The sequence below is a fragment of the Oryctolagus cuniculus genome, chromosome 4 (genome assembly GCF_964237555.1).
Source record: "Oryctolagus cuniculus chromosome 4, mOryCun1.1, whole genome shotgun sequence".
NCBI classification, from domain to species: Eukaryota; Metazoa; Chordata; class Mammalia; order Lagomorpha; family Leporidae; genus Oryctolagus; species Oryctolagus cuniculus.
The window spans coordinates 76,838,674-76,973,284 of record NC_091435.1 but is presented as its reverse complement, the minus strand read 5'-3'; the positions used below and the strand labels follow the sequence as shown (position 1 = coordinate 76,973,284).

The following is a 134,611-nucleotide window of genomic DNA, read 5'->3' as shown; positions in this document are numbered from 1 at the left end:
TGACATTCTTGTTTATGGCGTCAGTAATCACCTGAGGCTCTTGTCATGAGTTGCCAAGGCTATGGAAGCCTTTTGAGTTTGCCAACTCCAATCTTATTTAGACAAAGCCATAGTCAAAGTGGAAGTTCTCTCCTCCCTTCAGAGAAAGGTACCTCCTTCTTTGATGGCCCGTTTTTTCCGTTTTTTCTACTGGGATCTCACTCACAGAGATCTTTCATGTAGGTGTGGTTTTTTTGTTTTTGTTTTGTTTGTTTGTTTGTTTGCCTGAAATACTCTCATGGGCTTTTTAGCTGGATCCGAATGCCTTAAGGGCTGATTCTGAGGCCAGAGTGCTGTTTAGGACATCTGCCATTCTATGAGTCTGCTGTGTATCCTGCTTCCCATGTTGGATTGTTCGCTCCTTTTTAATTCTATCAGTTAGTATTAGCAAACACTAGTATTGTTTATATGATCCCTTTGCCATCTCACTAGTCAAAGTGATCAGTTTCAGTTCATAATTGATCATAATGATAGGATTAAGAGTCAAAGGGACTGTAATTCTTTTCCTCCCAGGTGCATTAGCAGGAAGCTGGATCAGAAGTGGGTAGCAGTGGGATTCAAGCCAGCATTACAACATGGGATATGGACAGATAAACAATGGCTTAACCCACTGTGCCACAGTGCTTCCTTGGAACCTGGAAATGCTTCACAGGCTTCAAAGAAATCTTTTTTTTCTTAGTTAATTTTTTACAGAGTCAATTTGTAGATACAATTCTTTTTTTGGACAGGCAGAGTTAGACAGTGAGAGAGACAGAGAGAAAGGTCTTCCTTCCGTTGGTTTACCCCCCAAATGGCCACTACAGCTGGCGTGCATCGCCCATGCGGGTTCAGGGCCCAAGCACTTGGGCCATCCTCCACTGCCCTCCTGGGCCATAGCAGAGAGCTGGCCTGGAAGAGGAGCAACCGGGACAGAATCCAGCGCCCCGACCAGGACTAGAACCCAGGGTGCCGGCGCCGCAGGTGGAGGATTAGCCTAGTGAGCTGTGGCGCCGGCCCAAAGAATTTTATAAACATTGCGTGCACAAACTTGGTAAAAGAACATGATGGGGCGATAACTGATTCTAAAATCCTACGATCTTAGGGCCGACCACTATTGTCCAGCCTGCACTGGAACACAAACCTGAACCTCATGGATGTTGCCCTGCCCCGCTTAGAGTGATGAAAAAACTGGAGTAACTCCGTGAAATGTGTCCCATGAACCAATTCTATGAACATTTTCTTATACTAAGGGCAAGATTCCTAAACGATTCTTGGATGAGAAAAAATGGCATTGGAAAGATCCACAAGGTAAGTGAGAGTTCTAATGGGAAAACAGTAATCAAATGAGTAACTTACCTAGAAAAAAGCAGATTAGCAATCATAAATATTAGCTTTGTTTTACATTGAAATATGGGTTATCCAGCTTGCTAAGGAAATCGGGCCCTTTTTTCAACTTAATTTTCTGGGTAATGGGAGATGGAAATACCTTCCTGTAGAAAAATCTTTCTAAAACGGATTAGTCTACTTTCAACCTTAATTTATTACCAAGTACTCATTGCTTGTTTCCTAAGGGTAGCAAATAACAATTTAGAAAATGCCAAAGTGAAGTTAAAGAGGTGGTCACGGAATAGTGTTGGCAAACAGGTGACAAGAGATAAATTAATTATTATAGAATGCTGCTGGGGGTGGTGGTGAATCTCTTTTCTCTGTGTTAATTGTTTTGTCAATAGACTGTGGCTGCTTTAAAAGGGAGGGGGAGAGAAAAAACAATCTGGGGAAGACCAACCTGCAGGTTTAACAGAGCCTTCTCAAAGTCCTGCAGCCCTGGTGAGGAGCGTCACAGAGGGCGATATTGGTTCCCAGTGCAAGAACATGTGGGAGAGCCCACCTAGCAAAAGACCCGTAATTGGCTTCATTAGATCTCATCAAGTAAACTTCTACTCTTGACTCTTCCTAGAAGATTTTGTTGAGGCGCCAAAGGGAAGATTTGTGAATCTTTGAAGAGATAACATAGCCTGGGGGTCCCTAGTAGACTGAGAACCAAGCTACTTTGATGGACACCCTGGTTTCACCACTGGCTTCGTGGCCTTGGAAAAGTCACCGACCTTGGTTCCTGCAAAGTGACTGCCGACTACTGCCACGGCCACAGAGGTGGATGTCTCCTGTGGCCTGATCACCGTTGTGGGCTGGTGACTGTTTATTGTGTATTTCTCACCGCCACTGTGAGTGAAGGAAGTTGAACCCACGAAAGGCTCAGAGTTGCTCTGTGATCTGTTGGAATCTGAACGTTTGGGCTTGGAACTGAGTCCTGGACACACACAAGGAGTTGGAATATTAGGAAAAGTGCTTTGGGGCAAAAGGCTTCTTTCACATGAAGTTTGCAGAAAAGGGAGAAAACAGTAGAGAAGAAACTACAGGCCGGCACCGCGGCTCACTAGGCTAATCCTCCGCCTTGCGGCGCCTGCACACCGGGTTCTAGTCCCGGTCGGGGCGCCGGATTCTGTCCCGATTGCCCCTCTTCCAGGCCAGCTCTCTGCTGTGGCCAGGGAGTGCAGTGGAGGATGGCCCAAGTGCTTGGGCCCTGCACCCCATGGGAGACCAGGAGAAGTACCCGGCTCCTGCCATCAGATCAGCGCGGTGCACCAGCCACAGAGCACCAGCCACAAGGCGCCAGCCACGGAGGTTGTTGGAGGGTGAACCAATGGCAAAGGAAGACCTTTCTCTCTCTCTCTCTCTCACTGTCCACTCTGCCTGTCAAAAAAAAAAAAAAAAATGAAACTACAAAGTCACATAAATGAAAGTAAACATGAGAGGCAAAGAAAGACTTCACAGACACGGAAAGAGAAACCCATTAACTTTAAGAAAATAAGAGAATTAGATTGGGAATAATACTTAAAGTTTCAATTAATCATGTTTCAGTGTACAATAGACACAATCTAAATGAATCTTTGTCACAAGGGCATTTGGCACAGCAGTTAAATAGCTGCTCGGGACATGTGCATCTCATATTGGGGTGCCTGGGTTCAAGTCCTGGCTCTACTTCTGATTTCAGTTTCCTGCTAATGCACACCCTGGGAGGCAGCAAGCGGTAATGGCTCCTGTACTTGCACCACTGCCACGCACCTGGAAGACATGGATGGAGTTCCTGGATCCCCAGCATTTGGAGAGAGAACTAGTAGATGGGATCTCTCTCACTAGCTCTCTCTCAACTAAGTAAAATAAACTTTAAAATGTCAAAAGCAGACCTTGAATGGAGATTGGCATGCAGGAAGGCAGAGAAGGGAAGAAGCACGGTGGAGCCGCGGGAGAGGGAGAGTAGCAAAACTGTCTCAGTGAAAGGCCTGAGCCAGCCTGCTGGGAGCGCAGACAATGAGATGACCCCTCAGAGCTGTCCTGAGCTGGGGCAAGAGCACCCACCTGGCCTCCACCCCCCCTATTACTGGGAGGTCTATGGCCTTGGAGGGTGAGGCCTCCGACAACTGATGACCAGCTTCTGAAGCACCCCTACAGTTGGAATGAGTCCTTCATTCCTAGCAGGGAATGGGTGGTGTGGGCTAGCATCTACCACATGGGTAAAGGTGATCTAGATGTTACCAAGCCTTGGGGAGTGCTGTGTGCCTTTCCATATGAACTGACTTGATAACAACGGATAGGCCATGGTACCACCCCACCATGTGCCAAACTGCAGAGGTGTGGGCTTCATGAGCAGAGCACGCAGTGTGCAGAGAGAATCAGGTGAGAGCAGTTATTTGTGGAGCATGCCAAGAATGCCAGGCTGGATGGAGACGCCGGGGATGCTTTCCTGAATCAAGTGATAAAAACGTCACTGGGGCAAGATGTACTATTGATGGGTTACTTCAACTATTTAGACATCTGTTGTAAATCTCGACAACAATCCGAGGATTTAATGCATTCTTGACTTGCCTTCCTGATAATTTCATCTTTCAAAAGATACAAGAGGGGATGATGGGAGCAGCTCCTCTACACTCAGTTCTAGCCAGCAAGGAAAGATTTGTTGGTGACATTTGTGTGATAGAAATCTTCACTTCAACAAACATGTAACATAAAACGCGGCCCTTGCCTTCTTGAAAAGGGATCATGTCATCCCCGATTCTATAATAGGAAAAAATAGAGAAAAGATCCTCTGGTCAGAGTAGACATGTAATTGAGGCTTTGGGAAAGCAAACTTCAAAAAGTTCACAGAAATGCAAACACAACCTCAATGCCAGAGGCAATAAAAAGAAAAACTTTTTTTAATTGCAAAACTCTGAAAACTTACAGTTGGTACTATAAGGGTACTTCAAAAACTTACTGGAAAATAGAATTAAATGATAGGTTTATTTTGCTACATTTTTGAAATGCATGCTTACAAGGGATCTTCAAAAAGTTCATGGAAATTGCATATTATGAGAAATTATGCGTGGATTTCAAATGTGTTTTGCCCCCCTTCTTGCCAAAAGAAATCTTGTAATTCCATTTGCAGCACCTTTGTATAATACTACCTGCAGAAGCAAATACGATCCAATACCAGTCTATAGGTTGAAATGACACATGGAAAAATAAGAGAAGGGGCGTGAGCTGAGGTGAGTAAAACAGTGATGCAAACCTGTGAGAGGCGACAGAGGCAGAACTGGAGAATGAATGAGCGCTGAATGAGGAAGACCGCAGGAAGGGCTCTGAAAGCACTCAGAGTTTGGAGCAGGAAGACAAGGAAGGGATAAGCTGACGGCTTCGAGAAGATCCTGATAGATGGCAGACAAAGGCAGGGCACTCAACTGCTTCTTTCCTCTCCAGCAAGGAACTTGATCTTCACACCGAGAAGGGCAGAACAGACATCACAGAGAGTAAAGTCAAGTACAACTTAAATGAGGAGAGACCCAGAGAAAACCTGGTAGACGGGCTTTGGAGACTGAATAAAAGATTATAGGTCTCAGCACCACTGCCTTTCATCTCCGGGAGATTGAAAATGGGGCAGGTGCCAGAAATATATGTCAGGCAAGAATACAAGCAATTCGTAAAAGAGAAAATATAAGATACTCAAGCCCATCAGTCATTAGAGCAATTTAGATGAGTAAACACTACACAAGAAGTACTTGTTATTACTGGAAATAATGTAGACACTGATGAGGATGTACATGGGTACAGACTCTTTGGGAAACAATTTTGGAATTCCTTATCAAGATTTATCAAGCAACAGCCACTTCCAAGTGTGCATCCTCAGGAAATTCCCATGAGTATCCCCAAAGAGTCAGTTACAAGATGTTCGTTACAGTATCATTTATTAGTAATACAACTGAAAACAGTCTTAAGGTTTATCAATAGAACAAGACTAGTGTCTGCAAATACTAGCTGATAGAATAAAAAAGGGAGAGAATGATCCAACATGGGAAGCGAGATACACAGCAGACTCATAGAATGGCAAATGTCCTAAGCAGCACTCTGGCTTCAGAATCAGCCCTTAAGGCACCCGGATCTGGCGGAAAAGCCCATGAGAGTATTTCAGGCATGGAAAGCCAAAACACTCTGGCAAAAAAAAAAAAAAAACACCACCACCACCACCAACAACAACAAAACCTAAATGAAAGATTTCCGCGAGTGAGATCCCAGGGAAAAGAACAGGTCATCAAAGAAGGAGGTACCTTTCTCTGAAGGGAGGAGAGAACTTCCACTTTGACTATGACCTTGTCTAAATATAATCAGAGTCAGTGAACTCAAAAGGCTTCCATAGCCTTGGCAACTCATGACAAGAGCCTAGGGTGATTACTGATGCCATAAACAAGAGTGTCAATTTGTTAAGTCAACAACAGGAGTCACTGTGCACTTACTCCTCATGTAGGATCTCTGTCCTTAATGTGCTGTACATTGTGATTTAATGCTATAACGAGTACTCAAACAGTATATTTCACTTTGTGTTTCTATGGTGGTGCAAACTGTTGAAATCTTTACTTAATATATGCCCTGAAATTCCTTATAGTTTGCATTTATCCAAGTTAAAGTTTCTGCTAACCAAAGTTGAGAGGAAAATCTAATAAATTGAATGATAAAACTAGGGTCCAAATTATTTTAATGAATTTGAAAATAGGCTTAAAACCATCAGAATAACTGGATAGAGATGAGCTAACAGTTTAATTTACATGTTTAAAAAATGAATTGTACAGGTGCAGGGTATAAGAAATACAGTATTAGAGTCATTATGAAACAGTCTTAGAAGGAGTTAATGATGTGGCTGCTACAAGTAAAACATAATTTGAAACCATAATCAGAGAGGACTTGGGAAGAGAGGTGTGGTCTCAGTTACCAGCAGGAGCACCCACCAAGATTCTGTGGCCCAGACTGGTTGGCCAATTAGAAACTGAAATACAGATGGTGCAGGAATGTGCCAGACTTCCCCGGACTTCTCTCCTTTGAATACCACACAAGTTTAGCTGTCGATATGATTTTCCCATTATATTGTTGTTCCCATTATATTGTAAGCTGCTTGAAAGCAGTCATCACATATCATATGTACTCACTCCCATGAAATTTGGGGGAAAGTGAGGCATAAAAAAGGCATTTAATAAGTATTGAACATATAATATAATTTTTAAGACTAAAGGTAATACAATTTCCAGATTCATTTTTCTGACCCCAGCGTGATTCCAAGAGTAGCTGTCAGAGGGCAGATTGAACTTGTACTGCTAGATACTTTTTTTTTTAATTTTTTTAAATTTTAGAGGTAGAGTTACAGAGTGATAGAGAAGTAGAGAGAAAGGTCTTCCATCCACTGGTTCACTTCCCAAATGGCTTCAACAGCCAGAGCTGAGTGGATCTGATGCCAGGGGCCTAGAGCTTCTTCCATGTCTCCCACGTGGGTACAGGGGTCTAAGCTCTTGGGCCATCTTCTACTGCTTTTCCAGGCCACAGCAGAGAGCTGGATCATAAGTGGAGCAGCCAGGACACCGAACTGGAGCCCATATGGGATGCCAGCACCACAGGCGGAGGCCCAGCCTACTAGGCCACAACGCCGGCCTCCTGCCAGATACTTTAAAAAATTATTTCATTATGACCTTGTTTTCTTGGACTGTTTCCTTTTTTAAAACAGTGTGGTAGAAAATTCCATTGATTCATTGTGGTATCACATTAATAAAAGTTTTATGAGCAGAGTATTTTATGGTACAGGTGGCAGAAAGGGCTGAGACATCTGCTAGCACATGAGAGGAAATTATCCATCAATCAGACGCAAGTGAGGGAAACAGCTAGAGGAAGCCCTTTATAGAGTTTCTTGGGAACTAAGACTAAGAATATAATAATGGTTGACTGTGCTAGAAAGGAGAATTCCAGGGAGCAGGCATCTCACCTAGCAGTCGAGGCACCCACATCCCATATTGGAGTACCTGGGTTCTGTTCCCATTGCTGACTTCTGACTCCAGCAGCTTGCTCATGCACACCCTGCGAGGTAGCAGTGTGGCTCCTAAAATCTTGTTCCTTCCCAGCACACGAGAGACCCTGCTTCTGACTTTTGCTCTGGTCTGGCTTCATATAAATCCACTAATTTAGCCTTCTCTAAGTTGTGATTCTGAGGAGGCAGTTTGTCTATTGCAATATGTAGGAAGTGGGGAGCAGTATCATTTGGTGATGTGCTATGAATCCTTCTTTCTCAACATCTGTAGTTGACCTAGAACCAGGCAGAGCATGTTGTTCTGAAGGTCTCTATGCCCTAGTCTCCCATGGTCTGAAGTGGAGCCCCAAATCCATGATTATTTTAGAGCTTTTTGATGTGTGGCCAAGTCTAAAAGAACTTGGCTAGATATGTGTAAAATAAATTTCAAAACCTGAATGACAGATTTCTCTGGTTGTCATATTTTAAAATAGTACCTCCATCTAGTTCAATTAATCGGTGATTCATGGTGGAGAAGAAAGAAAAAGGAAATACATCCCAGCACTTTGATTGTTGAGTGGAGAAGGTAAGATCTGAGCATGTGTCACAGTGGGCATGGATATATTTGTCAGGATCCTGATAGTACATGCAAATAGAATCATCCAGGGAAGGTTAAGGAAACTACAAGGTGTGGGGAATCTACAAGGGGTGGATAAGTGTCCCAGTGTCCTCCCGGGAGCTTCTAGATGTAAAGGGCAGGAGGAGTGGTGGTCAGAATGCTGGCTATGGAAGAGGGTCACTCAGCAGGAGCCATTAGGAGAGCAATAGCCTGCAGCCAACCAGGAGGAAGCTGAGGGACTAAATGCCTACATCTTGTCCTTCTTCTGTGTTCTTAGCTCCAGCTGACCAAACCCAGCTGTGGGCAGAGAGCAATAGAGCTGGTTGTTGCAGTCCTTCTAGGTCAGCCTCCAGGGGCACAGAGCAGATGGAGAAAGGATAACTGGAAGACGTGTAGCACAATAGATACTCTTAATCTATATTCAATCCGATGGGCACCTCAACTCCTTCCTTTGTTTGGCAGCTTTAATTTACTAAATGTAGCCAATGTGGGAAAACCTGCTAATTGCCTGATACCTGAACTTTGTTGATATGTTTAGGAAAACTTCCATATTGAGAACCCTGTCTCTACAAGACAGAACACAGAAAACTTGGACCCCAGTACCTCATTTGCAGCTAGCTTGTTAGTATGTGAACTAGAGTCTACCAATGATTAGGTGTATATCCAAGCATAGCAGAGACTTGCTTGAAGCAGGGTTTGCACAGAACCCATTACTGGCTTCCAGGATCAGCAGAGGTCATGACTTGCGCTCTGATGATTGAAGACGTACCTACATTGTGCCAAGAATGTCATTCACAGCAGGAATGATGGTAACACTGGTGGCAGTTGTAGTTTCAGTGAAATCAAGCTTCTGTAAACATCTGGTTTACCAGAGTGTCTCATGCTCCCTGTATGTAGCAGTGGTAGTTCTCCAAAGTTGGGAGCCATTTCTGGAAGTTTACACTGAGGTCTAGTTCTCTAGCATTCCCGCAATTTTATGAGCTACAGAAAACCCTTTGTATTAGTCCACTTTTCATTACTTTAACTAAAATACCCAAGAGGAACTTCTTGGGAAAGAAAAGGCTCATTTCAGCTTCTGGTTTGGAGATTGCCATTCAGGATTCAGGGTGGAGAGCACAATGATATCTGGTGGAAATTCATATGCAGGAGTTGTAATCACCGGGTGAGCCAGGAAGCAGAAAGAGAAGCTAAGCAGAACTTGAAATAATCAACCCAGAAAACGCCATCTGAAGGTGACATAAGGACCCATCTCTGAGACACCATCATTAGATCAAGTATCCACCCTGCATCCATCCACCATTACAACATCAGTGTTTAAACATCTACATGAGTTCTAGGAAGACAAGTCCTACTCAACCCATAACACTCTTGTAGCAGTTTAATTGCCTGCACAATCAGAGTCACCTTTTGAGGTATGTGAAATCAAAGGAATACAAATTGGAAAGGAGGAATTCAAAGTATCCCTGTTTGCAGATAACATGATCCTGTATACAGGGGAACCAAAACACTTCACTAAGAGACTATTGGAACTCATAAGAGAGTTTGGTAAATTTGCAGGATATAAAAATAACACTCAAAAATCAATAGCCTTTGTATAGACAGATAATGCAATGGCTGAAAAGAACTCGTAAGATCAGTCCCAGGGCCAACGCTGTGGCATAGCAGGTAAAGCCACTGGCTGCAGTGCTGGCATCCCCAGCTGCTCCACTTATGATCCAGCTCTCTGCTATGGCCTGGGAAACAGTAGAAGATGGTCCAAGTCCTTAGGCCCCTGAACCCGTGTGGGAAACCTGGAAGAAGCTGCAGGCTCCTGGCTTTGGATCAGCCCAGCTCTGACTGTTGTGGCCATTTGGGGAATGAGTCAGTGGATGGAAGACCTCTCTCTACCTCTGCCTCTAAGACTCTGCTTTTCAAATAAATAAACATTTTTTTTAAAAAATCAGTCTTATTCACAGCAGCTACAAAAAATTTTAATGTCTTGGAATTAATTTGACCAAGGAGATGAATATCTCTATGATTAAAATTATAAAACATCAAAGAAAAAAAAACAGAAAAAGACACAGAAAATGGAAAAATCTTCCATGTTTGTGGATTGGAAGAATTAATATCATCAATGTCCATACTACTAAAAGCAATTTACAGATTCAGTGTGATCCCAATCAAAATATCAATGACATTCTTCTCAATTCTAGAAAAAAAGATGCTAAAATTAATATAGAGACAAAAGAGACCCCAATTAGCTAAAGCAATGAACAACACCACCAACAAAATGCCAGAGGCATCACAATACCAGATTTCAAGACATACTACAGGGCAGTTATAATTAAAACAGTGCTGGCACAGAAATAAACATGTAGACCAATGGAACAGAATAAAATCCCTGGAAATAAATCTTTGCATCTACAACAAACTGATCTTTGACAAAGGAGGTAAAACCAATCCCTAGAGAAAGGACAGACTCTTCAACAAATGGTGTTGGGAAAATTGGATCTCTGCATGCAGAAGTATGAAACAAGACCCCCTACCTTACACAGTATACAAAAATCAACTCAAAATGAATCAATGAATCAAGGATCTAAATCTATAACCTGATACCCTCAAATTGCTAGAGGAGAACATTGGAAAAACTCTACAAGGTATGGCATAGGCAAAGGCTTCTTGGAAAAGACCCCAGAAGCATAGGCAATCAAAGCAAAAATAGACAAATGGGATTATATCAAGCTAAGAAGCTTCTGCACTGCAAAGGAAGCACGTAACAAAGTCAAGAGGCAACCAACAGAATGGGAGAAAATATTTCCAAATTATGCAACTGATAAAAGATTAATATCCAGAATTTACAAAAAGCTCAGGAAACTCAACAACAACAATCTGAACAATCCCGTTAAGAAATAGGCAAAGGACTTGGACAGGCATTTTTCAAAAGAGGAAATCCAATGGTCAACAGACATATGGAAAAATGCTCAGGATACTAGCCATCAGGGAAATGCAAATCAAAACCACAATGAGGTTTCACCTTACCCTAGTTAGAATGGCTCTCATATGGAAATCAACAAACTATACATGCTGATGAGGATGTGCGGGCAGTGGGCGGGAGCCGGGGTGGGGGGAGGTACCCTAATCCACTGTTGGTGGGAATGCAAGCTAGTATAGCCATTGTGGAAGACAGTATGGAAATTCCTCAGAAAACTGAACATAGGTCTACCATATAACCCAGCCATCCCATTCCTGGGAATTTACCCAAATTAAATGGAATCATCATATGAAAGAGTTATCTGTACTCACATGTTTATTGAAGCTCAATTCACAACAGCTAAGATATGGAATCAACTGAGATACCCATCAACCAATGACTGGATTAAGAAAATGTGGTGAGCCGGCACTGTGGTGTAGCAGGTAGGACCGCCAGCTGCAGTGCAGCATCCCATATGGGTGTTGGTTTGAATCCTGGCTGTGCCACTTCCAATCCAGCTCTCTGCTATGGCCTGGGAAAGCAGCTGAGGATGGGCCAAGTCCTTGGGCCCCTGCACCCACGTGGGAGACCTGGAGGAATCTCCTGGCTCCTGGCTTTGGATCGGCACAGCTCTGACCATTGCAGTTAGTTGGAGAGTGGACCAGCGGATGGAAGACCTCTGTGTGTGTGTGTGTGTGTGTGTGTAACTCTGACTTTCAAATAAATAAATAAATAAATAAATCTTTAAAGAAAGAAAACATACATATACACTATAGGATATTACTCAGCTATAAAAAAAATGAAATCTTATCTTTCACAACAAAGTAGATGCAACTGGAAACCATTATACTTAGTGAGATAAGCCAGTCCCAAAAAGACAAATATGTCATATGTTTTCCCTGATCTGTGGTAACTAATAGAGTACAAAAAAAATGTAATGTATAATTATTTGCATTGTAATCTGCATAGAATTATTGCTGGGCATAAACAGTTGAAAGAAAATGGCTTAAAGTCTAAATGAACTTAATTATTATCTTAGAGTCACACAGAAAATATTTAGATATTACATTATGATTTGTTGTATTTCATTGAAAGAAATTATGAATGACTAATTGACCCAAAAATATGTATATAGAGGAAAAGGTTTTACACATTCAATTATTGTTTATAGCTGTTGTCTATATTCCCACTAAACTAGAGTCCTTTAGTTTTTTACTTGGACTTTATTTGGTGAAGTATTAAGCATTTTTAATTTAATGTAAATTTAAAATGTTATCTCAAAAACTAAAAAAAAAAAAAAAAGAGAAAGAATGGGTGAGAGGGAGGGAGGGAGGAGGGGAATATCATTATGTTCTTAGACTTGTATCTACAAATCATATTGAGTCTGTTAAAAATTAATTAAAATGAAAATGAAAAGAAGAAAAAAGCCAACTGCTGGCTTTCTAATATGAGAGGACAGGAAGCCGGCACCGTGGCTCACTAGGCTAATCCTCCGCCTTGCGGCGCCGGCACACCGGGTTCTAGTCCCGGTCGGGGCGCTGGATTCTGTCCCGGTTGCCCCTCTTCCAGGCCAGCTCTCTGCTGTGGCCAGGGAGTGCAGTGGAGGATGGCCCAAGTACTTGGGCCCTGCACCCCATGGGAGACCAGGAGAAACACCTGGCTTCTGCTATCGGATCAGCGTGGTGCGCCGGCCGCAGCACGCCAGCCGTGGCGGCCATTGGAGGGTGAACCAACGGCAAAAGGAAGACCTTTCTCTCTGTCTCTCTCTCTCACTGTCCACTCTGCCTGTCAAAAAAAAATAAAAAATAATAATAAAAAGAGAGGACAGGAAGTTCACACTTAGGCATTGCTGTTTTTCCTCAAATACATGACAGAGATGGATAAACTATAAAACAGAAAACAAAACTGGCTTTGCAGAGGTCTCGGGGAGAAGACTTACTTTGTCCATAAAAGAGAAAAAGCCAAAGAATGCGAAAGAGTGAACTGGGATGAGGCCATGGATCTGCTGATCTCCAAATCCAGAATCAGGTGGTTAGGAACCTATTCCACCTGAGGATGGGGACCTGCATTCAGATCATGCTGTTAGCCAGAGGCTGCCTGAGATATGACTTGTGAGCCCAGGAGGTGAGAGGATACAGATAGTCTTGAAACCAGGAAAAGACCCAAGCCACATGTTAGGCTGGTGGCTGGACCTGAGATACCCGGGATATTAACATGCTCATAACCTTGAGTAGGCTTTGTAGGACTTGGTTCTGAAATGCAATTCCAGTGGACCAAGTAGGAAGACAATGAAAAAAACCCCTGGGTTTACAGAAATAGATGCAAGCAGAGAAAAAAAGCAGATTGAAAACAAAGGACAAAAAAATTTCAATTCAAAATAAGCTTGCAGATGAAAATAATGGAATCCATAATATCTAATCCTATAAAAGTACAGTCAATAAAATATGAAATCAGAACATGAATTTACTCCAGAAGGAAATTTATTTCAATGATGTGTGACAAATTGGTTTAAATAAGAACACTCCGAGAGATAGGAGAATAAGTTATAAAAGGGACTAGTCATTATGAAACAAAAATGATCATAAATTAAGCAAGAACAGGTGAATATGCAAAATAGCCAAATAGAACTCTTTGAGATGGAAGTGTAGCCCTTGATATTTTTAAAATGCTTAATAGATGGCATGAACGCAAGACTCAGTTAAGGAAGTACTGGTGAGAAGGAAGATCATAGGGAGGGGCTTCTCCTAGATTTAACCCAGAAAGACAAAGAGTTATGCTACACGAAAGAATGATTACATGCATATAATGAAAATTAAGAGAATGACAGAGAAGCAACATAAGGTACTTAGCATAAAAGTAATGGCTAAGAATTCTCTAGAGCAAAAGACATAAATCTTCAGATGGAAAGTTTACTCTTGATAACAAAAGAATAAATAAATCCTCACCTCGGAACATTGTAATGAGACTTAGAGCATAAAGAATAAAAAGAAATCTTTAGAAAGAAAACTGACTACATAAACTTAAAGCAAGAGTAACGATTCTCAGCAGCAACACTCAGTGCTACAAAGCGGTGAAGAAAGCAGTCCCCAAAGAGTTACAGGAACAAAAGTCTCACCCCTGACTATAATATCCAGCTAGGTCGCAGTATAAGTGACAGCGGAAAACACACAAAACTATGTAACTGATCATGCATAGACCTCCATTGAAAGAACCAACCACAGCTTTGCCAACCACACCTCCTCCTTCAGCAATTCTCCATCCCCAGACCATTCCTGCCTCACTCTCTGCTCTGCCTACACCATGCTTTGGGGCCCCAATCTCACTCAGGTAGCTAACCCTTGGTCTCCCATCTCTCTCCACTCCTCCCCGACAGACCTCAGTCTCCTTACACCCAGGGTAGGGGCACCAAGCAGCTGCACCGTCCTATGCTTTGCTGCCATAGGCTGGCCAGTCACATACCAGGGCCTGGAGTCTCAGATTGAGTTTTTTCCTTCCCTGTAGTGTGGAACCTGGGTAACCCAGGCCTGGAAACATGAAGAAATGCTACTCCATTATCCTCCAGCAATCAGGTGGGGTGAGGGAAAAGAAGGAGCTCCTGTGAAAATCAAAGGAAAAACCACAATGAGAGAAACATTGAAAGATATTCTCAAAATGGAGCTGGGAGGCTATTAAGGCAGCTGGACCTACCTCCATCTTGGCTGCTACTGGCCATCTCCACCCTTTGACTGCAGGGATCTGGAATAACTGGATTATTGCATTGCATCCAGAGACTCAAGATGCATCGCAAGAGGTTATCAGCCTCTTTGTTTTACTTTAATTTTTAAATTTGTTTATTCATCTCATTTATTTGAAAGTGAAACTGACACTTCCCATCTGCTGGTGCATGCACAACCCCCAAATACCTAAAACAACTGGAACTAGGCAAAACCAAAGGCAGGGCACAAATACCCAGTCTGGATTTTCTCATCCGTGACAGTGATCCAAATACTCGAGCCATCAGCTGCTGCCTCCCAGGTTGCGCAATAGCAGGAAGCTGGACTCAGGAGCAGAGCTGGGACTTAGACTGAGGCACTCCAATATGAAAGTGTGCATCGCAGTCAGTCTTCACTGCTGTTTTAACTGCTAAACTACGAGCCCTTGCCTATTCCCCAGACTCAATTTATGTATATTTTTACTAAGTATATGCATTTTTTTTTTTTTTTTTTTGGACAGGCAGAGTGGACGGTGAGAGAGAGAGACAGAGAGAAAGGTCTTCCTTTTGCCGTCGGTTCACCCTCCAATGGCCTCCGCGGCCGGCGTGCTGCGGCCGGCACACTGCACTGATCCGATGGCAGGAGCCAGGTGCTTCTCCTGGTCTCCCATGGGGTGCAGGGCCCAAGCACTTGGGCCATCCTCCACTGCACTCCCTGGCCACAGCAGAGAGCTGGCCTGGAAGAGGGGCAACTGGGACAGAATCTGGCGCCCCGACAGGGACTAGAACCTGGTGTGCAGGCGCCGCAAGGCGGAGGATTAGCCTGGTGCGCTGCAGCGCCAGCCTGCATTCTTTCTTTATCATCTGTTGGTCATGTAGTCTCTGTTCCTTCTCAAAAAAGATTTCCACCAAAGAATTTTTATCGGTTTGTAGTAAATCAGCACTGGTTCTCATGTAAGTACCCACTTTCCCTGCCTTCCCAGACCTATCTAAACCTCGTCTCCCAAATTGCAATCCCTAAGACCTCAAATAAGGTCCTTTCAGGGTCTCAGCTTGAATCGATGGGCACTCCATGTCAGGTCATGGGTAGAGATGTGACAGGAGGGAACAATGAGAATTCCAGCCATTGCCAAAATGGTTTGTGATCTTAAAATTAGTCTCTCTCTCTCGCTCGCTCTCTCTCTCTCTCTCTCTGACTTGCAGCTTGATCATTTCCCAGGCCTGATCTTTTCCACCGCAGTCGTAGTGGTGGAAACCTCAGCTGTGTCTCTTCAATCAGGGAAGCAGATCTGCTCCGTGCCTGCAGGAGCACCCGGGCGCAGCAGGGTGTCTTCTTCCCAGCGTCTGGAGTTTGTATGTCGTTTTCAGGATGCAGCCTGTCCATGAAGGCTTTCCGATATAAAGAGCTGTTTGACTGCGGACCTGATGGCCTGTTGACCAACTTAACAGCCTATTAATACCACCTAGCAACTTTTCTAAAAACTTCACAGAAACAAAAAATTAAGGCCATTTCTGATGACTTTGGAACAGTCAAATTTAGTTTTCCTGAAGTATTGCATAAGTGGAAAGAAAAGGTATTTATTTTAATTGATGCAAAAAAGAAATAGATACAGCTCTGAAAAGTCATGTAATTTGAGAGTTCTAGTTTTAAAAATGGATTAAATACTCACCATCTCTTAGCAGATTTACAAATGAAGTATCCTTTTTTTTTTTTTTAAAGATTTTATTTATTTATTTGAGAGGTAGAGCCAGAGGCAGCGAGAGGGAGAGACAGAGAGAAAGGTCTTCTTTCCATTGGTTCACTCCCCAAATGGCCACAATGGCTGGAGCAGTGCCAATCCAAAGCCAGGACCCAGGTGCTTCTTCCTGGTCTCCCATGTGGGTGCAGAGGCCCAAGGACTTGGGCCATCTTCTACTGCTTTCCCAGGCCACAGCAGAGAGCTGGACTGGAAGAGGAGCAACCGGGACTAGAACCCGGTGCCCGTATGGGATGTCGGCGCCGCAGGTGGAGGATTAACCTACTGCGCCACGGCGCCAGCCCCATGAAGTATGTTTCCATGACATTAATTTCTTTTACTTGCTTACAAAGAAAATATAGGAAAGGACAGAGAGAGAAAATCCAGGCTTTTAACACTGTTCCAGAGAGAACCACTATTAACTTTTGTAGTCTACTATTTTGTAGCCTACTTTTTTCTTAACATATAATAATTAACTTGATATATCACAAAATCTTCATGAAATTTGATATTAATGCAGCTCACCGTTATTTTATGAATGAGTTGTTGTCCATTATGTGGTTGTATCATAATTTGTTTAATCAATCCTCTACTTTTTGGCTATTTGCTTTTAATTTCTCACTGTGATAAATAATTTTGCAATACATACCTTGTACAACAGTCTTTTTTGCAGATCTTTAATTGTCTTTTAAAGTGACTTTTGAAACATTTTTTCCCTACTGAAGGCCAGAGTGAGTAATCTTAGTTAAGTGCCAGGGTTCTTTTAGCACAGGCTCTCCCAGGCGTGTTGCCTTTCAGGTTCATGATGGTGTCAATTACAGGAAGGCTTGATGTTAGCAGTAATGTGGCCACATCACTCTTAATGGACAGGCTTGTGATTAGTGGACTCTATTTCCTTTCTGAAACCCTAGCATTGTTTTTGCCTTCCATCCCAACCAATTAAAAAATAAAAATAAACCCTGGAATGACTCTCATGTCAACTTCTTTATGCAGCTGAAATCAATTTTAATGTGTCTTATAAGAGGTTGAGAACTGTTATGTTTGGAGTTTTCATAGCTGTTCCTATACCTTCTCAATGCCAATTCATCAAGTTAATCAGATCTTCAATATACATTTTAATTAAGCCAGTAGTTGGCCAAGGCGAGTTCTGCAATTCTTAACTGAAATCTCAGAGAAACTTGATGGGCATCTCAACCCACAGTTCAGTCTCATTTAGCACGAGTTAGGGAAAAAAAAAAGGCATCTTTGGCTCACAAAACTGCCCTTACATTAACAGTCTCTCTTAAATCCCAGCAGGCAGAAAATGAAGTCACTTTGGCCCGAAGCCTAAGAACACAATGACTGCAGACCACACAATCTTGAGCTAGGGAGGAGCTTGTAATAATCACCCTAACAAGAAGTAGAATTCAAACTTCTGAGGCGCAGCTAGGAGGGGAGCGGGTAGTGAGAGAAGGATAGAATTTTTTTCTATGTGCCTATTTTATTGTCTTTTCTTAATTGGTATTTTTGATAGTGCAATATCTCAATGTCTAACTACTCGATACAGTATTTTCATCATGTCATCAGCACTAAAAATGGAGGGGAAATGCAGTTTTGCCCCAGCTGGCCTAATCATGGTGAAGCAAACCTGATTAAAAGAAGCTTTTTTTTTCTAAACATAATATTATTCCGAGTGTCTTAGGTTTCCAGGGTGCAGTACCCGAAAATAGTTTATGGCCTCTGGCAAAAGCACCATACCTTAAGATATATCAGATTTGCTGGCTGAAAACAAATAACTGGGGAAAATGGGAATAATGCAAGTGTACAATTTTCAACTCAATTCCTAATATTTTTAGCAGTCCTGACCCCAGAAGAATTATAATCAGTTTTTAATAAAGGCCAATTCAAAAGCAGGGGAGAATTTTGTATTCATGGCACCTCTCATAATCACAGCTTGTTTTCTTATAAATCTCTATCATTTAATTTATAAAAATTGGATCATGCTGCCTGGCTCCTTGAATAGCTTATGGGAGTGCAGACTGACAGGGTGCCAGGGAAAGAAAGAGAAGTCTTCATAGGGGCTGGGAAAGGAGCCCGGAGGAGAAGCAGGGGCTGTGCTGAGAGCTTAGGGGACTTGGGGCACGTCCTGGCTGTGCCCTCCTGTTCAACACCGGAGCCAGAGCGGTGTCTGAGGAGCACAGAGTGACTACAAGAATAAAAGGTCCCTCATTGCTCTCTTTAAAAAGAGAAGAGAATGTGGCCTTCTTCATTCTTTTGCCACTTAAGGTGAATTAGAGGGGGATGCAAGGGGAAACGCCGAGTCCGGGTGTGTGGGTGCTGCTGCACCTGTGAGGGGAACAGCAGAGTCAGGACCTCATTAGAAGAGTCTGGGTTTGGCTCCAAGACCGGCCAGGCCCAAGGACGGGGCTGGACTTCCCCTTGGGGAATATGAGTATTAAGTCCCCAGATGATGGCCCTGCTCCCCAGCCCAGCCCATGGAAAAGAGGTCCCACGGAAGGAGGTCCTATGGAGTTCTGTGCGCCTGTGATGATAATATCGGGTGTCTGTGTACCAATGCCAGTAATAAACAACCCTGGCATTTAGATTTTGCAAAGCACTTTAACCTTTTTTCTCATTTCAGTTCCCTGGACTCCCTCACAGTTCCATCCATGCATCTGAAAAACAGTGTGTAATCCCCAAGTTGCCAGGCAAAGATTCAGGACAGGGTTTTAAGCTAAAAATTGAGAGAAAGCCAGGCTCTGAGGGTGTTGCCCTGTGGACCACGCTGTGCTGGAGGGCTCTCGCAGTAGGCCGTCTTTTGTTCTGCTCTGCTAGGGGTGTTCAGAGAGAAAGAATGTTCCTTACTTCCAGAGAAGAGACACTTGAGAGGCGCCGGGCTGCATTCCAGAATCACCAACATGCACGCAAGTTTCACCCAGCGTGTGGCAAAGGGAACACCTTGCTGCCTACAAACTTTCCCCTCTCAGGAGGAGACGGGACATTTGCAGAGGGCAAGAGCACCATTAATCCGTTTTCTGATCTAGTAAGGCTGATGTAGTAAGCGACCAATACTGAACTCTCTCCCACTCTCCAATTTCAGTGCATGATGGTCAGGGGAAAGAGAGCCGCCTTGATAAAATACTCCTCATGCAGTGTGCCAGCAGCCTACAACTTCTAGTATCTAGTCTTTTTTTAAAAAAGATTTATTATTTATTTGAAAGGCAGAGTTACACACAGAGAGAAGGAGAAGCAAAGAGAGAGAGAGAGAGAGAGAGAGAGAGAGGTGTCTTCCATTCTTTGGTTCACTCCCCTATTGGCTGCAACAGCCCGAGCTGTGCCAATCTGAAGCCAGGAACCAGGAGCCAGGAGCCAGGAGCTTCTTCCGGATCTCCCTTGTGAGTGCAGGGGCCCAAGGACTTGGGCCATCTTCTACTGCTTTCCCAGGCCATAGCAGAGAGCTGGACTGGAAGTGGAGCAGCCAGGACTCGAATCGGCACTCATATGGGATGCCAGCACTGCAGGTGGCAGCTTTACCAGCTATGCCACAGTGCCAGCCGCCCAGTATCCAGTCTTGCCCTCAGTATCATAGCTCTCCACATTGTGAACCCAAATCTCCCCCACTTCTGAGTTATTTGTCTCAGAGAACCTTTGCAGCTCTTCAAGAATCCCATTTGCAAAAGGGTTCTACCACTTGCTAGAGCTAACTCTGGCCTTGTGCCCAAGGTGACATCCTGTGACCCTACAGTCCTGGACCACGGGTGCAGCAGCACCAGCTGTGGTTCCAGCAGTCTGAGCTGTGCATGGAGGCAGAGAGAGTCCTTAGCTTTGTGGTTTGGAGCAAGCCTTCCATGGAGGTGCCTCACTTTCCCTCTGCTCAAGTAGAAGCACATTCTACCTCATCACCTGGAATTAAGTGAGATAGGTTCCTAGAGATGGGTCAGGAGATCCCCCAGGCCTCGAGGTTAGGTCTGACCGTCACTTGAAAGCACGCTTGAAGTTTTATGGTAATAGGTAACTGTTGGGGCCCTATGAGACCAAGCAGGAGGTGATCAGGGTCTCAGATGGCTCCCTCTGAGGGGATCCCAAGAAAATGGATCACAGGATAGAACTTCTCTGGTGCTTCTCACTGGTCTGGCCCACACCTTGGTCACCCATGTGCCTTGGTAAAGGAAAGCCCCAGCAAAGGTGATTAAGCAAGAGAGAAGTAACAAGGGAGGGGAAATAAAGACAAAGAGAAAGTTGGAGGATGAACAATGTAAGAGAATGCAAGAGGAGCAGAAGGGAGAATGGAGAAGGGGCAGCTACTGAGGCTACACCCCAGCTGTGACCCTCTGTGTCCAATGCACACTGTCAGCACCCCACCCTAACAAACCTCTTAACAAAGGTTTCTGCACTAGCAGGAAGTGTCCCTGTTTGCATTTCATAGATGGAGACCTAAAGAATGGGGCTGAAGTGCCCTTGCCCCAGAGCACACAGAGTGCAACAGGGATTGCTCAGTCCTTTATGTGACCCTGGACTTTCAAGGCTAAAATGCAGTATTGGTTATGCCGTAACCAGAGTATTTTCTTGGGAATCTCTCCCTCACTGCGTTCCAAGGCACAATCTGCTGTTGCCATTCTGCACACTTCCTAACGAGAGGATTGTACTGAAGCATCAAAATGATGAAAATCCGTTACCGAATGTGAGCGAGATGAAAGCCATTTTTGAGGTCCCTGAGTTGTCTCCTCATTTTCTAAGCAGAAACGTGAGTGCAGTCCAGAGAAGTGAAGAGGCTCACCCCAAATTATGTGGCTATGCAAGGCAACCTGGGGCTGTAGCACACATGCCTTGCTGTCTAGGCAGCCATCGACCCCAGAGTCTTACCAGATGTGGAGTTCTTTTTTTAACAACCCACTCCAAAGTATTGAGCAGTCCCAGAACATTCCAAATTGGCAAGTAATAGCAAACAACTCAGTGTGATCCAAAGCAATGATTCCCAGTGTTTTCTTCAAGGGTATTTTTTGGCTTTCGATCTGTTAACCGTAAGAATATTGAATTTAGCAAAGTACATCGGCGTTTTCTGTGCACCATGTTAAGGACAGCTGAAACCAATTAAATGCTAATCAATTTCACTGTGTCTGATGCAGAGTGGAAAAAATGCTCCAGTTCTCTCCACCCTGAGATGTTCTTGGCGACGAGTCTCTTGCTAGGGGCCCCTCCCGTCGCTTTCAGTTGTGTGCACTCGGGAAGAGGAGACCCGCCAACCTCCTTCAGGTCCAAGAGGGGAGCCGAACTCAACCCAGCTTTCCCCTTGAAATAACAAGCTCTCCCTGGGGAGAGACGGCTGCAGCTTTGGGGGCAGTGCATATCACAACTGCGAGAAAGGAGGGACCAAGGAGGGCAGTGAGACCCAACGTCCTCTGTGGCATCTCACTGCTCCACCACTCTGCTTCTTTATCTCTTTTCTAAAAAATATGCATTTATTTATTTGAAAGTCAGAGTTACAGAGAGAGAGAGAGAGAAAGAGAGAGAGAGAGATTTAGAGAGATCTTCCCTCCGTAGTTCACTCCCCCAGATGGATGCAATAGCTGGGGCTGGGCCAGGCCAAAGCCAGGAGCCAGGAACTTCATCCTGGTCTCCCATGTGGGTGGCAGGAGCACAAACACTTGGGCCACCTTCCATGGCTTTTCTCAGGCCATTGCTGGGAGCTGGATCAGAAAGTGGAGCAGCCAGGACTCGAACTGGTGCCTTTATGAGATGGTGGCATCACAGGCGGTGGCTTTCTCTACTACACCACAACACCGGCCCCCTGCTACCTTTATCTCCTAACCACAGTTTCCCCCAACTTCCACCTTCTTCCATGAGAGACAAGCAGTGACATAGAAAATTTTCAAATCCAACAAATTAGCATTTGACTTTCACCTACACCAGTTATTATATATAACATCAGGTAGCCTGTTTAACCACTCTAAGTATCAGTTTACTTATTTGTAAGAAGAGATACATTTAATAATTAAATTGCTGAAGAGAACTATTGTACAAAGTGACTGAATAACAATGTACTTTATAGTTGAAAACTGCTGAGAGTAGAGTTTAAGTGTTCTCACCATAATAAAGCATAAATATGAGTATTGATGCTTATGTTTACTTAATTTAACCATTTTACAAGGTGTGAACATTTCAAAACAGTATGTTGTATATCATAAATATATATAATTGTTGTTTGTCAATTTGAAAAACAAAAAGAAAAAAGTGAGATCATATTTATAGAGTATTTGATGTTGTGGATGACCAACAAAGGCTATGTCCCATGTCATGCCTCCTAGTTATAATTATATGATTATAATTATAGTTCCTTCCAATTCAAATGCTACCTTTCCTATATGCAAGTCATCTTGGCCACTTCTCTACCAGCCTGGTTTAAATATATTAGAGCGAAAAAGCGAGAGAAGCTCTGTGTCTGCCCGTCTGTCCTGTTGAACCTGTGCTAGAGGACACAGGGATGGGATTATGTGTACCAGGAGGCCGCAGGTCCCAGTGCACAGGTCTAATGGCTGTGTGCAGACTTGGGAGCCTCCCACTCCTGCCCCTGCTCGGACTTTCTCACCTAACGTAATCACCAGCCAGTGACCTCAAGGACTAGAACTCTAAGCGCCTTGGTGAGATGTCCACACTTCTCCAGTTCAAAGCCCCAGCCTCTGTGTACATAATTTCAAATCTGTGGCAGTGGGAGAATGTCTGACCATCACAATCTGACCTCACGAATGCCTACCATTTCCCTCAACACAGTTGGGGCCTGTCGCCTTCTGCCTACTTGGAGTCATCTTCATAGGGCTACGCTCAGGGAATGGAAAATAGCCAAGTGCGCCAAAACCCGCGTGCCGAGCTGCTGGCCTGGGGGAAGTGAGCAGATCCAGCTACACTTGAAGCAACAGCACAGTGAAGCTTTCATTCATGCTAGAAAACGGATTCAGGAAGGCGCCACTGGAACAGGATGGAGGGCCAGATCCTGGCCACTTTGTTAGCTTTGGAAGAGTTTCTGTCTTTCTACAAGATGAGACCTCACAGTTTGTCTCTCCTGTTAACATGAAACATGTTTTCAAAATGGCAGATTTGGCTATTCCTCCTCATTTCTTTCCCCTGGTTCACTAGGCTCTGAAACTATGGCAAAGAGTTTGCATTTGCTTAGACTATGCATTTTAAGTAGTTAGGAATTTCTCAGGCTTTTTTTTTCTTAAGTAAGCATTGATTTCAAAGATGTATGTAAAAATTATCTATCTTAGAACAATCTGTTGGTTGCCTCAAGATCCTGATATTTTGCCTTAATCTTCTCTTTTTAGTATATTTATTAACCCAATTTTTTCACTATTCCTTTTCTTAAGCTAATATAACTCTTAGATTTTTGTTTTTAATGAATAATGATAGTACTCTTAGTAGCCAGTCTGTTTGCCATACAATGTACATTCTGTGCAATGTAATTTCATTTTTTGCTTAAGCATTTCCATTACTATTATGGCCCTGAGATTAATTTTAAAATGAACAAATCATAAGGGCTGGCATTGTGGCATAGCAGGTCAAGCCAACACCTGTGATGCCAGCATCCCATATGGGCACCAGTTGGAGTCCTGGCTGCTCCACCTCCGATCCAGCTCCCTCCTAAAGGACCTAGGAAAGCAATAGAAGATGGCCAAAATGCTTGGGTTTTTGCTCTTCAGGTGGGAGATCTGGAAGAAGCTCCTGGCTCTGGGTGGGCTTCAGCCTGGCCTGGCTACAGCCATCTTGGGAGTGAACCAGAGGATGGAACATCCATCTCTCTCTCCCTTTCTCTCTTTGTCTCTCTCTCTGTAACTCTTTCCAATAAATTAATCTTTTTTTAAAAAATGAACAAATTGTAAATGTAGAAGAAAAAGCAACCAAACTCACAATTTTCATACTAAGATCATATGTAGATTTTAATTTTGTTTACTGTAAATTGATCAAAATATATAGGAAATAACTAAAACTTTGCATCTTTGTATATTTATAATAAAATTTTTAACAACAATAAAGAAAAATAAAATAATTTTTATAAAATGGTAGACTTTGGGGTAGGCCTTGTGGCATACTAGTTTAAGCTGCTGCCTGCAATGCCAGCATCCCATATGGGTGCTAGTTCCAGTCCTGGCTGCTCCACTTCCGATCCAGCTCCCTGCGACTGCACCTAGGAAAGCAGTGGAAGATGGTGCAAGTGCTTCGGCCTCTGCACCCATGTGCTAGAACCAGAAGAAGCTCCTGGCTCCTGGCTTCAACCTAGCCCAGCCCCAGTTGTTGCAGCCATTTGGGTAATGAACCTGTGGATGGAAGATATCATGCTCTTTCTCTCTCCTTCTCTCTCTCCCTCTCTCTCTCTCTGTAACTCTTTCAAATAAATAAATAAACCTAAAAAATAAATAATTTTTTAAAAAATTGGTAGACTTAGATCCTAACATATGAACAATTACATTAAAAATAAATGATATAAATTTACCATTTAAAAGAGATTGGAAGATCGATTCAAAAACATTATCTGACTTCATGTTGTTTACAAGAAACTCTCTTCAAATATAAGGATACAGGCAGACTGAAAATAAAAGGATGGAAAAATATATCATGGAAGCACTAATCAAAGCAAAACAAGAATGGCTGTGTTAATAACAAAAACAGACTTCAGAGATCAGAAAATGAAGAGACAAAATAGTACGGTACATAATCATGAAAGAGTCAATCCACCAAGAAAACAGCAATCCTAACCATGTTTGCATCAAACATCAGAGCTGTGAACCATGAGAGTTACAAAATATGTGAAGCAAACACTGATGGAAGTGGAAGGAGAACTGGAGGAATCCTATCTGAATTATTGGAGGACTGGAGCCCAGAGAACATGGGAAGAGTGGAGAACAGTGAAGAGGGGATTTACCCTGCACTGACGGGCTGGGCTGCCTCCAGGCTGAGACTGCACCTGCTGGGTCAGATGGAGCCTGAGGACGCTGGCACAGTGTGGTACCCTAAAGATTTCAGAAGGCATGCCACTGAACTTTAAAGAATAATTTTTATAGCTAAGTGTTAATTTCCATGTGCATTATAGAGGGGGTGCAAGTAGGGAGAATATATTGGGCACAGTAGGTAGAAACATTGTTACACATAAATTCAACAGAGTCTGCCATGAATGTTTCAGACCATCCTGAATGAAATATTCCACCAGGACTTTGTAGAAAGTAGGAATAGTAAGAATTGACTACTTGCCTTTTCTCTCCTATCGTGGTCTAGGTAAGCTATCCTGCCCACAATAAGGTTGTATTAAATGGACTGTCAATGTGCCCCACTGGGTACATCACCAAGAGGGGGCACCACTCACTGAGAACCCAGGAAGCATATAAGTTTAGTGTCAACGTCAATCACTCAGGCCGTTGCCACGGCTCACTAGGCTAATCCTCCGCCTTGCGGCACCAGCACACCGGGTTCTAGTCCCGGTCGGGGTGCTGGATTCTGTCCCAGTTGCCCCTCTTCCAGGCCAGCTCTCTGCTGTGGCCAGGGAGTGCAGTGGAGGATGGCCCAAGTGCTTGGGCCCTGCACCCCATGGGAGACCAGGAGAAGCACCTGGCTCCTGCCTTCAGATCAGCGCAGTGCGCCAGCCGCAGCGCGCTGGCTGCGGCCGGCCATTGGAGGGTGAACCAATGGCAAAGGAAGACCTTTCTCTCTGTCTCTCTCTCTCTCTCACTGTCCACTCTGCCTGTCAAAAAAAAAAAAAAAAAGTCAATCACTCAAGTGACCAGTGTTGAACTTGGACCAGAGTTCTTCACGTGTTTAAATATAAAATTATTATATTTTATTTATTTTAATAGAATTACATTTATTACTTAATTGTTGTGGGTTTTTTAATTTTAAGAATGAAACTTGTTTGTTTTTATGATAGTTGTGTACATAGTTCAGTGAGCAAGCATGACTGTGACACAACCAAAATCCAACTTTACTTTTTGTTTCCTATGCCCCCTTTAAACTTCACTGGGGGAGAGCAGGATTTTTTGTTCTACCGTTGGATAATATACCAGCAACCCCAAGATATTTTTCGGTTATCTCTTAGGTAAAAGACAATCTTATGGTATTTTATGTGCAAACGGTGTCTTAGTTTGGTCATTGGAATATCAAGTTCTAGCCATTAGGCAACCCTGTATTTTCCTCCCTCCTCCCTAGGCCAGGTTCCACCTGATGACTGCTTGTCTGCCTGAAAGGGAGTATGAGTGGCTTCCGTTCCCTCCACTCACTTCCTCCTTCACTTGTCAGCTGCTCTTTTACTTCTGTCCAGTTCAGAGGGAAGAGAGATAAAGGCAAGAGGACAGTTCTTGGCTGACGGGTTTCTGAGCCAAAGCCAAGGTCAAGGTCAAGGTCAAACCAATTCCTTGCCTGGGTGCTTTCAAGACTTCCCTTATTTTCTGGTGTAGGGCACTTACAGCAAGCATCTAGTGTCACTGATGATTTCTCTCACAGCCCCCTAAAAAAAGGCACTCCCTTCTGGCTTCTTTTTGCTGGAGTTCTTCTAACTCTCCCAATTATAGGAGTGTAGGCAATTCCAACACAGCCACATTTACCCCTTCTTAGGTGAGAGTCAGGTGCCACTTTCCCATGGGATCCCAGTGAGGCTTATCATAGTGTTGATTTAAAAAAAGGATTTATTTATTTATTTGAAAGTAAGAGTTACACAGAGAGAGAAGGAGAGAAAGAGACAGAGAGAGAGAGAGGGAGAGAGAAAGGTCTTCCATCTGCTGGTTCACTCCCCAATTGGCCACAATGGCCAGAGCTGCACCAATCAAAAGCCAAGAGCCACAAGCCACAAGCCTCCTCCGGGTCTCCCATGTGGGTACAGGGGCCCAAGAACTTGGGTTATCCTCCATCGCTTTCCCAGGCCATAGCAGAGATCTGGATCAGAAGTGGAGCACCCGGGACTCGAACCAGCACCCATATGGGATGCCAGCACAGCAGGCAGCAGCTTTACCTGCTATGCCACAGCACCAGCCCCAGCTCATACTAAGTTTGAAGACAAGGCAGTACCTCCTTCCCTTGGTTCTCTAGCATAGCGCCAGGTCCCTCTTAAGAGATCTGATAAATCCTTCTCTTTTTTCCACATTCTAACTTATTTTACATATTTTTTATCTGACTCAGGGAAGGATCCAAAAATCTTGGAACCAATTCTTCACAATTTCCTATCATGCTAACTTAGGTAACACAGCTATTGCAATGGAGCCTCAGTCAACACTGTGGTTGGAAATCACATTCTAACATCCTACTGTTATTTGAATTGTTGCCTTCTATTTAAGGAAAATGATATTAGTTTTTCATTCATGATAGAGTTTATTTTTTTAAAGTAATATATTTAGGGGTCGGCGCTGTGGTGTAGTGGGTAGAGCCACCACCTACAGAGCCGACATCCCATATGGCTGCTGGTTCGAGACACAGCTGCTCTATTTCTGATCCAGCTCTCTGTTATGGCCTGGGAAAGCAATAGAAGATGGCCCAAGGCCTTGGGTCCCTGCACCCACGTGGGAGACCAGGAAGAAGCTCCTGGCTCCTAGCTTTGGATCAGTGCAGCTCCAACCAAGTTGCAGCCAATTGGGGAGTAAACCAGTGGATGGAAGACTTCTCTCTCTCTCTCTCTGCCTCTCCTTCTTTCTCTGTGTAACTCTTTAAAATAAAAAAAATCTTTTTAAAAAGTGATATATTTAATTTTAGAGTGAATTGACTTAAAGAAAAAAATTAATAAAATGTGGTAACATACATAAGACTAAAAACACAGAGACGGTATATGAGTGATGGTCATCATACATTGGTCATAAATCAAAGGTGCTTTATTAAGATTAAGTTGGTAGAAGTAAGAACAATAAACTGGAGGGAGGAGAAACCATAGATTTACCATGAATCCTGAAACACACACAAATACACGATCACAAAGATTTGGAAGTAGAAGAGCTTCTGAGGGCCAGATTACAATGCAGACTTGAGTAGATCACCATTTCCTTTGTCACATTCTCTGTTAAGGAAACTCATCCAAATGAGCATAAAACAAAAGCAGAACGTTCCAAGGGGCCTCATTCCCTAGGCACAGCTGAGCATTTGGGGGTGGGGGGTGGGGACTGGCCCAAATGTGGCCCATGACACTCCTTCTTTAGGAACCTGGCATCATGACCAAGACTTTACAGCCTGGTCTGATGGCTGCTTCAGCGATGGTGCCACTGTTGATGTGCTGGAAAATTACAGTGCTGACCTTGTGAAATGGACAGGCCTCCTCTCAGAAGAGTTGTGACCTAAACTCATAAAACCTAATGAACTTAAAAAAAAACAGAATTCTAACTTTTACATCTATAAGAAGTGACCCCACAAATTCAATACTTTAGTGTACAAATCAGCATATTCTGTTACTGTGGTTTACCCTGCCTAAGCAGCCAACTTATCAGCAAGGTCTTTGACATCAGAACAAGGATGCTGTCTGAGTGACGTGACAGGTAGACCAGGGGCATGAGGCATCCATCTCCTCCAAGGGGGGCCCTGGCCTTGAGAGGGAGAGCTTTGTATTCTCTACCCACGCATCGATTCTGCCTTTCTTTATCCTTTCATTGAGAGCCAATCCACTCTTCAACTAGAACTTTGCTCTTCAAAATCCCAGTTGCGGCAGAATAAATAATAACCCCCAAAAGACATCTCCATCGTAATTCCTTGAACTTGTGAAATATGGTAAGTATTTGGCAAAAATGAGGCTTGTGGGAGTGATTGTGTTAAAGATCTTGAGATGGAGGCGGTTATCCTGCATTGTCGGCGTGACCCAAGCTGCAGTCACAATTCTGCTCCTTGAGAAGGAGAGGGAGCTGTGGTACACAGCAGGAGGCAGGGTGGCACCATGGCCACAGAGGTAGCGTGATGCAGCCCCAAGCAAAGGGAAGGGCGGAGCAGCTGGATGAGGCGAGGCGAGAATTCCCTAGAGCCCCTGGATGAGCTGGGCTGTAGGGAACACAGCCCTGCTGACGCTGACACCTTGATGTGCGCCCAGTGATGCTGTGTTCAGACTTCTGGCCTCCAGAACTGTGAGACAATACATTTCCATTTCCAGCCACCCCGTTCGTACAGCAGTATCTTACATCAGTCACAGGAAACTAATACACCAATTCTCAACGTCCCAACCAAGAGCCACCCTTTCTCCCGATTCATTCCCTCTGCAACACACGCAAACTGACTTTAGCTATCATAGTTCAAAAAGCAGCAGCTGCACCAGGTGGGAGCATTCATAATTAGGATGCGCAGGCAGGGATGCGGCTGGACTGCAAGGAACAGAGGGACCCAGGCAACCTGGACACCCTCATTCACAGTCTTTCTTTCTCTGATCCCTCCTGGGTCCCTCTCAGTTTCATGGCTTCTCTTGCTGCTGCCCGCCTTTCTGTTTCTTAGCCTACAAAGCAGATAATGGCTTCCACCAACAGCTCTCAGCTTTAAACTGTGTTTCTTCAGCTGTTAAATGAAGAAGTCGGATGATATGCTCCACATGCTCCCCCTGGTTCTGAAACGTGATGGAATTCTATGAGGGTGATGGGAGGGATTTCCAGGAGCACAGAGCAGACCGTGGTAGGTGTGAGGGAGCAGGTGTGCTCCAAGGGAGGTGCCTGCAGTCCGATGCATAAACACTGAACTGCTGAACTGGGATCTCTTTTTTTTTTTTTTTTTTTTTTGACAGGCAGAGTGGATAGTGAGAGAGAGAGACAGAGAGAAAGGTCTTCCTTTTTGCTGTTGGTTCACCCTCCAATGGCCGCCGCAGCCAGCGTATCACGCTGATCCGAAGCCAGGAGCCAGGTGCTTCTCCTGGTCTCCCATGCAGGTGCAGGGCCCAAGCACTTGGGCCATCCTCCACTGCCTTCCCGGGCCACAGCAGAGAGCTGGACTGGAAGAGGAGCAACCGGGACTAGTACCCAGCGCCCCAACCAGGACTAGACCCCAGGGTGCCGGCGCCGCAGGCAGAGGATTAGCCTAGTGAGCCATGGTGCCAGCCTGAACTGGGATCTCTTAAGGGGCCTGGTGAAATCATGGGCTTGGCCAAACTCAAGAAAAGCTGCTGACACACGGCATCAAGAGGGTCCACGCTGACTCTGTACCTTTAAGCTGGCACTATCCACTTACACCCTGATGGTGCTGCTCCTGTGATAGAAAGCACTGGTCCCGTCCACGCTTCCTGCTTTCAAACTGTGATCCATCATCATGCAGCGTGGTGGAAAAGGAGAAGCTTAGTATCCTGAACACAGAAATTGGCAGCGTTTTCTTAAATGAGCTGTTTTTTTTTTTTTTTTTTTTTTTTTTCCCACCATGCCCTAAACACGGTTTTCCAAGCAGAGCAGCTGTTCCGGGAGCTGCAGGAGGGAACCCAGCCCTTCCTGAATTCCAGCTTGGACACTGAAGGGAGGATTTCCAAACATCCTCCCCACATTGTTATGGGATGACTTACATTCACCCCTTCTGAGAGCCCCTTGTGGCTTCCTCGCTCAGCCTCCTACAGACTGGAAAGCAGAATGAATTCATCTTGAGACTTCAGTTTATGTGCAGCATTCCGATGATTAAATCCACCCTGAGAAACAGCGCTCGTTGCCCTGGCTGGAGCCGCTGTGTGGTTAGCTCAGCTCATATTTTCCAAGCAAGCAAGAAAAGGGTTGATATGTGGAGCCTTGGAAGAAATCTCAGATCCACCCATTTCCTGGGCAGGTCTCCTCTGTGTGGAGTGTTCCAGGGCCTCTCCAGGGCCTGGAGAGGCTGGAGGGCTGTGGCTGGCTCTGGGAGAAGGCAATCTTCTTATGTGCAATAAGACTAGGGAGTCTCAGTTTCCTAGAACTGAGAGTATGATAGTTTTTAAAAACTAAGCAACATAGAAGTTACCACTGCTTCTGTAGATGTCGCATTGCCACTCCCAACGCCAACACAAATGTCTGGGTTGGAGAAAGAGAATGGGGGCAGGTGAGGTTGTGAGACGGAGAGGAAGGATCCCCTGTGGCGCCACAGAGTTGAATGTGTCTGACGCACACACATTTTATGTGCAGTCCTTCCACTGGTTTGTGTCACTCTACCAGGGGTGGGGAACATCTGGCCCATGGGCCCTGTAAGGCCCATGAACTCATTTGGTCTGGCCCTGCCAAGTCCGCCACAGGCAGGACTCAAAATTCAATAAATCTATAGGAGGCTAATTTTTAAGTTGATAACTTTGGATTGCCTGCAAATGATGTCATAAATATCTAAATGGCCCTTGGCAGCAGGCTCCCTGCAGCCATGTGTCTCAACTGAGAGTGATCTTGCCTCCAGGGCACATCTGACAAAATCTGGAGGTACTTTCGGTCGTCACAACTTGGGGATGGTACTAGCATCTAACGAATAGTGGTCAGGCTATTTAAAAATACTTCAAAAGGGAGGATCCAATTCAGGCTTGAGGGTTAGGGAAGGCTTCCCAGAAGACGATAAGCCCAGAAAAACAGTGAAAATTAATCAGATGCAGGCTGTAGCAGTCCATGGATTTCTAGACCCTTGTTCTTTTTTCCTTGATATTGACCTCAGTCTAGCACTAATGCAAATCCCCCAAATTTCTCAGGATGCTGTGATTTAGACAAGTGGCCTCACTGTCAGTTCTGGCCCCCAATAGTCCCCGCTTCCTTGTCATCCCCATGCCTTGCCCTCCTGCAAAGGTTTCCTCTGCCTTGTGGTTGGACCCCTCTACATTCAAGCTAGCTGAGTCCTCGTCCTTACTCTACCACCTACCAGTTGTGGGGCAACAGATGGTACCAGGTTTCCCACCTGCATCCTCCCTCCAATCCCCAGGAAGTAGCCACCTCAGAGTACCAAAGGACTGTAGTTCCAGAAACATGGTAATTAGAGTTCAATGTGTTACCTGCCCACCTTCTAAAGTTCTGGTTCTCAACTGTGGTTTCACATTGGAGTCACAAGAAGATTACACATTACAGATTACTAATGTCCTCAGAGATTCTGCTTTAATTGGTGTGGGTGTAGCTTGAGCAGCAAGAGTTTTTAAATCACCAGGTGACTCTAACGTGCAGCAAAGCCCCGTCTAAGCACTCTGGATCCCCACAAGAAGCCGTGACCTGATGCACTGTGGCCTACATTTGCACCTCGCAACCTCCTCCCTAATCTGCCATGTGACTGCCTTGCCCATCCATTCCCATCAACTCTGCCTTAGCCCACATGGAATTGTCTGTTATTCCTAACCTGAAACAATGTTCTAGGTCCTTCCCCCCACCCCCACAGCTCAGGCTCTATTCAGTTTCCTTAATCACCTTTCTATCTACTCCATTCTACCTAAATACGCTGTTAATTTCTGCTTCCCCCATGTTCTCCTATGTATTTTATTGTTGTTGTGGCAATTCACCATAAACTTATTGGCTTAAGATAACACATCAATGCATTCTCGTACAATTCTGAAGGGTGGAAACCTGAAGTGGGTTTCCCTGAGCTATAATAAACGCTAGAGGAGGATTCAGTCTCTGGCCTTGTCCAGCTCCCAGAAGCTCTCTGCACTCCTTGGTTCATGGCCCTTTCCTCCAACTTCAAAACCAGCAGCACAGCATCTTCCAACCTCTCTCTCTCTCTCTCTCTCTCTCTCTCTCTCTTTCTCCCTCTTTTCTACTTTCATTGTCACGCCTCCTACTATAATTATGACCCTCTGCCTCCGTCTTATGAGGACCCTTGTGATTGCATTGGAAAAACTCCATTAATCTAGAATAGTCTCCCTATTGCAGGATCCTTAACTTAATCATCTCTGCAAAGCCTCTTTTGCCGTATAGAGTAACATATTAATAGGACTTAGAGATTAGGGCATAGACATCTTTGGAGGGCCATTACTCTATCTACCCCATCATGTTTAAGACAATGGTAGCCTTGTGATCTGTACATTTTCAAATATCTAGCAGGGGTGGGCAACCTTTTTTCTACCAAGGGTCATTTGGATATTTATAATATCATTCATAGGCCATACAAAATCATGAGCTTAAAAAATTTGCCTGCTCTTAGATTTATTGAATGTTGAGTCCCACCTGCAGTTGCCTTGGCAGAGCCAGACCAAATGATTTCACAAGCCTTGTATGGCCCATGAGCCAGACATGCTCCATGGCTGAGAGGTTCTGAGACCCCTAGAAGATGGAGAAAACTATAATGATGAACTTTCTGGATTTCAGTCTCCAATAAAATGAGGAGGGTGGATTAAGCCAACATGGTAATGACGATGGGGATATGATGGTGATGACTTTTGCACATGTGCACACATCCAAACACATATACCAAAGCTATCTGACAATGTCTGGGGACATTTTTGTTTTCCCCAACTGCTGGTGGTGGTAGGGGGTGATAGTTCCATCTAATGAGTAGAGGCCAAGGATGCTGTGAAACATCTTACACTGTACAGGGCAGACCTCACCGCAAAGTATTCTGTCTCCCAAAATGTCATAGGGCCAACATCAAGAAAAATGAATTAGACCATTGCTACCCAAAGCTGGTACACCGTCAGCAGCCTTAGTGTGACCTAGAAGCTCTTAGGAATGCAGAATCTCTGACTTTAGCCCAGAGCTACTGAATCAGAGGGTGCAGTTTAACAAGATCCCCAGGTGATTTATATACATATTAAAATTTAAAATGAACTACAGCAATGATTCTCAACCCAGGCTGCACATTAGAACCACCTGGGGTACTAATGACCATAATGACCAACTCCTGAGTCCTACCACAGATCAATTAAATCAGAATCTCTGGACATGGGAAACGCAGCATCAATATTTGCTCAAAGTTCTCCAGATGATTCTAACATCCAACCAGAGCCGAGACGCTCTGCTTTCTGATGTCTGGCGCTTTGCTATCCAAAGTGTGCTTGCTTGACAGTCACAGCAGTACCAACAGGGAAACCTTCAGAAGTGTGGCGTCAACCTCAGGCCCCACCCCTGACCTCCTGAATCAAAACCTGCATTGAACGAGACGCCAGGTAATTCCTGCTTCACTGAAGTTTAAGAAACACTGCTGCAGAAAGTTGCCTTCTTGCTCTAGAAATCCAATTTCTTTTCAAAATGTAAAACACCGGTGTTGCTGAGGCCATTCACTGAATCCCTACATAAAGGAAACTATTCAGTCTGTTTAAACAATACTCTTCTGTTCCCAACTGCTGCCTGTTGCGTGACCATATTTAGTGATGCAGTTCAGAGGTAACCATTTCATTTTAAGCCGCTCACTGCTTGTCAGCTTCCAGGATCAGGGCTTTCTAAACAGAGTGGTGTGTGGAAAAGCACTCTTCCACAAGAGGCTAGGGGGCAGGGCAGGAGGGGTGGTTAGCAGTGAGAAATTTGGCCAAGACTTACTTGGGAAAGTGGGGTCTCCCACATAGGCAGTCATACGTAGATCATGCCGCAGGGAGTGGAGCAATGAGTTACAGAACAAAAGCAGGCCAGACAGAGGAAGCCCACTTGAGGTAGACAAAAGGTTGCAGAGGGCTGGGAGCAAGTGTGTGCATTTCTAGGCATCATCAGTATGGCCCTTGTCAATCAGTCTCAAAATGAGTTGTGGGCCGGCGCCGCGGCTCACTAGGCTAATCCTCCACCTAGCGGCGCCGGCACACCGGGTTCTAGTCCCGGTTGGGGCGCCAGATTCTGTCCCAGTTGCCCCTCTTCCAGGCCAGCCCTCTGCTGTGGCCAGGGAGTGCAGTGGAGGATGGCCCAAGTGCTTGGGCCCTGCACCCCATGGGAGACCAGGAAAAGCACCTGGCTCCTGGTTCCTGCCATCAGATCAGCACGGTGTGCTGGCCACAGTGCACCAGCCGCGGCGGCCATTGGAGGGTGAACCAACGGCAAAGGAAGACCTTTCTCTCTGTCTCTCTCTCTCACTGTCCACTCTGCCTGTCCAAAGAAAAAAAAAATTAGTTGTGAGCGAATAAACTCCGTCTTTTCATGGAAACAGTACAAATAATCGGGTAAGGGGGGAGCAACTCTTTCCATTTTCTCCTAGAAAATAAAGAGAGAGAGAAGTATTGTGATTTCTTTGTATTATTGACTTTCTTTTTATTTTTTATTTTTTTTATTTTTTATTTTTTTATTTTTTGACAGGCAGAGTGGACAGTGAGAGAGAGAGGCAGAGAGAAAGGTCTTCCTTTGCCGTTGGTTCACCCTCCAATGGCCGCCGTGGCCGGCGCACTGCGCTGATCCGGTGGCAGGAGCCAGGAGCCAGGTGCTTTTCCTGGTCTCCCATGGGGTGCAGGGCCCAAGCACCTGGGCCATCCTCCACTGCACTCCCTGGCCACAGCAGAGAGCTGGCCTGGAAGAGGGGCAACCGGGACAGAATCCGGCGCCCCGACCGGGACTAGAACCCGGTGTGCCGGTGCCGCTAGGCGGAGGATTAGCCTAGTGAGCCGTGGCGCCGGCCTATATTATTGACTTTCATCATTAAAGTAGGAATTACTATATTTTATAGAGGAAAACAATTTGAGGCTTTGAGAGATGAAGTAACTCGCCTGACACAGAGCTAGAAGTGGGCTGATTGAAATTTAAACAGTTTTCTCTCATTTCTATTCCTTATGCTGAAGATATCTATGATGGGTTAAATCATGTCCCCACCCCATATTCACAAGCTAAACTCCCAATACCCAGTACTTCAGAATGTAACTTTACTTGAAGGGCCAGTGCTGTGGCTTAGAATATTAAGCCACTGCCTGCAGTGTCAGCATCCCCTATGGGCCCCAGTTTGAGTCCCCGCTACTCCACTTCCAATTCAGCTCCCTGCTGATGCACCTGGGAAAGCAGTCAAAGACAGCCAAACTCCTTGGGCCCCTGAACCCACATGGAATACCTGGAAGAACTCCTGTCTCCTGGCTTTGGCCTGACCCAGCCTGGGATGTTGTGGTCATTTGGGGAGTGAATCAGTGGGTGGAAGATTCTCTCTCTCTCTCTCTGTCTCTTTATCTGCCTTTCAAATAAATAAATGAATCTTTTTTTTTTTAAAGCCTTTCTTGAAGCAGGGTCTTTACAGAGGCCGTTAAATTGAGGGGGGATCTTTAGAGTGAGTACTGATCTAATATGACTAGTGTCCAAAAAAGGGGATATTTGGAGACAGGTATAAAGCAAAGGTGGTGTGAAGACATACCCTGAGAAGCCAGTCATGTCAAAGTAGAGGAGAGACACGTGGAACAGATCCCTCCCTCACAGCCATCAGAAGAAACCACATCAGCTGACTTCCAGCTTCCAGAACTGTGAGACAATAAATATCTGTGGATCAAGCCACCCAGTTTGTGGTACTTTGTTATAGAAGTCCCAGCACACTGATATGAACTTAATAAAGGAGAGAGAAATTACACCAGTTACTTTTTCCATTAGAATTTAACTTAGGGTAAGCAGGTATTAGAGGACCGTCCAGGTAAAGGAGGCTGAGGGTGAGGTCACATAATCTCCAGGGTGAGGGGATCAAAGGGAAAAGGGCAAGGTTACCTGGATCTGGAAGCTTAGAGGAGAAGCTCTGAGGAGCAGAGACCCAGACTTGGGGCTGCCGATCAGTACATGTGCCCCTGGAGCTCAGAGGAGGACCCCACCAGCTGGAACCCAGATTCTTGCAGAGAGGGGCCAACTGGTGATGCTGGGGTCTCCAAGAGGGTGTGACGAGTTTGGCTCACAAGTGTGGAAGAAGCAGACACCAGAACCAACTGTTGTCACCAGAACCTTTTCTGGGTAATACTGACAGGGAAGGAGAGCACAGCAGTCCCAAGAATCCCCGAGAGCCTCCCAGTCTCCCTTCCCCATCCCTACTGTCAGGGAGACACAGGAAGCCAGCTACCCAAGGAAAAATGTGGCCCGCTGACTCTATTAGCAAACTTGTCATCACCATAACAAATTACCTAAGATGAGCTACTTATGAAAGAAGGAGGTTTATTTCGGCTTGTGATTCTGGAGGTTCACAGTTCAAGATTGTGCAGGCCCTGTGGGTTCAGCTGTCTGGTGAGGCTGTAGGACAGCAACGGTAGAGTGTGCCTGGAGGAATGATCATATGATGGGGAAAGAAATGCAGAGAGCAGTTGGACCTGACTCAGGCTCTTTTTTGTTTTTAAGATTTACTTATTTATTTGAAAGGCAGAGTTACAGAGAGAGAGGGAGAGACAGAGATCTTCCACCTGATGGTTTACTCCCCATATGGCCACAGTGGCCAAGGTTGGGCCAGGCTGAAGCCAGGAGCTTTGTCTGGGTCTCCCATGTGAGTGGCCCAAGCACTTGGACCATTTTTTCTGCTACTTTCCCAGGCCATTAACAAGAGACTGGATCAGAAGTAGGGCAGCCAGGGCACACACTGGTGTCCAAGTGGGATACCAGTATTGCTTGTAGTGGCTTAACCTGCTACACCACAACACCCATCCCTAAACTCAGGCTCTTAAAACCAACACTTCCATTAGAACTACCTTCCAATGGACACCCCTTTGACTCAAGGACATCCCACTAGTCACGCCTCATAAATTCCATAATTGGATTAAGTTTCTTATACCTTTAACTTATGTCTTTGGGGTTCAACCACCTACATGAGCTCAAGAGTGAAACCCTGTTCAAACCATAGCAGTGACGTCTCCCTTATGACAAAGGCCTGGATGGTTTTTCCTTCCAGAAGACTCTGCTCAGCATCTCCTCTTTGGCCCCACCCCACTGCCAGTCACCCTGGAATTGGACAAAGCTTACTTGCACCATTTGGTATAGCACACTTTCAAAAATTCCATCATATGCCTTTGTCATCACGTGGCTTCTCCCCTCAAAATCCTTTAGTAACTCACACGTAGCTCTGTCCACATTTTCTCTGGACCTTGGGCAGGCCCCCAGCCTTGAGCTCCTGTGATTTCACTTGTCCCTATTCAATGCCCTCTCTCATCCACCATGTTGGCAGTTCCAGACACTCTCCTTCAGCCAGACTCAATCTCAGCAGTCGACATCCTTTTCCTCCCAGGGAAACAGTTTACCAGGCAAGGACTCCTGAACATCTCGCCCCTTTTCCTCTAAACTTACCTCGCTCGGTCCTAGCTTTCCTCCTTCCTGCTGGAGGGTGACTTTTCAGGCCTCCTGTCCCAGATTGGCCCCTTCACCTAATCTCTTCTGCCTCTTCCCAGGTCTTGCACTCTTGTCTACATTTGGAATCTCACCCTCTCCAGGAGCTACTTCCACTCCACCTATAAACTATAAATACACCCACAGCCATGTCTTCCCACACCCTGAAACAGTCTCCCCCAGATTTAGCTCTGTTTCCACACTCTCATCCACACATGTCTTCACTTTCCCCACTTTTCAATCACTCCTCCACCCAGGATGTCTGGCACCTGTCATTGTCACTCAAACATCTTCCATGGCATTCACTGTGTTCTCTTACCTTGGTAGACTTTGGGAAGGTTTTTGTTTCTTGGTTGTAAAGTAATGCATATTCGTTATTAAGTGTCAACACTTTGGAAAATATGGGAAAGAATAAACTATAGTTAAGAAAAGAAAAATAGTCCATGTGGGAAACATTGACACCATGCAGCATATAGGGGAGACCTGGGGTCCTTGGAGAGGAAAATTTAACAAGGAGAATTAAAGTTGCAGACAGTTCAGAAGGCACAAAATGTTGATCTTGTAATCTCGACTATTTGCAGTCTTTGGGGAAGAATTCTGGCTGGTCCAGCATTCTGAGTGCCTAATCCTGTACTCACCAAGGTATTTGACCCACATCACATAAAGCTAAAAGCCTGTTTGTAAAACAACATATTTTCCCACCTCCATTAACAGAGATACCAGACACACTTTAACCTTCTATTGGTGGCCATGTGATGCAGTGGAAACAGCAGCAGAAACATATTTGCTACCTGCCTATGGTGTGCCAGGCCCATGCTGGATATTTTACCCATGTAACCTTAATGTAATTTCATATAATTTGTATAGCTCCACTGTGTTTTGTAAATGAGCAAACTGAGGCTCAGAGCAGTTAAAGCAGTTATGAACTGCAGCCCTTCTGCAAGGCAAGGCCCTGAATTAAACCCAGTGCCTTGGCTTCTCTCTGCTACGCCAAGCTGCACGTCCAGGGGGGAAAACACTGGGCTCAATTCTGTCTTCCTGGAGAACTTGGGAAAACCACTGAACTGTTCTGTGATTAACGTAGGAAGACCCAGGTGGGCTTTTACGATAGAATCGAGATAACAAGTCGGTTCTTGGCTGTGGGTTTCAAAGCAGTCTCTGTGTTACTTTGCTAGGGCAATCATGACAAATAGCTTAGCCTGGGCAGCTTAGACAGGAGACATTTACCTTCTCACAGCGGGGACGCTGGACGTCCAAGATGAAGGAGTTGGCTGATGTGGCTTCTTCTGCGGCCTCTGCCTGCCTCGCACAAGGTGGCTTCCTCACGTCTTCTCATAGGACTTTCCTCTATGCCTGCACACTCCTGGTGTCTCCGTGTGGCCAGATTTCCTCGTGCAAATAAGACACAAGGCAAATTGGATTAGGGCACCCAGCAGCCTCGTGTGAACTTAGCTTTCCTTGAAAGACCCCATCTCCGAGCACAGTCGCATTCTGAGGTACACGGGGTTAGGGCTTCAACGTAAGAATTTGGGGGAACACAGTTTAGCCCGTTAGTCTTTGAAAGAAAAAATGGGTTTGGTATCTGGTTATTAGAAGCTAGTACTCCAAAAGACTCAGGACATAAAATGAAATCATACTATTATTGTTATTATACCATATCATTAAATGATTGATCCCATATTTCCCAATTGGATTAGATTCCTCTGAATTCCCACTGAGCTCTGAGACACCATGATCCATTGCAGGAACAAATGAGAAATTTAGATCACGATGTAGTTACACCAGTTCCTAGAAAGCATTGATTCCTTTTTAAACACTTGCCCCTGATTTTTGCTATACTTGTAACTCTTCCATTGCAATCATGCTATCAGCATCTTTTCTTACTGTTTGTAATATACAACCAGATCCAACACTATTTTGTTCTCCACAGAAGAAAACCTAGACGCTGTCCAGGGGTACTCTGAGACCCGTTTAAATCCTCAAGTGCGTGAGTACCACAGTTGCATCCAGAGTGGGATAATACAACCCCAGGAGCTCTCTCTCTACCCATCTCCTGTCCCTGAACTTCCTACCCCTTGAACAGCCTCCCTTTGATCTAGACCCAAAGTCATCCTTGCTCCAGGGCAGATTTGTTACAACAAAATGCAGACAACAGAAAAGCTGCCCCTTTGCTTTTCGTTTTCAAAATAGGCTTTGCAAGTAAAAAGGAATATGGGTGGGTGGATGGGGCAAGTAAAAATTAATGTCCAAGAAGAATCAGGACATGAAATCGTGCCATAGTGTGTGTGTGTGTGTGTGTGTGCATGTGTGTGTGTGTAAATGATAAAGCCCATGTTGCTACAAGGGAACACAGAGTCTCTCTTTGCTAGTTCTAGTCATTTCGTAATTAAACAAAACAAATAAATGTGACTTGATCAGCTCTTGTCCTGACTGTTGATGTACGATGTAATACTTTATCCATTTTAGTATTTTTGTTTTGTTTTGTTCTAGTACTATTGGTTGAACTCTGTAATTAACACACAACTATTCTTAGGTGTTTAAATTTTAACTGAAAAGTGATCCCTGTTAAATATAAGAGTGGGAATAAGAGAGGGAGGAGATGTACAATTTGAGACGTGCTCATTCGGACTTGCCCCAAATGGTTGAGTTAGAAACGTGCCAGGGGATTCCAATACAATCCCATCAAGGTGGCATGCACCAATGCCATCTCACTTGTCCAAGTGATCAATTTCAGTTCACAATTGATCATAATGATAGGTCTAAGAGTCAAAGGGATCACACAAACAAGACTAGTGTCTGCTAATACTGATAGAATCAAAAAGGGAGAGAACGATCCATCATGGGAAACGGGATACACAGCAGACTCATAGAATGGCAGATGTCCTAAATAGCACTCTGGCCTCAGAATCAGCCATTAAGGCATTCGGATCTGGCTGAAGAGCCCATGAGAGTATTTCAGGCATGGAAAGCCAAGACACTCTGGCAAAAAAAAAAAAAAAAAAAAAAAAAAAAAAAAAAAAAAAAACACCTAAATGAAAGATCTCTGCAAGTGAGATCCCAGTGGAAAGAACGGGCCATCAAAGAAGGAGGTACCTTTCTCTGAAGGGAAGAGAGAACTTCCACTTTGACCATGACCCTGTCTGAATAAGATCCAAGTCAGAGAACTCAAAAGGCTTCCATAGCCTTGGCAACTCATGACTAGAGCCTAGGGAGATTACTGACGCCATAAACAAGAGTGTCAAATTGTTAAGTCAACAACAGGAGTCACTGTGTACTTACTTCTCATGTGGAATCTGTCCTTAATGTGTTGTCCAATGTGAAGTAATGCTATAACTAGTACTGAAACAGTATTTTGCACTTTGTGTTTCTGTGTGGGTGCAAACTGATGAAATCTTTACTTAATATATACTAAATCGATCTTCTATATATAAAGATAGTTTAAATGAATCTTGATGTGAATGGAATGGGAGAGGGAGCGGGAGATGGGAGGGGTGCGAGTGGGAGGGAAATTATGGGGGGGGCATTGTAATCCATAAACTGTACTTTGGAAATTTATATTTACTAAATAAAAAAATTTTAAAAAATAAATAAAAAAATAAATGGGTTGTTTCTGTGCAGATCCTCCAACAAGAATAAAATAACAATTTTAAAAGAAACAGTGGCTCAATAGTAACTGAGATGAATCCCAAAGGGCCTGTGATTCAGCTCCTGATCCCAGGACTGGATGAGACAGAGGGGAGAGAAAGTCATGTCAGCCTCTTGAGAAGGACCCTTGTGTCTTTTCTCCTGTAGACAAAGCCCAGGGAAGAAGGTGGATGCAGGAACTCAGAATCAGGCGGTGGGGAGGCAGAGAGCAGGCGATGTGGTGCAGTGGGTTAGGCTAGCATCCCATATGGGTGCCAGTTGGAGTCCCAGCTGCTCCGCTTCTGATCCAGCTCCCTGTTAACACACCTAGGAAAGCAGCTGAAGATGGCCCAAGTGCTTGGGCTCCTGCCACCCATGTGGCAGACCCGGATATAGCTCCAGGTTCCCAGGCATTTGAGGGGTAAATCAGTGGGTGGAAGATAGTGCGTGTGTGCGCATTCTCTCTCTCTCTCTCTCTCTCTCTCTCTTTCCAAACATTAACAATACTAATCTTTGAGGGAAATCTGAGCTCAGGAAGTGTAAAAACTCCACCCTGTGGACCCAGCTCATTGAATGAGCTGGCCCTAGAGGGGTGCGGGCAGGGAGCCAGAGGCTGCCTCAGAGAGGCCTGAGTACCCAGGATGCTAGTTTGAAATCTGGGAGCAGCTGGGCCAGGAGAAAGCTCACACTAAGGGGGAGATCCAGAGGAGAGGGGGACTCTGCAGGTGCAAGCTGTGCTGGTGAGGTCGGCCCAGGGACAGCGACCAGAACCGGGTTCTGCAGCCAGCTAGAAGGGAGGCTGCAGCTGGCACTGAAGTTGAGTCAAAGGAAAGGAAAGACCCTCCAACTGGAGTTTGTCACCTGGGGACTATGTCCCCACCTCACTGATTTACATCCTGGGAAGTCGGGAAGTACAATTGAGAGAGATTCCTTGTGTTGGCTTCCGTGCTGCGTGCTGCGTGCTGCACACACTCCGCTCAGGCTCAGCTGCCAACAGTCTCTCGTGGCAGAGCCCCTCCTCCACACCTTGCCAGCTGAGAGAGGCTCCCCCTCTCCCTGTTCCCACAGACCTACAGGGGCCTAGCCAGAGCCCACTTGCTCACAAACACCAGAGCTGCTCAAGCTATCCGATGTAACTGTTTGTAGAAAGAGGTTATTGGAAGAATTCAAGAGTTCCTCTTGTACCTCAGAGGCAGCCAGAGGAGCTAGCCAGGTCCTGACCCGGAACTAGGCCTCCGGAGCCAGAACCAGGGCCTCAAGACCCTGAGACTCTGCGGCTCTCTCCCTCCCACTTGTCTCTCTACCTCTGCGTCCCTGCCTCTCTCCGAACCCCAGCGTTCTCGTCCAATGCCTCTGGACCCTACCACCCTAATGCACATGGAGTTTCTCAGCTCAAAGCCCGGGACTGAGGACCAGAGGCTCGGGAGTGAACCTTGAACTCAAGGACTTCTTAAAACATCTTTTGAAGGAGGCATGTTTTTTCCATGAGAAAGTCAAAAGAACAGTACAACACACACTCGTATACCATCTAGTGAGATTTGCCAGTTGTTAGCACTCTCTGATGTTTGCGTTTTCTCTCTCTCTAATATACATAGACTTAAAAAAAAAAAACTGGGCTACTTGAAAATAAATGGCAGATATCGTGAGATGCTACCTCCAATTTCTTCTTCCTGTGTCTCCTAAAAGCAAGAATGATCCAGGAAGGAAATTGCAGTGAGTCAAACACCAAATTGGCTCTCCCTAGGTGATGTGTCCACCTCCTGGTGCAATCATGGTAGCGAAGGGGTCACGAGGCACAATCCCAGCTCTCTCTGCACAGGGGGCGGTTCTCAAAGAAAGACATGGCTGGACCGATACTCCAAAGGATTCTACTGCATCTGACATTTTATACCTTTTAGAAATCTAGATGGATTAATAGGGTATATGTAAAATACCCTGTGGTCTATTAATGGCTAAACCTGTAAAACTTAAATCCACAAGTACCAAAAGTCCACTCCATTTTACAGTTGACCCACATCTATCCTTGGTAAATGTCTGTTTACCATTTTCAGTGATGGAGTTTGTATCTTGCAAAGTACAAGTAATAAAATAATCATTTGGAAAATCCAGTACTTATGAATGAATAAAATACATAGCTAATAGTAATTGAGCAGTTACTTTGTGTTGGGCCCTATGTGACATGTTTTAAATGCATTATCCAATTCCGTCCTCACAAAAATCCTGTGTGATATTATTATGATCGTTATTATTACTCCCATTTCACAGAAGAATCTAAGAAGTGAAGGGCTTGGGTCACTGGCCCAAGTGGCTAATAAGTTCAGATCTCTAAGACTCCTGAAGCTACAGTCTCAACCAACACTCTGGATTCAAAAGCTAAACTGTGCCCCGAACGCTTAAGGAAGCAACTCACTTACACCTGCCCCTAAAGGAAAAAAAAAAATGAGCCCATTTTTCATAACAAAGAATGGAAATGACTCCAATACCCTAACTGGATAGGCCCAACTCAACCCTTATCGCACGTACTGCAGGAAGTTCACTGGGGACAAATCTTCACAAAGTATGCTTTGCCATGGAGCGTTATCTCCGAACAGCCACAAAGTGAGCCAAGTACAACTAAAAGGCCACACGCCACATAAAGGAAGGTTATCCTTTCCTTAAGAAGGTGACAGTGTTGGAATGAAACTCTCCTTTCTAATCACAATCCTGCCTCAGCCGACAGCACATCAGTGGGCGTCTCTGTGGGCACTTAGAGGAGGAGGTGCGTCCTGGCACACCGGTCCCGTGTTCTGAGGGTCCTTTCCCAGGGACCCCTGGGGCTGAGCAGGGTCCACCAGGTACACTCCTAATTGCCCTCACACTTGAGATGGATTTAGTTCACAGATGACAGGTACACTACACTCCTGCCTCAGAGCAGAGGGTGCATATTGTCGCCAAGGAACCTGTCAGGATGTTGTAGCTCACTGTTTGAGTCCGGTTTGGGGCCTCCAGGATCAGATCCTGGGGTTGGTGTCAACTTCTCAGCCCCTGCTGGCAGTCTCACCAAGAGGCACCCTTGCTCCTAGGAGTGTGTGTGACAAGGATATGAGGGCCACTGGTGGGAGGACCTTAGTCCCCTCTCTGGCATCTTCCTAGTAGGAGAGAAAATAGTCCCCACGTAGTGAACTTTTCTCAGTAACTGCCTGTGGTTCCAACACGCAGTAGATTTGAAGCTCTTCTAAGGCTAGCTGTGGCCTCTGCCATTGGGTGGGATGGCAGGTGCTCTAGCGCTTCCTCAGCCACACTCTCTCACCTTTCCTGGGGTGTTCTCCAGGACAACTCTTCTCGTGTTAGTTGCTGAACCCCTTGGTAAAGGAAGTAGGTACCCCTACATTAGTAGGCTCTTCTGGATTGCTTGGAAAAGACACATTCCCATTAGTGAGGGAAATGTGTTCATTCTTCCCAGCGCTCTGAAACAGCAGCATCGCTCTCGTTCAGTCTAAGCTCCAGCAGCTTCTTTTGCTTTCTCCAGCTGGGAGTTCTGCTTCTAAAAGCAGTGCATTTGACCAGCTCATCACCACCCCGCTGGCGAGCTCCCCTTATTGGTCAGATTCTAGAACTCCTGGTCTCAATCATGTCCAGCTTATACCTGTTAGCATTCAACTCGAGGAGAAATTCCTTGTTCCACCACGTATGGCCAGGGAAGCACAGGGTATGTGAACACCACCCAGAAGAAAGCTGGAGGCACGACAGACATTTGAAGCCTCATAGGCTGTCTCCTAACTTATATTTATTAAATTCTGTTTCATAACTTCAGAGTTTCCTTAACACAGAAAATGCTATGGCCACAGTCGTGGAGATGACATAACTGAGATGTTCCATTGTCACTGTGTGCAGAAGAGTCAACATGGCGAGCCTGGGACTGCTGTGCTTAGAGATCGCTCCATGTGTGGCTTAGGAAACTCGGGGTTTCACGCTTCCTACCATTTCCAGAGCTGTTATGCAAACACTGTGATTTAGGATGAAGGCTGGGACGCGGCAGGTCGAAAGTGCCTCCGTAATCAGCCCAGCCCACATACGGGCCTTAAATGCTGAATCTGTAGCGAGCGTCCCTGGTAGATGAGACTTCGCACATGTTCTCTCAGTAAGTCACAATGTGTCCCTGGAGGAATTGTGTCCCGTGTGACGAGAACGGACGAGTTCTCTTCGCTGCTGTCACCTGGTTTACCCTGCTCTTTGCCCCATGAGCCTTTTTCCCTTACTGACGTTGCTCTGTGTCCTTTTCGCTGTAATAAATCATGCGCCTGAGCATGACTCCATGCTCAACCCTGTGCGTCCTCCTCACTGAGCCTGGGCATGGTCGTGGAATCTCCTACACACAATCAATGGGATCCATAGGTTTTCATTCGTATTAGAGCTGTGTATTTCCACACAGTAAAAAAAATTAATAAATAAATCATAAGCTTCCCCCTACAGAGACACTACTTTGCCCCACCCCCTAATTTCATTGCAGCTCTTTAAGTCAGTAATCTGAAAGAGTCAGCTTTCTTTGGAAGCAGCCATAAGCATCTAAAGACTTAATGAGGGCAAAGAGGAGACGTCAGGGGGACAGGCCCAGCTGGAGGAGGTACCATCTGATAGGCTCCCTCTGAGCGATTATTCAGCAAGTTAGTGGCAACATTTCTATTTACCTCCAAGAACCGGTAAAAATGAGAGCTTTCTGCTGCATCCACACATTCTTAATAAGCCAGATGCCTTTCCTGCGTGACCTTTCTGTGCAGAGAAGTTCCTTGGAGCAGCTGCAGTTATTCTCTTCCATTCTTAGATTTCGCTGGTACACTAAAAATAGGAGCTGCGGGGCTGAAAGAGGCCCTACCATTGCTCAAACCTACCTGATTTACTCTCGGGGAGCAGCCCAGAGCCTGGAGAATCTGTCAGTGAGGTTTCGTGATAAATGTCAGTGAATATGCTGATAATAGGGGGTTCCACCAAAACCAAGCATAGGAAGGCATTTTCTTTTCAGTGGGCTAAAAAGAGGCATAGGCATAACTTGTGCCTACAAAACTCATGGCTAGGGCGTCAGGATGCTACTGCTTCTCCCGAGGAAGGGAGTGGGAGAGACAGAAGGTATCGGAGGGAGGGAGAGCAACAGGGGGAAGACAGGGCAAGGAAGCTGCCGGAGAATGAGGCAAAGGCTCTCTCCAGCTTTGGGCCTCTATCCCTGGGGTCTTCTCAGAAGAACTCATCCCCACCCATAACTGGAAGCTTCCACCTACTCACCTGGCCTAGACCTGTACCTCTGTTGACTATAACATACAGAGGTGGGGGCAAATGTTGATCCAACATGCGGCTTTTCCGGTTTGCTCATCCTTTCCGAAAGCAGCCATCTACTCCTGAGTCTGGAGCTAGAAGAGGGAATATCCCATGTCCCGTGCTCAGGGACAAACTACATGTCCTCAAGCTGTCCTTGGGCTGAGAAAGAACCGGGGGAGCTGCCCAAATGCCTTGCAATGGATGTTGGTTATTTCCATCTGCCCCGTGTGCCTTCCTGGGAGATAGTTCCTCACCCATTCCACGTGATCTGGGAAGCTATCAGTAAGAGTGTGTGGCCTCTCTAGGGATGGCTTCATGACCCCCACACAAGCCAATCACAAGGTTTCCCCCTTGACAATAGGCTCTGTGCAAGAGCAGCATAGGCGAGGCCAATCCGAACCCTTCCCTGGGTTGGCTATTGGAGCTTGGGAGAACAGGCTGTCCTTGTGGCAATTCAAAGCTGAGAGAATATAATCTGGGGACTGGCCTCAGCCTCTTCTCAGTTGTATGGGAAAACTAAGACATGGAATAAACTGAGAACCTGGGGAGAGAGAGGAGGGAGTGAGAGGAAGGTAGTCTGCATGGTTAAGTCTTGCGTTAGTTCCCTAGGACTTCCACATACTTGGTGGCCTAAAATAACAGAAATTTGTTTTCTCACAGTCCTGGAGTCCCAAAGCCTGAAATCAAGGCGTCAGCAAGGCAGGGCTCCTCCCCAGCCTCTAGGGGACAACTCACTCTTGCAGTTCCTGGTGGCTGCCAGCATTCCCTGGTGTTCCTTGGCTTGTGGCTGCATCACTCCCGTCCCTGTCTGTATCAGCACATTGCCTTCTCCTCCATGCAAATCTCCTCCCCTCTCCTGTCTACATCTAATCTTCCCTCTGCCTCTCTCTCTCTCTTTTTTTTTATTTTTTGACAGGCAGAGTTAGTGACAGAGAGATAGAGAGAAAGGTCTTCCTTCTGTTGGCTCACCCCCCAGATGGCTGCTATGGCCAGCGCAGTGTGCCAATCCGAAGCCAGGAGCCAGGTGCTTCCTCCTGGTCTCCCATGCGGGTGCAGGGCCCAAGCACTTGGGCCATCCTCCACTGCCTTCCCGGGCCACAGCAAAGAGCTGGACTGGAAGAGGAGCAACCGGGACTAGTACCCAGCCCCCCAACCAGGACTAGAACCCGGGGTGCTGGCGCCGCAGGCGGAGGATTAGCTTAGTGAGCCACAGTGCTGCCCCCTCTGCCTCTCTCTTATAAGGACGTGTACTATTGCTTTCAGGGCCTACTTAAATAATGCACACTAAATCCTGCTCTCAAAATCCTCAGGTTAATCGGGTTTTTGCCATAGAAGATAATATTCACTCTTTTGCAATATAAGGTACATGTACAGATTCCAGGAACTGAGTACTACCTTGATGGTGGCATTTTTTAAGTGATCACAAGTCCCTCTCAAGCCTCTGGGCCATGACCATTCGTTCCTTCCTGCAGCTCTTCCTTCTGCCCAGGAGCTACTGCAGCCTCCTCACCACTCATTAAGCTCCCTCTTGGCTTAGGTTAGCATGAGTTAGGGTTAGTCACCTGCATTAAAGTTCTTCTGAATGACACAGATTCCTGGATATGCCACAGACTGGGCAATTGTACAGAGGACAGAACGTTTGTTCTGCAAATGTTTGGGGAATTCACCTACCTTTACTAGTTCTGAATTTTACAACTCTGGATTTTAGGCTTCAAGGTCTTCCCTGATGGGAAAAAGAAAATTGCTGACATTGGGTTTCATCGGCCCTATTGGCCTTCTTTTGTCAAATTTCTACTCTGAACTTCACGACTGTTCTGCAGGGTTTAGTCTGGGTCATTGCTTTACCTCCATAGTGCGGTGGTGCAGGTTGCAGGGTAGAAGATAAATGGTATCAGGAAGGAACCTGGGCCCTGTTGCCTGAAGTGCAATTGAGAGCATGTGGAATGCAGAATCACAAATGTCCTTTTATTTATAAATAAATAAAATCCTTTTATTTATCCAAAATTAATAGGTCTGACAAACTCATGATAAGCAGATGGATTATTAGCAATCATAATATGAAAACTTATACTACCAATTTACAGAAGTTTCTGACATCACCCTGGAGAAGAACCATGGGTGTAATATCTTTACATAGGACATAAATAAACACACATGCAACTATGCATTGTAGGGCCCCAGATTTTGGTACAGTTGGTTAAGGTACCACTTGCGACACTGGCATCCCATATCAGAGTGCTGGTTCATGCCTCCCAGCTACTCAGCTGATGATCCAGTTTCCTGCAGATGCGCCTGGGAAGACAGGATGATGGCCCAAGCACTGGAGATCCACATGGAGTTCCTGGCTCCCTGGCTTCAGTCTGGCCCATCTCGGGCTGTTGTGAGCATTGGCGGATTGAACCAGCAGAGGAAAAGTGTGTGTGTGTGTGTGTGTATGTGTGTGTGTGTGTGTTGTTCTGCCTTTCAAATAAATCTTTAAAAAATGCATTTCTCTGGATACAGCAATAAATACAAAAAAAACTTTATTCCAAGTTTCTGAAAGCATCTTGTCATGGGTATTCTTAATGATACAATAAATTGTCATAGTGAATGTGACTAATTAACTGTAATAAATATTGCACTCAATTTAAAAAAAAAAGTGTCCTTTTGGCCTACCTGTGAACTTTGGTCCTCTGTAGCAGTGGTCCTTAAACTTGATGGTCACGCACTCCTATCAATAACCACAGAGCTAACACATGCACTACAAAACATAGAACAATGTGAAATAACAAGAAGAAATGAAGACAAGGTAAATGGCATTTTAAAAATATTTATTTTATGGGCCGGCACTGTGTACAACAGGTTAACACACTGGCCTGAAGCCCCAGCATCCCATATGGACACTGGTTTGAGACCTGGCTGCTCCACTTCCGATCCAGCTCTCAGCTACAGCCTGGGAAAGCAGTAGAAGATGGCCCAAGTCCTTGGACCCCCGCACCCCCGTGGGAGACCTGGAAGAAGCTCCTGGCTCCTGGCTCCTGGCTCCTGGCTCCCGGCTTCGGATTGGCGCAGCTCCGGCTGTTGCGGCCATTTGGGGAGTGAACCATCGGATGGAAGACCTCTCTCTCTGTTTCTCCCTCTCACTGTCTGTAACTCTACGAAAGAAAGAAAGAAAGAAAGAAAGAAAGAAAGAAAGAAAGAAAGAAAGAAAGAAAGAAAGAAAGAGAGTGCTGTTAATCACAATGCTCTCAATATCACTGAGAGTGAGAGAAGGTACTGGGATCAGCACAGCTCTGGCTGTTGCAGCCAACTGGGGAGTGAACCAGCAGATGGAAGACCCCTCTCTCTCTCTGCCTCTCCTCTCTCCGTGTAACTCTGACTTTCAAATAAATAAATTTTTTAAAATATATTTATTTTTCTTATTAATGATTAAAAAAGCTTTCTAAAAATCTCACTGAAAGAAGAGTAATAAAAAATTTAGTGGAAAATGATGTCATTATTTCCTTTAGAAAATATTTGCTTAATATTTTGTGACAGAAAGTCAACATTTTGACTCTAAGTTCAGTTTATTTTGATATTTGGTTTTACAACTCTCAGAGCTGAGAAAGATAACTCTTAGGCACTGAATTACATTCCCCCAAACCCATGTGTTGAAGCCCTAATCTCTAACGTGACTAAATTTGGAGACGGGGTCTTTAAGGAGGTAATGAGGTTAAATAAGGAGATAAGGGTGAAGCCCTAATCAGGTAGGACAAGTGTTTTATAAGAGGAGGAAGAGACCCCAGGGAAGAGGCAATGTGAGGACACAGTGAGGAGGGGGCCATCCGGAAGCCAGGCCCAGGGGCCTCAGAAGAAACCAAGCCTGCTGGCACTTTTATCTCGAGCCTTTAGTTTCCAGAACTGAGAAAAAATATATTCTTGCTGTTTATGCTACCCTGTCTGTGTGACATTCTGCTATGATAGTCCTTGAAGATGAAAACACTCACAAATATATGTAGCCCTAGATGGAAGATATGCACCACTGGCTCATCAGACTATAACACATTTTCAGTCTTGGAAACAGATCATGCAAATGCTGTTGTTGACAGTAGATTTCTAACTACTCTACAAATCACTTGGTCTTCATCTTAATTGGAAGTTATTGGATTTTAATACTTCTATTTAAATTTTTTAAAGATTTGTTTTATTATTTGAAAGGCAGATTGATAGAGAGAGAAGGAAAGGCAGATGGAGAAAGAGATTTTCTAGCCTCTGGTTCACTTTCCAAATGGCCACAATGATTGGAGCTGAGCTAATCTGAAGCCAGGAGCCAGGAGCTTCCTCCAGGTCTCTCACACGGGTGCAGGGGCCCAAGCACTTTGGCCATCTTCTGCTGCTTTCCCAGGTGCTTTAGCATGGAGTTGGATCAGAAGAGGAGATGCCTGTACATGAACCTGAACTCTTACATGGGAACCTGGTGTTGCAAACAGCAATTTAACCCACTGTGCTACAATGCCAGCCCCATATTTTGATATTTTTAACAAAATTTTCATTTATGGGTAACTAAATGATATTTCAATATATGTATAAACTGTATAATGTCCCATCAGGGTAAATATACCTACTTCCTCAGATATTAAAATTTCTTTTTGGTAAAAAAAAATTCCAAATTCTATCTGTTTGGTGTATTTTTATTTTTTAAAAGATCAATTTATCTATTAGAGTTACAGAGACAGAGGGAGGGGAAAAAGAGAGATCGATCGATCTTCTATCCACTGGTTCACTCCCCAAATGGCTTTCATGACCAGGGTTGGTCTATGCAGAGTCAGCAGCCCAGAATTCCAGTGCAGAGAAGCCAGCACTCAAACTGTGCTCATCCGGGATGCTAGCATTGCAGATGGCACAGCTGAATCTGCTGAATGGCAACACTGACCCCTGTTTGTTTTAAACAGGGAAATGTATAGTATTTTACCTGTGGACACACTACTGTGCAATGGAACTCCGGGGCTTCTTACTCCTATCTAGCAATAACTTGGTATTCAGCAATCGATGTTTCCCTACCCTCCCTTCCCACTACTCTTCCCTGTCTCCAGTAGGCATCATTATGCTTTGAACATCCACAAGGTCACCTTTTTTCAGACTCCATATAGGAATGCAATCATGTGACACTGTCTTTCTGTGCTTTGCTTATTTCACATAACACAATAACCTCCAGCTCCATTACATTGGTGCAGATGACAAGATTTTATCCTTTTTTGTGGCTGAGTAGTATTTGTTCTGTAAAGGTACCACATTTCTTTCTGTCTTTCTTTTTTTTTTTTTACAGGCAGAGTTAGTGACAGAGAGACAGAGAGAAAGGCCTTCCTTCTGTTGGTTCACCCCCCAAATGGCCACTACAGCCGGCATACTGCACCAATCTGAAACCAGGAGCAAGGTGCTTCCTCCTGGTCTCCCATGCGGGTGCAGGGCCCAAGCACTTGGGCCATCCTCCACTGCCCTCCCAGGCCACAGCAGAGAGCTGGCCTGGAAGAGGAGCAACCTGGACAGAATCTGGCGCCCCAACCAGGACTAGAACCCGGGGTGCCAGCGCCGCAGGAGGAGGATTAGCCTAGTGAGCCACAGTGCCAGCCAGGTACCACATTTCTTTTATCCACTCTTCAGAGGATGGACACTTACATTGCTTCTGTTCTCCATTCCTTGGCTATTGTAAATAAACACAGGAGTACAGAAGCTAGGGTGCAGTGGGTTACAGCCACTATTGGTGAGACCAACATCCCATACCAAAGTTCTGCTTCCAGTCCCGGCTGCTCTGCTTCTGATCCAAGTCTCTGCTAATGAGTCTGGGAAGACAGTAGATGATGGCTCAACTGCTAGGGCCCCTGCCTCCCATAGGGGAAACTTGACTGGAATTTCTGGCTCCTGACTTCAGCCTGTCCCAGCCCTGGTTATTGGGGCCATTTGAAGAGTGAACCAGCAGATGGAAGATATCTGTCTCTCTGCTTCTCAGATAAAGATATAATTAAATCTTTTTGTGGGCATTTGCAGAATGAACCAGTGGATCTCTCCTCCTCTCTCTCTCTTTGTATGTATGTATGTATGTGTATGTGTGACTGCCTTTCACATCGACAAAAAATTTTTAAAAGAGAATGTTTTTTCCAATATAGCTTTTAGTTACACACATGCACATGAACACATGCAGAACAAAACAAAAAACTTGCTTCTTCTTCTTCAAGAGAACACCAAATGTTGGATGACACCGGTGCAGCAGGAGGGCCCAGAGGCCCCGGGGCCCTGGAATGGGAGGCCGCAGGAGTGGCCCGGGCCAGGGCCGGGGCTGGGGCCAAGGCCACGGCGCCCACGTAGGCAAGGCCGAGGACAAGGAGTGGCTGCGGGTCACCAAGCTGGGCCACCTGGTTAAGGACATCAAGATCAAGTCCCTGGAGAAGATCTACCTGTTCTCCCTGCCCATCAAGGAGCCCGAGATCATCGACTTCTTCCTGGGCGCGGCCCTCAAGGACGAGGTGCTGAAGGTCATGCTGGTGCAGAAGCAGATGCGGGCCGGCCAGTGGACCAGGTTCAAGGCATTTGTTGCCATCGGGGACTACAATGGCCATGTCAGCCTGGGTGTGAAGTGCTCCAAGGAGGTGGCTACCACCATCTGAGGGGCCATCATCCTGGCCAAGCTGTCCATCGTACCCATGCGGAGAGGCTACTGGGGGAACAAGATCGGCAAGCCCCACACTGTGCCGTGCAATGTGACCGGCTGCTGTGGCTCTGTGCTGGTGCGCCTCATTCCTGCTCTCAGGGGCACTGGGATCATCTCTGCCCCTGTCCCCAAGAAGCTGCTGCTGATGGCTGGCATTGACGACTGCTGCACCTCAGCCTGGGGCTGCACCGCCACCCTTGGCAACTTCGCCAAGGCCACCTTTGATGCCATCTCCAAGACCTACAGCTACCTGACCCCCGACCTCTGGAAAGAGACTGTGTTCACCAAGTCTCCCTATCAGGGGTTCACGGACCATCTCGTGAAGACTCACACCAGGGTGTCCGTGCAGAGGACCCAGGCTCCAGCTGTGGCCACAACATAGGTTTTTACAGGAGAAAAATAAATTGGATGGAGCCTGAAAAAAAAACACCTTATTTGTGTATTTGATTATTGAAACAAAATTCAGCCAATATAAGAATCCAATAAACATTTTTTAAAAAGATTTATTTATGGGGCGGAGCCAAGATGGCGGAATAGTGAGGGCGCGCACCGATAGTCCGGGAAAATTTAGTTTAATAAAAGGGGAGTTACGGTAGCCTCAGAAAAAAGAACCAGGAAAATATTGCAGAGGAAACTCTTCTGGATCGAGTGGCTGTGAATCGGAGGACCTACTGGGAGAACAAGGTCGCCCACCGCGCGGAAGCCGAGCCGCGGGACCGAGCCGTGGAAGCCGCAGGGTCTGCGCACCAGTGCTCGAAGGGGAGTGCATACCACACAGACAACAGCGAGGAGACTTGGGACATCCAGGGCTCCGAGTCCACACATCGGCGCTGGAAGGGGAGGTGAGCTCAATAACCCGAGACATTGGTGGGGAAACGGGGGTCAGAATCTAGAGGGGGGCCGGAAAGTGCAGCAAACTCACTACCGGAAAGAAGGAAAAAAAAAGCTTTCGGGTTTCTCTTCCCCCTAACCTTGCAAAGGTTGCAAGGCTGCAAGGCTTGAAGAATTCACAAGAGACAAAGAGCAGGCCCCCTCTCTGGATTTACATATCAACGGGGGAGAGCTAAGGAACTGAGTCACTACAATTCAGTAGCCTAGGCAACCCAGTGGGAGTCCAGAGGAGCCTAAACGGACTCTGTGGGTAGAAGCCAGAGACTGGAAGCTAAATACCATCAATTCTGCACAGCCATGCTGTGCGGTGTTACTTACCCCCTGAATAAATAAAATAAATAAATAAATAAAAAGAGAGAGATTTACCACGCATAACCTGAGGGTGTTACCTTTGCACACCCTTAACCAGGAAGAACCAAGCAGAGCTCTCAGGCCGCACCCATCTCAAGCCTCCAAGGCTCCTCCAACAGCAGGCAGTCCACTTAACATGGACATAGTATAAAATAAAAAAAAAAAAAAGCACAGTGATGCAAGAAGAATTAACTATGCCAAGTAACAAACACAGAAATCGAGGGAACAAGATCAACGATGACACTATGATGCCTCCAAATAAACAAAACACCCCAAACCAAGATTATGAAGATGATGAGATAGAAGAAATGCAAGATACGGATTTCAAAAAATTTATAATAAGAACATTTAGAAGTTTTCAAAAGCAAATCCTTGAACTACAGAAATCCTTATTGGACAAGATTGAAAATCTCTCTCGTGAAAATGAAATTTTAAGGAAGAATCAAAATGAAACTCAGAAACTAGTAGAACAGGAAAGTGTGATAGTGAAGAGAAATCAAAATGAAATGAAGAGCTCAATAGATCAAATGACAAACACATTAGAAAGCCTTAAAAACAGAATGGGTGAAGCAGAAGAGAGAATATCGGACTTAGAGCACAGGAAAACATACAGTCAAACCAAAGAAAAGAAGAGGAAATTAGAAACCTAAAAAATATTGTTGGGAATCTACAGGATACTATTAAAAAAAACCAACATTCGAGTTCTAGGAGTTCCTGAAGGCATGGAGAGAGAGAAAGGATTAGAAGGCCTTTTTAGTGAGATACTAGCAGAGAACTTCCCGGGTTTGGAGAAGGACAGAGACATCCTAGTACAGGAAGCTCATAGAACCCCCAATAAACATGACCAAAAGAGATCCTCACCACGACACGTGGTAATTAAACTTACCACAGTGAAACATAAAGAAAAGATCCTAAAATGTGCAAGAGAGAAACGTGAGATTACTCTCAGAGGATCTCCAATCAGACTCACAGCAGACTTCTCATCAGAAACACTACAGGCTAGGAGGGAATGGCGAGACATAGCACAGGTGCTAAGAGAGAAAAATTGCCAGCCCAGAATATTATATCCTGCCAAGCTCTCATTTGTGAATGAAGGTGAAATAAAGACCTTTCATAGCAAACAGAAATTGAAAGACTTTGTGGCCACTCGTCCGGCCCTGCAAAAGATACTTAAAGATGTGCTACACTCAGAAACACAGAAACACGGCCATCAATATGAAAGAAGGGAAAGGAAGAACACCTACCAGTAAAAGAGCATGGGAAGCTCAAAGCATATACTAGAAAATATTTCCGGGAAGATGGCAGGGCAAAGTCACTACATATCAATAGTCACATTGAACATTAATGGTCTGAATTCTTCAGTTAAAAGACACCGTTTGGCTGACTGGCTCAAAGAACACAACCCAATTATTTGTTGCCTACAAGAAACACATCTCTCTAACAAAGAGGCATGCAGACTGAAAGTGAAAGGTTGGAAAAAGATATTCCATGGCAACAGAAACCAAAAAAAAGCAGGTGTAGCCACATTAATATCAGACAAAATAAACTTTAATACAAAAACTGTTAAGAGAGACAAAGAGGGACACTATATAATGATTAAGGGTTCAATTCAACAGGAAGATGTAACTATTATAAATGTATATGCACCTAATTACAGGGCACCGGTCTATTTAAAAGATATGTTAAGGGACTTAAAGGGAGATTTAGATTCCAATACAATAGTACTGGGGGACTTCAATACTCCACTCTCAGAAATAGACAGATCATCAGGACAGAAGATCAACAAGGAAACAGCAGATTTAATTGACACTATTGCCCAAATGGATCTAACAGATATCTACAGAACTTTCAACCCTACATCTACAGACTTCACATTCTTCTCAGCAGTGCATGGAACCTTCTCTAGGATTGATCACATACTAGGCCATAAAGCAAGTCTCAGCAAATTCAAAAGAATTAGAATCATACCATGCAGCTTCTCAGACCACAGCGGAATGAAGCTGGAAATTAGCAACTCAGGAAACCCCAGAAAGTATGCAAACACATGGAGACTGAACAACATGCTCCTGAATGAACACTGGGTCATTCAAGAAATCAAAAGAGAAATCAAAAACTTTCTGGAAGTAAATGAAGACAACAACACAACATATCAAAACTTATGGGATACAGCAAAAGCAGTATTGAGAGGCAAATTTATAGCAATAGGTGCCTATATCAAGAAATTGGAAAGGTACCAAATAAATGAGCTTTCAGCGCATCTCAAGGACCTAGAAAAACTGCAGCAAACCAAACCCAAATCTAGTAGGAGAAGAGAAATAATTAAAACCAGAGAAGAAATTAACAGGATTGAATCAAAAAAAAAACTACAAAAAATCAGCCAAGCGAGAAGCTGGTTTTTTGAAAAAATAAACAAAATTGACACCCCATTGGCCCAACTAACTAAAAAAAGAAGAGAAAAGACCCAAATCAATAAAATCAGAGATGAAAAAGGAAACGTAACAACAGACACCACAGAAATAAAAAGAATCATCAGAAATTACTACAAGGACCTGTATGCCAGCAAAAAGGAAAACCTATCAGAAATGGATAGATTCCTGGACACATGCAATCTACCAAAATTGAACCATGAAGACATAGAAAACCTAAATAGACCCATAACTGAAACAGAAATTGAAACAGTAATAAAGGCCCTCCCAACAAAGAAAAGCCCAGGACCAGATGGATTCACTGCTGAATTCTACCAGACATTTAAAGAAGAACTAATCCCATTTCTTCTCAAACTATTCAGAACAATCGAAAAAGAGGGAATCCTCCCAAATTCTTTCTATGAAGCCAGCATCACCTTAATCCCTAAGCCAGAGAAAGATGCAGCACTGAAAGAAAATTACAGACCAATACCCTGATGAACATAGATGCAAAAATCCTCAATAAAATTCTCGCCAATAGAGTACAACAACACATCAGGAAAATCATCCACCCAGACCAAGTGGGATTCATCCCTGGTATGCAGGGATGGTTCAACATTCACAAATCAATCAATGTGATTCACCACATTAACAGACTGCAAAAGAAAAACCATATGATTATCTCAATTGATGCAGAGAAAGCATTTGATAAAATTCAACACCCTTTCATGATGAAAACTCTAAGCAAATTGGGTATAGAAGGAACATTCCTCAATATAATCAAAGCAATTTATAAAAAACCCACAGCCAGCATCCTATTGAATGGGGAAAAGTTGGAAGCATTTCCACTGAAATCTGGCACCAGGCAGGGATGCCCACTCTCACCACTGCTATTTAACATAGTTCTGGAAGTTTTAGCCAGAGCCATCAGACAAGAAAAAGAAATCAAAGGAATACAAATCGAGAAGGAAGAAGTCAAACTATCCTTCTTTGCAGACGATTTGATTCTTTACTTAGAGGACCCAAAGAACTCTACTAAGAGACTATTGGAACTCATAGAGGAGTTTGGCAAAGTGGCAGGATATAAAATCAATGCACAAAAATCAACAGCCTTTGTATACACAAGCAATGCCATGACTGAGAAAGAACTGCTAAGATCAATCCCATTCACAATAGCTACAAAAACAATCAAATACCTTGGAATAAACTTAACCAAGGACGTTAAAGATCTCTACGATGAGAATTACAAAATCTTAAAGAAAGAAATAGAAGAGGATACCAAAAAATGGAAAAATCTTCTATGCTCATGGATTGGAAGAATCAACATCATCAAAATGTCCATTCTCCCAAAAGCAAGTTATAGATTCAATGCAATCCCAATCAAGATACCAAAGACATTCTTCTCAGATCTAGAAAAAATGATGCTGAAATTCATATGGAGGCACAAGAGACCTCGAATAGCTAAAGCAATCTTGTACAACAAAAACAAAGCCGGAGGCATCACAATACCAGATTTCAGGACATACTACAGGGCAGTTGTAATCAAAACAGCATGATACTGGTACAGAAACAGATGGATAGACCAATGGAACAGAATTGAAACACCAGAAGTCAACCCAAACATCTACAGCCAACTTATATTTGACCAAGGATCTAAAACCAATTCCTGGAGCAAGGACAGTCTATTCAATAAATGGTGCTGGGAAAACTGGATTTCCACGTGCAGAAGCATGAAGCAAGACCCCTACCTTTCACCTTACACAAAAATCCACTCAACATGGATTAAAGGCCTAAATCTACATCCTGACACCATTAAGTTATTAGAGAACATTGGAGAAACCCTTCAAGATATTGGCACAGGCAAAGAATTTCTGGAAAAGACCCGGGAGGCACAGGCAGTCAAAGCCAAAATCAACTATTGGGATTGCATCAGATTGAGAAGTTTCTGTACTGCAAAAGAAACAGTCAGGAGAGTGAAGAGACAACCGACAGAATGGGAAAATATATTTGCAAACTATGCAACAGATAAAGGGTTAATAACCAGAATCTACAAAGAGATCAAGAAACTCCACAAAAACAAAACCAACAACCCACTTAAGAGATGGGCCAAGGACCTCAATAGACATTTTTCAAAAGAGGAAATCCAAATGGCCAACAGGCACATGAAAAAATGTTCAAGGTCATTAGCAATCAGGGAAATGCAAATCAAAACCACAATGAGGTTTCACCTCACCCCGGTTAGAATGGCTCACATACAGAAATCTACCAACAACAGATGCTGGCGAGGATGTGGGGAAAAAGGGACACTAACCCACTGTTGGTGGGAATGCAAACTGGTCAAGCCACTATGGAAGTCAGTCTGGAGATTCCTCAGAAGCCTGAAGATAACCCTACCGTTCGACCCAGCCATCCCACTCCTTGGAATTTACCCAAAGGAGATTAAATTGACAAACAAAAAAGCGGTCTGCACCCTAATGTTTATTGCAGCACAATTCACAATAGCCAAGACCTGGAACCAACCTAAATGCCCATCAACGGTAGACTGGATAAAGAAATTATGGGATATGTACTCTTTAGAATACTATACCGCAGTAAGAAACAACGAAATCCAGTCATTTGCAACAAAATGGAGGAATCTGGAACACATCATGCTGAGTGAAGTAAGCCAGTCCCAAAGGGACAAATACCATATGTTCTCCCTGATCGGTGACAACTGACTGAACACCAAAAAAGGAAACCTCCTGAAGTGAAATGGACACTATGAGAAATGGTGACTTGATCATCATAGCCCTGACTGTTAATGAACAACTTAATACATTATCCCTCTTAGTATTTTTTTTGTCTGTTCTACTTAATATGACTGGTTTAATTCTGTAATTATCACACAGTTATTCTTAAGTGTTGAAAATTAACTGAAATGTGATCCCTGTTAAACATAAGAGTGGGAATAAGAGAGGGAAGAGATGTATAATTTGGGACATGCTCAAGCTGACTTGCCCCAATTGGTAGAGTTAGAAACATACCAGGGGATTCCAATTCAATCCCATCAAGGTGGCATGTACCAATGCCATCTCACTATTCCAAGTGATCAATTTCAGTTCACAATTGATCATAATGAAAGGACTAAGAGTCAAAGGGAGCACATAAACAAGTCTAGTACCTGCTAACACTAACCGATAGAATAAATAAAGGGGAGAGTGATCCAACATGGGAAGTGAGATACTCAGCAGACTCATAGAATGGCAGATGTCCTAAATAGCACTATGGCCTCAGAATCAGCCCTAAAGGCATTCGGAGCTGGCTGAAAAGCCCATGAGAGTATTTCAGGCATGGAAAGCCAAAACACTCTGGCAAAAAGATCTCTGTGAGTGAGATCCCAGTGGAAAGAACAGGTCTTCAAAGAAGGAGGTACCTTTCTCTGAAGGGAGGAGAGAACCTCCACTTTGACTATGACCTTGTCTAAACAAGATAAGAGTCGGAGAACTCAAGGGGCTTCCATAGCCTTGGAAACTCATGACTAGAGCATAGGGAGATTACTGATGCCATAAACAGGAGTGTCAATTTGTAAAGTCAACAACAGGAGTCACTGTGCACTTACTCCTCATGTAGGATCTCTGTCCTTAAAGTGCTGTACATTGAGGCTTAATGCTATAACGAGTACTCAAACAGTATATTTCACTTTGTGTTTCTATGTGGGTGCAAACTGTTGAAATCTTTACTTAATGTATACTAAACTGATCTTCTGTAAAAAAAAAATAAAAAAAAAGAAATTATCAATTCCCAACTTGACTCTCACTGGGATTAAACATGACAATAGGTCTGATCTGATTTCGTCATCATTTAAAAAAATCATCTATTATTTTTCACTTTATGTTTCTGTGTGGGAGCAAACTGTTGAAATCCTTACTTAATGTATACTAAGCTGATCTTCTGTATATTAAGATAATTGAAAATGAATCTTGAGGTGAATGGAAGGGGAGAGGGAGTGGGAAAGGGGAGGGTTGTGGGTGGGAGGGACGGTATGGGGGGAAGCCATTGTAATCCATAAGTCGTACTTTGGAAATTTATATTCATTAAATAAAAGTTAAAAAAAAACAATTACTCTGGCAACATTAAAAAAATATTTATTTATTTATTTGAAAAGCAGAGTTACAGAGAGGCTGAGGCAGAGAAAGAGAGAGAGAGAGAGAGGTCTTCCATCTGTTGATTCACTCCCCCAGATGGCTGCAATGGCCAAAGCTGCACCAATCTGAAGCCAGGAGCCAGGAGCTTCTTCCAGGTCTCCCACATAGGTGCAGGGGCTCAAAGACTTGGGCCATCTTCCACTGCTTTCCCAGGCCATAGCAGAGAGCTGGGTCAGAAGAGGAGCAGCCAGGACTCGAACCAGTGCCCATATGGGATGCCAGCGCTGCAGGTGGCAGCTTTACCCACTACGCCACAGCGCCGGCACCCAAGAAACATTTGAGACAACTACATTTACAATCACTATATAACAAGCCTCCCAATCACTATATAACAAATCTCCCACATGGTATAATGTATTTCCTGCTAATCTTCAGCAATATATATGCACGTGTGATCATCCCGTAGTATCCTGGGAGATTGCTTCCAGGGCTTCCTGAGGATATTCCAAATCCGTGGATACTCAGATCTCTTATATAAAATGGTGTAATACTTGCATACAGCATATGCACATCCCCCTATATACTTTAAATCATCTCTAGGGGCTGATGTTATGGCGCAGTGGGTTAAGCTGCCACTTATGACCCCAGCATCCCATATGAGCTCCAGTTTGAGTCCTGGCTGTTGCATTTCTGGTCCAGTTTGAGTCCTGGCTGTTGCATTTCTGGTCCAGCTCCCTGCTAATGCACCTAGGAAAACAACAGAACATGGTCCAAATGCTTGGACCCCTGCTATCCACATTGGAGATGCAGATGGAATTTCAGGTTCCTGGCTTCAGCCTGGCCCATCCCTGGCTGTTGTGGCCATTTGGGAAGTGACCCAGCAGATGGAAGATGTCTCTCTCTCTCTCTCTCTCTCTCTCTCTCTTATCCTGCTTTCAAATAAATAAATCTTTAAAAACAATTAAATTATCTCTAGATTACTTGTAATACCTAATATAAGGTAAATGCTATGCATTATTTAGGAAACAGTGACAAGGAAAAAAGTTGGTATCTATTCATTGCAGAAGCAAATTCTTTTTATGAATATTTCCCACTTAAGGTTGCTTAAATCTACAAATGAGAAACTTATGGGGTTAGCACTGTGGCATAGCAGGTAAAGCCCCCCTGCCTATAGCCCTGGCATCCTATATAGGGGCTAATTTGAGTCCTGGCTGCTCTGCTTCCAATTCAGCTCCCTTCTAATATGCCTGAGAAAGCAGCAGAAGGTGGTCCAAGTGCTTGGGCCCCTGCACCCCCATGGGAGGCCCAGTTGAAGCTCCTGGCTCCTGGCTTTGGCCTGGCCCAGCTCCAGCTGTTGCAGCCATTTGGGAAGTGACCCAGCAGATGGAAGATCTCTCTCTCCTCTCTCTCTCTCTCTCTCTCTCTCTCTCTCTCTCTGCCTTTCCTTCTCTGTAACTTTGACTTTCAAATAAATAAATCAATCTTTAAAAAAAAAAAAACCCTATGAACACAGAAGGCTGACTGTGTGTGCTAGAGGTCTTCTCATGGAGAACATGTGTGATAAAAAGACATGGACTTCAAAAAATTTTGCACCAAAATAAACCCATCTTTTAATTCTATTTTCCATGAGCTTTTTGAAATACCCTCGCATTTTGGTCAATCCCAATGGCGTATATTGACCAGAGTGGGTTTTAGCTTCTCATCATATTGTTTTACATGAGCTATTTCTACTATTTCTGATTAAAATAGGAAGGCGATGATTTCTCCCAACGTTATGTCTTCTCTGAATAAGTGAGGAAACTGAAAGGAAGTCTCTAAACATTGAGTGGGGGCCAGTGTGGTGGCAGAGCAGGTTAAGCTACCTCTTGTGATACCAGCATCCCATATCAAAGAGCAGTCGGCGCTCTAGTCACTCCACTTCCAGTGTAGCTCCCCACTAATGCACCTGAGAAATCAGTGAGAGATGGTTCCAGTGCCTGGGCCCCGGCCTCCCGTGTGGAAGACCTGGATAGAGTTCCTGACTCCTGGCTTTGGCTTGGCCCAGACCTGGCTATTGGGACCATTTGGACAGTAAACCAGCTGATGGAAGATCTCTCTCTCTCTCTCTCTCTCTCCCTCTCTCCTTCCCTCCCTCTCTGTCACTCTGCCTTTCAAATAAATAAATACTTTTTAAAAAAACCTAGATAGTATAATCTATAAATGCATCCAAATGATCACGCTGCAGAACATCAACAGTTTGTTCAGGGAACTCACTGCTGTCAGTTCCTTTGAATGGAAGAACGCCCACTCTCTCCTCATGGTATTTGGCAAACGGAGTTTAACTCGTCATGACTGTCGCATATACCGACCAAATATGGGTGCAGAGTCAATGTACATGTTTGCAAAGTTGATTTCTACTTCCAGATAGAACATAAGTAAAAATAGAAATTCTCAAATCCTTTCACTGTGCCTTCTGGGGAGCTGCACCTCTCTTGGCAGAGCACTGACTGCACTGTGCAAGTTGCTCATTCACTGCGAACTAGACACCATCTAGCTACTCCCAGTGTCCATTCCCTGCTTCTCCCACCATTAGCCTGCTTTTCTGCTAGATGTTCCTAAGAGTGGATCCTCTTGGCTTAAGGCAGTCAGCCCAACCCAGCCCCCCATTCATAGTAATCAGTTTGGTGATGTCAAGAAACTCAATTTGGGCTTTTAAAAAAGATATCCTAGACTCCGTAGCAGCTCCAGGAAGATGTTATCTCCCTCACCCAGTTGGTGTGCTGAGGCCAGCCCTGTGGTCAATTTATCACCTTAAGAGCGCAGACCTGAGTTCCCAGGTCTCACACTCTGGACCAGGTATGAAATGAGATGGCTGAACCTACAAGAAGAGATGGTAAGAAATTTCTTCCTTGGAGACTTTAATTTGAGCTCCCTGTTGAAGGTTTATCTAAGTTCAGTCATTTCTCTAATGTCTCAGCTATAAGGGCCAGTAAATTCCATAGCCATTTATCTAAGTTGGCTTCTCTTCTACAACCAAAAACTCTCCTATTGATGTAGCTGCCAACTCCTTCATGCAGTTTGTTTTGTTGTTACTTCTATTTGTTTTGTTTATTGTAGGGTTAATCATACTCTGTAGCATAGGTACCTGCAAGATCCCTTTGTTGATTTATTTCCATAGTAGTGAAATGAATTATATTGTTACAATGTACCAAGTATTATTCTAAGTACTTCACATACTGATACATTTAATCTATACAATAACCCTACAGAATCCATATTATTATTATTAAAGATTTATTTGAAAGATAGAGTTACAGATAGAGATAGAGCCAGAGAGAGAGAGGTCTTCCATCCACTGGTTCATCCCCAAATGGCTGCAACAGCTAGAGCTGTGCCGATCCGAAGTCAGGAGTTGGGTGCAGGGGCCCAAGCACTTAGGCTATCTACTGCTTTCCCAGGCCCTGAATCCATATTATTTTAGCTCCATTTTTCTGATGAGAAAACTGATATGCGGTGAGGTTACATTACTTACCCACAATTACTTAGAAAATAGTAAATCCACAGTTTACAAGTAACTTCGAACCAATACAGTGTGTCTCATAAACCCTTGGTATTTAAAGCTACAGGGTACCAGAAAGACTGCACTACTTACACACCAATGTTTGACACTGTCCAATTGTCTAATCTTCACCAATATCATGAGTATAAAGTGTATTTACCATTTATTACATAACATTGCACTAAAACTCTGTGTGTCCCAGGTTCCTCAGCTATGAAATGAAGATAGTAGGAGCCTTTGCTCCTGCATGGTGGGTTAAGCTGACACTTGCAACCCAGATGCCAGCATCCCATTCTTATTGTCCAAATGGAGTTCCCCTTTTGGGAACTGCCTGTTCATACCCTTGACCCATTTTTCTATTGTTTTTCCTGTATTTTTCTTATTGGTTTGCAGAATGTGTGTGTGTGTGTGTGTGTATATATATATATAATAGAGTTATGAGTCCCAAGTCAATTTTAGATATTGATTTCCCCTCTATCACTTGTTAATGGTGCCCTTGAACACAAACCTTTCATTTTGATTTTTTAAATTTATTTTTATTTATTTTTAAGGAATATAAATTTCATAAGTACAATTTTAGGAATATAGTAATTTTTCCCACCATACCAGCCCTCCCACCCACACTTCCACCCTTCCTCCTCCTCCTTCTCCCCTTGCAAGTCCCATTCTCCATTAAGATTCATTTTCAATTAACTTTGTACACAGAAGACCAACTGTATATGAAGTAAAGATTTCAACAATTTGCACACAGATTTCAACATGCACACGCATACACACACACACAAACTGTTTGAGAACTAGTTTTACAGTTAATTCTCAATACAACTCATTGAGGACAGAATTCCTGCATGAGGAGTTAGTGCACAGTGACTCCTGTTGTTAATTTAAGAATTCACAATCTTATGTATGACGTCAGTGATCACCTGAGGCTCTTGCCATGAACTACCAAAGATACGGAAGCCTTTTGAGACCACAAACTGTCAGTATTTGGACGATGCCATAAACAATGTGGAAGTTCTCTCCTCCCTTTAGAGAGAAGTACATCCTTCTTTGATGGCCACTTCTTTCCACTGGGGTCTCTCTCACAGAGGTCCTTCATGTAGAACATTTTTTTCCACAGTGTCTTTGCTTTCCTTGCTTGAAATGCTCTCACAGGCTATTCAGCCAAGAAGACTTAAGGGCTGATTCTGAGGTCAGGATGTTACTTAAAATGACTGTCATTCTATGAATCTGCTGTGTGGACTGCTTCCCGTGTTGGACATTTACTCCTTTTTAATTCTATTTTTATTACTACCAGGCACTTGATCCTATTTCTATGATCTCTTTAACACTTAATCCTATCCATATGTTCATTTTAACACTTAATATGATCACTTTAACAATTAAGATGTCATTTTTACCACCAAGATTAATGGGATTTGGAGTCCCATAACAAGTTTTTAAACTGTACCCTTAGAAGTAAGTCAGTAGGAGTATATGCAGAGCTATACAGCTTTACAGTTACAAACTTCCTCCTTATCTTATTCCAAATCTTATTTTTTACTGAGATTTATTTTTAATAGACTTTATACACATATGATTAACCCTATGTTAAGTAAAGAGTTCAACACATAGTATGAAGAAGAAAAAAGACAAAAAAAAAAAAAAAAAAAAAAAACAAAGAAAATGAAACTGTTCCTTGACAGTCAAGACAAGGGCAGCTCAAGTCACTCCTTCTTGAAGTGTCAATTTCACTTCCACAGATTTCTTTTTAGGTGAAGCCTTTCATTTTGAAATACTCAAATTTATTAGTTGTACTCTCAAGTAGACAGGATAAAAATACAAAAAGCATTTCTGCTCTAAGAAACTAAAAATCTAGTTGAAGAATCAAGGAAAACGATGTAAACAAGTGTTAAACATTGCATATATAAAAATATGCAATAAAATCCCAAGTTATGGGGCCAGCATTGGGATGCAGTAGGTTAAGTCACTGCTTACAACGTTGGCATCCCATATTTGATTGCTGGTTCAAGATCTGGCTGTTCTGCTTCTAATCCAGCTTCCTGCTAGTGCACCTGGAAAAGCAGCAAAAGATGGCCCAGGAACTTGGGCCCCTCCCTGCTACCCATGTGGGAGACCCAGGTTGGGTTCCTGGCTCTGGGCTTTAGCCAGTGGCCATTTGGGGAGTGAACCCGCAGATAGAAAAGTTCTCTCTTTCTCTCTCTTAGTCACTCTGCCCTTCAAATAAATAAAATGTTTTTTAATGTAAAGTTTTAAGGCTGTATAACCATCTCTATAATCTTCAGAAAGTATTTAAAGTTTTTCTGAGCTTCAATTTTATTTGGAAAATGGAAGTAATGCAAAATGCCTTTCAGCTTGCTGAGATAATTAAATAAGACATGTTGAATGTCTCTCATAGTACCTGGCATATAGTACCAGCCTCAATTTAGATGCAAAGCAAATCAATGAAATTATAATGGTTCCATTTATAGAGGTACTGCTAGGGTACCTACTGGGGCACTTTTTAAAATGCATCTACTTAAATTTCACAGCCCTTGGTGAGGCATTTTCACTTAGTCAGATGCTGAAACCTAGGTTCAGAGAACATAAGTCTTTTGACCAAAGTTCATGCAGTAAATGGCAGCATCAGGCTGCAAAGCCAGCTTGGTTTGACCTCAAATCCCATGTGCTTTCTACCATGCCAAGCTATTATCAGAAGAGGTGGGAGACATGCAACGATGCTTGACATGGGTTCTGAAAACAACAACACAAGAATTTCAGCAGAGGAGAAGAGGGGCTCATGCCAGATTCCGCAGGGTGCCATGAATGCAGCCTTGTGCAGTACAAGAGGGCAGAAGCACAGCATTGTCCTTCCAAGTCCCCTAGAGTATCCAGTGTGTATGCATGTGTGTGTGGGGGGGGGGGGAGGTCTAGTCTCTGCTCCTCTTTTCCCAGTAATAAGGACACTGGAATGAGTAGTCTGCCACCAGAGCCTCAGAGAACCATGCATATGTCACTCTCCTCACCTAAGTTTAGGGAGCAGGCTTATCCCAGGAAGCATGTTTTCTGCATTTCCACACAGTTACACAGGAGCGAGTTTCCCAACTCTGCCTAGGATTGGGTGGGTATGGCTAATGTATAGCCAATTCTGGCGCACAGAAATAGTAGGTCATTGTCCCTGCCACTCAAAAGCCATCCATGGCTGCTGCTCCAGTGTTCACCAGGGGCAAATCTGACTTTGGCTATAGGTCAGACTCCTGTGGCTTTGTCGATGGAATCTGAACTTGCACGGGGAACACGGGTGTCGTTTTGAACCCCCAAAAAGCACAACAACAGCCATTCAAACCTTGGTAGAAGCCAGAACATGACAAGTTCAGAGGACAATGAGAAGACTGGCCCGAGGGAGCCAGGCGAGCACATTGAGGTAGTGGAAGAGAGGTTAGACTAAAGGTGGACCCAGCAAGCCAGGGCTTTCCCAGAGACAGAGTTTGGATCTGATACAGGACGCAGAGAAGAGAAAGTGACTAGAGTGAGGAGGAAGAGGGCGTTAAACGAGATAATGAGAGACGCAGCCATGGACTTCGGCGCAGACTCCGCGGGCAGAGGTCCTGGAGATGCGGAGCGAGCACGGGTGGTTTCCAGAGTGGCCGGGGACGAACAGGAATGTGCGGCCTATGGTACTGGACGGTGACCAGGGTGAAGCGATGCCTACGAGATCCAAAGGGAAAAGTGCCAGGCCTCGGTGACCCCTGGGCTGGGGGAGAAAGAGCTAGCTGTTGAAGGCTGGAATCCAGGGAGTCAACATCGTCTAAGAGGTACGTGCCGTTAACGGCGACTGGGAAGAAGTGGGTAGAGGTGGTGAACCCGAACCCTGAGGCCACGAAGGGTGGCACGGATGGGCTCAAGGACACAGGGGAGGAGTGGGCGGCAGGAAGGGGACAGGCACGCTCCGGGACGAGGAAAGGGCAGGATGAGGCTGCCGGCCAACGCTGGGCTCAAGATCTCTGCAGAGCAGGACGGACGACCGCCACTTCTCCCCCCAGGAACCTACAGCTGCACCCAAAGCAGCCCTCTCCGCCGCGGGTCTGCGGCCTCTGCGTCCACTGTCCGCGCTCCGCCCGCAGTGACCCCTGGGGCGCGGGCCCCTAGCACTCCAGGCCCGCTCCCTTTCAGCTGTAGCGGGTGGCTCTGGCTCTCCAGGCTGCCGGGCGCCTTTCCCTCGAGGTTCTCCCCCCCAGTCGGGGCCCAGGCCCCCAATGGCACCGCCCACCCGGCCACCGCCGCAGCCCGCGCCCGCAGCCAGCCCGGGCCGCCCCTCCCCGGGGTGGGGTTTCGCCTCTGTCCCACCTCCCCCCCCCCCCCACCCGCTCCGCCTTGGTTGCAGCGCCCCCAGGGTCTCCTCCTTGCTCTTCTGCCTCCTCATCCTGGGTCTCGGGGGTGAGAGGCTTGCGTGGAGCGGGGTTCGGACTGCTCCAGGGCGCCAGGCGCCCGGGGCGGGAGGCGGGCGGGGAGCCGCGGCGGCAGAAGTGGGAGGAGAATGGGGAGGAGCTGGGGGGCAGGCAGGCGGGGAAGGAGGGGTCTTAAGGGGCTGCGAGCTCAGGTCAGATTTCCTCCCAGGCTGGCGATCGGTGGGGCTTCCACCTTGTCTTAGAGCTCGCCGCCGCCGCCCTGCCCCGCGCCTTCCGGACCCCGGGACCCGACCATGGTGAGCGCGGGACGCAGGGCGCAGTGACCGGACCCCGGAGGGCGGCCAGGGGCGCCTGGGCGGAGGGGGGCGAGCCTGCGGGACCCAGGGAAGTTTCCGGGGTGGGCGCGGGGCCCGGCGCCTTCAGCCCCGTTCTCCTCTCTCTTCCGCAGATGTGGAAACGCTGGCTCGCGCTCGCGCTGGTGGCCGTCGCCTGGGTCCACGCCGAGGTAGGTGAGGGGTCGGGACACCGGCCGAGGCCACTCGAGGTGCGCGCCGGACGGGCCGGGCGCGCGTCGCGGAGATGCGCTCCCGGGGCGGGACTGGGAGTTTCTGGCACTTGGGGTGGGGTAGGGTGCAGTGGGGTGGGCCGGGCCGCGCTGTGCTGGGGGGCGCTCGGAGCAGAAATACTACTTGGGGAACTTAGATCTCAAGATCTGAGAAAGTCGTTCGGGCCGGGAACGGGAGCCCCACGGCAGCTAAAATGGAGGGAGAGTGGGGAGGGGCAGAGGGCACGAGCCGGGCCGAGCGGGACGGAGGCGGCGAGCAGAGGGGCAGCCGAGTTCAGAAGGGGGCCTGAGTTCTTCCCTTCCCTTCAGGGGAAATTGAGAAGTTAGGGACCTTCCAGAGGGGGCCGGGGGCCCTCAGGAGGCTCTCCTTGGGGGTTAAGATAAAATTTCCTTTCTTTTTTATAAAATGATACTACGAGGCCCCGACATTTGCTTTTTCTTTGTAAAGAGTCCTGGGGTTCTGTGATAATATCCGGGCCACATAGCAGCCTTTTAAAACCTAACTTTTCCCGGCAACTGCCGTTGCGCGCTGAGACGAGGGCCACGGCCGGCCCTCCCGGGACTGCGCGGCCAGCCAAAGCATTTCAGCGCTGCTCTCTCTAATGTTTTCTTTCCAACTCCGGTGACCTTCCGAGATACCCCAGACTGACCGACAAACCCTCGGCTCACAGGCCCTTCCATTAACTCGAAGGTTTATGGGCACAGAATAAACAATTCGAAACTCCCTGGGCTCCGGGTCTCCAGAAAAGTGAGGTCAGAAGCTCAGCATTTGATAATGATGGCAGGAAATGTGGAAGGAATTAAGCATGAGAGAGAAGAAATGGAATGCACATTACAAAAGAAATAGCTCCCTGGTGGCTGGTTGATACTCCTTCCATGGTTTTTTTTTTCTTCTTCCTAATACAGTTTAGCCCCACCCTTTGCATCACAGCTTGATTCTGCCCTCAAAAAAACCATAGTTACAGACAAGGTTTTCACAGATTTTGAAAAACCCATCTTGTACTGAATTCCCATTGAATTCACTACTACATTGTTGTTTGAGATGGAAACATGGGTGGTTTTTTTGCCCAGTGTAATACAAATGTTGGTTAGCCATATAGTGTCATCAAATTTACCGTCATCAAATTCGGCTCAGATGAGAGCAGCTGAGGGAAGGTTATATAAGGTATCAGACCCTCAGCAATTAAATTGCTAGGGGTGAGATTTGAACCCAGGCACTCTGGCTCCAGATGCTGGGTTCTTCATCACTGCCCACTCCCCTTCCAAGAACAAGCTTGGCATTTGCCAAGTGGTTTTTGTATGCCAAGCACTGGGCTGTGTGCATGACCTACCTCATTTCTTGTGAGGCTCCCCAAGCCTGGAAGGTAGCTTCTGCTGTCCCCTTTTCTAGAGAAAGGTTTCTACACGCTTAAGGAGACTGGGTAACTTCCCAAGGTCAAACTCTAGTTACTTCTAAAGAAAGATCTGAACCCAGCTCTTTCACCTTTGAGCCCAGGTTTTAGTGCTGGCCTGTTTCTCATCCATGTTGTTGTGCAGGGTGTGAATTCCAGAGAGTATCCCCCTCCCTGGCTGATGAGTCCTGTTCAGGAACACTCCTCCATCCCCTGCTGTGGTCCTCCAAAGGCAGCTGCAGCCTGGTGATTGATGAGGTGAATCCCTGGTTGGTTTCACAGCAGGCTTAAGAATTGCCAGCTAGTGTGTGAAATGGCTCTGTGAACTGGAATGCACACAGGAGATGTGGGGAGGCTGTTGGTTCACTCCCCACAAGGCTGTGTGGCCCGGGGTCTGGGATCTATTCTAGGCAGCCTGCACTGCACCCTCCTCCTCCTCCTCCTCCTCCTCCTCCTCACCCCCCTGCATTGCAGGGAAAAGAGGAGCCTTAGTTGGAAGTCCCTGTGGCAGCAATTTCCTGCTGGAGGTAGAAGAGCATCCAGTGTTCTCACAGAATTCCCAGGCACAATCTATGGAGAAGTGCTGAAACATGAAATCCCAGGGAGCTGGGGCAGAAAGAAGGCTGGGGAATGGGAACGGTTCCGGTGACAAGAGTGAGGAGTGGATACGAGCTGGGCCGCATTTCCTGACTGCACATTATTAAGGATTATTATCTTTTGATGAACTCCATCTCTTGGTGTCTGACCAACTAACAGTTTTAAACCCAGGTGTTAATAATGTACCTATAATTATTAATGAACCAGGTAAATTAACCCTCTCTGTAGGAGACTTGTGATTCGAATGTTATTTTAAGCAGTTTAGCTATCTGCTTGGAGGGAAAAATATTTTCCTTGTTAACTATAAAGGACATTGAGCAAACATAGGTAAATAATGGTCTTTGCAAAGCTTGTTAACTTGAATCCATTTTAATAAGTTTTAGATCAGCCAAAATCATGGAAGCTTTTTAAAAATGAAATTTAGAAAATAAAGTGAAACTTCTTGGTGGTTTTTACTTTAATATGAACTCAAGGGAGTAATTCAGCATTTTTTGAATAATGTGGCTGCCTTACGAATTGTGTTGCTATTTGAAGACCTTCCAGAACCAGCGGTGGGCCATGCGTGGGAAGGGGCTTTGTCAGCCCTGTGAATGCCGGGCTAAGCAAATCTCATGTTCTAGATCCATCCAGAGGGCCTGTGGCCCTGCTAGATCTCCCCCAACCCCATCTCCCTCCCATTGGGAATTCCTGCAGGTCTTTGACAAGTTTTGGAGGCATGGTGTGGACCCTAGGAAAAGGTTGAGAAGCCAGGCATAGGTGCCTCTTGAGTGTCAATTGTTAGATCTCTGTCACTCTTAAGGGGCAAGCAGGAGGGCAAGCTGTGGCTCCTTGCTTCAGGTGGGCTGTCTTGGCAAGTACCCAAGCACACCCCAACTCCTGCTTGCTGACTGTTGCTGGCGTTCTGATTTCCAGCATTCCAGGTATGGAAATTCACTACTGTACGTCACATGCCCAGGGGACTGATTTGCAAATCAGGACCCTCAATGCAATAAGGGATCCATACCTGTGAGTGTACCACCTATGAGTGTAGTAAGAACAGTAATTCTGTAGACAGGCACGCTTCACTTAGCTCTAGGCATGCAATGCTAAAAGGTTATTAGGGATTTGTCCCCCGGAAGCTACGCTCTTAACCTCATTTACACCCTGTGATCGGCATGTGGTTAACCACTAGGGGCTTCATGGGTGAGTCTGAGAGCTCCCCCACATTCTTTAGAGCAATCCTAACGGTAAACTCATGTAGGCCTACAGAATAATCTACACCAGTGCCTGCTGCTTCTTGGAGTTGTAGCTTATATAGTAATAATTAAAATGATTTCTTTTTTTTTTTTTTTAAGATGTGTGCATCCATTTGAAAGGCAGAGTTAGAGAGAGAGAGAGAGAGACAGATATTCCATCTGCTGTTTCACTCCCCAAATGGCTGCTGGGCCATTCTGAAGCCAGGAGCCAGGAGCTTCTTCTGGGTCTCCCATGTGGGTGCAGGGGTCCAAGCACTTGGGCCATCCTCTGCTGCTTTCCCAGGCTCAATAGCAGAGAGCTGGATCAGAAGTGGAGCAGCCAGAACTCAAACCAGCACCCATGTGGGATGCTGGCACTGCAGGCAGCGGCTTAACCCGCTATGCCACAGTGCCATCACAGCGCCATCCCTCTTGTTTGTTTTTGCTTTGGCAAATAAACTACTTACAATCATGACGGCTGTTGTTGGACACTGGGATGTTAAACCATAAATAGCAAGGACTCTGCTGAATAGCCAAAACAGGTGGGCCAGCACCAGCAAATCATGGCGGTGCCCACTGGACACTAGAAGGTAGACACAGTGTACTTCCCAGACAGTCCCCTGGATTCAGCGACAGAAAGCAGGAGGCAGCTTCCAGGCTCACGGGAGCAGGTTAGGAAAGAGCTGTGAGCCTGAGAGGACCAGGGGTTTGGACTAAGGTGGTTGGGATGACCACAGGGGAAATGTCCCAAAGGAGAGTGGGTGAGGCAGAAAGACACCTGCAGCCCTAAAAACAGCCGGCTAAGCAGGAGCTGTAAAGACCAGTGGTCACAATTCCTTTCCCTACTTGTCTTCTGGGAACTGGATATCCAACAGGACATTTCTATTTTATTAGCTTGATGACACCAGAAACTGAAGGTTTGAAAAAAATTTTTTGCACTTAGATGGGCTCACTTTTGCAAGACAGGTGTTCACTGTCCTTGGAGGTCTAATACATACGTTTTCCTAAGGTGCCCTGTTCTGTGGCCACTTCTCCAAGAGTGAGCCATTAGTGGCGTGGGCCTTCCCTGCCCTGTGCCCAGCAGGCAGTATTCCGTGCTGCAGGTGGAGCACACCATACTTATGCAGTGGAGCCGTGGGTAAAGGGAAAGACAAGGACTCTGCCGCGGTTTCTTACAATCTAGTAGGGTGCCACTGCTATAAATTGTGGTAGTTACAATGTATGTCACTAACCACAAGGTGAACAAGTATCTATATAGTTGTTGTTACATTAACTTAGAGCTTGGAGAATGAACATATCTTTGATGTCTAGCTTGGTGAACTTTTACATCTGGATACACCCATGTAGCCACCACCTGGTCCAGGTGGGAGTGCAGAACAAAGGCTGTGAACTCAGTGTGTGGACTGAGCAACAATGGAAATGGGGAGTGCTGGGGGTGATCTAAGGTGCAGTTATGACTCCTTGTCCAAAGATTATTAGCATGTAATCAGTCTACACTTTTCTGGTCTGGCCCTGGTAACACTGGGCAGGCTTTTAATCCATGTTTTAACAACAAGGAACTATTAGTAACTAATGAAAAGATTAAGTTACCCTCTCTATTTAACTTGCAATTTGGATATTATAAGCATTTTAGAGGGCCGACATTGTGGCATACCAGGTTAAGCTGCTGCCTGCGACACCAACACCCTGTATGGGCACCCGTAGGGTCCTTAGGCCCCTGCACACACATGGGAGACCCAGATGAAGCTCCTGGCTCCTGGTTTGGCCTGTTCCAGCCTCAGCTGTTGTGGCCATCTGGGGAGTGAACCAGCAGATGGAAGATCTCTCTGTCTCTCCCTCTCTTTCGGTAACTCTTCCTTCCAAATAAATAAAATAAATCTTTGGGGAAAAAGAAAGCATTTTAACTTTGGTTTGCAGTGTTGATGATGGAAAATTGCTTTCCTTATTAGCTACAAGGATCTCCAACAAACACATTCATGTATTTTTTTAAAAAGATTTATTTATTTATTTGAAAGGCAGAGTAACAGAGAGGCAGAGGCAGAGAAGGAGAGAGATCTTCAATCTGATGGTTCACTCCCCAGATGGTGTCAACGGCCAGAGCTGTGCTGATCCAAAGCCAAGAGCCAGGAGCTTCCTCCAGGTGTCCCACACAGATGCAGGGGCCCAAGGACTTTGAGCCATCTCTACTTCTTTCTCAGGCCATAGCAGAGAGCTGGATGGAAGTAGAGTAGCTGAAACTTGAATTGGAGCCCATATGGGATGCTGGCACTGCAGGTGGCGACTTTACCCGCTATGCCACAGTGCCGGCCCCATTCATGTATTTTTTTTTTTTTTTTTTGACAGGCAAAGTTAGACAGTGAGAGAGAGACAGAGAGAAAGGTCTTCCTTCCATTGGTTCACCCCCCAAATGGCCATCAAGGCCGGCGCGCTGCACCAATACAAAGCCTGGAGCCAGGCGACTCCTGGTCTCCCATGTGGGTGCAGGGCCCAAGCACTTGGGCCATCCTCCACTGCCTTCCTGGGCCACAGCAGAGAGCTGGCCTGGAAGAGGAGCAACCGGGACAGAATCCGGCGCCCGTACTGGGACTAGAACCTGGTGTGCCAGCACCACAGGCGAAGGATTAGCCTAGTGAGCTGTGGCGCCGGCCATTCATGTATTTTTTAATGTGTATTTATTTATTTGAAAGAAAGAGTGACAGAGAAAGGGAGACAGAGAGATAACTTCTATCTGTTAGCTTCCCAAATGCCTGCAAGAGCTAGGAATGGGCCAGGCTGTAGCCAAGAGGCAGGAACTCAATCCAAGTCTCCGGTGTGGTGGCAGGAATCCAAGTACTTAAGCCATCAACTGCTGCCTTCCTAGAGTGCACATTAGCAGGAAACTGGATTGAATGTTGAAGGGAGACCTGAACCCAGGCACTCTGATCTGGGTGGTGGGTGTCCCAAGAGGCAGCCTCACCCACAGCGCCAGAGCACCTGTTCCACCTTCATGTCTCCATTGGCATGAATCCATCTTAGCAAACATCACTCAGTTCTGCGGGAGCTTATTTCACTGCTTCGTAGATGGAAATTTCAGGGTTCACCACAATCTACACAGAGAAACTAAAGGAAACAGACACAAGTCATTCTACCTGGCCACACTGCTCTGGTCATTATTACTTTTAAAAGGACTCTGTAAAAGATGCCAGTCATGTTACTTACAATAGCTAAAAGCTTAAAACTGACTAAATATCCAGTGCCAGGAGAAAGATCAAATAAATCACAGCACAGCCATATGTGCCGCGAAAAGTTGTGATTACAAAAAATTTTAAAGCTCTGGCCAATGATTATGATTTAGTTTAAAAGGCAGAATTCCCATTCCCCAGTGCTATATCTTCAGAAATGGTGAAAAAATTCATAAAGCAGCACAATAAAAAATGTGTTAGAAATTATCTGTAGGTGGTGGAATTAGGGGTAATTTTATTCTTTGCTCTAGTCTTCTCTTTATTCTGTTAGCTTTTCATGAGCACGTTTTGTCAGAAAATAGCACATTCCCTTTATTTAAAGAAAAGAACACATTAAGAGGGTACATTCACCTTGAAAAAAAGAGGGTCAAATGAACCCTTATAATGAGGACACACTGGATGGAATACCCAGGGCGTAGGACCTCTAGGAATTGCTTAAGGAGAAAAAGGCAGGTGCAGGGAGATGAGGTTATAGTTAGCTACTGTTGCTTCATCCCCTTTCAGAGAAATTACCAAAGGCAGTCAACAGGAATATGTGATGTATCTGCAAAACAGTGTAGGCAATAAAAATCAGTACCTCCCAGCACTGTGAGATAAATGCCCTGTGTAAATGATCCAAACAGAGCATACACGTCACCACCACCTACTCTCTTACACAGAACAGACAATTGCTAATAAAATCATAGTATGCATCCCTAGTGAACCTGGTGGAGGTTTTAAAGTCCTACCCAACTATGTTCCAGGTAGCCATTAATAATCAATCAGTCTATGTGGGATGAAAGCTATTTGCCATTCCTGCTAGAACAAAAAAGTGAATCCAATTGACAAACATTGACAGATTTTTAGCTGAAATTAAGATAATTAGAAAGCAGAGCTCAAGACTGTGTGAACTAGAGTAGCAAATGGCTGAAAATGTCAGGAAAATGGCCCTTACTCAAGTCTGGCCCCAACTTCTCCAAACACCTTCCTGTAAGCCAAACCCTCTAATGTTAGCCATCAACAAAAGTATGATAATGAGAATTTTCTTGGCTGGTCCAATGAAGTAAATAGTTGTTCTTGCTAAACTCTTCAGAGCTGCTGCTGTCATAGATAACAGCCTCTGCCTTAGTGGCAGTCTGGCAATCACCCGCTCATAGAATGCTCTTTGGGTAGTGAGAGTACAAAATATATCCTATAAATTTGCATTTTCTGCTGTGGTTGAAGGATTTTCATGTCATCTCTTCATGGACTTTTTATCTGCTCATTTGAAGCCATCACCAATAAACTATTTCCAGGATTAAGTCTGAATTTATGATGCCCTAGCATGTTCTCTGAATAATCCCAGACCTTCTTTGTGAACAACCAAGCTGGTGCCAAATAACTCATGTGATACATGGAAAAATCATGACATCTTGCAGGCCCAGATTTATATGCACACATATGTGGGGTGGGGGAGGGAGAGAAAGAAGGAAAGAGAGAAAGAGAGATGGGATCTTGGCTTGAAGCAACAGAGGGAAAAATGTCTCTTTGTCTTTTTCTACTTATTGCTTTCAAAATTTAAAATCCTGTGTCTGATGCCAAGTTTGTCTTTCGTCAGCCTTCCATTCTATCCTTCAGTGATGGTAAATAGTTGCAATTTATTAATCTCCTACAAGCATCATATGTGCTGATCACTCTGCATATATGATGTTAGGAATAGTGTGGGACTAAAAGGCAATGCCTTACAGGTTCTTGTTCTGGGGGAGCTGCCACTGCTATCGCCGTACAAATGGCTGTTAGCCAAATCTGTGGCTTTCGCAGAAGTTGCCACCTGTCTCCTCATCTGCTGGCACCGACTCAGGCAATCCTGCGATGTGGCAGTGGGGTGGATGGTCCCCTTCTCAGGATTTGGAAGACTCCACTTGGGCAGCTGGAGCCATGTTCAGCCTGTCTACCCTGTTGAGCTGATCAGTGTGTCCAGTAGAGGGCAGCTTTTTATGTAAAACTTCTCTGAAGTAGTCTGTTCCAGAGGCTTTGGTGTTGTCATGTCACTCAAGCCTTTCCCCGAGGTCCTTCCTTCACTGTCTGCTCTGTTCTCGTTCCCAAGTTCGTATTTTCTGTGGACCCGTTTCCAGAACCTTTTCATCATGAAGAATGACGTTGCGGAATAATGAAAGTCTTTGACTTAGAAGTCCTTTCTTGCTGATGTCACCTTTATTATTTTTTATTATTTTTGGTTATTTATTTTGTGCTTTAGTTTTAATATCAGTGTCTTAATATCGGAAATGCAAGTATGAAACATTGTACAAGTATGGTTTTTACTACAGGGACAGAAAATAATACATTTGTGTTTTTACCAGAATCTTCCGTGTCAGCCAGTACTTGCTCTTGCTCTTGTGCCCATGTCTTTCCACAGAGATTTTTTTTTTTAACGTTACTGAGGGCTTTTTTTTTTTTTTTCCTGTTGTTATCATGAATAAAAAAGTTCACAGCTCTTCAGCTATTGCAGATTTACACTTATCTTAATATCCCTGTTAAAGATGCTTTGGAGAACTGTTAAGAAATACAAAATCACCTTAGCCAAGAATTTTGATTGGGTAGTATTATCTCACGTTGGCAAGATCTTCCCTGTTGGCATTACAAAGACACTCTACACTTTTCTGATGCTATCAAAAGCGTTGTCTCAATAGCTCTCTTCCTGCACAGGAAGGCAAATTACCATTGCTTGGAAATTTCAGGACATCATGATAGTAAGTGGATAAGCAATAATTCCCAGAACCCCACCTGCAGAAGACACCTGCAACAGGGCACCCTTACATCCCCCATGCACTAAAGGGAAGCAGGTTTGCAGTTACTCACTTCTGTCTTTCCTGCCTCTACCATGGTGTAACCACAGCGAGAGTAACATCAGCCAGTAACACAGAAGTTCACTGTGCCAGTGTCCAGCATTCAGCTTCCATCAGAGCTCACAGTTTTCAGCCACTTCAGCTAGGACTGTTCTTTATGACAGCCAAAAAATAAAAGCACGAAAGCAGCATTAAGATGGCTGGGAGGCCGGCGCCGTGGCTCACTAGGCTAATCCTCCGCCTTGCGGTGCCAGCACACCAGGTTCTAGTCCCGGTCGGGGTGCTGGATTCTGTCCCAGTTGCCCCTCTCCCAGGCCAGCTCTCTGCTGTGGCCAGGGAGTGCAGTGGAGGATGGCCCAAGTGCTTGGGCCCTGCACCCCATGGGAGACCAGGATAAGTACCTGGCTCCTGCCATCAGATCAGCGCGGTGCACCTGCCTCAGAGCACTGGCCGCGGCGGCCATTGGAGGGTGAACCAACAGCAAAAGGAAGACCTTTCTCTCTGTCTCTCTGTCTCTCTCTCTCACTGTCCACTCTGCCTGTCCAAAAAAAAAAAAAAAAAAAAAAAAAAAGATGGCTGGGAAACACTATATATATATATACATTTATATTTATAATATATATAATTTTTTAAAAATATTTTATTTATTTATTTGAAAGTTAGAGTTACAGAGAAGGAGAGGCAGAGAGAGAGAGGGAGGTCTTCCATCCACTGGTTCACTCCCCAATGGCCGCAATGGCCAGAGCTGTGCTGATCCAAAGCCAGGAGCCAGGAGCTTCCTCTGGGTCTTCCACACGGGTGCAGGATCCCAAGAACTTGGGCCATCTTCTACTGCTTTCTCAGGACACAGCAGAGAGCTGGATCAGAAGTGGAGCATCTGGGACTCGAACCGACGCCCATAAGGGATGCTGGCACTGCAGGTGGGGGCTCTACCCTCTACACCACAGTGCCGGCCCCAAAATATACTAATTTTATAAACTATTTGAAGCCAATTTTTTTTTGAAGATTTATTTATTCATTTGAAAGGTAGAGTTACAGAAAGGTAGAGGCAGAGAGAGAGAGAGAGAGAGATCTTCCATCTTCTGGTTCACTCCCCAAATGGTTGCAACTATCTGAAGCCAGGAGCCAGGAGTTTCCTCTGGGTCTCCTGCGTGGGTACAGGGTCCCAAGCAATTGGGACATCCTGTAGTGCCCTCCCAGGCAGCAGCAGCGAGCTATATTGGAAGTGGAGCATCCAGGACTTGAACCAGTGCCCATATGGAATGCCAGCACTGCAGACAGCGGCCTCACCAGCTATGCCACAGTGCCGGCACAGACCAATTTTGTTTTTATAAATAAAATGGTGGTTTCTTTTTAAGATTTTTTATTTATTTATTTTTTATTGACAGGTAGAGTTATAGACAGTGAGAGAGAGAGAGAGAGAGACAGAGAGAAAGGTCTTCCGTCTGTTGGTTCACTCCCCAGATGGCCGCCACGGCTGGCGCTGCACCGATCTGAAGCCAGGAGCAAGGAGCTTCTTCCTGGTCTCCCAGGCTGGTGCAGGGGCCCAAGCACTTGGGCCATCCTCCACTGCACACCCAGGCCACAGCAGAGCTGGACTGGAAGAGGAGCAATCGGGACTAGAACCTGGCGCCCATATGGGATGCCGGTGCCACAGGCAGAGGATTAACCTAGTGCACCACAGCGCCGGCCCCAATGGTGTTTATTTTTTAAAGAATCATTCAAAGTTCTGTCAATCTTTAGGGGTAAATGTTGAGACAGTTAAAATAGCATGTTTGGAAAACAACCAGATTTTTAACTTTCAGCAGCACAGTTTATCCTGGGAAGAATCATCTTTGTTTCTTCCTTTCATAACCCAGTTATAAACTCTGGCCTTGGTGATTTCTGTGGCTGTAAATTGATCACGAAGAAAGTCAGGGTCTTCCTCAAGAGAATCAAGATTCTCTGTGACTGTTAATAAATTCTTTTCCAGCAATGCCTGAGTCATCAATATCATGTTGAAGCGTGACACTAGCCCCCGACCACAGACACTCCCTATCAGGAGGGGGAACTGGAGCTTGGCAGCGCCAATGACCTGCCAGTAAGAATCCCCTCTCCAGTGAATTGGTGGACTCTTTCTTTTTTTTTTTTTTAAAGATTTATTCATTTATTTGAAAGTCAAAGTTACACAGAGAGAGGAGGAGAGTCAGAGAGAGAGGTCCTGCATCCATTGGTTCACTCCCCAGGTGGCTGCAACGGCTGGAGCCGCACTGATCCAAAGCCAGGAGCCAGGAGCTTCCTCTGAGTCTCCCACACGGGTACAGGGGCCCAAGCATTTGAGCCATCTTCTGCTGCTTTCTCAGGCCATAGCAGAGAGCTGGCCCGGAAGGGGAGCAGCTGGGACATGAACAGGCACCCATATGGGATGCCAGCATTGCAGGCGGTGGCTTTACCCGCTATGCCGCAGCAGCGGCCCCAGTGGGCTCTTTCTTCTTCTGCAAGTATCTGCTCAATCCCAGGAGTCTGATCCTTTGGGCTCCTTTTCTTTCGAGGAAGGTTGGCTTGCATACATGTATACTTCTGGTTTGGCTCATTGAGCTTCTTTAGTCCTGTGTCTGCAGTCTCATTCCCAGGCTGTTTCATGGAGTCTGCGTCTTCCACAGACACTGCCTCAGGAATCCCCAGGGGAAGCCACCACCCATTCCCTGTGGCCACCTCTATGCTACAACTGTCCTTAGTGACCACCATCTTGGGGAAGCCTATTATTTCTTATTTTTTTAAAAAATATTTATTTATTCATGTGAAAGGCAGAGAGACTGTGTCTGTGAGAAAGTGAGGCACACACACACATACGCACATAGAGATGTCAGTCTTCTATGCTGGTTTACTCCCCAGGTGGCCACAATAGCCAGGGCTGGGCCAAGGCAAAGCCAGGAGCCTAGAACTCCATCCCGGATTCCCACATGGACAACAGGGGCTCAGGCACCTGGACCATCCTACGCTGCCTTCCTAGGTACCTTAGCAAGGAGCTGGATCACAAGTGGAGCAGTCAGGACTGCAGCTGGTGCTCACGTGGGATGCTGGTACTGCAGGTGGCAGCTTAGCTCACTGCACCACAATTCCAGCCCTTACTCATGTCATATTAAAAAATTACCTAGTGGCTGGCGCCGCGGCTCAACAGGCTAATCCTCCACCTAGCGGCGCTGGCACACCGGGTTCTAGTCCCGGTCGGGGCGCTGAATTCTGTCCCAGTTGCCCCTCTTCCAGGCCAGCTCTCTGCTGTGGCCAGGGAGTGCAGTGGAGGATGGCCCAAGTGCTTGGGCCCTGCACCCCATGGAAGACCAGGAGAAGCACCTGGCTCCTGCCTTCGAATCAGCGCGGTGCGCCGGCCGCGGCGGCCATTGGAGGGTGAACCAACGGCAAAGGAAGACCTTTCTCTTTGTCTCTCTCTCTCACTATCCACTCTGCCTGTCAAAAAAAAAAAAAAAAAATTACCTAGTATCTCTGACTTACAGCCACACTTAAGAGGGATGGACTAGGTTTGAATTCTGGCTTTGTTTCCCTTTGAGACTTGTACGAGTTACGTAACTTCCCTGCAGTCGCTTTCCTGCCCTGTAAAAGGGGAATAGTATTCTCTCTCTCTCTGCCCCACGATTCAGCAGTCCTGGGAAGGTTTCCTGTGTGACATGGCATCTCCGTCAGTGACAGGCTGCATATGCAATAACGATTCCCTAAGAGGATATCGTCTAGGACAATGCAGCCATCCTGTGTAAATGCACTCTATGTTGGTCACACGGTGATGAAATCACCTAAAGACACATTTCTTAGCAACAGCTGACTGTTCCTGTAAGAGGTTCAGCACCCCTGGCCAGTGCCTGCCAGCCTGACAAAGACCATCTTTTACGGTAATGATTTTGACATGAGAATTCTCAGTTTATGTACAGTCACTAGGCATTGTCTCTATTTGTACAACTGTGCATAGTTCAGGTTGTCCCTCCATTTCCTGAGGTTTCCTTGAGAAGAAGTATAGCATAATGGTTCAGCACTTAAGCCTAAAAGCTGTATAACTTGAGTTTAAATTCTAGCACTGCCCTTACTATGTGATCTTGGGGAAGTTACTTCAGACCTCTTTGGGGCCAATTTTCCCATCTATTAAACTGGATTAATACAGAGTATCTACCTCATAGGTTAGTTAGGAAAGTAAAATAAACTACTACACATAAGGCAGTTGGAAGAGTGGCTTGATACCTGGTGTAAAATACGTTTCAGTCTATATTATCATTTCTGTGGGATCTCAGGTTATGGGGAAGAATTCCAAAAGTCCTGTGTGTGTGTGTGTGTGTGCGTGCATGCATATGCGCTCAAAGCATGTAGAACTCTCCTTGCCTCTTAAACTCTCTCTAGAGGCCTAAATTTATCACCTTCTTTCTTAAGAAAAGAGCTATTATATTTGTGGTAATACATGCTTTGATGCTCAGAATTTATGTCAGAACCTTTGCTTCTACTGAGCCAATATTGCTCTTAAACTCCCCTAAAGTATTTTCTCTATGAAGCTGCAACTCAGTCATTCCTCCAGGAAAAGAATTTGGAGGACCAGAGCTGTGGCATAATAAGTTAACCCTCCACCTGTGGCGCCAGCATCCCATATGGGTGCCGGTTCATGTCCTGGCTGCTCCACTTTTGATCCAGTTTCCCGCTAATGGCTTGGGAAGGCAGTGGGAAATGGTCCAAGTGCTTGGGCCCCTGCACTCACATGGGAGACCCAGAAGAAGCTCCTGGCTCCTAGCTTCGCATCAGCCTAGCAGCCATTGTGGCAATTTGGGGAGTGAACCAGCAGTTGGAAAACACCTCTTTCTCTCTCTCTCCCTCTCTATGTCTGTAACTCTGCCTCTCAAATAAATATATAAATCTTTAAAATAAAATTTGAATGCTCATGGCTCCCCTCCTGTGTGTAGAAGGTGAGATACGTGTACCAGCATTGGTTCATTCTGCAGTCAGAAGAGATGAAAGAGATTGGACAACAAAGACAACAGGGAGAAAAGGCAAAAGAGGAGGTACTCAACACCCCCCCCCGCCCCGCCCAGGATTTCTCCACACTGACCTTGTCTCCCCAGTGTTCCTCCTTACAGAGGGGGCCACCAGACATCATAGATGGTCACTCTCATATATTCTGGCTGTGGTCACCATAGCATGACCCGTTACCAGGCAGACACTGAATTCAAACCTGGGGGTTTGGAAAAGATGATCATGCAAAGGGATGAGGTCCTCTGCCTTCACTGTGGCACAAAAATAAATACCAATAACTCTCAAAAGACAGGCTGGGATCTGTCCTTCCGGCAGCCCAGGCCACAGTTTCTGCTTTGCACACACGCCTTGAGTCCTGCCAGGGCAGTGGCTGCGCTGTGTGCAGCCAGCTGGTCCTGACCCCTCCCATCCTCAGGCTGCAAGCCTGGTTTCTTCATTGTTCTTTGCTCTGCTCCCAGGCTGACTCCTCCACCTTCTTGCCTGGTCTTTGCTTTCTCATCTTCCTCCCCACGCTGTTACAGAGAGCTCATCCTGGATGGCTAGACTGCAGATGAGGCTGCAGAGGTCTCCCCCAACCCCCACCCCAGCCCCCGTGAACTCAAGCCAAGGTGAAACTGCACCTAGCCCTGATGCGCTATTTTGCATCCCTCACCCGGGACGGATTTTGCGTGTCTGTGAGCATCAACTCAAATGCAGAAGGTAAAAGATCCTACAGATCTCTTCTATGTCAGCCACTCTGTCACAGCCACTGTCTGCCTGTAAATAAGACAAAGACCTTGTCCCCAAGGAGCCTGCGGTGCACCATGGAGCTGACAGGACCACAAGCTCAGAGTGACCCAGCATGAGAAACGCTGCGACGGGGCTGAGAACCTACACTGCCGTGGCTCTAGGAAGGCCTCCAGGAGGCAGTGACCTGCCAGCTGAGCCCTGAAAATGATTAGTCATTAGCCAGACAGAAGGAGCCTCGTTTTATTTCATTCTTGCCACTGAGGCAGTTATTATAATCTTCATCTTATCAGCGAAGAAAGTGTGACTTAAAAGACTTTGATATTTGACCCAAATCACCTAGTAAGTAGGAAAGCAAGGATGCAAACCCAGAACTTAAAATCCCAAGGTGCAGGCTGTGTGTTCTCTTCCCCCTGTGCCTTATTTCTGAAAATGACTTTGGAAATGAAGTGAAGACACTTGTGCTTTGTAACGTGAACTCAACACTGTACAGGCCTGGTCGTACAGCTCTTCAGCTTGCACAGCTCCTCCCTGGCCTAAGTGCCTGCATTGGCACCTGGGGCCCGCTCAGCCTGCCCACATGCACATGGGCATGGTCTCCACTTGGATTCCGGTCCAGCTGCTTCTTTGACCCTCACTAGAGGGCGATTGTTACATGGCAGCATGATGGCCAGTGATTCAGATGTTTGAAGGCAATTTCTTTGTCCTTCAGAGGTACTCAAAACTCCTCTCCATTTAAATAAGACTGGATTGCAAGACAGCTACAAAATGCTGGCTGAGTCGCCGCGTATGCTGCTGTAGATTGTTTTCTTTGTAAGTGTGCCCCACCGAGGGGGTGAGTGAGGCCAACTGTGTCCTGCATCCTGCTCACTAGGCTCTGTGCCAGTCTGCCAGGCACAGAGCCTGTCTGCCCATCCAGAGGAAGGGGACACTTTTTATCTAACTGATGAGCAAAGGTCTCCAAACCCAGCTTTGCAGCTCCCGTGACAATGCCTAACTGCCTAGGTTGGCTATTTCCATATCTTTCCTTGTTACAAGTTGATTTCATTCACAGTCTTAGAAAATGTTCCTAACTGGCTTCCATCAAAAGCCAGTTGGAGAGCAGGCATTTAGGGCTGGCAGTTAACATGTCTATCTCTTTCACTGAAAGACCTGGACTCAGTTCCCAGCTCTGACTCCTGCCTCCAGCTTCCTGCTACTGCAGACCCCAGGAGGTAATGGTGATGGCTCAATAATCAGAATCCCGTCACCATGTGGGAGACCTGAACAATGTTCATAGCATCTGGCTTTATCTCTGGCCCAGTCCTGACCCAGGCCCAGCTCTAGTGGGCATCTGGGGAGTAAACTAGTGAATGGACGCTTGCCCTCTCTTTTTCAATCTCTGTTTTCTATCTGCTTCTCAACCAAATGAAATTTCTTAAAAAGAGCCAGTTCTGTGTTTGTCCTTGTGAATAAACTAAATTCTGTTTTCTGTGCATTTTCCTCATGGAAAATTCTCAAACCTGTTTTTTGCACCCACAGTGCTACTTTTGGCTGTTGCCCAACTCAGTCTACTTTGGGAGCTATGCGTTCCTAAGAATTGAGAAAAGCACACCCGGCCTCCCTTGGATGGCTGCATTAGCAGACCTTCCCTCAGTCCACAGCTGAATTCCAGCCCCTGGGAAGAAATGTCTCAGCCAGAGTGAACCCCCAGCCTGCAGCCTGTTGGAGGTTGTGTCATGTGTTTGCATTAGCTGAACAAAAAGCAAGCAGAATTCCGGCCTGGCTCCCTGCTCCCTGCTCGCCCTCCGCTGGGAGAGGCCAGTTAGCGTCTAGACAGTGTCTGCTTGGCCCTGTGCCTTCTCAGCACAATCCACACAGTTCTGCAGCTCTGGCTTCAGTTGCCTCTTCCTGCTTTTCTCCGTCAGCCTTAAACTGTCTCACGGGACTGGCGTGAGCGGCACGCAGAGGAAGCAGGTGCGTGGATCCGGGACACTGTCAGCATTCGGCTGCCTGGAGAGGGTCAGTGTAGGGAGGGTGAGCAGCAGTGCTGGCTGATGCTGGGGCTCAGTTTACAGAGGTCTCTGGGAACAGGCTCCGAGCTGGCTTCACCCAAGCTTCCAGTGAAGACCCCTGGACAGGCAGGCACCCCAGGTTTGAGCCTCATGCTATGTGGATTTGGGCGAGTCACACCGTTAGTGTGCAAAGTGGGGGAGCCTAGAGCAGGTGAGCTCTGAAACACTGCCCCAAGTCCTATCCTCAGGCAAACCGTCCAGGTTTGTCAAAATATCCTGCTTAATGGGATTAGGAAGCCTGATTAGCTCTTATCTTAATTTATGGCCTAGGGAGGAGTGGTTTGAAAGAGAGGCTGGGCCTGAAGGAGACAACAACATGAATAAAAGCAGGAGGGCCCTTACTTCCTCTTGCATGCACAGGAGCTCCACGTGCTGCTTTCTTTACAGAAAGGAGTTCCTTGATTTTCCACTTCAGAAAGAGCATCTCAACCACACTGAGCAACAAGTGAAGGTGCTGGGTCCCCATGGGGTCAAGGAAGGAATCTTAAAAAAAAAAAAAAAAAAAAAAAAAAGACAACTTCAGTTCCAAAATGTGCAAGTGGAGATTTATCAAACTTACGTTTATTAAAAAAAAAAAAAAAAAAAAAAAAAAAAAAAAATTTCTTCTGACTTGGCAAATGTTCACTTTTTCTTTTGAAAATAATGATTCAGTATTTTGCAAGTGATTTATAAAAATAGTTGTCTGAAAGTGTTGCTTGGACCCTAATTTTGAGTTCTGGACTCCTTGCCTTCTCACCATGTTGCTTGGCTGGTGACCAGGACCCAGGGGCTCCTGCTCTGGGCCCCTAGCCCCGATCTCTGAGTTTTTATTACAGCCCACGGGTACTGGTGTTTGGCCTTGGCCTCTGTGGTTAAATCAGATAACTTGTGGGGCCTGCACCATAGTGCACTAGGTTAATCCTCCGCCTGTGGCACCGGCATCCCATTTGGGTGGCGATTCTGGTCCCAGTTGCTCCTCTTCCAGTCCAGCTCTCTACTGTGGCCCGGGAGTGCAGTGGAGGATGGCCCAGGTGCTTGGGCCCTGCACCTGCATGGGAGACCAGGAGAAGCACCTGGCTCCTGCCTTCAGATCAGTGCAGCTCCGGCCGTGGCAGCCATCTGGGGAGTGAACCAATGGAAGAAAGACCTTTGTCTCTGTCTCTCTCACTGTCTATAACTCTACCTGTTAAATAAAAAAAAAATCACTTAAATCAGATAACTTGTAAGGGTGGGTGCTGTGAGGAAGCAGAGGTCAATGCAGTTGGTCCTGCTTGGCTGAACTCCAGTTTCTGCAGCTCTGGATGATCCCCAGTGTGCTAAGTGTGCTGATGGCTGGTCCTGAAAAGGGGTGGGGAGGAGGCAGATCTCAGTATTGCACCTGGCTTTTCTTTAGTTTCTTTTTAAAGACTTACTTATTTGAAAGAGTTACAAAGAGAGAGGAAGAGACAGAGGGGTAGAGAGACAGTAAAAGAGAGAGAACTTCTTTCTGCCGGTTCACTCCCTGATGGCTACAGCGGTCAGGGCTGGGCCAGGCAGAAGCCAGGAGCCAGGAGCTTCTTCCATCCTCCATTGCAGGTGGCAAGCACGTGGGCCATCCTCCACTCCCCTTCCCAGGCCACCAGCAGGGAGCTGGATTGGAAGTGGAGGAGCCAGGACTCAAACTGGTAGCCACATGGGATTCCCGTGTCACAGGCAGTAGCTTTACCTGCTACATCACAGTGCTAGCCCCTGCACCTGGCTTTTCTAATATGGGTGTCTGCATGGGTTAGAATTGAATTCAACATGGCTGTGTCCCAGGGTAGACTATGTTTCATATGTCTACACATGTACATGTTGTCAGTGTGTAGATATGTGCGTGTGCATACGAGCACACACACACACACACTGAAATTTCACCACTTGGAGAACATGACCGTTTACCTGTAGTTCAAATAGTGAGAATTCTCTCACAAAAACAAGTTTCTATGGAAACTGTTGAAGAGAAGTAAATATGTAAGCTTGCCTGCATTTAACTGTTTTATTTTAGTATAGTGTTGGACTTCTGTTACATTGCTCTGGCTACTTTCTGAGCCAAGGCACTGTTTATTTTTATGGTTATAGAATTTGGCTGTTACTGAACTTAATAAATGTATGGTATTCATTCATTCATTCATTCATTCATTCATTTCCTACCTCATCCCCGAAAGAAGAGGTATTTTCCCTTCTCTAGTCTTAAAACTGGCATGTCCTATTAGCTTCTGTAAGGGTTAGGCTCATTATGTGGGTCTCTGCTGGTGGAGAGGGTCTGAAGTTAGTGGTGTAACATTTGTGGCAGAAGATGACCCTCACAGGTATAAGTGGCTCATCTGAACTTCCGTGTGAAATTGGCACATGTGAATTTCTGTCCACATCGAGAAACTATTGAATCCGGCGCACGGGTAGCTGAGAGCACAGACTCCGATGCCCCTGAGTCCCTTTGACTGGCAGGTTCTCTCTGGAGGGCCGAGGGTGGCTTCTTGTAGTCCAGCCACTCACAGGACGCAGGCAGATGTTTGTGTGCCTGGCATGTGCAGGTGCTCAGTACGCTCCACTTCGCTTCTCAGGGCACCTCCGTGCTTCGTCTTCACTGCATGCTACCATTAGGATGCTGGGGGCAGCCTGGGACCCATACTGGAAGCAGGTGTATTCCTTGGCTTCCCCTTAGAGTTCCAGGAATCTTAAGGAATGCGTCCTTTCTGCTTTGCTGTCTCTCCTCTTTGCTCCCTAGCATTTTCCAATTTCCTTCTTGTGTGGCCTTGGCCTTGCCATCAGCCACACCCAGAGAAGCAAATTTCCTGGCCTGGTTTTTGAGTTGAGGAGAGCCTTTCACTTTCTCACTTGGTGCCTGCATCCTGTACAACAGAAGAATGATTTTCTGGATAACACCAAGGGCTGGAGAGGGATCCCAGCAGCAGGGGGAGACAGCAGGAGGAATTTCAGGTGCAAGTTCATGTGGAGTTTCTCGGTTTCCTTTCTTGGGGGATGGAACTAGGAGGGATGAGGCTGCAAAGTGTTCTGAGTGGAAGCCAGACATTCAAGTCTTTGCTAGTTGTTGCAGAATAACTTCAGTGCTCACTGCAGACTTATTTCTTCATGAAATTCCCTGAAGCTGCTTTGGGCCCTATTGTTTAAAGGATAATTACAAAGTTAACAGCTTCTCTTAGAGATGTAATTGGAAAAGAGTCTTTTTGTTTCCTTGTTTTCTACAAAAGAACATGCATACTATAATCCAAAAGATAATAAGAAACCATATAAATGAGGCCGGCGCCGGCTCACTGGGCTAATCCTCTGCCTGTGGCGCCGGCACCCCAGGTTCTAGTCCCGGTCGGGGCACGGGATTCTGTCCCGGTTGCCCCTCTTCCAGGCCAGCTCTCTGCTGTGGCCCAGGAAGGCAGTGGAGGATGGCCCAAGTGCTTGGGCCCTGCACCCCATGGGAGACCAGGAGAAGCACCTGGCTCCTGGCTTCAGATCAGCGCAGCGCGCTGGCTGTAGCGGCCATTTGTGGGGGTGAACCAATGGAAAGAAAACCTTTCTCTCTCTCTCTCTCTCTCTCACACTGTCTAACTTTGCCTGTCCAAAAAAAAAAAAAAAAAAAAAAAAAAAAAAAACACGAAACCATATAAATGGAGTCTGGTTTTTCTTGTTTTTTTGTTTTCATGTTACTTGCCCTATGTCAGGCACTCTCCTTTTTTTTTTTTTTTTTTTTTTTTTTTTTTTTTGACAGGCAGAGTGGACAGTGAGAGAGACAGAGAGAAAGGTTGGTTCACCCTCCAATGGCCGCTGCGGCCAGCGTGCTGAGGCTGGCGCACTGCGCTGATCTGATGGCAGGAGCCAGGTACTTCCTCCTGGTCTCCCATGGGGTGCAGGGCCCAAGTACTTGGGCCATCCTCCACTGCACTCCCTGGCCACAGCAGAGAGCTGGCCTGGAAGAGGGGCAACCGGGACAGAATCCGGCGCCCTGACCCGGTGTGCCGGCGCCACAAGGTGGAGGATTAGCCTAGTGAGCCATGGCGCCGGCCCATGGCACTCTCCTTTTTTGGTTTAAGAATAAAGAGACCATAGTGGTGAGATGAAATCCTATAAGAGCAACCATCACTTGAGGATTACTGACCCCACTGTGTTGGTCATTTTACAGCTTGGGTAATTGCAATTTCTTTAAAAATAGCCCGTACCCATCTGATCAAATCCAAGGCCTTCATTGCCTGCCTGTTTCATGCCGCTGATTTGCTGGGTGCATTAGAGAGCAAGCTGGGATCCTCCCGAGTGGCTATGTGCAGTTGGTTGACTGGACTATTTTCCAGGTAACACCCTCATGATTTTGGCCCTCGTAAATGGCATTGTCATTTAGTGGCCATAGTTATTCATGTTATAGAATATAACGACCTCTTTGTTCCTCCAGTGATTTGTGTTTAACTAACTCCAAGGAAAATATCCCTCTGCCTAGGCTGGTGAAGCTTGTGTCTCTGTGTGTGTGTGTGTGTGTGTGTGTAGGCTGGTAGAGTGTGTGTAGGCTGGTGAATTTGTGTGTGTGTGTAGGCTGGTGAATTATGTGTGTGTGTGTATGTAGGCTGGTGAAGTGTGTGTCTGTGTGTGTATCTGTGTGTGTCTGCCTCTCAGCTATCTGGGAGCCATTACAGGCTCTAGATTGCTGCGGGCTAAGATGTGATAGTATCCACACACAGAAAGCCATGACGTTCCCTTTGAGAGAGGGACAAAAGTTACAGGTTCAGCATACAACGAGTGGTCCCCACATGGTTCTTCTGGAAATGCTGGGAGGAACTGGGAAGGAGGAGACTCGTGATGAGAACAGGAGGGAGGCCGGGCTAGGGGAAGGAGCCATCTCTGCTGACTACAGCGGTCCTGAAATGAAGAGGAGGTGATGAGGGAAAGAGCTGCTGGCCTTTATCCTTCACGCTTCAGGGTGGGTACTGGGAGGACATTGCTGACACACAGGACCCCGCTAAGTGAACGGGCCATCACATAAAAGCTGTGGGTTCAGTTAGCCCCTGTTGAGAGCGCGTAGCGAGGGAGGAGATGTAGCAGAGTGCCTTATGCGAGGTGAGAGCTTATTTAATAGTAGCTGCTATTATTCTTGTTGTGACCCTTGCTTGGATTCCGGGGAACACGTACACAGGGAGAGAGAGAGACGTGAAGAGCCAAGACCGTGTTTCCCAAACTGTGTAGTGCGCGATGTTAGTGTACATGCTAGGTTCAGCGGGTTTTTAGCCACCAAACTTGTCCGAGCCTTACAATATCATGTGTGTTTAATTTATATCTCTCTTGGAGGAAAGAATCTAAAAAAGCACTGTTTCCCAAACATCTCACCACACAACACCACTTCAGAAAATGCCAGAAATTCCACAGGCCAGTCTGGACAGATTTTTGTGAACAGAGTCTGTGTACAGTGACCGCAGGCCTTAGTGAACTTGCTGAGTTTACTTCCTAAACAGGGAGGCATGGGACTCGTCTGCACCCCAGGGCCCGTCTGAAGGAAGATCTTTCTGGGAGTGACTCCAGGCTTGGCCACTAGCTTATCTGTGTCCACATGGCTGGATTCTTTTGAATTTCAACTTGAAGTACCAGGGATCTTCTCTTTGATTTTTCACTTTCCCTGTCCATACCCAGTGGAGCAGCAAGTATCCTGTCTGAATGGATCACCTCTGCCTTGACTGCTGGCTGTCTGCATCATCACCAGTCTCATGCAAACCAGTATCGCACTGTGCCTGGACTGGTGCAGTAGCATCCTAGCTGTTTTCCCTGTTCTCTCTTGTTCCTGTGCCATCTGTTTCTCTACGCAGTAGCCTGTACAGTCTTTGTAAAAGCACACACTTGATCACCTATCCCTATGTAAAAGTCTACAGTGTTCACCGTTTTATTAAGAATAAAATACCGACGCTGGCGCTGTGGCGTAGCAGATAAAACTGCTGCCTTTGACACTGGCATAGAAAACGCGGATCAATTCGAGCCCCAGCTGCTCCACTTCCAATCTTGCTCCCACCTGGGAAAGCAGTAGAAGATGGCCCAAGTGCTTGGGCCCCTGCACCCATTTGGGAGACCTGGAAGAAGCTCCTGGCTCCTGGCATTGTCCCGGCCAAGCCCTGGCTGTTGCAGGTTTTTGGGCAGTGAAGCAGCAGATGGAAGATATCTCTCTCTCTCTCTCTCTCTCTCTCTGCCCTTCAGATAAATGAAACAAATCTGAATAAAAAAGAATAAAGTGCCAGTGTCTTCTCGGTGCCCTCAGGGCCCTGTGTGCTCTCACCCCTGCCTGTTTCTCCCAGCTTCTCTCTTACTGCTCTCTCTCTGCTACAGCCACACTGCCCATTTTTCTAAGAACGTCACAGACTGCACCCTCCTTCAGAACCTTTGCACTTTCCTGCTCCAGCTGAATTATTCTCATCCTGCAGGTCTCAGCTCAGCAGGTGTTCCCTGACCACTGAGTAGGTAGTGGTCACTCTGCCAGATTTCTGACATCTATGCCCTGTCTTCCTCCAAACTTTGTCACATCCTGAAATGACCTTGTTACTGTTGTCGGCTTGTTCACTGGCCCCCACTAGACCACATACTCCTTCGGGACAGAGCCATCTCATTCACCAGTGGGAGCCCCAGCACCTAGAACTGTACTTACTATACGGTAGATACTTAGACATTTGTTGAATTAAACCACTGGCCCAATGGATTGATGAACGAGGCTAAATACCTTTTACATACTGTGACGATGCGTGCAGTCTCCTGCCCATAATCTTTTCTCCTAATCGTTGTCTCTGTGCCAGATTCCACAAGCATTTTGTCCTCCTGGGAAGATGATTGACAGCATGTGCCCACCATCACTTTTCTAAACCTGGGACACAGTACTAATGCTGGGCTTGCCTAATCAGACACTTGGATTCTAATTGTATCAGCCCTGGGTAAAGTTGAAATTTAAGCACAGGCTCATTGAATAGTAAATACTGTGTTCTTTTCTTCCATGATCAGCAATAACTGGGCACCATGACCAGAGGATGCTCGTGTCCCAAGAAATATAAAGCAAAGCATAAAGTTGTTGTTGCTGATTCTTTGTCTTCTGGCCTTGCCATTTGCTGAGTCCTTTACCTTTTAGGACCATTCCTGCTCTTGCTGTCCATCCTGAGTAATTTTTAAAAGGTATTTATTTATTTATTTATGTGAAATGCAGAGTGACAGAGAGACAGAGAAAGCTTCCATTCTGTGGTTCACTCCCTGGATAGCTGGGCCAGCCTGAGGCCAGAGACCAGAAACTCCATCCAGGTCTCCTATGTGAGTGGCAGGAACTCACATTCTCAAGCCATCATCTGCTGCTTCCCAGACTCATTAGCAGGAAGCCAAATTGCAAGTTGAGTAACTGGGACTTGAACCAACACTCCAGTATGGGATGCTGGCGTCCCGAGCAGCTGCATAGCCAGCAGTGTGGGTTAAACAAAGAAAAGGCATTCAATGTCACTGGATTTTCACACTCAGACTGCCGATGAGAAGTCTTCCATCCACCCTGGGGGAAAGTTCCATTGCAAGCAGTAGTCAGCCTTGGGTGGAACCCCAGGGAGCAGACCACCAAACTCTTAGACTTGACCCCTTAGACCAAGTTCTGCAACTCATCACGGCACACTGCTCCATTTTGCCATGAAGTTGGGGGGTTCCTTTGGGTAACCCAAAGCAGTTAAGTGTGTTTTTTCTCCAGTGTTATTTAGTTGAAAATGAAGGGTAACAGCTTTGAGAACTACACTTAAAAAGTACTTGGGTGTGTTTTACCGTGAATGATAATCTGCCCACAGCAACTAAGCAAGTAGGTGTTTGTGTAGAGTGTCTAATACAGTCATTGGGGAAAAATAGTACACAGAAAAGGAGGTCTGTGAGTATGGCTTGAAGGCCTCATGGGATTGGAATCTTTGCAGAAATAGTGAGTTTTGCTGCAATGGAACAGAATCTCTGGCAGTTGTTCTTTGGGCTTCCTGTCAACTCAAACCTGATTGGCCAGTACGAATAGGTTTTATAGCTCCTTCCCCCAAGCTGTGACTTCCCACTGCTCCAAGGACAGAATGCAAGCCAGGAATGTCTCAAGAAGAATAGAATGTGCACATTTTCATTGATTTCAGTCTCAAGGTTCTAAAATTGTGCGTGTGCATATGCTTATGTGATATTGAAAGCTGATGCCAGAGAGTGTAGCAATGAAACCTAGAAAATGAAAAAAAAAGATACCTTTGAGAAAATAATTTGTTCTTCTTAGAATAATTTGTTTTTCTTATATCCACCTCATTGCTAAATCTGTCCATGGATTTTTTTTTTAAGGTGCCTTTAGGTAAAAGAAGACTCTAAATATGTACAATGTAATTAGCCCTTTGTTGTTTCTGTACCAAGTCCTAAAGACAGGAGTTGGCAAACATTTTATCTCCTAGGGACCAGAGGCTGAAGTGACTTGTCCATGGGTGTTGAAAGCAGAGCTAGAATTAGGCGTAAGTACCCATGACACTTGCCCGTTTTCAAAGGACGAGGTATTCATGACTGCAGTGGCCTGGTCCCACGTGTAGGCCAGCATATTGTCCTGCCCATATGTTCAGATATCTGCTGGCTTCAACTAGACAGCACCACTCTTAAACCATTCCAAGTTACAGTCTCACTCTGTGTCCCCAAACTCTCCTCCTCTGACTCAGAAAGGCCGGAAGTCAGACTTCACTCTCAGTGTGGGCAGCTAGGAGGCACAAGGGCCTGCTGAGCACTTGAGATGTGGCTGGTCCACTGAAGCTGTGCTGTAAGTATAAAATACTTACCAGATCCCAAGGATTTAGTATGAAAAAAAGCACACTTGGCACAGTGAGTAAGATGCTGTGTGGGACACCCACATTCCATGTTCGGGGCGGGGGGGGGCCTGGGTTTGAGTCCCAGCTCCACTTTCATGCCAGCTGCCTGCTGACGGACGGAGTGCCATGCTTCATCCCTGCCACCCCCATGGGAGACACAGCTTGACTTCCTGACTCCTGGCTTCGGCCTGGGCAGACTTGGCTGCTGTTTACAGTTGAGGAGGGAGCCAGTGGATGGAAGCTCTCTCTTTGTGTCTGTCTCTGTCTTTCTCTGCTTTCACATAACCAAAATAATTTTTTTAAAAAAATTTTAAGTGGAAACTATCTCAGTAATGTTGATTAAATATTCAGATGCTAGTAGTTTGGATATATTGGCTTAGAAGAAATTATTAAAATGAATTTTACCTGTTTCTTTGACTTTTTAAAATGTAGCTATCAAATGTTTAGTTATATTTGAGATTAGTATTCTTTCTTTTGGACACAGCTGTTCTACACAGGTGTCACTAAAACATACGTTAGTTACATTTAGCCACACTTTGGCTTGAATGATCTCGTTAAATGGTGGTGTTGTGTTATTTCAGATTTCACGTATTGACGCCGCAGCTCCTCACCTAAACTGAGCTCCTTAAAGATGTGGACTGCGCTTTATTCCTTCTTGTGCCTTTTGCATGCAGCATGGTGGCTGGGATTGTATTGCTTAATTGTCCCATATGTTGTTTACTTGCTTGGAAAACATTTTCATCCGTTTCCACTTTGGACAGTGATAAGGAATTGCAGATTAATTTGTGTTTTGAGTATTGCTTTTTTTTTTTCCCCAAAAGAACAGATTTTCTGTAGTTCTTAATTTGTTCCAGAAAGATTAACATTCCTCTTAACTGGACTGTTAAAATTCAGGGGCCTGGAGGGGTGTCAGAAGTGCCTGACCCATGCCTGACAGAGCAGCGGTATGAAACTCCATACTTAACAGATTGTGGGGAGCTCCCTCTTCACCCAGAATCTTGGGAAATTCCAAATTCAGCTCAGATGCTTGCACCCCACATTCCAGGACCTGTCTGGGTGCAGGCACCACTAAAGGAGGTGTGCTGGCCCGGTGGCTCCCCGTCCTCAGCCAGTGTGGAGAAAAAGGCCACCACCAGCCATGGTGGCCACAGTTGCTGTCGGGAGCTCCTGCTGGATGGCAGTGATTCTCAGGGTCTCTGAACTAATGCTAGGAGATAGACCCTAAGTGGGCCTTCCTCTTGAAACAGCCTGCAGTTTTGTAACGGAACTTGTGGCTGACTCCCATGCTCATAATATCAGGGCTGGCTGTGTTATTCCTAAAATACAGTCATTGCTGCTGATCCCCTGGGAGAGTCTAACCTTTCACTGCGTTTCCTGACCACAGGATTCCTAAGCCTCTGTTTCTGGTTCAGTTGTTAAGGAATGTGCAAGGCTGCACCCCTGGAAACCTCCCGCTTCGGGGGGCAGATTTATTAGGTCTCGTGACTGGGTTTGATCCCACTCCACTGATTGCCATAAACAGCTCCGAGGAAACCATCCCCCCTTTGGTGACTATGTGTGAAATGAGTAATCCTGGCTTTGGAGAAGGGGTTGGAAGAATTTATAGTGGCCAGGGTTTAGAAACAAAAGCAGCCCCATTTGCCTAGGCTTCCCAGCTTCCCAGCGGCAGCCTCCCTCCCCCCGAAATCCTGCCGTTTCTGTCAAATAAAAGGAGATTTTTATATATTTTTTATTTTATTTTATTTTATTTTGACAGGCAGAGTTAGACAGTGAGAGAGAGACAGAGAGAGTTATAGACAGTGAGAGAGAGAAACAGAGAGAAAGGTCTTCCTTCTGTTGGTTCAACCCTCAAATGGCTGCCACGGCCGGCGCACAGTGCCAATCTGAAGCCAGGAGCCAGATGCTTCCTCCTGGTCTCCCATGCGGGTATAGGGCCCAAGCACTTGGGCCATCCTCCACTGCCTTCCTGGGCCACAGCAGAGAGCTGGACTGGAAGAGGAGCAACCGGGACAGAACCAGCGCCCCAACCGGGACTATAACCGGGGGTGCCGGTGCCGTAGGTGGAGGATTAATCAAGTGAGCCGGGGCGCCGCCCAAATCAAAGGAGATTAAGGCTACAAGAGGCAATCCACGCCTATAGTAGTCATTTCTACCGGTTTCTCCTCTTACATAGGTTATTGAGTTTGGGTTAGGATTTCTGGATATTTAAGAATATATGCCCCAGTTCAGTCCTCAAGGTCAAGGTTTCTGGGGGCCAACAGGCTTTAAGTTAAAATTGCCACTATATAAAATAAAATTAACAGTTTTTCCCTTAGGCAGCTCAATAATTAATAATTAAGGTGGTCTTATTGTCCAAGTGTATCTATTTAAAAGGTCCCATTTGCTCCCAAATGTCCCAGTTTGTATAATAGAATGCATGGCTGAGAGTTCTATTCACACACTTGTATGTGTCCTGGGGCACCATCCTCGCAGAGGAGCTGGGCTCACTCGCAATATGTCAATCAAGCCTGCAGTCTCCCTGGCGGAGCCTCAGACTGAAGCCAGAAAGCCCCCCGAGATCAGAGACTGCCGAGACAGTCCACACAAACTCTCCCAAAATTTCCAACTCCTTCCTCTGGATGCTGTCTGGGGGGAGCCCTGATTTGCACTGGAATGGCTCCAGGCCTCGGTCTATGCAGTGGGAGCGGGAATGAGGAGGCAGTGGAGGGAAGTCTGGAGTGGGTGCGCTGGAGGAGCCAGCCACAAGGCAGAGCAGCATGGATACCACCTGCAGCCGGCAGTCCCTGGGAAGACTGCCATTCTGCGCTCAGGTCTCCCTCCACCATGTCCCTGGCCAGCAGTTGCCATGGCAACACAGTGGCTGAGAACTTCTAATTACATCTGTCTGCTTCCCCTAGACCCCTAGGTGCCACACATATGGAGACTTCATTCCACCCCTGGGGTTTTAGCCGTTTCTGCATCTGTGGCCTAGAGGATCAGCTCTAGAATGCTGGTAACTGGACGTCTGCTCCAGCCACACTGGCCCGAAAGAGTCTCGGGACTGTGCCCCTGTTTTCAAGTGCAGGCTCATTGCTGCTCTGCTCCGCTGGGTCTCCTGTGTCCCTGACTGCCCCACCAGCAACCCCAGCAGTCTAAGGGATGAGCCAAAGGAGAGTGACCCCAGAACATTCTGGGAGTGGCGCAGGGGTAGAACAAGGCAAGACACTTCTTTTTATGGCTCAGAGAAACTCACCACCCTGCCTCTGTCTACCCCAGGACCACATAGGGGCTGCATCTCAGAAAAGAGGGAATGCAGTTGCCTTGAGTAATAAGCCTCTTGGGTAATAAGCCTGTTCTCACGGTTTCTGTTGCCACCTTCTTGCTTGCTTCTCTTTGTGTCTGCTTCTCCCTGGTCTGGGCCACCGCAGGGTCAGGCTGCTTACTGACTGCCCAGTCCTATACTCTGAAGTCCGACCCAGTTTGGCCATGCTCTGAGCTACCTCGTGCACCCTCCTTGCCTTGTCTTCCTCCTCCTTTCTCTTCCAAGTTCCCATTTTCTTAGCATGTCTTGCTAGGTTATATGTTAACTGCAGACAAAGTAAGTGACTCAAAGCCATTTTAGCACCCCTGCTGCTCTCCTGTCCACCTCAACACATACCCAGTGTCTCTCTATGGGCCCAAGATAATCTCTACTTAGTGAAATTCCAGGCTGAGTATTTATAGTCTAGTGCAAGACAGTGGGGTCTTAACTCTCTTTCCCCTAAGAACGGATCCTGTATGAGCAACCACAGGTGAGGGGCTGATAGAGGCACTATATCTTTTTGCCCCTAACCCAAGTCCCTGGGGGGCAATGTGGTTCCCAGCCTCTTACACTTTCCACTGAAGACTGCATGGCATGGAGTCCTGTGTGAGGCCCTGCAAAAGAGCTCTACAACATAATTCTTGTTTGCCACGAGTTTATCGGATCGCTAGAAAGACAGATCGGCACAATTACATCTTAGACATTAAATGATCAAAATGAGTTCACACAAAGAGGAATCAGAGGTCAAACAAGGAAGGAAGAATTTCCCAAGGAGAAGGAAAAGGTCACCAAGGCTGGAGTGTGTAACCTGAGCTAATCCTTGAAGGACAGGAAGGATTTGGGCAAGCCAGACAATAAATCAGACTTCCCACATGGTGACATTATTTTTGTAGCTGGTCTTGTGGGACATCCTCTGCCCGCCGAAAGGTTAAAGAAGCAGCTAACAATACCTCCTAGTGCTGACATTTTCAAAGGGTAATGAGTGCCCGTTTGCAGACGAGAAGCTCGGGAGCGCTGTGTCCTCTCCCTGAGTCTGCCTGCAGTGTCAATCCACGTGGCTCCCGGCTCTGCTCTCGGATACCTCCAAAGCTGCCTGGAGCCCGGGCCCCGGCTCCTGAGGCCTCCTGAGTGATTGAGTCACTCAGGGAAGAGGGAGGGTGACTCCAACCCACAGGCCAAAAGTAGATGACACGCTGGGCATCCAGCGCAGGGCTGGGTCATGTGACCGCCACCCCCCACCCCACCCTTGGAGAACAGTGGCTTCACTTTCATGTTTAGGGGAGCGAGGTACCAGTTGGCAGACCAGGAATCCAAATTCTTTGCCACAGTGGCTTCCTAACCCTAGAAGATATGTGGTATTAGGATCTACCCTGGGACCACCGGAGTCAGTGGCACCCAGGGCAGAAGAGCTGGGGACAGAGAACCAGATAGCCCTGGGCCATATGCATCCCTCATCTGCCCATCCAGCCAATCAGAATCCCAAAGAACCTGGATCCTAACGGGAACCGAGCTTGGGAGGCACAGGGAGGGGGAGGGTCGGCTTACTCCCATGGCGTTCCGGGACCGTGCGAGGCTGTTGGTCCAGATGTGGGTGGCCCTGTGTTGGCCTCTTCTAAAACTGGCTCTCTAACTCCCCCTCCACTCCCCTGGACCTTGGTCCCCTTTTTGAGTTGAGGATATTGGGGTTTAGGTGTGTGAGGATTTTTCTTTTTTCCCTTTAACATTTCATCCACCATTTTCCTGGAGCCACACGTGGAAATAATTAGAGCATGGATGCCGAGCCAGTGGAGCGTTGGCAGCCCCGGCATGCCTCGGTGACAGGTTCTTGGCAGCAGTGAAGACTTGGGAATCTCCTGTGCGTTTCCTTTACCCACTCCCTCCTTTCTTTTCTTCCCTGCTTTCGTGCAAGGCAAATGCAAGTCGAAGAAAACCTTGATTCATGCTGTTCTGGGGGAGCAGGGGTTGCAGCCAGTTCAGCACGAGTGAAATCGGGCCACTCAGCTGGCGTCCCATCCTGGCGCCCCTGGTCTGTCCTGATCCGGGAGGGAATGACAAGGCCTGGCTCATGAAAACCCTTCGATTAGGAGAGCCAACTCTCATTGTCCTGTCCAAACCCAGCAAAATCCCTGAAGCTCCCTGCTCTCCATAACCAGCCTGTTCGGTCAGGGCATTTAGTTTGATATTCAGGACCATCTGAAATGGTAAATTCTTGAGCTTCCTAGCTAATTCTTTTTATTTTATTTATTGTTTTATTTGACAGGTAGAGTTACAGACAATGAGTAAGAGACAGACACACAGAGAGAAAGGTCTTCCTTCTGTTGGTTCACCCCCCAAATAGCCACTACGGCCAGAGCTGTGCTGATCCAAAGCCAGGAGCCAGGTGCCTCCTCCTGGTCTCCCATGCGGGTGCAGGGGTCCAAGCACCTGGGCCATCCTCCACTGCCGTCCTGGGCCATAGCAGAGAGCTGGACTGGAAGAGGAGCAGCCAGGACTGGAACCCGGCACCCATATGGGATGCTGGTGCTGCAGGCGGAGGATTAACCAAGTGAGCCACAGCGCTGGCCCCGCTCCCTAGCTAATTCTAACAGTTTAAGGGACTTCAGCATCAAGTGCAACTCTTGCATTTGATAAATGGGGAAAGAGGTCCATCAAGGTCAAGGTCCTTCCCTAAGTCACACAGTGTGGCAGAGACAGAGACCTGTCTGCAGTTCCAGCCTCCTTGCTGGGGTCCTCACTGCCTCTGCCTGATTTATGTTTCAACAAAGGATTAAAAGCTTTTCCTTTTTTTTTTTTTTATGCTATCCAAGCGTTTGCCAACTCCGTTTTCATGCAATGACATTCATCATGCATTTCTTGGAGCTTTCCAGACACCCTGGTTTTCCTCCCAGTTTTCTGAACCCCCCTTCTCTGTCTTCTTGGCTGCTTTGCTGTCAGAGCCCTCACACAGTTGTGCAGGCTGTTGACTGCACAGGGAGGTGAGGAGGCCGGCAATCCAACCTGCACTGTCTCCTGGCAGTGCGTTGCATCTTCCCGGAGGGGAAGGGGCCTTTGCAGGTTTGCACAGAGACCTGTGTGTGATGGAGCGGCCTATTCTCTGCCTGCCTTCTCTCTTCCTCCTTCCCCTTCCTCTCTCCAGCCGCCTCCGCCTTCCACTCCCACCATTCCCTCCCCAGCACGGTTCCTTGGCCCCATTTCTCACTCCTGCGCAGATGACATCCAGATGTGCATCTTCCGCCTGTCTTTTCTGCTGGCGGTGGGGTGGGGGGGTGTTCCACTGTCCTCTTAAACTCATGCCCGTGGCTGACCCATTGCCACGGCCCCGCCCCATGCTCGTCTCTGATGGAGACACAGCGGCAGGCGGCCAGGCCCTCGAGGCCAGACGTCTTGGCAGCTGCCTGGATTCGGCCTCCTCTCCTCCGCTCAGGATGGAGCTCTGGCAGAACTCATTCTTTCAAAAGTCCCTCCTGGGTTCCCTCCCTCTGTCTCCATGCCACCGTCTGCGAGACTCCGCTCATGCCCTTTCTAGTTGGTTTCCTTGCTCCCTGTCCCTCCTCGCCCATGTCTTCTCCTGTGCCACTGTCCAGCTGTTCTTTCTTAAAAGCCTGCAGGTTTTCTCGGTAGATCCTCTTGTCCCTGAAGGCTTGGCTGTGATCCCACCTCTCCCTGAAAGCCCGTCTCTTGCCATCAGCCCCTCACCGAAGGGTGCGCTGCCCGAATGTTGGCGGCACGGCCCCAGCCAGCGCAGAAGCTCTTGTGAAGGCAGAAGCCGCATCTTCCCATCTTTCACTCCTCTTGGAGCTGGCCCTGTGCTGGACACAGGTCATTAGCATGCTGATTCTCTTGCTGAAGGCATTGGTCAAGTACGCTTTTCCGTAGGTCCAGGTCATTTGCCTTGGCCTTGACCAGGGAAGACTGGAGAACTATCCAGGCCTGCCACCCCCCACCCCAACACTGGCCTTTCATGTGGACAAGTCCTAGGCAGGCGATTAGAGAGCAGGACATGACCACCATGCTCCAACCCCAGAGGCTAATTCGGGGTGGATTTGTGGCCTGAATTAACGGGTCCCACACAGGCCCTCTGAAGAAAACTGAAGGGCGAAACTGCGAAATGGGGCGCCTTAGAAGGCACTCCAGAGGAGACTTACAGGATGGCTCAGCCCTCGCCAAGGACCGCAGACACACACAGCCGGCTCCTGCCAGGCAGCCGGCCCACCCCGCCCAGCATGAGTGGGGTCACGGGATGCTCCTGTGACAGCGAGGCAGCCTGGCAGTGTGTGGGGTTTCATCCCCACTTGTCACTGTGCATCGTGAGCCGAGGCGCGGGAACAGCGGTGGCCTTCCATGGGGATGGGCTCAGGCCACCTGGGTTTTGGGTTTGACTCTCACCTCGGTCCCCGCACAGCATTGGAAGGCTCGGACCTCTCCCTGTGAATGGGAGTGGATCCGCTGGCCTCACGGACCCCGTGAGAGCATTTGCCATTATCTGGGAGAGGCCCTAACGTGTTTCTGACTGAATGTCTGTTGCAACTAGCCGGGACCCTGGCAGAAAACCTGAGTTTGTTCTGTGGCCACAAAGTGTGTCGTTTGCTGTGCCATGGCTGCGTCTCTCGAGAGCGACCTGAGTAAACGGAGCGGGAGGCAGTCCAGAAATGGCCCGCGAGCTGGCTGCACCACGCCACTGCAGAACCCCCTGTGTGGAAAGGCAAAGGCTCAGAGGATGTGACAGGTCTGTGGTACAATAAAATGGCTCAAGCAAACAGCATTGTCCCTGTTGAAATTTGAACGTATTCATTTGCAGGCACGCAACCCGTTGTCACATAATGGGGACAGGATGTCATGCGGATGCTGGATGCTGTGAGCTGCGAGAGAGACAGCATTATTGAAATAAGTACAAGGAGAATTCCATGAGTCTCAGTTGACAGGTTCATAATGGTTTTTAAATCTTAAAGCCAGTCCTCACCCCTGAGTTTGGTATCATGGAGCCCCACTCGTCCCTTCCTGGGAATGTCCCGACTACTGCTGTCACTGGCCACCAAAGCCGGTGACATGCACCTGAATTCATTTGCAAATAGCTTTATTGAGTTATCACTAACATATGCAAATTATCTGTATTTAAGGTGTACAACTTAGTGTTTTGGTATTCATATGTAATGCGAAGTAACCACCCCAGTCAAACCAGTGAGGGAATCCGTTGTGTATATCTATGTGTGTTGAGTTCTAATTCAAGATCTGTCCTGTTAGAGCATGAAAAGGTACAGCATTGTTAACTGGTGTTACACAGGGTCACCATGCTATACATCAGGTCTTCCGGATCACTGGAACTGTGTACCCTCTAATGACATTGAATGCACAGATCATTGATAGGGAATTTTCTCAGGCAGGACACTGGTGGTCCGTGAGCCCCCAGTGTGCAAGGCACTCAGGGTCTACATGAGATAAGCCATCTGTGCATGAAATCTGAAGTGGAGAGCTAAGAGACTAACAGGCCAGATGTCATTATTGGCAAGGCCTTGATGATGAGAGAAACAATTTGGCAAATGGAGAACGGGTTTACCAGAAGGCTAATGAAGCTTCAGTTTCAGGCCTTTTACTTACCAAGCCCTGTCCAATGTCCTGTGTCCCATTTTTTGTTCGTGGTTGTGTATTCTCTTTTTCCTATGGAAGATTCCCTGAAATATATAAGATTTCATTAACCTTGAGATCTGTTGGATTGGCTAGCTTCTTTTTTATTTTTAATATTTATTTATTTATTTAAATAAGTTGAAGAGAGAGATGCAGATCTTCCATCTCCTGGTACACTCCCCAGACGGCCACAATGGCCAGGGCAGGGCCAGGCCAAAGCCAGGAGTTTCATCTGGGTCTCCCATATGGGTGACAGAAGCCCTAACACTTGGGTCATCTTCAGCTGCTTTTTCCAGGTACATTAGCAGGGAGCTGGATTTGGAGTGGACGTGAAGCCAAGACACAAACTGGCACCCATATGAGATGCTGGCATCACAGGTGGTGGCTTTACCCACTTCACCACGATGGAGGGACACTTAGAGCTGCAGGGATGGCACAGCTGGTTATTGTCAGGCACATCAGAACCACTCTTAAGATCAGCCCTCTCCCTCCTCCTCTTCCCCTAGAATATGCAGGATGCCCCCACAAAAGAATCAGGGAGACAAGAACAGGGTTCTGTGATGCTCCCGCTGAATTTCAAGGTCCTCAAGCCGTCATCCTCTTTCCCCTTGGCCCTCCCAGGCATTGCTACAGGGATCCACTCCGGAATGGCTACCTGGGAGCAGCTGACATTCCCCGGCCGCCCCACCCCAGGCCTCCTCCTGCTCTCCCCAGCTCTGAGAATTCCTTTGTCCCCAGCTCCCTGGTGCTCTGTGTGTCTGAGGGGCCCTGGTGTTCCTGCGAAGTTTCCATGACTAATTCTGGCAAAGCCAGGAGAGCCTTTCTCACATCAACAAAGCCGCTGAGTCAGAGAAGAGGGGCAAATGGAGCCAGCATTCCACCTTGGCATACACAGGGCTGTATTTAAAAAAGAAAGTTGGAAAGGAAGAAAAGAGAGTGGAGGGGACAGAGCCGACCCAGCCGAGGTGAGGAGGCGATGGCCGGTGAAGCTGACAGCTGTGTGGCTTTGCTTACACGCCTCCCCGCTCTGCCAGAGCACACTAGTCCTCTACAACCAGCCTCTTGATGTCCAAAACCATTCTAACTGTGTCTTCTCTCCAGACTCAGACACACTCTGCTGGTGGTCTTGCTAAGAGCTTGCTTTTCCGTTAAAGGATCTTTTCCGGTTGCAGACAGAATTTCTCTTTTTTAAGATCTTGGATTGGAATCAAGGACCTGGGCCTGCAGCTGTGAGACCTTGGACCATCACACGTAGCTGTGAGCCTTGGTGTCAACTTCACCCTTGGATCTTATGCCTAAAGGGCTGTGGAGGGACCCCAGCCGCCTGCCTATCTTAAAAGGTCTTGAGAATCAAAAATCCTAGTAAAAATTACAGGTTCATCAGAATGCTGTACAAGTATGAGGTGTTATCACCACACAGTGGTGGACTGTGGCTCCAAGAGAATGTTTCCACCTGGTAGAATGTCCCTGGTGAGCCATTTACCAAGGAGAGTCTACAGGGTGAAAAGTAACCGCAGGACCAGCCCTCCAGAGTCCTGTTGGTGACACCGTTATGAAGCAGGTGGGGAGCAAGTCGGGGAGAGGAGGCAGAAGGAGGAAGCTAGAACCACGATGTTTCTGCGTTTGGAGGCAGATATTTTACTGACAAAACTGGGTGTCCACACTTCTGGAACACATCTTTCACCAGCACTCGGTCAGCCCCACACACAGCCACATTCAGGCTCACGTACCATCTGTGCATCTGTCACAGTGGCCCTGCCTGCAAGCTTGCTCTGCTGGAGTGTATGCTTATGCATAGGTCAAGTGTTTTCACAGCCTTGCGCCCTGGCCTCTAAAATCATCAAGAGGCTAAAGTAAACAACTCTGTTTGACTTGCAAAACCTGCATTGTGCTGTGGATCTGGCCACCCTGTGGTCTGATCTGACTCAGCTCTCCCTAGTTATGTGGCCTCCACCCATCATGGAGCTTTTCCAAATCTCAAGTATCTCTGCCATTGTGACATGGGACCAAAAATACAGAAACCCGCACAGAGGCTGTGAGAAGAGAGATGTCTGTGCAGAGCCTCACTCACAGGTAGCTGTGCAGCTAACATTAGCCCTGCCCCTAGACCCTTCCCTTCCCCCAGTAAGTTCCTGCCTTAACCTACCAGGTATCCCTGCTTCCACCCTCACTCCCTGCAGGCTGCCCTGCGCTTTGAATCAGAATTGGAAGAGACCTTACCCAAAGGACATTCCAGAGACTCCCATTCGTCATACCACCAGCCTGATCCCAAACATTTAAAGGGCCTTGTGGCCCACCAGCTCTGGAGAGAGCCCCTCAGATCAACTGTCAAGACTCCTCCCCTCATCACCGCCACCTGCTGTGGCCGATTGTTCCTCTCCAGGCGGCCTTTGCTGACCCATAAGCACGTGTGTGCTGTGTTCATCCTCTGTCCAGGTGCTTGCTCTTCTCTCCCACCCAGAATCAGCCATACAGCAGATGGGGTGGGGGCGGGCGGCCCCTTCCACCCTAAGGAACTTTGATGGGGCTTGGGAGTGCACCTGATGCTCTAGCACCCGAGAAGATGGGGCTCGGAGAAGAGCTTTGAATGGTACCCAGAAGCCATCTCTTTGGAGAAAATTTTCTGCGTTGATTTCTACCCTGAAACATGGCTGTGAGTGGGGAGAGATAGGCAGAACTGGAGAGACTGTGAAAGCTGCAGGAAAGATATCCCTACCCAAGTTGGTGCATCCTCCTGCCTGTGCATGGGGTGGGGGGTGGGGGGCTGGTCTGGGCTCCCACTGCCTGCACCACTTCTCACTGGGAGGACGGAGCTGGGCAGGGCTGCAGGAGCCCAGACTGCACTTCTGCATTGCGGCTCTGGGCCGAGACAAAGCGGGAGATTGCCACCTATTGACAGGCAAACCTTTCCTGCAAGGAGGAAAGATTGTATAACAGTGGCTCCCCTCTCCGTGCTCTTCAGACAGGCCCCCAGGGGTGGCTAACAAGACCAGGCCTCCTGCTCTCAGGATTATTCCAGTGTAGGGGAGGACAAGGGGAAACTGCAGACCCCAAGGTGACGACGTGAGTGTCTCCGTGGGAAAATTGTCTGGAAATAAATTGCCCGACATCACCAGAGCCACTCCAGTCGTGTGGCAGGCGCCTGCTGCCTGCAGTCTTCTCATTTAACCCTCACAGCACATGTGGAAGCTGAGGTTTCATGGGAGTTCCCAGCCCCAACATCCATGGCCAGGAAGGAGCAGAGGTGGGGTGTGGGCAGTCCCCTGAATTTCTGTCCCGCTCAGAAGCACTTTCTCCCAATACTTGCTGATCATGCAATTCATATCCCCAGTTCAAATCAGAATTTCTGTAACCCAGGTGATCTGGAAAATGTGGGCCCCGGTTCCTTTTGGTGGGGGAGATGCTAGCTCTGCCGTTTTCTGTGTGATGACCTTCTAAGGCTTTGTTCTCTCAGGAGTGAAATAGAGATAATGAGGATGTCTAACTTGGGGTGTTATTGTAGAGCTTAAATAACATACTATATAACAGATCACTCAGCGGGGTGATAGGGATTTATAAATGGGAGCTTAGTTATCTGAGGTCTGAACACCTGGGTTAGAATCCACACTTCTCTCATTTTTAGCTCTGGGGCCTTGGACAAGGTACTTGACCTTTCTGATACTCAATTTCCTTATCAGTAAAATTGGGCTAATAGTAATATATCCATTCCTTTTTAACAAAAGATTTATTTATTTTATTTGAAAGGTGGAGTTACATAGAAAGGGAGAGTCAGAGAGAGAGAGAGAGAGACAGAAAGAGACAGAAAGAGAGAGAGAGAGGTCTTCCATCCACTGGTTCACTAACCAAATGGCTCAATGGCCATATCTGGGCCGATCATAAGCCAGGAGCCTGGAGCTTCTTCCAGGCCGCATGCGTGCAGGGGCCCAAGGACTTGGGCATCTTCTGCTGCTTTCCCAGGTCATAGCAGGGAGCTGGATCAGAAGTGAAGCAGCTAGGACTCTAACTGGCACCCATGTGGGATGACAGCACTGCAGGCGGCCTTACCCACTACCCCACAGCGCCAGCCCCAGTATACCCATTCTTGCCAAGTTGTCTGCATGGAAAGGTAAAAACAGTTTGCAAATTTTAATTGCCCTATTCAAGTATTAGTATTATAATTTCAGTGAAAAGATAACTGTTTCTTCAAATGGATTGGTGAGTTTTCCGAACAATGACTTGGGTTGAATTCAACGTGTAAGTAAAAGCTTTTATTTGTGAGGCTCACTAGCAACAGCAACCTAAGATGACCAGAGGAGGCTCTGTGGGTGCCATAGCTGTGCTGCAGGTGGCTCTGGGAGGTATTCCTGTTAAAACCCCTGTTCCCAGTGCATCTTCTCCTTCCATCCTCATGGGCCAGGGTTGGCATTCACTGCTGTTTGCCAGGTGAGGAAACATGAGGCCTACAGAATTGCACTGGCTGTCACGGCCCTAGGGCGGGTCCAAGGAAGGCTGGGGTGTCTTTTGAGTGTGAGTGTTGAGTCCAAACATGCTTTTGTGCTTGCCTGTCTGGATCTGGTGGGACACACCCACAGGCTCAGAATGCTGTTGACTGGAGAACGTTATCTGAGTGTTTTTTTTAAAAGCTGATCCGCAGTAGCGTTTTCCTCCTCCTTTGCAGTGTGGTTTTGTATTCCCAGGCCCAGTTTCCACAAGGGGGCCCTGCCTGCAACCGCTGGATTTTATCTCAGATCCCTGTTTAGGAAACAGCAGCTCTCCACCCCCCTCCCTCTCAGCCTGCTGGGAATTACTTCCTCTTTTCTTCCCTGCCTGCCAGCTTTATTGAATTCTCCTTAGCAACATCCAAAGGAGAATTGCTCCAGCAACAGCCTGAGAACCAATGAAATGTGAACATGAGGATGGTTTCTAGACCAATGGGAACCCTCCCTGACAAGCAAAATGGCTTACCAGAAAATAATAACCTGAAGTTTGCAAAGCAGCCTCTGGGTGGCAGCACACCAGCTGTATTGGACACCGCTCTCAAACATCAACTTTGTTTTTTGCTTCTTGAGACCTATTCTTAATAAATATCATCTTCCAACTATAAGAATTTGACTTTTACAAGCCTGTGTGATGTGGTAGACATGGACTAGAGGATGGGCTCTTGGCTCCCACCCCTGCTGTACCTATCCCATCCTGAATCCCCCATGTGGCTCCCACCATCTCTGCTGCTTTGTCACAAGCAGTGCTGGTCCAGTGGGCTGGCGCCTGGAGGCCTTTGGTGACTCTCCCTGCCCAACCAGTCAAGGAGAGGAGCTGGAGAGGACACACTGTTCCCTGTCTAGCCAGCTCTACTGCTGGGCTGAGAGGTGGATGAGGTGGGGCTGGGGGTTGATGGGCGGCCACCAGTGAAGGAGGAAAGAATGTGCACTTGTCGACATCACATTTCTGAGTGGCACAGACCGACTCTGCTCCTGGCCCCGGCAGTTCTGCCTCCCACAGCTGAACAGCAGTGCCTGGCCAGGAAGGGGTCTGACGAGTTCTGCTCTCTGTCAGGTGGTTTTAGGCCTCTTCATCAGAGGCAGCCATGGACGGGAGCTGCATGGGACAGTGGTGAACAATAGCAAATCCCTGTGTCCGGTGGTTTAGCCATGCTTTTCGTGAGATGTGACCTTGAACACCATGTGGTGAGGTTTTGGTCCTTCGGGTGTTCACATTTCCCCAGGGCTGCCCATTGCTGCCTGGCTTCCCTTCTCATCCGTAAACAGTCCGTGAAGTCCTGAATCTCCAGAAAGTCCCCTTTCATTCGTGCCCCCTTCTCCCCTGTTGCCATACTGTTTTCTGAAGGTCTCCTCCTCTGTCAGTTTCCTCTAAAGGTCATAGAGTTTCTGGAAGGCAGGGACTGTCCTTTGTATCTGCAGCCCTTACTGTAGCATCAGCCTGTAATAGGTGCCCAGGAACATTTTTAGAAGAAAGGAAATAGGAAAGATATGCAAGAAGTGAAGTCTGGTGCTCCAAGAAGCAACCTTAGGGAGTTTGTGGGCTGGAGCAGTGCCTGGGAGTATGGTGCTGGCTGTGGGGGAAACTTCTAGCTGTTCTGGATCCTTCGACGTCATGAGCCACGACTCCAAACCAAAGCACAAGCCTGAAAACAGTGACCATCGTGGGCCCATCCTGTGATTGGCTCATGTCAGCCACATGGTTTCCTTTATGATTTTATGTTTTAGGAAGAACTGAGGAGCAAATCCAAAATTTGTGCCAACGTATTTTGTGGAGCTGGCCGGGAATGTGCAGTCACTGAGAAGGGAGAGCCTACCTGTCTCTGCATTGAGGTAAGTCCTAGAGTGAGGGGACAAGGACAGCTGGCCACCTCGCTGGAGCCACCAGCGACTTCATCATCTATAAAAACACACCTTGTCTGTCAGAAGTACGTGAAATTTTTAAGCAAGGTGTTAAAAATTGGATACCTGATTTTTAGCATAGGGATTTTTATATTTTCTTAATGTTTAGCTGTATAAGATTTTTAAATTATGAAGTTAATGAATACTTTATATTTGTCAAATAATACAGGCAATTACAGTAGTTCAGAAAGTTTTAAATGATTGATTTAAAAGATAAGTGTATTTCAATCAAAATATTTTAAAATCCATGCATAATTTTTCTATAATATGCATTGCCCATGAACTTGGTGGATTTCAGTTTTTTTGCACCAAAATAAACTTACCTTTTTATTCTATTTCCCATGAACTTTTTGAAGTACCCTCATATTTGTACTTCCCCCACTCTGATCCATTCAGTCTGAGGTAACCAGTGTTTAGTACAAAATGTTCCATATTGTTTCTTTTGTCTATGCTACTATAAACCTAGGGTTTCCCCTTATTTTATGCAAAATGAGATCATAGTATTTATAGACATGTGCAGCTTGTATTTTGTACTCATTAATAAACCATGGACAGTGTTACAGATTAGTTTAGTAATATGAATCAACTAGATTTATTGAGTCATTTCTCATAGATGAACATGTGGTTGTCCCGTGGGTTGCTTACACTACAAACTATAGCCTCCTGCACAGATATCTCTTCATTGTGCTGCTGCCTTTATTTCCTAGGACCGATTGCTAGGTCAAAGGATATGCAAAATTTTTTAATTGTAATTTGTTTACTTGAGAGAGAGAGGGAGAAATCTCCCATCAGCGAGCCTACTCCCCAAATATCTCAATGGCATGGACCTGGCCAGGCTAAAGCCAGGAGCCAGAAGCTCCATCAGGGTCCACATGGGTGGCAGGGGCCCAAGTACTTGGACCATCTTCCACTGCCTTCCAAGGCACATTAGCAGGGAGCTGGATCAGAAGCAGGGTAGCCGGGACTTGAACCAACACTCTGATATGGAGTGCCAGTGTGACAAACAGTGGCTTAACTTGTTGTGCCACAACACTGCCTCTTGCCCTGTGGCTTCCACCCCATAAAATGATATTTAAAAAACAAAATGAGCTTTTGAGAAATACAGTTTTTGTAGGCAGGATTCTGATCCATTTTGTCTCCTTAAGCAAACATGTGCCCTTGCCCTAGGCCTTTCGGTCAAACCAGTGCAGAGCTTAGAAGGACATCGTCCTGTGCATAAATAATCCCGATACGTAGTCCCAGAAAGGAAGTCTCCCAACCCAGAAACCTAAAAACCAGATCATGCCGGGCGTGTGTTTGCCATTGGAGATCCTTTCTTGAAATGTATATGGCCACAGTTCAGTCTCAGCCTAGCTGCACAGAGTTGTTGATTTTGAGCAAACTGCCTTCCACTAGATGCCAAAAAGGCCGGACCTACCTTGGTCTTGCTCAGGACCCGATGCACAGCGAGCACTGCGTAGTAAACACTGGTTAAATGAGTAAGTGCAGTTTGTGCTGTGGGCTTCAGTATCCTCATCGCACACGGGGAGGCTAGCCTGCTTCCCACGTCCAGTGTTCCCTGGTCCTTGGTTCTTAATACATTTGATCTGTCTCGTTTTGTCCCTTTGTTAGATGCTTCCCCTTCACCTCTTTAAAAACCACAAGTCTAAAGAAATCGTGCTTCTTTGTGATCTTGACACCGTCAATAGGCAAAACAGAACCCAGTTGCCAAGTGAACATCATTCCATGTCTCCCTCCAAACTGGGTCTCTGTAGCACTTCACCAAGACCCATGGCCCCTGCCCCTAGGTAGTGAGGTGAGGAGGAAAGAAAAGAGCCTCAACATCTTAAGTGGAGCAACAGAACCTTAGAGTCAGGCCCTAGAAGAATTGGAGTGTGTGTGCATACGTGTGCATTCACGCACCTGCCTGTCTCTCCCGTTTCCGGCTCCTGGCTCTGGCCCCTTTGTGTCATACAGCATTGGAATTGTAAGGGATCTTAGGTCACCTGAAGATATTTGATGACTTTTTCCAAAGTGACAGAGAATGCAACTTCTTGACTTTTCATGAAATTCCCTTCTTGCTAACTAGATAGGGTGAAGAGGGTGCCTTAGACTATTTGGGTTGCTCTAACAAAATAGCTGAGACTACGTTGTTTCTAAATAATAGAAATTTAATTACCTTAGTTCTAAAGGCTGGGAAAGTCAAGATCAAGGTAACAGATGGTTTGATGTCTGAAGAGGGCCTGGTCTCTGTTTCCAAGATGGCACCTTGAACGTTGCATCCCCTTGGTGTGAGGTACAAGAGAAAAGGATCAAATGCTACGTGAAGCCCCTTTTATAAAAACCCTAATCTCATTCGCAAGGGAGGAGCCCTCGGGACCTAATCAGTTGCTTTGGAGATTAAGTTTCAATGCAATGCGAAGAGAACACAAACATCCCAACAGTAGCAGGAAGTGTTTCTTCTCTGAATAGAAGAAATGACCTTGGAACAGGATTGACCCAGAGGACCATGGGGGACTGGAATGTGATGAAATGCCTCCAGCGTCCAGCTGGGGTCACTGAGGCCAGAGCTGAGGTTCCCAATACCCTGAAGGGGAAAGGCACCATCTCTGCTGGTGGAGAGCCCCCTCACAAGATGTCTCTGTACATGTGCGTGTGTGTGCATTTGTGTATGTGCATGTATGTGTACATATGTCTTTGTGGGTCCATGTGCGTGTGTTCGTGTCTGTGTGTGTTGGTACCCATGACTGCATGAATATCCCCCTGTTGCATTGCCTCTGTTTCAGCAATGCAAACCTCACAAGAGGCCCGTGTGTGGCAGTAACGGCAAGACCTACCTCAACCACTGTGAGCTGCACCGAGACGCCTGCCTCACTGGGTCCAAAATCCAGGTTGATTACGACGGACACTGCAAAGGTAAGGCAGGCTCTCCCCATTGCACGGCAGCTGAAACCATGGGCAGCCGAGAGCAGAACAGCTGGCTGGGCTGACCACGGCCAGCAACGCTATGGAGACCACCAGGCAGTAGGCACGGCGTGCTTTTGACATGCATGAACCTGCTGAGTTTGGCCTAGATAAAAGCCCAGGTTTGATCCCAGAACTTCCTACCTCAGACCCCGAGGGGACTTACAGCTGTGTCTGCAGCTGGATAGCACATGAGGTGACCACATCATTAATCAAAAATAATAAGGAAGTCCTTAAGTGAATTCCGTACCTTTTCAGAAAGTAGCTAGATTTCACTCTTCAGTGTGGTTTTAATTTTGGCACCTCTCAACCCTCAACCCTGGTAGTATTATGTTTTACCCATTTCATGCTCAAACTATTGCCCATTGGAGTAAGAGGGCAGGAGTCCCACATCTGTTGCTAATTAGACACCCGCCGCCTGCCAGTCCTAGGCCTGCCTCATCCCTCTCGGCCCTGACCAACCATGGAGAAACAAGAAGCTGTTTGCCAGGTGTTGGTGTCCACTCCATTTTCTGTCCAGACTCCTGATATGAATTCTTTTTTGTTAAATAGTTACTTATTTATTTGAAAGGCAGAGCAACAGAGACAGAGAGGGAGAGAAGGAAGAGGGGGGACAGAGAGAGAAAGAGAGATACTCCGCTCCCAGATGGTCACAACAGCCAGCACTGAGCCAAGTGAAAGCCAGGAGCCAGGAATTCCATCCAGTTCTCCCAGATGGCTGGCAGGGGCCCAGATATCTGGGCTGTCATCTGCTGCTTCCCCAGATGCATTGGCAAGAAGCTGGATCAGAAGTGGAGCAGATGGAACCGAACCCATGCTGTGACGTGGGATGCCGGCATCTCAAACAGCAGCTTAACCCACTACACCACCGTGCTGTCCCCATGATACGAATTCTCACACTCTCAGGACAGTGTCAATCCAGCAGGAGGAAGTGTGAATGCAGGAGGGCGACTCAGTGACCCCAAAATGTCAGACAGCACAGACAAGAAGGCATCCCCATACTTGGGCCCTGGAAGAAGGAGCAGGAAGCAAGGTTTCAGGACAAGATGATGAGATGTCACAAACATCCCCTTAGTGTGGGGCTGGTTCAGGCCGAGAAATCCACAGATACTGTTTTTCTTCACTTTGCGTCACATGCTCTCCTTCTGTCTTGCAGAGAAGAAACCTGTGAGTCCATCTGCCAGCCCGGGTGAGTGCTTATCTCTTCTGCCGGCTGCATGCACATACCTGGGGAGAAAATGCTTTCCATGATGGAAATTCTCATTCTGTTCCTGAATCCCTGACGAGCTCTCAAGGTCAGAGCTCGTGACCCGAAAGTGGTCATTCCTCACACCAACTTAGGAAAGCTGCAGAACTGCGTTGTTCTGTGCTTGGCAGCTGACACAGCCGACTGGGTCGCAATGTGGGGCTGAGCAGTGATTGAACTCCCCGTAGTGCCCAGTGAGACGCGCTCACGTCACTGGAGCAGCAGGCTCAGAAGACACAAGTCATTTTCCAAGGGGCTGGTTGGAAATGCAGAAAGACTTTCTGTGGCTTCCCACAAACAAGAATGGAAATTTCACCGCGATTTGTGGTTACAGACCCCAGGGGCATACACTTCCCTAGATCCTCACAGTAGCCTGTGAGGCAGCTCTCAGGGATAGCCTGATGGGAAGAGGGAGGCTCAGAGAGATGAAGTGAGTTTTCCCAAATCCACACGAAGAAGTGAGGGGATGGGGGCGAATGCCCGGCTTTTCATTCCCGGGCCCGGTGCGCACGTCACACGCCCGCACAAGTCGTCTTCCAGGGATTCCCTCTCTGCACTGCTTCCTCCATCGTCCACCTGGCTCTCATCCACCTGCTGTTTCCATGTCCAGAGCTTCCACACCTCCCTGCCTCGGCCCTATTTCCTGTGGTGTGTATTGAGGGGAGATACAGGTGAGGGAAAAGCTGAATGGGAGGGAGTTTTGATACACCAAGTTAGAAAGAGAAAAGCTACGGAAAAAGCCTTGGCACCCCAGTGGCAGCGAGAATTGTTTTCATTTATCAGATATTTGAGCTCGTCTTTGAGCCAACAGAGCCACTGTGTGGATTTGCTTTCTCTCCCCTTTTTTGTTTGTTTTAAGATATATTTATTTATATGAAAGGCAGTTACAAAGGAGAAGGAGAGATAGAGAGATCTTCCATCTACTGGTTCACTTCCCAAATGGTCTCAACAGCCAGGGCTGGGCCAGGCCAAAGCCTGGAGCAAGGAGCTCCTCCAGGGTTTCCCACGTGGGTGCAGGGGCCCAGGCACTTGGGCTACCCTCTGCCGCTTTCCCAGGAGCATTAGCAGGGAGCTGGATGGGAAGTGCCTTAACGCACTGTGCCACAAGGCCAGCTCCTTACCTCACCTTTCTAAAGTTAATGAAAATGTCCTTCTTCTGCCGACTTTTCCCTCAGCTAGCAACAACATTTCTGTCGCAGTATTCTCAGGGTTTGACAGATGTTTTAGAGGTGTAATCCTGGGTTCTGGGTTAGACACTGCCTGGCCGTGGACCTTGGCTGTGACCATGCTGTCCCTCCCCTGCAGTTGTGTGCTATCAGGCCAACCGCGATGAGCTCCGGCGTCGCATCATCCAGTGGCTGGAGGCAGAGATCATTCCAGACGGCTGGTTCTCCAAAGGCAGCAACTACAGCGAGGTCCTCGACAAGTACTTCAAGGTAATAACGCCGCTGAGGTCGAATCTGGCGGGAAAGGGACGCCTCTTCCTCCCGCTGCTCCATCACATCTTTCCAGATCTGGAGGCACACCCCACATACAGACACACACATTCAGGTGCCCCATTCCCACAGGGAGACAGAGGGCACCAGCGAGAGGCCCCAGCCAGCCACCTGACTCACACACTCTCACCTGCTTCCCCTGCTAACTAGCCACAACAGGGCCTTTTTAGTAGCTCTGAGTCTACCCGGCCTGGTCAGTGCAAGGCCAGTCTGGATTGCTGTCTCTGGCCTGCACCATGGACCCCACAGATGGAAGTCTACTGGGTTGGGGTCGTCTTAGAAGTCTCTCGTGTGACTGTGGATAGAGGTTTCTGTCCTCAGCTGTTGAAATGGAACCTGGCTGGGCGCAGCAGGATGAGAAAGCACTGCTCATGTTCTCTGTCTTCTGGCCTGGCCAGGCCCCCATTACTGAGTCCTGGGGGCAGGGCCGGGTCTTTCTCCAGAAAAACACACAGCACTGCTGAGCCTGGGGGCTTGGACAGGAGCAGAAAGCCACTTAAAGGAAATGGTTTTTTCCATAGCTGTGTAAGTGGTACCTCGGGGCCTGTTGTGAGCAGCGTCTGCCCTGTGATTACAGCATAGGAGCTGTCAGGCCCAGCATGCTTCTTCCATGGTGCCACTTGGGACCTTGTAACCATTGGTCCTGGCCCTCTGGTGGTGGCACCCCGCCCCAGGCATCACTGACACCTGCTGTTAGATTTGATTGCCAAGTCCCCTGGCACCCCAGCCCCCACCCCAGACACACATACAACATCTCCACAACCTAGCAGTAACTGGCTCTTGCAGGCTCCCATGTAAAACCTGCACAGCCCCTGGAGAAAGTAGCTTTTCTCTAAGCCATTCTCACTCCCAACTAAGAAAGTGTTCCAGTGCCCAGCTCCCTCCTTCCAGACCCCGGTAGTGTCTCCCAGGAGAAAGGAGGGCCTTCACGAACTCCCACTTCCTGCTGCAGAGGCCCCTGGGACGCTGGCCTCCAAGGATGCTGGGACCCTGGACGTCCCAAGGCCCCTGGGACGCTGGATTCCGCTGCCAATTGGTGACAGGTCTGATATTTCAGAGACGTCTGTTTCTGGACCAGTGAGTTGCTCTCCTGCCCAGCTGGCATTCCTCACATCAAAATGAGTTGAAAAAACAAATCTAATGGGAATCTGGATTAGGCCCAAAGCTGACTTTTACCTCAACTAGTGATTCTGTTGCTGTTTCTGAAGTGAAAGAGCAGAACAGAGAAGAGCAGACTCTTTGCTGCCTGTGTCCACACCACCAGCACCACCACCACCTCTACCACCACTACCACTACCACCACCACCACCACCACCATCACTACCATCACCACCACCACCACCACTACCACTACTACCACCACCACCACTGCCACCACTACCACCACCACTACCACCACTACCACCACCACCACTACCACTACCACCACTACCACCAGCACCACCACCACACCACTACTACCACCACCACCACTGCCACCACTACTACCACCACCACTACCACCACCACTACCACCACCACTACCACCACTACTACCACTACTACCACCACCACCACTACCACCACTACCACTACCACCACCACCACCACCACTACCACTACTACCACCACCACCACTGCCACCACTACTACCACCACCATACCACCACCACCACCACACCACTACCACTACTACTACCACCACCACCACACCACTACCACTACCTCCACCACCACACCACCACCACCACCACTACCACAACCATACCACCACCACCACTACCACCACTACCACCACCACCACACCGTCACCACCACTACCACCACCATCCACCACCACCACTACCACCTCTACCACTACCACCACCACCACCACCACCACTACCACCACTGCTACTACCACCACCACCACCACCACCTCTACCGCCACCACTACCACCACCACCAGCACCATCACCACCACTACCACCACTATCACCTCTACCACCACTACCACCACCACCATCATCACTACCACCACCACACCACCACCACCACCACTATCACCTTTACCACCACCACCACCACCACCACTACCACCTTTACCACCACCACCACCACCACCATCATCACTACCACCACCACCTCTACCACCACCACTACCACTACCACTACCTCTACCACCATCACCACTACCACCACCACCATCATCACTACAACCACCACTACCACCACACAACCACCACTACCACCACACAACCACCACCACCATCACTACCACCACCACCACCTCTGCCATCACCACCACCACCTCTGCCACCACCACCACCACTACCATCACCATCACCACTACCACTACTACCACCACCACTACCACCACCACCACACCACCACTACCACCACCACTACCACCACCACCACACCACCACCACCACTACCACCACTACTACCACCACCCACCCCAGGACTCCAGGTAGCAGATTCATGGTGGCAAAGCTGAAACTGGAGCCAGCCCACCCAGCCACCTTGTCACCCATCACCACAGTCTCTGTGTGTGAGTGAGGGCCTGGCTCAGCCCATCTCTGAGCCATCTCCAAATGTGGGTCTCATCACCCACATCCTGCCTTTCCACGCCCTACAGTGACATAGAAGAAAAGTGTTATCATAAACATAAAGCTGGGAAATGCAGGCCTCCAGAGGTATGAGGGGGTTTCAGAAAGCCTATGGAAAGAGAATTAAAAGATGAGTGTTTTCTTGGGAACAAAAAAAAAAAAAGCTGGAATCCCTGCACAGTTCTTGCATAACATGCATCTTCACTGAACTTTTTGAAGGCCCCTCACATGCATGAGTTTCAAAATTTGGGGCACTAAAGCAGCTTATCGGCCTGCGCCACGGCTCAATAGGCTAATCCTCTGCCTAGCGGTGCCGGCACACCGGGTTCTAGTCCCGGTCGGGGCGCCGGATTCTGTCCCGGTTGCCCTCTTCCAGGCCAGCTCTCTGCTGTGGCCCGGGAGTGCAGTGGAGGATGGCCCAGGTACTTGGGCCCTGCACCCCATGGGAGACCAGGATAAGTACCTGGCTCCTGGCTTCGGATCAGCGCGATGTGCTGGCCGCAGCGCACCGGCTGCGGCAGCCATTGGAGGGTGAACCAACGGTAAAAAGGAAGACCTTTCTCTCTGTGTCTCTCTCTCACTGTCCACTCTGCCTGTAAAAAAAGAAAAAGGCAGCTTATCTTTATTATTCCATGAACTTATATGTACTCTCATTCTTTGTACGCAATTGGCTGAACATAGGCCAAGTGAGTTGGTTGCTTTACAGTCCAAGCTCAGGACCCCACAGATAGACATCCACTCCCTTGCCCTGGCCAAGGCGTTGCAGCCTGTTTCGGGGTCGGGTACCAGACTTCTGCTTTCCTGTAAATTCCACCTGCAGATGTGGTCTGGGGAGGCCCAATGTGGCCCCTCTGAGACAAGAATGCAGGCAGACCACGATGGCCCCTGACCTTTAGGCCTAGATCCCGGTCCTTGAATTTCAGGTACATGCACATAGAATTGCCTTTTGAGAGCCGACTGGGCTCAGCCAGGTTCAGGGTACCCACAGGGACCTCTGGCAGCCCATGCTGGACTGCCCCCCCTCCTTACACTCACTCTGTCATCAGGCCCTGAGGATACTGGGGTCTCTACAGGTTGCTCCTGTTTGCCCACACAGGAAGACCTGGGCTACTAAGAATGGCTCCTGGCCAAGCTTATTTAATGACTCTCCATTAATTAATCAAGACATCATACAAGGTCGACATTTACAGAGGGTTCCTCAGAAGAATGTATAATGTGTATAAGAACATCTGAGACTTGTTCCTAGGAATGAGGACAAGGATAATAAATAGGTACTAAGCCAGGGCCTTGCAGTTGTTTCATATGCTCCTGTCATGCCACATGCCACAGAAAGACTGGCAGCCTTCTATGTGCATATGTGACACATGACAGTCATGGAAGCAGACGTGGTAACTGTAGTCTTCCCTTCTACCTGGAAACCCAGACAGACTTTTCTACAATCCCTTGACACCATCCAGGAGCCACTCTGAAAGGAACATGGGGATGCTGATCATTGCCCAGGGCAGCCAATGAGGAAGCCTGGGAAAAGAATTTAGGGGTGGATGCAGTGCCATTGGAACTAGTTAGGAGGGCAGCTGACACCTTCCTCCTGCAGCAAGGGCCTGGGCATTGCAAAGGTCCCAGTTGGCTGAGGTCTCAGTTTAGCACCTTTCCATACAGGGAGCAATGTTTGAGCTTCCTGTCCCCTCAGGCATGCTCATGGGGTACCAGCTGGGGCGGCAGGACAGCCTGCACTGAGTAGCCCGAGACCCACTGCACGGGGCCTTTGCACCACCCTGCCTGCAGCTCACTGATGTGGGGCCTTTGCCTATGAGTTCTCACTGATGCAGTCGGTTCTGGGCACCAGGATGAGAGTTAAGCCCTGATAACCGGGCACAGAGGCTGGAAGTCAAGCAGTTCCCAGAGTGAGCTTGGAGGGCCGCTTGCATCACCGCTCCCGAGCAGCCTGGTGGAGGCACACCTCTGGGCCCCAGCACAGAGATTCTCCTTCCCAGCTTGTCACTTTTCACCATCTTCCCATGCTCCCCCTGGTCAGAGCATGGGGTGTCGGCTGTCAGGATTCAAGTGTAAAGTCAAGAATGTCTGCAGGCCTCCTCCCTCCTGGGCAGGGCCTGGATTTGAAGGAGCCTGGGTGGCCTCTGCCACACACTTTCACTCATCTGGGGACACAGGTGCCTTCTCTGGAGGCCCCAGCGATTCCAGCCAACGTTGCTGGAACTCTCTGAGGCCAGGGTTGGAATGGGTCAAGACAAGGGGTCAGTGATGAGGGTTCTACCAAACATCTCTGAAGGGTCTCTTCGTGCTCTTTCTAGAACTTCGATGATGGTGACTCACGCTTGGACTCCAGTGAATTCCTGAAATTTGTGGAGCAGAATGAAACCGCCATCAACATCACCACCTATGCAGACAAGGAGAACAACAAGCTGCTTAGGTAGGTGAGCAGAGTGCGGGCGTGGACCGTGGACAGCCTGGAGGAAGCTGCCTGGGACAGGGGTTCTGAACCCGTTCTGCCTGCCAGAGCCACCGGCGATCAGAGAGCAGGAATTCTGGCCTAGGCTGTCCTGTGAACAGTGTAGATCTAATATTGCACAACACTGGTATCTGAATGGTTACTGTTTGGGGCCAGGACTTGTCAGAAATAGAAGAAGGTGATCTTAGAGTAAACTACCAAGGTCACACCAGAGCAGAGCTGTCGAGGTGTTGTGGTTGTGGATGGTGTTTCACTGGTTCACTTTCTGAAGGGATTACATTCATGCGTTATTTAACTGAAGGCCTAAAATAGCTTCAGTGTTGATTTTCAAGATAATCAGTGCCGCTTCGTGTCGATTTCCCTAATAACTACTAAAGCATGTCCCTCTCTCTTTTTTTGTATCACCCCAGGATAAAAATTTTTCAAAATCAATCCCTGCAGAACTGCTGGTTTGCTTCTAGCATATCAGTAAGAACTCAAAACAGGAAAATATCTCTGTTCTCAAGGAGCTCAGAGCAGAGCAGCTAGAAAGAGTCTTCCTTAATCGTAGTCGCTGACCTTAAAGCATAGCATAGTTCATACTTTGATAGCCTGAAATTCGATAACGCTTCACAGTTTCAACGCTTGCTCCTCCTAACATCCCAGTGACGGGGAGCATCTTGTCCTCCTTTTACACATGAGAAAACAGGCACGGAAAGGTTGAAAAATGAAGCTCAAGGCCATGGCAGTAGTAAGTGACGGCGCCAGGGCTCAGATCCAGCCAGGGGGAGAGAGAGGGGACGGAGACTCTATAAAACTCTTGGTGAAAGATCTCTTTCTAGAGTGGTTAGAATAATGCTTCTCACTGGATTCTTTCAGATTCCATGTTCTTTTCACATCATCTGTCATCTCTTCTGTTTTGGTTTTCTTATTTGTGTTGACGTGACCCATAAGGCATGGGGAAAGGCAGCTGAGCGCTCATGGAAGGTGTGCGGGTCTTGGAAACATTTGGCAGTCGTGGTGGACAAAGCCATCCCCTGACTGTGTCATCTTGGAAGGAACGGTTGAGCAGCTTGAGTGATCTGATATCCAGTGCACCCAACGAAAGTGTCAAGGCTGCCAAGGTCAGGATGGGGGAAGGTTGCGGCAGCTCAGCACGGGAAGAAAGCTTCCCAGTGAGCAGCCAGTTGGCAGCCATCTCCCTGGGCACCCCCGCAGGGCAGGCCACAGGTGTGTGTCATCGCCGTGCCGGCCGCCTTTCTTGGGAGCAAAGCTGAGGCCTTGCTAACGCATTTCTCCTGTGTTTCCTGTCAGAGGCCTCTGTGTCGACGCGCTCATCGAACTGTCTGATGAAAACGCTGACTGGAAACTCAGCTTCCAGGAGTTCCTCACGTGCCTCAACCCATCCTTCAACCCTCCTGAAAAAAGTAGGCCTGAGCCAAGACAGAGCGGTTGGGAGCGAGGCCTGGGAGGGAGGCCAGGATGGGGAGGACTTGGGGAGTGCTCCAGAGTGACCTGAGAAAATCCTCCGCGATTCTAGGCTGGGCGGCAGCTCCATCATCTCCATGCCGAGTGTAGGGTCCAGACATCTCGAGGCTGATGGTCACGTTTGCTGTTGTGCCCCTGTGGGACAGGAAGGTCTTACTTGGGAATGGGTATAAGGTACACAGACTGTAGCAGAGACATCCTCCCAGCTAAACTGGTGCCGCTCTCTTTGTGGTCCAACAGAGTGTGCGCTGGAGGACGAGACCTACGCGGATGGAGCTGAGACCGAGGTGGACTGTAACCGCTGTGTCTGTGCCTGTGGGAACTGGGTCTGCACGGCCATGACCTGTGACGGTGAGCTGTGCCTCGGGCACAGGGAACAGGAAGGAGGAGGCCACATCACGAGATCGCCGTGAGAGACGTCGAGGGGGTGGGGGCGGGTGGTGGAGAGGAGCGCTGGGGCTGGGAGCAAGGACCCAGACCCCGAGTTGTGATGCTGGAGCTCCCAGTGGGCACTGCTGAGGGCAGAGCACTCTCCCGGATGCCCAAGTGTGAAATGGCCCCAGAGGCTTCCAGCAAGAGAGTCCTCAGATCCAGGGCCCAAGTAAATGTTGCTGTGGGACTGGAATAATAAGGAAAGCAAATACTTAGGTAGCGAGAACTATATGCCAGATGTTCCTCTAAGCATTTCCATGTCAATCCACTTAACTTTTATGACACCTTAGAAAATTCGCTGTGAAGACTCAGGAGGTAGGAGGACAGAGTGACCCCTCCTTGCCGTACCCAGAAGAAAATGGAAAAATGTCTCTAGACCTTCTTTCACCTAACAACATTGGGGAATCTTAAAAAAGAGAGAAAGTATGGCCGGCGCCACGGCTCACTAGGCTAATCCTCTGCCTAGCGGCGCCGGCATTCCGGGTTCTCGTCCCAGTCGGGGCGCCGGATTCTGTCCCGGTTGCCCCTCTTCCAGGCCAGCTCTCTGCTGTGGCCAGGGAGTGCAGTGGAGGATGGCCCAAGTGTTTGGGCCCTGCACCCCATGGGAGACCAGGATAAGTACTTGGCTCCTGCCTTCGGATCAGCGCGGTGCACCGGCCGCAGCACGCCGGCCATTGGAGGGTGAACCAACGGCAAAGGAAGACCTTTCTCTCTGTCTCTATCTCTCTCACTGTCCACTCTGCCTGTAAAAAAAAAGAGAGAGAGAGAGAGAGAAAGTTGAGGGGGTTGAGGCATGGGCAGGGTGAGCTGGGGCAATAAACATGTTAGAAAGATTTAGGGGGACAGGGCGGGGACACAGGCTCCCAGCAGGGCTGTGCTACAGTGATGCCAAAGTTCAAGAAGGACTCCTAGGTCAAAGCCAAGGCCCAGCCAAGGCCCAGGGACGCTTGAGATTGGAAGAAAGAGAAAGATGGTGAAGCCAGATCTGGGATGAAGAGTCACATCAGTGTGAGAAGAAAGGTCAGTTAGAACCAGACCCAAAAGTTAAACTGAACGTGGAGAACCTAAAACTAAGCCCCGCTGCACACATCACACAAAATCCAGATTGCCTCTGTGTGGACATCATTTCACAGTCAGACAGCCCTGGAGTGCTCATCCTCCTCCCTGGGTGACCTCAAAGAGCAGGTCCAATGTTGTTGCCCCAATGGCCTGAGGATGTCTTGGTGTGTAAGCCAGGGATATTTCGATTTTAAGTAGCTAACAGAGGCAAGAAAGAGCAGTCTGTGCCTAGGATCCTGTTTAGGAAGATCACGTAAGATGGTAACTGGGAAACAAAGGGCAAGGACCCAGGAAGAGGTTCTTCTAGACAAGGCGCCTAGGGGACCCCAGTGGTAGAAATGGAACCTGGTATTATCCAAGAGATCCCCAGTCTGCCTCAGTCCAGCACTGAGGGTTGTCAGGGTGGGAAGGCAGGAGACCAGGAGAATTCCAGGGACAGTTTGTAAAAGAGAAGGAAGACAAACGAGACACGCAGTAGCTACTGAAGCCAGCAACATCTCAAATCAGTGTCCCAGCCAGCCTGAACCACTTGTCTTCCTGCAACTCCCATCAGTACCTCTCCATGCCTGACTGCGCCTGTGTGGCTTTGTCAGGGACACCCTGCATTTCTAAGACACAGCAGTTGGGGTGCAGCTGGTATACAGGACTGTAAGCACAGTTGTCTGGTTAACAAGTCCCTCATATGCATCAGATGATGGCCAGACTCCTACCCCTACACATCCACACACACGCAGCTCTGGGCTGCTGGCCCTCCCTGCCTGGTTCAGAGCTCTGTATGAGTATGGGATCCTGTGCTGGTGACCAAGGTCCTGAGCGTGTCTTGATGTGTAGGCCCAGCATTGGAGAGGACGCAGTAAGGGTGGCATTTTACAGCATTTTCAGGTTAGTGCCTGAAAGTTAGCATACTGGTCTTAGATTGTAAATCCCAGTGAGACAAAGGAGAAGGTCATCAAGAGTGGAGGGCAGGTAGAAGCAGAGCCAAGGGAAACTGCATTGAGGGACAGCTTGATGCCAGTGTCCAGAGTGCATGTCCTGGACCCATCTCCTGATAGGAAACATCACACCTGATAAACAGAGATTGCCGGGCTCTGTCCCAAACCCACTGGATCACAATCTGCAGAAGAGCAGCCTGGGGAACTGTGTAGTTTTCGTTTTTGTTGATCCCACTGAGAGTTTGGGAAATATTTCTAGGGCCAGTGCTGGTCAACCTTGGCTGCACATCAGAATCACCTAGAAAGCCTTTTTAAAAAAAGAAAGAAAAAAAAAAAAAAAACACTGAGCCCAGGTTTTATCTCATGTCAACCAAGTTAGGATCTCTGAAGGTAGGACCCAGGCAATTATATTTTTAAAATATTCTCCAGGACAGTTTGAAGGGGTGTGAGTGGCTGCCAGTCACTGCCCAGAGGAATTCCCTGAGCCAAGACCCAGGTTTTTGCCACAGCTTTTTCTTCATGATATGCTAAGCAGTTGAAGGAGACACGAGGAACAGGCCAGAGAGGAGCTGGGGTGAATAGCTTTGTTAACAGATGGGACAGGGGAGATCTTGGTGGGACCTCTCACTGGGTTACCACAGCCGCCACTGCTCTGAGCTTCGGTTCTTCTTGCAGGAAAGCATCAGAAGGGGCCGCAGGTGCAGGAGGAGGAGGAGATGACCAGATACATCCAGGAGCTCCAGAAGCACCAGGTGAGGGTCGGCCTCCATGCTGGTTCAGGCCCATACACCACACAGCACAGACACGACCTGGTGTCCCAGGAGACACACCCCGCTCAGTACAGCAGATCCTGAATGAAACCACCTCACCTGTACCGTCCAAATGTGATACCGATGTATCCCTGCTGGGTCCTCCTCCCAGGGTCAAGGAGATCCCAGCAGATGTAGGTTACAACCTGGTGGGGGCTGCTTAAGTAAGAACCAGCCAGGTGGTGATTTGCAAATGAGGTGGAAGTGGTTTGCAAGTGAGCCTGGTGCTAATGTTTCCTATCAAGGCCACATCCAGACCAGAAAATTGTGAGCTCCTTGAGAGCAGGCTTTGTAAGTGGTCACCACTGCACCCTCACATGGAGCACAGGACCTGGAACATAGTCAGCACTAAGTGTGAAGTTAATGGATTTGGACCACAGCAGAAAGGCTAGAAAACAGCTTGGGATTGACGAGTCTCCTTCCTGGAGACCCGAGAAGATCATAAATAAGAATTCTGTTCAGGTTCCGTGTCATTAAGTTGAAGGCCTCCTTGGGCAAAGGCTTCTTAGGCAGAGTAGTGATCTATTGTCATAGTAAGGAAATGCTGGGCTCTGGTCCTGCCTTTCCACCAGCGTGTCGTCGTATGATGGGGGTGCCTCACATTTCTTGCCTGTAGGCCAGGTCTAGCGGTACAAGCCTGCTCTCCAACACAGATGTTTTTAATGAGTGTAATGGTCGTAAGCACTGCTAAATTATTGAGATGAAATATTTGACATGAGTAAAAAGAACCATGAATAGTAATTGCCCATACTTAGTGATAATTCTTTATGTATATTTTATCATTGTCACTGCCGATATCAGTGAAATAGCACAAGTTTCTAGTCTTGGTTTTTCTAAATTCTATCAGTGTTGGGTGCCCAGATGAGTTCAGCCACATAACTGGGGTGGGGGGGGTGGGGGGGTGGGGAAGCTTTACAGGAATTCCTTTCATCTAGGCTGGGGCGATTCTCAGACAGCGGGGAGTGAATTATAATCACTGTTTGTCAGGGTCTCTGTTTCATGTGAGATTCCTTAGAAGCAGAAGATGCTGAGACAAGGACTCGAGTACAAGTAGTTTATCTGGGAGGAGGTCCCAGGAAACATCAGAAGGGGACTTGGGGAACACGGGGTGTGTTCAGGCATGTTGCCATCAAGGACAAGTGCAGTTGAACCCGGTTGGGGAGCTGAGTTACTGTGGCTGAGCGGCAAGGGAGCTGGGGTACTACAACAAAAGCTCCCATCAGCTATCAGAACCTTGGAAAGCTGCTGCCAGGAAACCTGAATTCCTTGGCATTTCTGGCCGGCCAGCAAACGTGCTCCCACACCCAGAGAAAGCCCTCAGGCAAAGAGCCGGAGCACTGGCAAAAGGAAGCTGAGTCTGCGTTCACCAGCACAGTCAACCTAACAGGCTAGGGGAGGAGCACCAGCTGTGTGTGGTAGATAACAGGCCTTCACCATTCAAGTTTTAAAAACTGAGATGTCACATACCATGAAATTCAGTCCTTAATAGTGCATTCTTCACTGGTTTTGTATGTATAAGATTGCCAACCATCACCACCACATAATTCATCGTCATCCTCCCAAGAGAAAACGCATACCGGTTGGGTACTCCCCATTCTCCTGTCCCTCCAGTCCTTGGCAGCCACTAATCTACTTTCCAACTCTATAGATCTGCCTATTCTGGAGATTTCATTTAGATGCCATCAGACAATATTTGCCTTTTCTGCCTGACTTCTTTCACTTTGCATACTCATTACGAGGCTGAATAACCTTCCAGGCTCTTACAGTCCATACTGTGTACCCATTCATCTGTTGCTGGATATTTAAATCATTGCAGTGTTTTGCCGGTGATGAATGCCATTGCTGTGAACACTGTTGTACACCTTTTTGTCTGAACATATGCTTTCCGTTATTGTGGGTCCATCCTTGGTGTGGAATGGCTGAGGCCCACAGTGATTCCATGTTTAACCCTTGAGGAGGCCCCAGACTGTCTTTCCAAAATGACTGCACCCTGATACACCCTCATCAGCTGCTCCACATTCTTCACAGCCTTGACAACATTTGTCATGGTTTTTCATTTTGTTTTGTTTGTTTTAGTGTGGATTGGAAGTGGTACCTCCTTGTGGTTTTGATTTACATTTCCCTGTTGACTAATGATGCTGAGAATCTCCTGATACCCTTACTGGCCGTTTGTATATCTTGCTTGGAGAAATAGGCCAGGCACAGTTGTTAGAGGGCTACTTTATCACTCCTGTTTTGCAGTTGAAGACATGGAGACACAGCAGTTTTCATCGTCGGCCCAAGGTCTCCCAGAAAGTACCATGGCTGTGATTCCAGCTCAGGCAGCCTGCTCACAAAACCTGTTGCTCTGAACCCTTCTCTGCGTCTGTTTGCTTCAGAACATCTGACAGCACTTCCATTTAGCATCATTTTTTTCCTCCTTAAAATGGAGACAACAATATTTGCTTTGCTTGTTCTAAAGGAGTTCAGATGGGGTCAGCTCTTAATTCAGTGACCGTGTCACAGATGGGACATGGTCCTTCCTCCTGAGTTGTTCATTATCCATGGAGGAGCCAGACATGAAAACAGACCTCAAATTCAGTGTCAGCTTCTATCTGCCACATACCAGATACATGCCGCAGTGTGTAACATTCCTGATGCCTGTCTTCTCTTCTCAAAGGAGACAGCTGAGAAGACCAAGAGGGTGAGCACCAAAGAGATCTAAGGAGGCGGCGCCAGGAACGGTGTCTGGACCACACCTTCTCTGCCACTTCAGCGCTGAGTCCAGGACACACGAGGGTCTGCTACAATCGCTGAATCACCAGTATTTGCTTGTATAGCAATGACTTTTATTTTGTTTATGTGTTTTGCAATAAAGGAAATGGGGGCGGCTGGCTAGGAGGGGAAGGGTCATAGCCTTCATTTTTGGAGTGCTTTGGAGGAAGCTGTAAATGATGCCCTGGGGCTGGAGGCAGGTCAGGAAAATGCATCAGAGTTGGGAGAGGAGTCAGGGCAGCAGGCAGCAGGCTGCAGGGACGGCCTGCAAGGCCAGGCCAGAGAACTCAGCAGGCTGTCCCTGGAGGAGGGCTCTGGGAGGCTCAACGGGGAGGAAACGCCTTCTGCTTCCAGCCCCTTCCAGTTGCACCAACATCTGTCCTTCCCTTCTTGGTCCCAGCCGCTGCCTGGACCTCCACAGCCTTTCTGCTGGTTGCCCAGTGTCCCACAGGCTTGGATGGAGTTGCCGGGAGGGTGTGCTCGCATGATGGAGATACTTGGCTACTTCAAGCCCCTTAGAGACCTAACCAAATTTTTAAAATCCTTTTTACCAAAGGTGCTATTTTTCTGTAAAACACTTTTTGTTGGCACGTTGACTTCATTCTTCAAGTATTATCATTATGTTATTGTTGTTTTTTAATATTTTATTTTCTTGGCTAGATATCGAGCTTTTGTAATTATTTTCCAGTAGTCCTACCATTTCAATGGTGAAAGGAGTTCTATAATCCAGAGCTTCCCCACCCTGCTCACTAGACCCAGTCCAGAGGTGGCCCCCTTGACTTCAAGCAGATCAGCCACGTTTTAGGGGAGCAGGGAGTGCCTTGGACAGAAGCCAGGGGAGGAGCATGCATCTTCATTTATAAAGCTTTCAGGATCCAAAAACTTCCATTTGTTTTCATTTACTCTGAGAGGTTCAGGCAAACCAGTATTCCACAGCGTGGTGACAAACACACCTGCCAGGTGAGCTCGTGGAGGACCACTCGGAGCCGCGGCTCTGGCCCTGCCTCCCGCTTCAGGCCCTCGGGCTCCTCAGTGCATGCGTTCACCTTTGAATTTGATAAATCGTAAGCTCTGTGTGGTTCTGGTCATTGGTGCAGGGAGAGACAGGTCCCCATGGTTTCCCTTCTTTTCCTTATGGTAAATGAAACCTTGTTGTTAGGACATCAGAAGTCAGACAACCAAAGCCAGGATGACCAACTCTGAGCTCACTGTCAGTGCTCCTGCAGGTGGGGCTCTGATGCGGAGCCTTTGCGGGCCCAGGAAGAGAGTGGCAAAGAGAAGCACCCTACTCAGTCTCCAGCTTTGCATTTCCTGTTTAACCTGAGTGGGAAACAAACGACTTTTCCCTTTAGAGATGAGGACAAAAGAAGGTTTCAGATTCAAGGGAGCTAAAACACGGAGACTGAATCTTAAAACTGTCACTTAGGAAAAGCCGGTCATTCCAGTCAGCCCTGAGTCTTTTAGCTTCTCTGATTATTAGCTCGCTCTGGTGATTAAGATGCATGTGGAATAACAGAGATTAAAAACTTGACGTAAGAGCTCACTGGCAAAGAAGCGGACTGCAGACCATCAGCGGGGCATTGAGCTTGGGCTGCCTAGGCAACGCTAAGAAACTCGTGCCGGAAATGGAATTCCTTTTAAATAGTTTTCCTTGTTCTCATTTGCAAGGAGAAAACTCCCTGCACTTGGTTTAGAATTCTGAACTTTTATGTATCATGCCACTTAAAATCTCTCTTGGCACCCCACTTTGCACTCTGAAATGCAGCTCCCTGTCCCAGTGCCTTGGAACACTCCCAGCAGCACGCCTTAATCAAAAGTTTCGTCAGCCCTCAGACGCTATAAGAGAAGGCAGGGGGACCAGTTTGGTGAAAGCAAGCAGCACGGTGCCCCTTCGCCATCTCGCAGCATTCAGTGTCTGTTCACATTGAGAACAGCCGTTACCACCCAAGGCTCCGGCCCACCCTGCAGCGTTGAATTCCCCAGAGCAAATCCACATTCCTCTTGAGTTTGGCTGCTTCTGTGTAATTAGGGCAGCTGTGGTCTGCACTGTAGATTCACATGATCTGAGAAGCGCTCGTGGAAAGCTGCTCCCTAGCCTCGTTTGGGAAGTCTTGCATGGAGCAAACAGACAGGATTAAATCAGGTTCAGTTCCCTCAGCCCTGTGAAAGCACAGGGCGGAGACGGCCAGTCCCCTTGGGCTCTCTCCGTGTGTGTGTGGTTTCATGAACATCATGGCATTGAGATCCGTGTCCATGGAAACCTGCTCATGTGCTGTGACCCTGGACTCTTACATCACTGTCTCTGGCAAGCAAGTCTCCCCCACCTGCTACAAAGCCCGTGTGAGCCAATCTGAATGTCATTCCTTTACACCCATGTTCTTAAATAGTCCAACTTCAGGAAACAATTTGAACAGGTTTCTATTGCCTGTGTGTTTGTGAAAACATATTTGTATTTAGTATGCTTCCATATTCCATTTAACTTGTTTTTGTAACTCCTGATTCTTTTTTTTTGTTACTATTGATAAATAAAGAAATTAAAATAATAGTTTGATTGGTTTTCTTCTCCCCCCCATTAAGACCAAATAAAGTTGTAAGAACATTAACTGTTTACCTCATAGAAGTGGATTTGTGATCAGGAGCTTTAAAAGAACCTGAAGAATTTCTCCTAAAAGACCTTGGGACTACAGCTGGGAGGGAAGGTTTACTCAGGGGCTGGGTAGGATCAATCCTCTAATTGGATCACAGGGAATATCTTAGTCCATTCAGGCCACTGGGTAATTTTTGAAGAACAATTAATTGCTGACAGTTTTGTAGTCTGCGAAAGTCAAGATCAAGACACCCACAGACTTGTGTGCTGAGGGTTTGCTCACTGCTGCAAAGATGGTTGGAGCCTCTGTGCTGCATCCTCTTGGGGCAGAAGGGGTAAACAGGCTCCCTCCAGCCTCCAATGAGGAAATTGCCCACTTGTGAAGGTGGAGCGCTCACGACCTAAAGACCTCTGACTACTGCTATGCTGGGGGCTAAGTTTCAGCATAGGAATTTTAGGAGGACACAAACATTCAGGCCACAAGTGATGAGCATTCTTCTATTGGGAGGAGGTTAAACTCTGATTCCTAAAGTCCCCAGGGTTCTTATGAGCTGAATGGCCCCAGTGAGCCTGGTTACCAATAAAACAGAAACCACATAAACACAGAAGGTTGGCATAGGAAACAGAGAATCATTGCCAGGGATGGGCTGGGGTACCCTGAAAGACTTCCTTGATGCACACATCCCACTGGGATAAACATTTCCAAATGGACTAATGTGAGCTGGTTAAGACCCTCTGTTCTGCTCCATCTTGGAAATATGAACAATACTTACTTTCCAACTTTGCATTTTTATAGGGGTGATGCTCTCCACACCCCCAGTGATTCTGCCTTTCAGAAGAGCACATTATAGTTAATGAGGTTTAAGATTTAATTTATTTCAGTCGTGTGTGTAGAGGTCTCTTTTCCCTAAAATTAACAGCCAGGTCACCTTGATTAGATTTGAGGCATTACCCAGATGCTAGTCAAGTATTAAGACAATCTCTTTGGCTATGTTACTACTACAGATTATTGATTTCACTCATCACAATTTTATTATTCTAGTTTTCATTCTTAGAAGAGAATCTTAAACCCAGTTTGATGGGCACATTGTTCACAACCATTTTTAAATCCTAGCCACTGGGACAAGTTTCTTGGCACAGATGGTTAAGCTGCTGCCTATGTCACCAGCATCTCAAGTCCTGGCTGCTCCACTTCCAAACCAGCTCCCTGCTAATTTATCAGGGAAGACAGCAGCAGGTGTCCCAAGGACATGGGTCCTTGCTACCCAAGTGGGAGACCTGGATGGAGTTCCAGGATCCAGGCTTCAGTCTGGCCCATCCCTGGATATTGTGGGCATTTGGGGATTGGACCAGTAGATATAAGATCAATCTCCAAATCTCTCTCTCTCTCCCTCTCTCTCTCTCCTCCTTTCAAATAAATAAACAGATCTTTACAGAAAAAAAAATCTTGGCTGGCTTCTCCCAACCTTGAACTATGCTCTAGAAACAACTTTTCTTACTGTATTCAGGAAGTGAAAATTCTCAGAAGCAGGCTAAACAAAGTTCAGAAAGTAAGCTTCTTCTAATCAGAATTTATGAACTGTACAAATCAACAGGAGTAATTTTACTTTTTGAGCACCTCTATCAACTTTCTGTCAGTTCTCCTGGATTGTTTCTGATAGGAAGAAAGAGGGTTGGGGGAAAATTTGAATAAGTAGATAGATCTAGGTAGCTGTCCTCAGAGGCCTGGAGAAGGTCACTCACAGATGTGGAGACATAGAGCAAAACCTGGGCTACTGCTGATGGTGTCTGTTTCATAATGTGACACAGGAAGCAAATTGTCACTGAATGGGAGGGTCTTCCTGTCAATAAGAGGCCATTTTGGGCCAGCACCATGGCTCACTTGGTTAATCCTCCACCTGTGGCACTGGCATCCCATATGGGCACCAGGTTCTAGTCCCGGTTGCTCCTCTTCCAGTCCAGCTCTCTGCTGTGGCCCAGGAGGGCAGTGGAGGATGACCCAAGTGCTTGGGCTCCTGCACCCGCATGGGAGACCAAGAAGAAGCACCTGGCTCCTGGCTTCAGATCGGCACAGCACCGGCTGTAGCGGCCATTTGGGGAGTGAACCAGCGGAAGGGAGACCTTTCTCTTTGTCTCTCTCTCTCACTGTCTATATCTCTACCTGTCAAAAAAAAAATAAGAGGTCATTTTTTCTTATTATGTTTAACACTTTTGGAATGGAAGAAGTAATATGTAATATTATAATACATACACTCAGTAAAAAAGAAATCCAAGTTGTATCAAAGAATATATAAGAATAAACTCTCTTAGAGGGGATGTACATTTATGAATCTGCTTATAATTGCCAATTATAAAAGAGGTTGTACCATTAAATACTCCCACCAGGAGTACATATACAGAGCGTGTCTGTTGCCCTACAGTTTTGCAAACAGTGTGCATCCAAAACTTTTATTGCCTCCAACAGAGGAAAAATTATTAACTCTTTGCTGCTTT

At 46.9% G+C, this 134,611-nt stretch overlaps 1 protein-coding gene and 2 pseudogenes across 1 annotated transcript; 2 read left to right on the top strand and 1 right to left on the bottom strand.

Annotated features, from left to right (window-relative positions):
* The first annotated feature begins 53,534 nt into the window (after positions 1 to 53,534).
* Positions 53,535 to 54,379, top strand: LOC100346038 (small ribosomal subunit protein uS5 pseudogene; annotated as a pseudogene).
* Positions 54,380 to 69,686: 15,307 nt separating this feature from the next.
* On the top strand, positions 69,687 to 132,076 carry FSTL1 (follistatin like 1). The gene is made up of 11 exons (XM_008266866.4): positions 69,687 to 69,990; positions 70,143 to 70,199; positions 111,180 to 111,284; positions 114,119 to 114,248; positions 115,453 to 115,485; positions 116,848 to 116,978; positions 121,921 to 122,039; positions 123,372 to 123,484; positions 123,786 to 123,896; positions 126,644 to 126,720; positions 129,437 to 132,076. The coding sequence occupies exons 1-11, from the start codon at positions 69,988 to 69,990 to the stop codon at positions 129,479 to 129,481; spliced, it is 924 nt and encodes a 307-aa protein (XP_008265088.1). The 5' UTR covers positions 69,687 to 69,987; the 3' UTR covers positions 129,482 to 132,076.
* Positions 81,202 to 86,181, bottom strand: LOC138849292 (prefoldin subunit 3-like; annotated as a pseudogene).
* Positions 132,077 to 134,611: the final 2,535 nt, after the last annotated feature.

What these genes read in the sequence shown, in the direction of transcription:
- FSTL1 (XM_008266866.4), top strand. An exon ending in GAGTCCATCTGCCAGCCCGG is followed by an intron (nt 115,486 to 116,847) that starts GTGAGTGCTTAT and finishes CCTCCCCTGCAG; the next exon opens with TTGTGTGCTATCAGGCCAAC. An exon ending in AGGAGCTCCAGAAGCACCAG is followed by an intron (nt 126,721 to 129,436) that starts GTGAGGGTCGGC and finishes CTCTTCTCAAAG; the next exon opens with GAGACAGCTGAGAAGACCAA.